The sequence below is a fragment of the Capricornis sumatraensis genome, chromosome 8 (assembly GCF_032405125.1).
Source record: "Capricornis sumatraensis isolate serow.1 chromosome 8, serow.2, whole genome shotgun sequence".
In the NCBI taxonomy this organism is placed as follows: Eukaryota; Metazoa; Chordata; class Mammalia; order Artiodactyla; family Bovidae; genus Capricornis; species Capricornis sumatraensis.
The window spans coordinates 54,137,273-54,281,451 of record NC_091076.1 but is presented as its reverse complement, the minus strand read 5'-3'; the positions used below and the strand labels follow the sequence as shown (position 1 = coordinate 54,281,451).

The 144,179-nt window shown below is 37.6% G+C and overlaps 1 protein-coding gene across 1 annotated transcript; it reads right to left on the bottom strand.

Annotated features, from left to right (window-relative positions):
* Positions 1-128,048: 128,048 nt before the first annotated feature.
* Positions 128,049-130,097, bottom strand: KIF2B (kinesin family member 2B). The gene has a single exon (XM_068978786.1). It carries the CDS (start codon positions 130,095-130,097, stop codon positions 128,049-128,051), a length of 2,049 nt encoding a protein of 682 aa, XP_068834887.1.
* Positions 130,098-144,179: the final 14,082 nt, after the last annotated feature.

The following is a 144,179-nucleotide window of genomic DNA, read 5'->3' as shown; positions in this document are numbered from 1 at the left end:
TATGAGAGACATACAATGAATCACTGAGACTATTCAAAATAGAAAATAAATCTTTCTTCCTTCCACCTAGAATAATGCCTCTGGATATATATTAATGCATCAGGTAGCCCAAACATGACAAAGTTATTATAATTATTTTCTTACTTATCTCTTGACTCTTCCTTTATGAATATATTACACTACTAAAATTCTATTTAATAGTAACCTAGCAACAACATGCCTGAAGGAGGTTGTTGTTTCACTGAAGATGGAAAGCTTTGCAACTGATAGACTGTGTAAGACTCACATTTTCCATGCACTGCTGCTGCTGCTGCTGCTAAGTCGCTTCAGTCCTTCCAGCTCTGTGCGACCCCAGAGATGGCAGCCCACCAGGTCCCCCGTCCCTGGGATTCTCCAGGCAAGAACACTGGAGTGGGTTGCCGTTTCCTTCTCCAATGCATGAAAGTGAAAAGTGAAAGTGAAGTTGCCAGTCATGTCCAACTCCTAGCAAACCCATGGACTGCAGCCTACCAGGCTCCTCTGTCCACGGGATTTGCCACACAAGAGTGCTGGAGTGGCTTGGCTTGCCATTTCTTTCTCCTAGTTCCATGCACTAGGTCTCATGAAGAAAATCTCATTATCCTCCTCTTCAGAAAGGAGGTAGGTTAACTGTGGGAAAGGGTTCAAGTTCCTCCCTTTTAGGTTTCTGTTAATAATTATGAAAAATATGTGATAAAATCTTTATTTTAAAAATTTAAGAAAATAGCAGTGAGCATCTCTTATAGATTTTATTTTTATTTGTGAAAAACCAGATACATATCTCAAGATGGAAAAGCCTAGTCTGTGGATTTTGGTTACTTTCTGGGGTCAGTCTCTCCCTAACTCAAGCTCTGATTGACACAACTCCTGAAGAGTACACAATTCTTGAGATTTTGACTTTCTATCATAAATAATTGAACTGCCTTGCAGGATAGGTGAAAATATAGTTAGTGTCTTCCATTCCTGAGATAATTTGTTAAGACAGGAAGTTGAATAATTCCTGCATTTATTATTAGTTGTAACATTTTATTGATCATTATGATGAAATATGCAATACAAATGCAAACTGTTATTAAAATAATACATCATTTTTTCTTTTGTGACTTTATTTTTGAGCTTGATACACCAGGGCTGCTTTATTTTCTCACATGACAAACATAACTTGATATCACCTTTAATATATTTTGCCCTGAGCAGAAAAAACATCTCCAGAGAAACTTTGTTATTAGCATACATATGGGGTATGCAAATACAAAAAACAATATTTAAACAGACTTTCTCTAAGGATTTAAAGATTCCTTACACTTATTTTCTGCTGATTCTTTAACACAGTCCTGAGATTTGGGGAGAGACTCAGTATTATTAAATGCTTTCTTTGTTCATTTGAAGCATCCTTTTTATTTCTGAGTATCAGTTGAGAGACCTATTAAACATTATTAACTGTTTCTAGGTTTTCAGAGGAGCTTATACAATTATCTACTTTGATGCACTACAAATATATATATATCATACATTTAATATGAATGCAAGTATATAACATATCATGTATATATAAATATGCATCACATGTACCCTAAATATATGTGTTCATATTTGTTGAAGAATTTTCTGTAGTTTACTTAGATATTATCGCAAATTGTCTTTAGACCATAAGATGGTTCAAATGAACTAAGCAATATTTAATAAAGAGCATTTGAAAAGACAAGATTTTTTTTATTTTAGTTTAGTTTTGGAAAGAGATTATACTCCTAAACCATAGGTTAAAATAAATATTGACCTCAGATTAGAAGGTTCAATTGTATACAGACAAGCTTGTCATCAAGATAAATGTGACTTGTTGGACTCAACTGACACTTTTGGGTTTTGGTCACTTGAGATGATTTTCCTTTCTTTCCCCAGAAAGTGCTAGAAAAATAGGGTTGGTTATCAAGGTGTTATCTGAAAGGGGCAGAAATTACCTCAGCTACAACAACCTAATTTGTAGATGAAGTTAAGGTCTTCTCATCTGGGAAAAAAGAAACAGCTACTCACTGACTTCTCTTACACAGCCCCCCCGTACATCAAAGTGACACACTCATCCAAAGTTTCCAAATGTTTTCCCCTCAAGGTTCAGAAGAAGGGAAGGCTATTCATGTTCACCACTGCTCTTCAACATAGTACTCTTGCTCTTAGCCAGTGCAATGAGGCAAAGAAAAGAAATAAGCAACATGCAGATTAGAAAGGAAGAAATAACATTATTCCTGCCTATAGTCACCATGAATACATATGTAGGAAATTTCAGGAAATATATTAAGAAAAAAAAAAAAAAAAAACAAGAAAACCTATAACTTAAAAGTGAAATTGCCAAGGTCATAGGATATAAAATGAAAACACAAAAATTAATTGTGTTTCTATACACTAATATACAACTAGAAACCAAAATTTAAAAGAGAAAATAAACCAGTTACAACAACTCTAAAAAATGAAATTGTATATATCTCACAAAACATATGCATAATTTCTATGCTGCAAACTTAAAAAAAAAAATAAATCCTGATGTAAGAAATCAAAGACCTAGAGACACACAAACATTCACAACTTTGAATATTTAGTATGCTAACTATGTCAATTCTCCTCAAGTTGATCCATGCATTGAACACAACACTTACCAGATTTTCAGGGAAAGATCTTATAGATATTCACCAGGTGACTGTAAAATTTATACGGAAAGGCAAAAGTACTGCAACAACTACAATAATTTAAGAAGAAAAGTAAGTGGGAAGAATCACACTATCAATTTTAAGATTTAATATAAAGGGCTACAATAGTCAAAATATTATGGTGTTACCAAGGGAATAAAGACATAGATTGATGGAAGAGAATAATCTAGAAGTAGATTCAAGCAAATATGAACAATTACTTTTTGACAAAGGTGCAAAGGCAAGAAAAGAAAAAAAATGGTTAGCTTTTATTCTTCAAATGATGTTGAGACAACTGAGCGCATATACGTAACAAAGCTCAAACTATCCTCATACTCACGCAAACTTAACTCAAAATGGATTATAAATATAAGACACAAGAATATAAAACACATAGAAGAAGATTGAGGAGAATAACTCTGTGACTTAGGCTGAGGAAAAAAGTTCTAGTAGTTGCTCAGCAGTTCAGTAGTCTCTCACTCGTTGCCATGCTTTGGACTTCAGCACACAGCCTTTCCCTGTCCTTCACCATCTCCTGGAGTTTGTTCAAACTCATGTCCATTGAAAAGGTGACGCCATCCAACCATCTTGTCCTCTGTCATCCCCTTCTCCTCCTTCCTTCAATCTTCCCCAGCATCAGGATCTTCTCTAATGAGTGGACTCTTTGCATCAGGTAGCCCAAGTAGTGGAGCTTCAACTTCAACATCAGTCCTTCCAGTGAATATCCAGACTTGATTTCCTTTAAGACTGACAATTCTGATCTCCTTGCAGTCCAAGGGAATCTCAAAAGTCATCTCCAGCACCAGAGTTGGAAAGCATCAGTTTTTCAACATTCAGCCTTCTTTATGGTCCAACTGTCACATCCATACATGACTGCTGGAAAAACCAGAGCTTTGACTATACAGACATTTCTGGCAACATGATGTCTCTACTTTTTAATACACTGTCTAGATTCGTCATGATTTTTTTTCCAAGGAGCAAGCATCCTTTAATTTCATGGCTGAAGTCACTGCAGTGACTTTGGAGCCCAAGAAAATAAAATCTGTCACTATTTCAATTATTTCCTTGTCAATTGGCCCTGAAGTGATTAGACCAGATACATGACCTTCATTTTTTGAAAAGTGAGTTTTAAGCCAGCGTTTTTACTCTCCTCTTTTACCCTCACCAAGAAGGGGCTCTTTAGTTCCTCTTCACTTTCTGCCATAAGGGTGGTGTCATCTGCATATATGAGATTATTGATATTTCTCCTGGCAATCTTGATTCCAGCTTGTGCTTCATCCAGCCCAGCATTTCTCATGATGTACTTTGCATAGAAGTTAAATAAGCAGGGTGACAATGTACAGCCTTGACATACTCCTTTTCCAACTTGGAAAGTTGTTTGTTCCAAGTCCATTGTTCCATGTCTGGTTCTAACTGTTGCTTCTTGACCTAAAAATAGGTTCCTCAAGATTTAGGTAAGATGATCTGGCATTCCCATCTCTTTATGAATTTCCACAGTTTGTGAGCCACACAGTCAAAGGCTTTAGGATAGTCAGTGAAGCAGAAGTAGATGTTTCTCTGGAATTTTTTGCTTTTTGTATGATCCAACAGATGTTGGCAATTTGACCTCTGGTTCTTTTGCCTTTTCTAAATCTGGCTTGAATATCTGGAAGTTCTCAGTTCACGTACTGTTGAAATCTGGCTTGCATAATTTTGAGTATTACGTTGCTAGCATGTGAAATGAGTGCAGTTATGTGGTAGCTTGAACATTCTTTGGCATTACCTTTCTTTGGGATTGGAATGAAAACTGACCTTTTCCAGTCCTGTGACCACTGCTGAGTTTTCCAAATTTGCTGGCATATTGAGTTCACCACTTTCATAGCATCATCTTTTAGGATTTGAAAAGCTCAGCTGGAATTCTATCACCTCCACTACCTTTGTTCATAGTGATGCTTCCTAAGGCCCGCTTGACTTCACGCTCTAGGATGTCTGGCTCTAAGTGAGTGATCACACCATCATGGTTAGCCAGGTCATTAAGATCTTTTTTGTATAATTCTTTTGTGTATTCTTTCCACCTCTTATTATTTTCTGCTTCAGTTAAGTCCATACCATTTCTGTCCTTTATTGTGCCCATCTTTGCATGAAATATTCCCTTGATACCTCTAATTTTCTTGAAGAGATCTCTAGCCTTTCCCATTCTATTGCTTTCCTCTATTCCTTTGCATTGATCACTGAGGAAGGCTTTCTTGTCTCTCCTTGTTATTCTTTGGAACTCTGCATTCAGATGCTTATATCTTTCCTTTCCTCCTTTGCCTTTTGCATCTCTTCTTTTCTCAGCTATTTGTATGGTCTCCTTAGACACCTATTTGGCTTTTTTGCATTTTTTTGTCTTGAGAATGATTTTGATCACTGCCTTCTGTTCTGTGAAGATACAGCAAACTAGCCAAGAACACGTGTTTAGGCTCTCTCGCCCCATGTTTTGTAAATAATGACTATGTTACAGCTGAGATCATTTATAGCTCTGCACATGTGCATCGTGAGATTTATGTAACTTTTGAGATCATTTATAGCACTATGCATGTGAATCACGAGGTAGTTACTTGGTCACAAGGTAATCACTTGGTCACGAGCTGCTTTGCGCAGTATGCCTGTATGAGTTCAGCATGAAAGCCCTGGCTGCTTTTGCATTGAGGCTACATTGGAGTGACACCATGGTTATGTTATATGAGGTTATGTTGTGACTGTGTTATTGCTACACTATGGCTATGCTATGCCTGCTGCTAAGGCTGCTGTGTCTGCCAGAAAAAAAGGCTGTGTTATGGCTGCCATGTTAGCCAGGAGAAACTAAGCGTGTCTGCAGTTCCTACATGTCCTCGCATCTTCTTCCAGCCTTTTAGCTTGAGCATTGCTGATCCTAGGTTCAGTGAAGAGTATGGACAGTGAAAACGGATAGACATTTGGCACTGTGAGAAGGATCAATGATACAGTTACAATGTTATGAACCTCCATCCACATTTCTTCAGACACTCTGTCAGATCTAATCCCTTGTGCCTATTTGTCACTTCCACTGTATAATCTTCCCTGGTGGCTCAGATGGTAAAGCGTCTGCCTACAATGTGGGAGACCTGGGTTCAATCCCTGGGTCGGGAAGGTCTCCTGGAGAAGGAAATGGTAACCCACTCCAGTATTCTTGCCTTGAAAATCCCATGGACCAAGAAGCCTGGTAGACTACAGGCCATGGGGTCCCAAAGAGTCAGACATGACTGAGCGACTTCACTTTCACCGTATAATCATAAGGGATTTGACTTCATCGTTCCTGAATGGCATAGTGATTTTCCCTACTGTCTTCAGTGTAAGTCTGAATTTGGAATAAAGAGCTAATGATCTGAGCCACAGTCAGCTCCCAGTCTTGTTTCTGCTGACTGTATAGAGCTTCTCCATCTTTGGTGCTGCAAAGAATGGCAAAGGTGGCTGCAAAGAATATAATCAATATGATTTCAGTATTGACCATCTGGTGATGTCCATGTGTAGAGTCATCTCTTGTGTTGTTGGAAGGGAGTGTCTGCTATGATCAGTGTGTTCTCTTGGCAAAACTATGTTAACATTTGCTCTGCTTTATTTTATACTCCAATTCCAAACTTTCCCTATTAATCCAGGTATCTCTTGACTTCCTACTTTTGCATTCCATTCCCATATGATGAAAAGAACAACATTTTTTGGTGTTAGTTCTAGAAGGTCTTGTAGGTCATCATAGAACTGTTCAACTTCAGCTTATTTGGTGTTAGTCATTGGGGCATAGACTTGGATTACTGTGATATTGAATGGTTTGCCTTGGAAATGAACAGAGATCTATCATTTTTGAGATGCACCTTCGGACTCTATTGTTATCTAAGAAGGTTATTCTATTTGTTCTAAAGGATTCTTGCCCACAGTGGTAGATATAATGGTCATGGGAATTAAATTCACCCATTCCTGTCCATTTTACTTCACTGATTCCTAAAATGTCAACGTTCACTCTTCCATCTCCTGTTTAACCATTTCCATTTTACCTTAATTTTGGACCTAACATTCCAGGTCCCTATGCAGTATTGTTCTTTAGAACATCAGACTTTACTTTCACCACCAGACACATCCACAACTGGCTGTTGTTTCTGCTTTGGTTCAGCCCTTTCATCCCTTCTGGAGCTATTTCTTTGCTTTTCTACAGTAGCATATTGGGCACCTACCAACCTGGGGAGCTTATATTTCAGTGTCATATATTTTTCCTCTTCATACTGTTCCATGGGGTTCTCAAAGCAAGAATGCTGAAGTGGCTTCCCATTCCCTTCTTGGACCACTTTTGTCAGAACACTCCACTATGACCCATCCATCTTGGCTGACCCTACACAGCATGGCTCATAGGCATGACTCATACGTTCATAGAGTTAAAGAAGGTAGTGATCCATGTGGTCAACTTGGTTAGCTTTCTGTGACTATGGTTCATTCTGTCTGCCCCCTGATGGTTGAGGGTAAAAGGCTTTTAGAAGCTTCCTGATGGAAGGGACTGGCTGTGGGGCAGATTGGGTCTTGCTTTGGTGGGCAATGCCATGCTCATTTTTTTTCTTTGAAGAAAACATGTTTAAAGCATGAAGACAAGTGGTCAAATTAGAGAAAAGATTTGTAAGTCACATATCCAGCAAAAGACTTGTATGATAAATATATAAACACAAAAATAGCCGAACAATAAGAAAATAACCCACTATATCGAAGACTAGTCAAAGGATTTGAGTGAAAAGTTTACCACAGAGAATATAAAAATAGCAAATACACACATGAAAAGATATCCAGCATTATTAATCTTTAGGAAAATATGAATTACAGCCAGTATGAGAAGCCATTGTGTTTCCTATTATAACATATACATATATTTGCTCAGTTGTGTCTGACTCTGTGGCCCCATGGACTATACAGTCCATGGAATTCTCCAGGCCAGAATACTGGAGTGGCTAGCCTTTCTATTATCCAGAGGATTTTCCCAACCCAGGAATCGAACGCATGTCTTCCCCATTGCATGCAGATTCTTTACCAGCTGAGCCACAAGGAAAGCCCAAGAATACTGGAGTGGATAGCCTATCCTGTTTACCAAATGAGCTGTCTGGGAAGCCTGTATTTTCTATTATAACAGCCAAAATTGAAAAAATACTGACAATAGTTTCCAGTGATATGTGGAATAATGATCTCTCAGACACTTCTACTGAGACAATTATATGGTTTCTTATAAGTTTAAACATACACCATTTATATAATCCAGAAATCCTACTTGTAGTCATTTACCTTAGAGAAATGAAAACTTACATTCACAATAAAAAAATCTACATATTAAAGTTTAGAGAAGCTCTTCTTATACTGTCAAAACTAGAAACAACTCAATGTCTTTCAGTGAGAGAATGAGTTAATATATTGTGATAAATCCATAAAAATGAAGTACTATTGAGCAATAAATCCAGTCCTTGGGATAGCAAAGAGTCAAACAGGACTGAGTGACTGAACTGATTGAGCAATAAAAATGAATGATTTTATCCATTGTTTTTCTTCTTTTGTTTATACATTTAAATTCCATTAGATTATAGTTGGTTTACAATGTGTTAGTGTTAGGACAAGTGATTCAGGTATACACATGTATATATTCAAGGAATAAACTATTGATACAGGCAAATTCGATGAAATTTACATGTATTAAGCTGAGTGAAAAAAGTCAGTCTCAAAAAGCTAAATGGAACGAGTCTCCATTTATATAACATTCTCAGAACTCTAGCAAGGGAAAGCATCATTGTTCTAGGGGTTGGGTTTTACAAAAGAGCATGATCATGAAGAGATAGCCCAAGAGAGTGCTTTTTTTTTTTTTTTTTTTTAGTGGTGGGGGTGTGGTGATAGAACCGCTTTTTTGTCTTACTATGGGTATAGCAACATGTATGTGTGCTGTGCTGTGTGTGCTGTGCTTAGTCACTCAGTCATGTCCAACTCTTTATGATCCCATGGACTCACCATGCAGCTCACCCAGCTGCTCTGTCCATGAGAATTCTTCAGACAAGAATACTGGAGGGGGGGTGGGGGTTGCCATGCCTTCCTCCAGAGGATCTTCTTAACTGAGGGATCAAACCCAGTTCTCTCAGGTGGATTCTTTATTGATTGAGCCACCAGAGAAGCCCAAGAATAATGGAGTAGGTAGCCTACTCCTTCTTTAGGGGTCTTCCCTACTCAGGAATTGAACTATATCTCCTGCATTGCAGGCAGATTGTTTATCAGCTAAATGTGTTAAAATTCATATAACTGTGAACAGTATGTGATATTTTAAAAATACCTAAAAGTATTAAAATCATCAAAATTCATACTAATATTTCTAAAATGTCTCTTTTCTGGTGTTTCACAAATATATGCAAACATCCTACCATATAAAAACAAACAAAAACATAAATTAGAACACACTAAGAATGAAAAGCAAAGGAGCAACAAAGCATTTATAAGTGAATAGCACTGAAAAAAACATATTGCTGGAATGCTGTAATTATGACACACAATATCAATCTTTATCAATATATTCTTCTTTTAGGTTTATTATTGACAAACGTGGCTCTGTGTAACCACTTGACCTTTACTTTAATGTTGATGTTTTTATTAATAGATTTTTATTCTAGGTAGATATTCACCAGTTACTTCTGAAACTTTTTTTTTTGAGTCTTATAGATGACCCATATGCACAGAAACAATTGAATTTTAATGCACTCTGTAAAAATTGTCCGAAAGCATTTAATGAATACTCTGGTTCATGTAATAAGATATTACTATTCACATCTAGGGATTCCAGAGTGAATACATATTGAATAGGAATGAATATTTATGGCTATTTCCATAATTATTCTCTCTATGAAGGCATTATTGACCTAATGAGATCCAGTTCTAAATGTATTTACTTCACAAATTTAAGAGTAATGACCTCATTTTACAAGGAAGGTAAATTTACAAACTCTTCACATACTTAATGCATCTAAGACTAAATGCTGTACTTAAAAACATTTAAATATTTAAAAACATGCATAGATTTTAGATTCAAGATTTTTCTCTTTTGCTTTTCTGGCTGAAAATTTTATTGGATTGTCCCTTGTTGAGGAGTTCACTTAAAAGAAACCTACCTGAGTCTTTCAGAGAAAGCTTGGCTGTTTTATATTTGAAAGCCAAAACCAGTACTTTTCCTGTAAGTACAGCTTTTGAAAAGCTGTGTTGCAAGATTTCTTCAAAAGTGGTTTGTTTCTCATTTCTTTTAACTGAACAAAGAAATATTGCACTAAATTATTCATGTACTTTATGAATATTTTTAAGCAAAAGCACCTATTATACACCAACTTCTGGAAAATGCACTGGTAATATATTGGTGTTATGAACGGCATTATATCCCTCCCCCAAAGAAGTCTTAATGTCAAGGACTGCAGAATGCAACTGCATTTTGGAGATAGGGTCTTTAAAGAGATAATTAAGTTAAAATGAAATTTATAGGATGGGTCCTATTCCAATATGGCTGATGACATAAAAAGAGAATGTTAGTAAATAAGCATTCACAAGGAGAAGACCTTGTTCTGATACAGGGAGAAGATAGCCATCTACTAGCCAAGTAGAGAGCTATTAGAAGAAATCAGTCCTGTGGGCAACTTGACCTGATTTTTAGCCTCTGCAACTGTGGGAAAATAAATTATTGTTTCAGCCACCCAATCTCTGGTACTTTGTTATGGCAGCCCTAGGAAACTAATACAAAATGGCAAAGAAAATAGATACAATATGTATTCTAGAAACAAATCAAGTAAGGGAGCAGAAATAAAGATACTACACAAGTAAAGATTAACGTAGATCCTAAGGAAATAATGAATGCTAGAGGGGCGGTGCTCTATTCTTCAGGAATGTGGAGGTGATCTTTAAAAGTGAGTTATTAATTTAAATAAAAGGAAAATTATTCGATGCAGCAAGTGAATAAGCAATGCCAGTGTAGTTGGAATTCTCTAAATGAGTAGGAGAGCAGTGGGTGGTGGACAGAGAGGCAGGAAGGGTTGGATCAAGCAGAATATTTTAAGATTCACTTCAGAATCTTCAGCTTTATTATTATTATTATTTAGTCTCATCTTTAGCCTTTGGCAACTTCTAGGAGAAAACTTCTGGTCTTTCTCCTATGGATTTACTTTTTAGAATTGCTGCTCAGTGGTGCCCTGTTTTTGTGTTTTAAACATTGTCTGAATCTATTAACACCTTTCACGAAGCCCTAGAAAAAGGCAAAAGCCAAGGTATTTTAAATCCCTTTGGATTTTTATCTGTGACTCTATGAATATTTTTGTCTATTAATTATTATATATTGCTTTGATATACAGATACAAACTCAGTAGCAAAATAGACTAAAAAATGTATTTTCTATAAAACTTAGGCCATGACTTTTTATAAAATAGTCTTTGAAGTGTGCTTTTATTAGTATAGATTGTATGTATGTATACTTTTATATCTGGTTGACTGCCTGCATCCATGAAATTAAAAGATGCTTTCTCTTTGAAAGAAAATCTGTGACAAACATAGGTTGTATATTAAAAAGAAGAGCCATTATTTGTTGACAAAGATCTGTCTAGTCAAAGTTGTGGCTTTTCCAGTAGTCATGTATAGATGTGAGAGTTGGACCTTAAAGAAGGCTGAGTGCCAAATATTGGATGCTTTCAAATTTTGTTGCTGGGGAAGACTCTTGAGATTCCCTTGGATAGTAAGGAGATCAAAAGAGTCAATTCTAAAGGAAATCAACACTGAGTACTCATTGGAAGGACTGATGCTGAAGCTGAAGCTCCAGTACTTTCACCACCTAATGTGAACAGTCAACCAATTGGAAAAGACCCTGATGCTGAGAAAGATTGAAGGCAGGAGGAGAAGGGGATGACAGAGGATGAGATGGTTGGATGGCATCACTAATTCAATGGACATGAATTTGAGCAAACTCCTAGAGACAGTGAAGGACAGGGAAGCCTTGTGTGCTGCAGTCTATGGGATCATAAAGAGTCAGACACAGCTAAGTGACTGAACAACAGGAGCAGCAAAATATCTGGTTTTTCACTTACTATATAATTATTGACTATGCATTGTTTGATTACTTTCTACTAGATGTTAAGTGTTAAGTTAATACTAGCCCTCTTTGTTCTTAGCATCCAGAAAACACAAGAGATGACTCTACACATTAACATCACCAGATGGTCAATACTGAAATCACATTGATTATATTCTTTGTAGTTGAGGATGGAGAAGCACTATACAGTCAGCAAAGCAAGTTGGGGAGGTGACTGTGACTCAGATCATAAACTACTTATTGCAAAATTCAGGCTTAAATTGAAGAAAATAGGGGAAACCACTAGACAATTCAGGTATGACCTAAAACAAATCCCTTACAATTATACAATGGAAGTGACAAATAGATTCAAGGGTTTAGTTCTAATAGACAGAGTGGCTGAAGAACTATAGCCAGAGGTTCATGACATTGTACAGTACACAGTGATCAAAACCATCCCCAAGAAAAATAAATGCAAAGAGGCAAAACTATTGTCTGAGAAAGGAAGAGAAGCAAAAAGCAAAGGACAGAAGGAAATATATACCCATCTGAATGCAGAGATCCAAAGAATAGCAAGGGAAAATAAGAAAGCCTTCCTCAGTGAACATTGCAAAGAAAGAGGAAAACAATGGAATGGAAAAGACTAGAGATCTTTTCAAGAAAACTAGAGATATCAAGGGAACTTTTCATGCAAAGATGGGCACAATAAAGGACAGAACTGATATGGACCTAACAGAAGCAGAAGATAAGAAGAAGTAGCAAGAATACACAAAAGAACTATACAAAAAAAGATTTTAATGATTCAGATAACCATGATGGTGTGATCACTCACCTAGAGCAATGTATCCTGGAGTGAAAAATCAAGTGGGCTTTAAGAAGCATCACTAAAATCAAAGCTAGTGGAAGTGATGGAATTCCAATTGAGCTATTTGAAATCCTAAAAGATGATGCTGTAAAAGGGCTGCACAAATTTAGAAAACTCAGCAGTGGCCACAGGTCTGGAAAAAGTCAGTTTTCATTTTAATTCCATAGAAGGGCAATGCCAACGGATGTCCAAGGTACCACACAATTCCATTCATTTCACATGCTGGAAAGGTAATGCTCAAAATCCTCCAAGATAGACTTCAACAGTAGGTGACCTGAGAACTTGCAGATGTTCAAGCTGGATTTAAAAAAGGCAGGGGAACCAGAGATCAAATTGTCAACATCTGTAGGATCACAGAAAAAGCAAGGGAATTGCAGAAAAAAAATCTACTTCTGCTTCATTGACTACACTAAAGCCTTTGTGGATCACAACAAACTGTAGAAATTTCTTAACAGATGGGAATATCAGATGATCTTACCTACCTCCTGAGAAATCTGTATGCAGGTCAAGAACAACAGTTAGAACTCAATGTGGAACAACAGACTGGTTCCTAAGTGGGAAAGGAGTATTTCAAGGCTGTATATTGTCATCTTGCTTATTTAACTTATATGCAGATACATCATGAGAAACGTTGGGCTGGATGAAGCACAAGCTGGAATCAAGATTGCCAGAAGAAATATCAATAACCTCAAATGTGCAGATCACAACACTTTTATGACAGAAATCAAAGAGGAACTACAGATACTCTTGATGAAAGTGAAAGAGGAGAGTGAAAAAGCTGGCTTCAAAGTCAACTTTCAGAAACTGAAGGTCATGCATCTGGTCTAATCACTTCATGGCCAGTAGATGGGGAAACAATGGAAACAGTGACAGACACTATTTTCTTGGGCTCCAAAGTCACTGCAAATGGTGACGGCAGCCATGAAATTAAATGACACTTTCTTGCTCCTTGGAAGAGAATCTATGACAATCTAGATAGTGTATTAAAAAGGAGAGACATTACATTGCCAAAAAAACCTCCATAGAGTCAAAGTTATGGTTTTTCTAGTAGTCATGTATGGATGTGAGGGTTGAACCATAAAGAAGGCTGAAAGCCTAAGAATTGGTGCTTTTGAACTGTGGTGTTGAAGAAGACTTGAGATTCCCTTGGACTCCAGGGAGATCAAATCGGTCCATCCTAAAGGAATTCAATCCTGAATATACATTACAAGGACTGATGCTGAGGCTGAAGCTCCAATACCTGGGCCAATTGATGGAAAGATCTGACTCATTAGAGAAGACCCTGATGCTGGGAAAGATTTAAGGCAGAATGAGAAGGGGAAGACAGAGGATGAGATGGTTGTATGGCATCACTGACTCAATAGACATGAGTTTGAGCAAGCTCCAGGAGATGGTCAAGGACAGGGAAGCCTGGCGTGCTGCAGTCCACGGGGTCACAAAAAGTCGGACATGACTGATTGACTGAACAGCAGCATCCAGAGAGAGAGACTGCTGTTAAGATGCCCAATAAATAAATAAATATGTAATATACAAATTGTGATAGATGCTTAGAAAGAAAAAGACTGGATCATAAATTAAAATGCAATTAAGGAAAGAAAAATCTATTAAAGTGGAACTTTTTCATCTTTGAAAGATGGGAAGAAATCAGCTATATTAAATGGATACAAAAACATTCCAGGAATAGGTAATTATAAATTCAGAGACACTGAATTGGGACTGATCTATTTTCTAGAAACTAGACAGCAGTCAGAATGGTGGAAATATAGTTTCACACCAGATGAAGTTAGAAAGGTAAATATGAAACCAATCATGGCTTTATAGTATATGGCCAGGAGTTTGGTTTTATTTAAAGTAGAATGGAAAGCCAATGAATGCTAGCAGGGTGGTTAGTGAGTTAAATCAGAAGTTATAGCAGAAAATTTATAAAAGTATTCAGTGGTCTAGAGCTCAGATATTTTTATCCCTTTATCTTCTGATTCTGTCCAGGCTGAATTTTATTTGAGCTACTATATTTGTTTCATTCAGTTTAATTTAAGGGATTTTAGAGCAATATTGTATGTTATATGGGAGAACAGAAAGTATTTCCCTTCATAGAAATGACTTCAGTAAAAAAAAAAAAAAAAAGAAAAAGTAAAAACTGGTGGAATGAATGCCTTTACTCATTATTATCTTACATATATATAGTGACTGATCTTCATCATACCAAATCTGATTTAAAATGCTTGAATTAAAACTTTTTTAAGACAAGTTTGAATAAAACTCAACTCTATTTTGGTTTCTGTATCTGCAAGTAAAGAAAAATTCTTTTAATAAGTAGAATAAAACCAAATAAGAATAAATTCATGGTGCCACAGATTTATTTTGAAGTTTCAACAGTGATACAATTAAAGTAGAATTTCTGTAGGCAGAATGCAGGAGAAAGAGGAGCAAATCAGCTGATATGAGAGGGAGTACCATAAAGAACTTGCAAAAAAATGTTACTATTAAAATTATTTAAGCATCACAAGTCTTTCCTGCCTATAGAGACCTTTATTTCTTTGAACTCTTTCAAAAGCCAGGGGAAGACATTAATAAAAGAAAAAAAAATGTAGGATGAATAATAGGAAGCATTTCTTGATAGTACAATGTAAACAAAGTAAAACAAATAAGAGAAACATTTGAAGTTAAAACAATAAAAGTGCTTCTCATTTGAGATATTAAAAATAGATTGGAAAAGAACCACATGATGTAAGGTGTTCTATAGTTTGAAAACCATCCTTTCCTCCAATGAAATCACAGTTATATAAACATTTTTCCATAATAAATTGAGCTATTAAAGAATATTCTATGCTTTCCACCTTCTTTAGTACTTTTTACTCTTTTTCTCTTGTTTTTAAAGAGCTATTTATATATGAAGTATATTAACTATATTCCTGTGGAAATGCTTTTTAAATATTTTTGTTCATTAACTTTTAACTTGCTTTCAGTGTTTTATTACATGGAAAAGTGTTCAGTGTTTACATACTGAGATTTTTTCAATATTTTTCTTTTATGATTTCTTCTTTTTTTATTTTTTTAACTCCTGTTTGGACAACTTACTAGAATCTAAAATCTATTAAATATTCATGAATTGATCTAGATTTCCTCACAGTTTTGATTTTTTTGATAGTTGATACTTTTTATTTATGAATGTATTTGTTAAATGAGTACACTCTCATTGAAAACAGTTCAATAAATATATAAATCTTGAGAAAATATAAGAATTTAACTTTGCTTCCTTCCTGTTTCTTCTTCCAACCAAAGTCATAAAGTTAACATGTGGTATATATCATAAATATTTTTTCTAAGTAATTGTAAATATACATGCCTATACTTTCCTGGTAGCTCAGTCACTAAATAATCCACCAGCAATGCAAGAGACTGCCTGCAATGCAAGAGACCTGGGTTTCAATCCTTGGGTCAGGAAAATCCCTTGAGCAAGGAAATGTCAAGCCAATCCAGTATTCTTACCTGGGAAATCCCATGGACAGAGGAGTCTGGCAGGCTACAGCCCATGGGGTCACAAGGGTTGGACATGATTTACTAACATATATACACATGACTTACCATACATATTTGTGTAAATTGTATTTTGTTATACAGTCTCTTTCATGCCTTTTTTAAAATTTAATAGCAGTCTCAGATATATTTCTTAACAAGAAATAATTTCCATTATTTTTGACAACTGTAGAGCATTCTATAATGTGGATGCACTATAAACTATTTAACTCATCCCACAATGAAGATTATTTGCATTATTTGCATTTAGTTTTGTTAAAATTGTTTTGTAATGAACATTGTTTTGTAAACATCTTTGTAAATTCATGTATAAAACATCTGCAAGTCTTTAATTCAAACTACTTGGACTGGAAAAAACACAAGCTGGAATCAAGATTGCCAGGAGAAATATCAATAACCTCAGATATGCAGATGACACCACCCTTATGGCAGAAAGTGAAGAGGAACTAAAAAGCCTCTTGATGAAAGTGAAAGAGGAGAGTGAAAAAGTTGGCCTAAAGCTCAACATTCAGAAAACAAAGATCATGGCATCCGGTCCCATCACTTCATGGGAAATAGATGGGGAAACAGTGGAAACAGTGTCAGACTTTATTTTGGGGGGCTCCAAAATCACTGCAGATGGTGATTGCAGCCATGAAATTAAAAGACGCTTACTCCTTGGAAGAAAAGTTATGACCAACCTAGATAGTATATTCAAAAGCAGAGACATTACTTTGCCGACTAAAGTCCCTCTAGTCAAGGCTATGGTTTTTCCAGTGGTCATGTATGGATGTGAGAATTGGACTGTGAAGAAGGCTGAGTGCCGAAGAATTGATGCTTTTGAACTGTGGTGTTGGAGAAGACTCTTGAGAGTCCCTTGGACTGCAAGGAGATCCAACTAGTCCACTCGGAAGATCAGCCCTGGGATTTCCTTGGAAGGAATGATGCTAAAGCTGAAACTCCAGTACTTTGGTCACCTCATGCAAAGAGTTGCCTCATTGGGAAAAACTCTGATGCTGGGAGGGATTGGGGGCAGGAGGGGAAGGGGACGACAGAGGATGAGATGGCTGGATGGCATAACTGACTCAATGGATGTGAGTCTGGGTGAACTCTGGGAGTTGGCGATGGACAGGGAGGCCTGGTGTGCTGCGATTCATAGGGTCGCAAAGAGTCGGACATGACTGAGTGACTGAACTGAACTGAACTGAGACAATTGAAATTTCTGTGTCAAATGGTTATCCTTTAAATTTTGATGTATACTACAGGTATCCCTCAGAAAGAGTATAACACATCTCAGTTCCACTGTTATAGTCACCACTCCTGGATACTTTGTATGTTGTCAAACAAAATAATTTTCACCTTGATGAGTGAGAAACGATATCTCCTTGTTGACAATTTGAATTGTTCTGATAGATAAAGAATTTTAAAAGATTTAGCATTATTTGTATTGATTATTTGTTAATAATTTTATTAATTATTTGCCCTTTTATGTAATCATTTGCACATATGTATCAATTATCTACTGTAATAACTGTGCTGTGTAAAGACCAACCACAAAACCCAGTGGTTTAAAAAGAATAACTGTTCATTTAAGCTGTGAGTAATTACTGTGAACAGTCAGTCCACAGTTTTAGATTGGCCTGGGATCTCTAGTCTAGGTTTACTCATGCATTTACAGTCAGTTATATTTCTGAGGAGGCATGGCTGATTTTGCCTGGGCTGTCTCACAAGCTGGAGGATGGGTTGAGCTTAACTATTCAGATGCCATTGGCTGTGGTAACAAGGTTAACTCAGTTCTGCTCCTTATGCTTCATCCTCCAGAAGGCTTCTCTAGGCATTTTTTTCTTTCCCACGGAGTAAGTAGGAAAAAAAAAAAAAACAAGAGCGAGAATAGAAGCTTATGAGCATTTTCCAAGCCTCTAATTATATTATGTTTATTAACATACTATTCACCAAAGCAAATTACATGGTTAGACCCAGAAACAAAAGCAGGAGGTAAGAACTGTGGGTACAGAGACTCTGCCTAGAATGGAAGAACAGTGCAATATTACATAACACAGAACATGTATGCTGTATACCATAGAAAAAGGAAAATTGGGGCCATTTTTGGAACCCATATACCATACCATATTCCTCATTGTATGTCTGATCTTTCCTTGTTGATTTTAAAAATTTCTCTCTGTTTTAGCATTCAGAATACAGCAATCTTTGCAAGTCAATAAGAAAAAGACAAGCTCCTTTCCTCCAGCTAAAAAAAAAAGAAAAGAAAATGGCTTAAAATCTTAAACAGATTTTAATAAGATTTCCAAATGGTTAATAAGTACATGGAAAAGTGCTCAGTGTTACCATATATTTGGGACATGCAAATAAAAGTCAAATGTGATATTATTATGAAGCCCCCAAAGTGTGGTCCAGAATGTGAAGCAGAGGATTTTCATGTGCTAATGCTATAATATGGTAAACCACTTTGGAAAATGGTTTAGTACTTTCTCACACAGTTAAATGAATACCACTCCTGTTATCCCAAAATTCCACCTTTAGGCATAACTCCAAGTAGTGAGTTACATCCATCAATATCTATCATTGTTTCTGTTGTTGTTCAGTTGCTCAGTTGTGTCTGACTCTTTGTGACCCCATGGACTGCAGCACACCAGGCTTCTGTGTCCTTCACTATCTCCTGGAACTTGCTCAAACTCATGTCCATTGAGTTGATGATCCTATTCAACTATCTCATCCTCTGTCACCTCCTTCTTCTGCCCTCAACCTTTCCCAGCATCAGGGTCTCTTACAATGAGTCAGCTCTTCACATCAGGTTGCCATATTTATGATAATAGTAATTAAAGTTGAGATTTAAAATATATTTAATTAATTAAAAATAATGATAAAACATTGCATGTTAACACAAAGAACACCATTTTAATTAAAATTCTTTGGTTGGACAAAATGTTCTTTTTTTTTTTTTTTTTTTCTGTAAGATAGCTCTAAGTGCTTCATTGTTTTTAACTTAGTGTGAAACAATTTTGTTATAGTGTATCATGACAGCTGTCATATCAGCATGCATTAAAAACAACTTATCAAAATTGGTAAATTTTTGTGTAGCCATTTTAATATTGAAGATGGAAGAAAAAGCAACATTTTCAACATATTATGCTTTATTATTTCAATAAAGGTAAAAACACAACTGAAATGCAATAAAAACAAAAACAAAAAAAAAATGATATGTACTATGTAGGAAGAATGCTATGACGGATCCAACATGTCAAAGTGGTTTGTGAAATTTGTGCTGGAGTCTGTGGTGTCACAAAGAGTTGAATACAACTTAATGACTGAATGACAACAATAGCAAAACGATATTTTCAAACGATGCTCCAAGGTCAGGTAGAACAATTGAAGTTAATAGCAGTCAAACGGAGACATTAATTAGGACAACCAATGTTGTACTATGAGGGTGAAATATTCAAATTAAGTGTGGATGATCATTTGTACCAACTTGGTTATGTTAATCACTTTGATGTTTGGGTTCCACATAAATTAAGAGAAAAAAAAAAAACTTATTGGCCATATTTCCACATGCAATTCTCTACTGAAACATAAGAAAATGTTTTTAAAACAAATTTTGACAGGTGATAAAAAGTGGATACTGTACAATAATGTGGAATGGAAGAAGTCATGGGGTAATCAAAGTAAACCACCAACAACCACACCAAAATTTGGTCCTAATCCAAATGTATAATTGTGTGTATGATGGGATTAGAAAGGAGCCTTTGCTATGAGCTCCTTTGGGAAAACCAAGCAATGAATTCCAGCAAGTATTGCTCCCAGTGAGACCAAATGAAACCAGTATTTGATGAAAAGCATACTAAATTACTTAACAGAAAGCACATAATCTTCCCTCAGGATATTGCAAGAACACATGTTTCTTTGATGAAGAGGCAAGTGTCTGGGAAGTTCTGATTCATCTGTCATATTCACCAGACATTGCATCTTTGGCTGTCTATGTTAATCCTTATAAAATTCTCTTAATGGGAAAATTTTACATTCCTTGGAAAACTGTAAAAGGCACATGGAATAGTTTTTTTTTTTTTTTAATCTTTTTGAAAAGATAAAACATTTTGCTGTTGCTGTTCAGTCACTAAGTTGTAGTCCAGCTCTTTGTGACCCCACATACTTCAGCATGCCAGACTCATCTGTCCTTTATTATCTTTTAGAGTTTGCTCAAATTCACATCCATTGAGTTGGTGATGCTATCTAACCATATCATCCACTGTTGCCCCCTTCTCCTCTTGCCCTCAATCTTTCCTAGCATGAGGGTCTTTTCCAATGAGTCAGCTTTTTGCATCAGCTGGCCAAAGTATTGAAGCTTCAGCTTCAGCAACAGTCTTCCAATGAATATTCAGCGTTGATTTCCTTTAGGACTGACTGTGTTAATGATCTCGTAATCCAAGAGTCTTCTCCAGTCTGAAAGCATCAATTCGTTGGTACTCAACCTTCTTTATTTTTCAACTCTCACATCTATACATGACTACTGGGAAATCTTTGACTATATGGACCTTTGTTGGCAAAGTGATGTTTCTGCTTTTTACTATGCTGCCTAGGTTTGTTTTATCTTTCTTTCTCGGGAGTAATGGTTGTTTAATGTCATGGTTACAGTTGTTGTTTGCATTGATTTTGGAGCCCAAGAAAAGAAAGATCTATCACTGCTTCCACTTTTCCCTTTTCTATTTGCCGTGAAATGATGGGAGAGGATGCCATGATCTTAGTTTTTTAAATGCTGAATTTCATGCCAGTTTTTCACACTCCTCTTTCAACCTCATAAAGAGTCACCTTAGTTCCTCTTCACTTTCTGTCATTAGAGTGATATCATTTGTATATCTGTTTATCTTCATATTTCTCCTGGAAATCTTGATTCATCCAGCCCAGCATTTTGCATGATGTACTTTGCATACAAGTTAAATAAGCAGGGTGACAATATATAGCCTTGATGTACTCCTTTCCCAATTTTGAACCAGTCTATTGTTCCTTGTTCTTGTTCTAATTGTTTCTTCCTACAAAAATTTTGGGAAGATGGAATTATGAAGTTGCCTAAAAATGGCACATATTAGTGGAACAAAATGGTGAATATGCTGTTCAATAAAGTTCTTGGTGAAAATGAAAATGGAAAATTGTGTCTTTTATTTTTACTTTGAAAAGCCTAAGGAAAATTTTGACCAACCCAATAGCTATATTTTCAAAATGAAAAACATTCTTAATAGAAAAATTGATTTTGCTTTCCTTTTTCCACATTAAAATATTGAATATTGTCTTAAGCTAGATATGTTTCCTTGGTTATTGAAATATCTTTGTTTTCCTTATTATAAGAGTTATAATAAAAAGTGATTATAGGCTTCTCATGGAGAAGGCAATGGCAACCCACTCCGGTACTCTTGCCTGGAAAATTCCATGGATGGAAGAGCTTGGTAGGCTGCATTCTGTGGGGTCGCGAAGAGTCCAACACGACTGAGAGACTTCACTTTCACTTTTCACTTTCATGCATCAGAGAAGGAAATGGCAACCCACTCCAGTGTTCTTGCCTGGAGAATCCCAGGGACCGGGGAGCCTGGTGGGCTGCCGTCTCTGGGGTCGCACAGAGTCGGACACGACTGAAGCGACTTAGCAGCAGCAGCATAGGCTTCTCAGGTGGCATTGGTGGTAAAGAAACCACAGGAAATGAAAGAGACAAGGGTTTGATCCTTGGGTTGGGAAGATCTCCTGGAGGAGGGCATGGCAACCCACCCCAGTATTCATGCCTGAAGCATCCCATGACAGTGGAGCCCATAGGGCTGCAGAGTTGGATGTGACTGAAGCACGCAGCAAGCATACAGTGATATTAGCTTTACACTAGCTCCTACAGACTTTGCAAGATAAATTTTGCCATCTAGATACTGATATAAGGTAATATTTTCAAATTTTAAACTACATTTGCGTTCTTGGAATTTACTCAGGCATTACTGTTTTATTTTATTTCAGTATCTATTTTGCTTGAGTTTGAGTTTTTGAAATTTGGATGCAAACATTTTTGCATCTATATTTGTAAAATATATGCTTGTATAAATGCTTTATTTTGTACTGTCATTGTAATTTTATTGTTAATTTTCAAGCTATATAATCTCAATAAAGTGAATTAGAAAATTTTTAAAAGATTCTGGAACAGTTTAAGTAGGATGAAAACTTTCTATCCCTTAAAAACTTGAAACAAAGTAGGTATATTTACTTATCATTTGTTCTCAAGATAGAATTGAATCTCTTCTAATTTCCAATACATTTTTTTTCTAAAAATATCATCACATTTTTATTTAATAGATTTTTACTGTACACATCTTTTACTCTTCTCTTTCCATTTTTTAAAAAGCATATATCTTTGCTTTAGTTACCAAGATCAATCTTCCATTACATTTGTGTTTTCCTTATTAAGAATAACTTATAAAACTCAAATAACACTACAGCAGTATAATATTTGAAGTATTTTCCATATTAAAATTGCTTTGAAGATTGTGCTTTATGTAGTCTTAATATTAGGAATCTTATTATTTTTCATTTATTATTTAAGTAGACACACAAAGTATAAGATATTGAATGAGGCAGATTTCTAACTGAATTACCCTTCAGGGTGTAGTTAGTTGGAGACCCTGTTTTCAATGACTCAGTCCACCACCAATAAAGCAATATAATTATACACCAATGAAATGACAGGATAATAGAAGGAAAATCTATTATGAGAGCATCAGAGACCAGACTACTAGTGCCAGTGGGGTGGTGCTGCCAATCCTGTAGTCTAATCAATACTGAGGAAAATAGAATTTCAGTTTTGTCTCAGGCAGAGTGCTAGGGTTAAGATAGGTAGGATACTAACATTCAAAAGTAGACAAAAATCAAAACATAATCCAGTAACTTAACAGGAACTGAAGCTTTGCTGGTGCTATTACTGAAATAGCTCTGAATATGAAGTTCTGTCCAAACCATAAGAAAGCAAGAATAGGCAGTATTGCTAACAAAGTATAGCAGAGATGGACAGCCCTGCTATAGACAGCTCAGACAGAGCTGGAGGGCCATCTAAACCCCATCCTTTGTGAGATGGGTGGCTCTGAGCATTCAGCTCAGTTCAGTTCAGTTGCTCAGTTGTGTCTGACTCTGTGATCCCATGGACTGCAGGGAAGCATGCCAGGCTTCCCTGTCCATCACCAACTCCCGGAGCTTACTCAAACTCATGTTCATCAAGTTGGTGATACCATCCAAACATCTCATTCTCTGTCGTCCCCTTCCCTTCCTGCCTTCAATCTTTCCCAGCATTAGGGTCTTTTCCAATGAGTCAGCTCTTCACATCAGGTGGCCAAAGTATTGGAGCTTCAGCTTCAACATCAGTTCTTCCAATGAATATTCAGTATTGATTTCCCTTAATTCAATGCTCTGAGCATTACCAAATCATTTATAGTAGGAAGTTGAGTTGTATATGACTTTTTGAGACCCCATGAACTATACAGTCCATGGAATTCTCCAGGCCAGAATACTGGAGTGGCTAGCCTTTCCCTTTCACATTGCAGTCAGATTCTTTACAAGTTGAGCCACAAGGAAAGCCCAAGAACTGGAGGGGGTAGCCTATCCCTTCTCCAGAGGATCTTCCCAACCCAGCAATCAAACTGGGGTCTCTTGCATTGCAGGCAGATTCTTCATCAACTGAGCTATCAGGGAAGAATTTTACCCACCAAATTTCCTTTAAAAAGCATCATATAGCCCTTGTTGCTGTTGTTGTTCAGTCGCTAAGTCCTGTCATCTCTTTGTGACTTCATGGACTGAAGCACACCAAGCTTCTTGGGCCTTCACTCTCCTAGACTTTGCTCAAATTCATGTCCATTGAGTTGGTGATGCCATTCAGTCATCTCATTCTCTGTCACCCCCTTCTCCTTTTGCCCTTTTGAGCATCAGCGTCTTTTCCAATGAGTCAGTTGTTCATATTAGGTGGCCAGAGTACTGGAGTTTCAAATTCAGCATCAGTCTTTCCAGTGAATATTCAGTGTTGATTCCTTTTAGAATTGACTAGTTTGATCTTTGTACTGTCCAAAGGACTCTGAAGAGTCTTCTCAAGCACCAAAATTTGAAAGTATCAATTCTTTGGTGCTCAGCCTCCATTATGCTCCAACTTTCACATCTTTACATGACTACTAGAAAAAACATAACTTTGACTATAGGGGCTTTTGTTGGCAAAGTGATGTCTTTACTTTTTAATATGCTGTCTAGGTTCGCATAGCTTTTCTCCGAAGGAATAAGTATCTTTTAATTTCTTGGCTGCAGTCAACATCCACAGTGATTTTAGTTTGATGTATAAAATGGTTCTTATGGAAATTTTCAAGATTTGATGTACAGCATTAAAAATATTCTTATAAGCAAGATTTCATTAGTTCAGTTACTCAGTCTTGCCTGATTTTTTGCAACCCCATGGACTGCAGCACACCAGCCTTCTCTGTCCATCACCAACTCCTGGAGCTTCCTCAAACTCATGTCCATTGAGACCATGATGCCATCCAACCATCTCATCCTCTGTCGTCCCTTTCTCCTCTTGCCAAGATTAGTTTAACATTTTTCTTAAAACTGGAATGATTTTATTGTTTGGCATAATGAAATTTTAGTGACTGTTTAAAATATATTTTATTAATCTGATGACTGTGATTTTCACCACAAATGAGAAAATTCCATCAGAGTTAATTCAAGAGAGAATTTTACTGATGAAGCTAAATCTATTATTAAGAAGATTCTATATTCTCACTGTGTTGATACAATGTTTAGGCAATAAATATTCCTCCCCATATAAAAAACATTAAATTTACTATTATGCTATTGGAATAGGAAACATTGAATTGGTTCACATTTGTTTGAATGAACAGAAAAAGAAATGACTTGTTATGTGAGGTGTATGGTTTCTGTGGCCTGAAAAAGCTGTGAGAGCTGAGATGGGGCTGACTCTGATTTGAATAACTCTTCATTCCTTGTATTTCAAAGAGAAGCCAAACCCCAGATGACCTGATGCCACTGAGTTTAGGGACTGTTCAAAGACAGATAGATGTTTTTCAGTTTTGTCTGTAGATGTCTTTTCTGGCAGATTTACCCTTGGCATAATGTGTGAGCTTCCGTGAAACAAATTTTGAAACTACCTAGAGTTCTCACAGCAATAAAAAACCTTTGCAAAAACCCTTCAGCTTTCAGAATTTGGTAATGGAAATGTGAAAATCCCCTTCTCTGGGCCTGTGCCTTCTTACAAGCCTACCATCCTATTTGGCATGTAAACATTTTCCCATACCCTAGAGACTCCTATCGACAAATTTATTAAACTTGTCTTATCCAGAATGTTAATGTTTCTGTAAATCTTCACCATCTGTTGTGCCGTCTAATTGCAAATGTGGAGCAAACATAATTCATGAGTTTATCATAATAAATTTAGGTAAGTGATTTAAATGCACTTGAATATTCTGTATTCAAAACAACATGGAATTTTCAGCCTTTCCTTCCCTCCTAGGAGCTGTTGTGAAGCTGTCCGTTCCCATATTTTGTATTGCAAAGGAGTTTTCTTGAAAAAGACACTCTCTTCTCTAGACCTGCTAGACTACCTGGTCCAAGTGTAACAGACAGTAATTGAGATGCCATTAGGTTAAACTGAGCTGCCTCCTAAGAAACATGAATAATTGAAATCCTTTACATACATATTTATTTCTTCCTATCTGATTGTCAATCACTCATCAGGGGACACTACTGCAAACATATCTACTTAAGACTCAAGTGTGTTATTTGACTTCCACCTTGTCACTTTTATTTCAATTATAAGAGGATTTTACACTACCTATTTTAAAAAAAAAATACATACAATTCCTTATTATCAGTATAAGAAAATCATCTTTGAGTTGTGAAAATATTTACACAATGCTATTATGAAATCACAAGCTTATATTTTCCACAGTTCTGAGGTTGACTCTGTACTTGATTTGATATGTGTGTCATTTAATAGGTAGAGTATAATTAAAATACAAAATAAAATAATTGTTTATACAAAGGGAAATGTTCACTGAGAAATAAGTGGACAGATGGTCTAAACCTTCAAATGAAAATCTATCCATAGCAACGTTGAGCTGCTAAGCCCTTTTGGAATCCAACATCAAATTCCTGAGCCAGATTCTGCCATTCTCTTAGGCCTTAAGCAGTCTGCTTAAGTGGACTGCAAATTAGGTCATCTGATGTCATGGGCTGTTTCATTGGGAAATTACAGTCATCAGGCTTCTAGCTCTCTGGGTTCTACTCAAAACATTTTATGCCAACATTGCAGAAGTTATAGCACTTTATCAGATTAGTATTCTGTTTATTCACTAGAAGAGGGACAATGAGAAGTGGGATTTTGCCTCTTCTTTCCTGAATTTTCATGGGCTAGCATAGAAAAAACATGAAGGAAGGTGAACAGCAAATGCTTATTTAATTAATGAATTATCAGTAGATTAGTAAACCACAATAAATGTATATTGAATAAATGAGTGAATAGAAAATGTCTCTGATGAGAAAACAAAAGCTAACTTTTCCAAGTAACCTATTCCCTTTTAGATTGGTAGAAACTAAGAGTACACCAGCTCATCTTGTCAGATTGTAGAAAAACTTACCTGTTGAAAAAGATTGCTGAATAAATGGTAGAAAGCGAACACCTTAAAGGGCTGGTGGGTTTCTTGTGAATATCTTCACTTAGGAGGATGTCATATCTGTGGATATGAAGTCCTACTCTTAACAGTAAAGACTGTGGGGAGGTGCTTGTGATTCTGTGAAATATCACTTGGACCTTTGGATCCCCAGTGAATGAAGAAACCAGATTTGGCTGGAATTGTTTTCAACTTTGAAAACATTCCACTTGAAAACACTACAGATCAGTTAATTCATCTAAATATTTTTAGGTAAATACATATGTAGAACTTGTGGTATCTTTCAATGTGTCAGATTTTTAAAAAATACTTTAGTAAAGACAGAAGATGAGTAAAAAAAATCTTTAAACAAATAGCTCAGCATTGGAATGCTAGTGCATCTTATTACAGCATTAATGTATGAGTACAGAATGTAGTAATACCTAGAAAATTATCTTTTAATTTCTTCTACTAAGTTATTTTGTTTAAGAGAACTATGAATGCTAATGATGCTACCGTGGATTTTTAATGGTTTTGTGATAAATTCAGGCAAGAAGCTGCAGACAATTGTCTTGCTCACTCTCCGGAGTGGATTTCAAAAAATCAGCACCCACATCTAGTCTAATCTTGAGCCTTTGACTCTGGATTCCTCAACCATGCACCAAATGACCAGTTGTGTCTGACTCTTTGTGACCCCATGGATTATAAAGCCTGCCAAGCCCCTCTGTCCACGGAATTCTCCAGGCAAGAATACTCAAGTGGGTAGTCATTCCCTTCTCCAGGGAACCCTCCTAATCCTGGGATCAATACCAGGTCTCCTGCATTGCAGGTGATTTCCTACATTGCAGGGGGGTCTCCTGGATTGCAGGCAGATTCTTTACCATCTGAGGCCACCAGGGAAGCCCACCAAATGCCCAGTTCTCAATGAAACTGAGTGCTCCTTGACCAGCACTATTCATAGCTGAACACTTAGTCCTTCTTTATATATTCATACATTATTCTGCATTGCATCCCATTATCCCACATTTCCTCTGCTTTGGAAGCTATTCAATAAAGAGCTAAAAGTTGATGGAGGTTGTTTCTCCTTTTGTTTTTGACCTTGGATATGATGACTGCCGTCACAGTAATATTTTTAAAATGTAATTCTACTAATGTCATTCATGTGTTATTCCAATGGCCAGTTAAAAAGTTCTATTCAAAAACTTTTGAATTTTCTATTCAAAAATCTGAGTGTCCTCTCAGAACTCCTATAGGTTGCTAGGGAATTAAGTTCTGGTTTTAGGATTTGACTATTCCCTTATCTTCAAACTATGTGAGCTATGTGAGTTTACTTTTCTGCTAATGTGTCATAGGCAAAACACTAAGTCTTAAAACAAGACATCTTATTCATCTAAGTAAAAATGTATTTGTTGCAGTAATACAAAATGATGCATAGATTCAGTCACAGCTAGTTAGTTCCCCAACATTACTCTTCCCAAACAGGAAATCCCCTTTAGTTCTTGCTACACATTTGTAATAGATAGGATCCATTATTTTCTGATAATAGATAAAATCATAAGCCAGAAACAGTACTTTTGTGCTTGAGGAAGAAGAACAGCAGGGGTAAAGAAGTGTAAAAAAGTCAGGAGTAAGCTTATTGTCTGAATTTATCACAAAAGCCATTAAAAATCCAAGATAATTTAAATTTCAGCAAAAGTTTCAATTATTATTTAGACAGAACCACAGTAATCCCATGAAAACAAAAATCTCAGTGCATCATCTCAACTGATACCATCTTCAGATATCCATAAAGATGGGCTTAAAATAAATAATACAGAATGAAGAGTAGATAAGGATTAGTATTGACTGAGAATCTTCTATGTGGAACTAAACTCTTTGATCATAACAGACTAAGGGTTTTTTGTTTGTTTGTTTGTTTGTTTGTTTTGTTTTGCTTTTAATCAATTTTATCACTACGTAAGAATTCAAAGGATATCTTACTTAACACTTAATAGGTAGCTCCATACATTTATATGAATATCAATTTTGGCTAAGCTGTACTTTATTTTTATCTTATATGTGAGTTCTTCCACTCTTATCTACCTTTTTCATTGTCTTCATTGTTTTGAATTTAAAACAAACAAAAATATATATTTTTTTAATGGCCATCTAAATTGTATATGCTTAGAAGACTCTTGAGAGTCCCTTGGACTGCAAGGAGATCCAACCAGTCCATTCTGAAGGAGATCAACCCTGGGATTTCTTTGAAAGGAATAATGCTAAAGCTGAAACTCCAGTAGTTTGGCCACCTCATGGGAAGAGTTGACTCACTGGAAAAGATTTTGATGCTGGGAGAGATTGGGGGCAAGAGGAGAAGGGGATGACAGAGGATGAGATGGCTGGATGGCATCACTGACTCAATGGACGTGAATCTGAGTGAACTCCTGGAGTTGATGATGGACAGGGAGGCCTGGCATGCTGCGATTCATGGGGTCACAAAGAGTCGGACATGACTGAGCGACTGAACTAAACTGAACTGATTTACTAGTATGGGGGCTTCCATAGTGGCTCAACAGTAAAGAATCTGCTTGCCAATGCAGGAGATGTGAGTTCCATCCCTGGGTCGGGAAGACCCCCTGGAAAAGGAAATGGCAACCCACTTCAGTATTTTTACTTGGGAAATCCCAATGACAGGGGAGCCTGGTGGTCTACAGCCCATGGGGGTCTCAAAAGAGTCAGACACAACTTAGGAACTGAACAAACAAATCTTACTAGTATTGTTAAAATTTTAGAAATAAGTGTAGGGAAATCCAATAAGTAAATACTATGTGGCAAACATGTATATATATAATATTAATATTGATTAATTTATACAAATACATACATACAGTAAAGTTATATGTGAATTTTGACTGCACTGAGGGTTGGTGCCCTAACTCCCAACACTGTTCAGGGGTCAACAATATATATAGATATATCATTTACCTTAATATGATAGGTTTATACTTATGTCAACAAACAAGTGTTTTGAAAACTATAGTCTGTAGTCTGGTCATGACTTTAATGAGATAGGATCAATACTTTTATTATTATTATTAAAAACTGCATAAATAGAAATGTAAGTGTGGTGACTCAAGGTCAAATGAGCAGATGAAACCAAGGAGGGTCTTGGAATGTAGGAATGGAAACCCAGACCCTCATCACCCTTCCCTCCCATCCCCAATGTTAGAACTATTAATGAGTTTCAGGTCCTCCTGACCAGTATAACCTGTCCCCCCTCTCCTACCCCACACAGGGAGAACACATTTCCCTTACTCTTCCCCCACCCAGTATACATGCATCATCCAATTAGCAAATGACCCATAAGGCTCCTATCCCACTCCTTGTACCCTGGCTATAAAAGTGGACTAAGGACCCCTCTTCAACATTGGTTCTCCCTTGTGCTGGCCTGCTGTCCTAACAGTGTCTCCCACTCTAATAAACTTTATTTCCCTCTCATTCTGTCTCATGCCTGGAAATTTTTGTCCAACCCACGAAGAGACCATGATAGTAAGTGTTGCTTCTTCAAGCTTTTGTTTCAAGTAGAACTGTTTCATTTTTTTGCTGAAAGTTTTCACTTTTGTCTCAGTTCAAAGGATTTGTTAACAAAATAAGCTGCTCACTGTATACAAATAAATAATACCAATATTTATTAGAGAACTATCTAGTTTATTTTCAATATAGTAACACTAAAAGAAAAGAGAAATAGAAACATCAGTAAAGAGGATACATCACCAAATTGGGTTTTGACCAACATCCAGACTTAAACAGCTCTAGGAAGTCACGTGACACAGCACATCTGGAGTCCCAGTTGGGAAAGCGTCCCAGGCAGAGTGTCCACTGCTTCTGAGAGACTTCAAAAATTATAGTTTAGGGTTCCCACTTATAATCCCAGGACTCGAACTGATATCATTATTGCAGCTCTAGTTTCATGTCAATGGTGTTTTTGTTTTGTTTTGTTTTGTTTTTTAATAAAACTTGAAATATTCTTAAGCTTGGGACTTGGTTAGCCAGACCCCCTCCAGAGGCTCAACAGTTTCACTGTTCCTCCCCTGTCTTATCTATGGGGCTGAAGTCTGGCACTCATATCAGTCAAGGTACTCACCATCAGGGCAGTGTCCAGGAAGGTTAGAAGTGAGGTCAGAGGCCTTTCCTGCTTTGTCCCTGAAGTCTAAACAAGACTATTTATTTAATTTCCCTTATATCCATGTGGTGAAGTACAGACACATGTGCATAAACACATGTAGATGTGTATATGAACACAATTAAAATATATTTCTTATTATAAGAAGCAGTTACAAATTTTGGGAAAACAGGGCTATATAAGGATGCATAAAATGGTTAAAGATTAAAAAAATCTCTTCCACTAAAATAATATGAAGAAAATTAAAGATATTATGAGGGACACAGAATTTTTCTCTGAGATAAAGATTTAAACCAGTTTACTGAAGATTCTTTCCCTTTTATTAATTTGTAGCGAATATATCTATAATCATAATGGGTATTAATTAAAAACCAAATTCAGAATTTGGTAATAAAGGTTTACTTCCCTACTGAAGTGCAGCACTGATTATGTGAAACTAATATCTTGACCCAACATATTGTTGTTGTTGTTTTTGTTGTTTAGTGATTCATGTCTGACTCTTTGTGATCCCATGGAATGCAGTGCCAGGTTCCCTTTCATTCACCATCTCCCAGAGTTTGCTCAAACTCATGTCCATTGAGTCCATGATGCCATCCAGCCAGCTCATCCTCTGTTGTCCCCTTCTTCTCCTGTCTTCAATCTTTCCCAGCATCAGGGTCTTTTCCAGTGAGTCAGTTATTTGCATCAGGTGGCCAAAGAATTGCAGCTTCAGCTTTAGCATCAGTTCTTCCAAAGAGTATTCAGGACTGATTTTCTTTAGGATGGACTGGTTGGATCCCCTTGCAGTCCAAGTGACTCTCAACAGTCTTTTCCCACACCACAGTTTGAAAAGGCAAAATGGTTGTCTGAGGAGGCTTTACAAATAGCTGAGAAAAGAGGAGAAGAGAAAGAAAGGCAAAGGAGAAAAGGAAAGATATACCTACCTGCATGCAGAGTTCCAAAGAAAAGAAAGAAGAGATAAGAAAGCCTTCCTAACCAAACAACACAAAGAAATAAAGGAAAACAACAGAATGGGGAAGACTAGAGATCTGTTTAAGAAAATTAAAGATACTAGGAGACTATTTCATGCAAAGTTGGGCTCAATAAAGGACAGAAACATGGATGAGTTCATTTGTTTCTGTCCACCAACAATTGTTGAGATCTTGAGGCCACAGATGGTCTCAAGAAACCATCTCTTAAACCATTTTCATAGAGAAGATTCAGATGATAGTCTTAAGACAATCAGAATATTTCTATCTAGAGATAGATACAGATACTAAAGGGCTTCCATGATGGCTCAGCAGGAAAGAATCTGCCTGCAGTTCAGGAGCCAGAGGAGGCACGAGTTTTGATCCCCAGGTCAAGAAGATCCACCTGAGGATGGCAGGGCAATACACTCCAGTACTGTAGCCTGGTGAATCCCCTGGACAGAGGAGCCCCATATAGTACATGGGGTCACAAAGAGTCAGACCTGACTGAAGGGACTCAGAACTCAGGCAAGCCCATATAAACACTAAGGAAAAGGCAGCCAGTGAGAAAAGCTCAGGGAGACACGAAAGAAAGAAGATCATGTGAAGATAAAAATGAAGAGCTAGAGCAAAACCTTTCTCTAGTGGTTGAAATCATCCCCATACCTTCCAAGTCACGGGAGCAGCGTAAGACCCTAAAGATGAATGCAGGAAAAACGTGAAAAGTTAGGATTAAAAAAAAAAAAAAAAATCAACGCTACACTTTCAATTTCAGAGTTGGATTTGCTCCGAAGAGGGAGGCTATCTTCAGAATCCTCCTAATTTTGGCCTCGCTGAAGAAAAAATATCTTGAGGACAGGGCGTTTCCAGAGGAACCTAGGCATTACACATCTGTCCCCACATAATCACAATCCTAACCACAATCACAATGGCCACAAAATATCTTTGTCTTACGACCTTGTGCTAATTTGCATAATTTACAGAAATGGACTGAAGAAGAATCAGCCTTATTTTCCCTGTCTTTTTGGGTTTTTTTTGACCATTATGCACATTCACACTTAAAAATTTAGTTAAGAGAAGCACCACCTATGATCTTACCCTAATTTAGAAGTATTCCTGTGCCATAATATTTTTGTTGTTCATGTTTTGTGAATTGATTACTTCCCTGTGGTTAGTTTACTTTCTCTGAGCTTTTTATAGGTTTTTGCTGCTTTTCAGCTGAATAATTTCAAAGAGCAATTATCCTTCATGTACAGGAAGCTAAATACTTGTATGATTTTGGAACTCTAAAATATTTACTGAATAACTAACTTCCCAGTACTTGCAGAGAAAAATTCTTTTTTCTTAAGTCTTTTTTTCTGTTCTACTTCTTACAGATACTTTTCTGGCATGTAAGTGTCAGCTGTTATTATCAGGGGCTGTTCTGAAGTACCTTGAAAATCACTAGGAAACAAAGATACGCTTGGAAACTAAGGGGGAAAACAATCACAAAGAGTTTTAGCTGTCTTTCTTTTGAAATGAAAATAAAAATATATTTCAAACATTAAGAAAAATATAAAAAGTAAAATAATAGACAACTATGGACTGCCAAGAAATAAAACAGATTATTATATTTTACCATATTAACTTCATATCTCTCAACCACTTTATTTCTTATTTTTAATTATATATATATAATTTACATATTTATAAATTTATATATTATATATTTATATATATAAATTTATATATTATATATTTATATAATTATATATATATATTTCCTCCCATTATTATCCATTCTTACCTCCCTTCTTCCCCTCTGTAAAGTTGATCGCTTCCTTCCAGGATTCTTTCTCTTTTATTAAATAGTTACAAAATTAACTTAGTCTCAGTGTCCTTCTCTATAAAAATAAATATAATGATATATCTACCTTATGGGACTATTCTGAGGATTAAACAAGTTAGTACATGTAAAATTATTATAATAATGTTTAACACATTTTATGGTCAAGAAATGTATTTAGTAAGTTGTTAACTATCTGCCAACAACAATATCCACAAAAAACATATATTGTTCTTTAAATCATTTCAAATTAAATTAGGTTTAACCCCATGAAATCAATGATGTGCATGCTGTATGCTTAGTCATTCAATCATGTCCAACTCTTTGCAACCCATTGGACTATAGCCCACCAGGCTCCTCTGTCCATTAATTTCCCAAGCAAGAGTACTACCATGGGTTGCCATTTCTTTCTCCAGGGGATCTTCTTGATCCACGTCATCTAGATTCTTTACCTGTTGAATCATTGGGGAAGCCTTAAACTGATGATAGCTGATCTTATCTAATGTATAAAAAGTAATTTTATTTAATTAAATCTGCTATTAATACACGGAGAAGGCAAGTGCAAGCCACTCCAGTGTTCTTGCCTGGAAAATCCCATGGATGGAGGAGCCTGGTAGGCTGTATGCAGTCCATGAGGTCGCTAGGAGTCGGACATGACTGCGCGACTTCACTTTCACTTTTCACTTTCTCGCATTGGAAAAGGAAATGGCAACCCACTCCAGTGTTCTTGCCTGGAGAATCCCAGGGATGGCGGAGCCTGGTGGGCTGCCGTCTATGGGGTCACACAGAGTCGGACACGACTGAAGCAACTTAGCAGCAGCAGCAGTTATTAATATATAATGATTTTACTTATATATATATATGTTGCATTGCATGGAACTTTCAAATCCAAAATTATTTTAAGATTATTTTCAGATCTGCATTGTTAATATTTACTGCCTTACAGAATTCTATTTTGCCAGTATATAGCGATTTATTTAGGCTTTATCTACTGAAGTTCACTTCAGTTCATCTGGTGAACTTCACCAGAGCTTCCTTTGTGGCTCAGATGGTAAAGAATCTGCCTGCAATGCAGGAAACTTGGGTTCGATCCCTGCGTAGGGAAGATCCCCTGGAGAAGGAAACGGCAACCCACCCCAGTATTCTTGCCTGAAGAACTGCATGGACAGAGAACCTGGTGAGCTACAGTCCATGGGGTCACAAAGAGTCATAGACAGTTTAGCGACTAACACACACACTGATGTTCACTATGTTACTTCCACACTTTCACCATTAAAAACAGAATAGCAATGAACTTAATTGCATATACTTCCTTGAGCATGCATTAGTTCACATAAATTAAAACCTAAAAGTAAAATTCTTAAGTTGAATGATATTCACTTCAGTAGGAACGGCCAAATTATATACCAAAGTGGTTGAAACAATATATTCTTATTAGCAATTTATTCATAGCTTCACATCCTCAAATACAAGGAAGCTCATTTATTTTGCAAACCAAAAGGGTCTGAATTAGATCTCTTTTGTATTAATTTATATTTTTCCCAGTTAACTAATAAAGCAAATAAAATAAAAATATAAATTTATGTTTTTATAAATTTATTTTCCATTTGGGATTTAACAATTCTTTTCTCTCTTGGTTGTATGTGTGTTGTTTTTTCTTGATTTTGTTGAAAATCAGTCATATTTTGTAGGAGAGTAGAGACTGAGGTAAATGCTTCATCTATCCCTGAAAATAGGTACATCTTTCTCTGTGCTAGTCCTTTGTGTGCAATTTAGTTTATCTAATAAGGAGTTGAGTTGGGTTTTAATTGTTTCTATAGTTACTTTCAATTTACCACAAGCTACAAATGCTTTTGGGGGACTATGTGTTTAGGATAGGGGCTGATTTGCTAAGGGTTTTTTTTCAGTGACTGCTCCATCCTCAGATTTAGGTCTCCCCTTTAATGTACACTCATAGAGGGTATATTTTCTGTAGTTAACTTGTTGCTTGTTAGTCTTGGGTTGGGAATATGAGAGGGTTTTTTTGTATTTTATTAAGCTTTAGTCTTACAGAGTTTTCCTATCCTAAGTTTCAGGGGTGTGGCATTCTCAGTACTCCCGCCCCTTTTGGGGTATATCTCTGACTCTTAGTACATATTCCTGTGCCTCTGCAAGGTTAGGGAACACTTTATCCCCCTTGTTCTCTTCTGGCTGCAACAGGTCTTCACCAGTACCCTAATTAGCACCATGTTTGTTGCATTTCCTCTTCCTTCACAAATTAATGCTTTTGCAAGAGATTTAGAGAAGAATGATCCCAGTAGAAGAATTTCATGCCTTCCTGCAGTGGCTACTTCTTTTCCCCTCCTCAATGTATGTAACATTAAAAAGACGTGGGGCATTTCTAATCATTTTAATGAGTTGGATTCATGGAGAAAAGCCTGCAAGACTGTGTGGACTCCTCTCATGTTTGCCATTTCTAGATGCATCACGCTTCCTTGCTATTGTACAGTCAAACTCTAATGCTATACCAATCTCCCTTACTAAGCTATTCTCATAATTGTTTCTGCATCCATTCAATTAAGCCAGAATTTATGAATCTTCTCTTTCAGGTGCTTGTCTCATCTTCAATTTTAGTCCAGTTCATTGCCCTACTACCTCAATTTCTGGTGAGTTTAAAAAAGCATGACAATTTTTTTTCCAGGTTTTTGTTGTTTTTATATCTTTAGGAACAACATTCTTTCCAGGTTCTTAGATTCCTGATTGAGAACTATATTGTCAATTTTAGATCACAAACTCTGTGCTTTCAGAACATATGATTATGTTCCCAAAGAAGAAGTTTCATTCTTGAATACCTGCTTAAACCATAATGAGATGTATTGATTTCAGAAAAAAAATTGGAAACTCATGAGACCAAGGAATTATTTTAATTTTCCCTTGGTATCTGGTTTCTGAAAGTTTTACATGACTATTAAACTGTCAAGGGTAAGTAAATTGACTCCTGTTCATGTTTAGTTAATGCATATTTATTGGTTAAATTGCAATTTATTTTAGAAAATATTTATATCCTTTTGGATATATTTCTAAAATAGTGCATAAACAAAAGAAATTGTCTCTAAGTTAAAGTAATCTTTACAATATGGCCAAAGGTGATATATATGATGAATAACAATAGAATCAGAAAGATACGTAAGGTTGTAAAGTCCCTGCTAAAGAACTTGTGAAAAATAAGAAGGTGTGTTTTTAAATCCTGAAGCATAAGTGCCCAGGTATATTTTTGACCTTGCAAGGAGAAGGCTTAGAGGAACGGATTATCTTGATACAAAAGAACAATAAAGAAAGCAGACCGATGATTTGACTATAAAAGGCCGCCTGTGACACCAATTATAAAACTGTCTTTGTTTTGCTATAACAGGGAAGTTGGGAGTAACTATTTTATTGATGACCTTATGATCATGAAACTACTCTGTATCCTTGCCTGTAGAGTTTCTTGACTGGGAGGATAAAAATATTATGGTAACTGACACAGGGATAATGTATTATTTCTTTTTTAGGTTTTTATCTATTGATTTAGTCTTCTTTTTTGAGTTCTGGTTTTAGAGACTATTTGAAACTTTTTGATAGAAGTTTGAATGAGTCTGTCTGAACCTTCATGGATCCAGCTCTAATAATTATGCTAATATCAGTGGATATTTTGATCCACAGCATTCAGTTCTTTTGGAATATCTTCAATTTGAGTTGGATTCAGACTCAAGTTAGTCAATGCGCAAATCATTGATGACCCTCTTATGAGTAAGAAAGTCCTGAAGAATTTCAAGTAAGGAGCTATCAGAACATTGAACCTGGAAATTTGAAGAGTGCACCCCTCTCTATGAATTTATCAGTTGTGCTGTCACAAATAAGGAAACAGTATCAGTTAAACATAAGAGAGTGTGTATCTGAGGATTGAGACACTTTATCCCTGAACAGCTTATTAACTTTAAAGCAGAGGTTGTATAACAGTGCAAAACTTTATGCTTAGCAATTTTACTATATATGTCAATCAAAAATTTACAAGGCTGCCCTCAAATATTTAGATAAATTTCTTCTTGTAACTTTAAAAATTAAACAAAAAAAATGAACATTTGACTCCTTATTTCACATAAAGAAGGCACAGCACCAAAAAAATTGACATTTTTGAACTGAGGTGCTAGAGAAGACTTTTGAGAGTCCCTTGGACAGCAAGAAGATAAAAACAATCAATCTTAAAGGAAATCAATCCTTAATATTCACTGGAAGGACTGGTGCTGAAGCTGAAGCTTCAATACTTTGGCCACCTGTTGTGAGCAGCCAACTTATTGGAAAAGACAATGAGGGAAAGTTTTCTCAACTGATATTGGGGAAGATTAAAAGAGTAGGAGGAAAGGGTGGCAGAGGATGAAATGGTGGGATGGCATTACTGATACAATGAATATAAACTTGAGCAAACTCTGGGAGATGGTGAGAGACAGGGAAGCCTGGTGTGGTACAGTCCATAGGGTCACAAAAAGTTGAACATGAGTTGATGACACAGCAACATATCACTTTTATTGACTGTCTACTTTAGTTTGTTTTCTTTTACTTTCTTAGTTAACATTGGACAATTGTATTTTTTTCCCAAATGTCATTGTTGTTTATGCTATATGCACTGGTGTCCTAAGAAGGCATTTCATCTTATGAGCCTTAAAATCACTGAAATTGGAACATTTAGTTGTTTTATTTGTAAGACATTGGTTTATTTTAGGTATTAGTCTATTTTTGCTTTCATAAAAATATTCAATGAGCAGAAGATTTGAGAAAGGGATTATTTTTCATTTGAGTTTTTTTGCATACTAAATCTTCTACTTCTGGTTAAATCTTTTTACCAAAAAAATAAAAATAAAAAGAAGAAGAAGAGAATGCTATGTTCACATTTACTTCAGGATATACTCCTGAGTATTATCTGAAGTTGTTAAAGAGCTTATCCTTTATTTCTCCAGTGGATTTATCCTTTCCTTTCTCATAGGATTTGATTAGAGTCTATCTATTTTCATCAGAAGGATTTCAGAGATAATCATCAAAATTTTTTTTCAACATCTAAAGCTTTCTAACCCCCTCTAGTTTTCTGTGCAATTTGGGCACCCTTCACTATCTTTCAGGGTTTTTCTAACTCTGCCTTTTCAATCCCAATTTATATATATATGAGTTTCTTTCCATTATGAAACTAATTGCTAGAGCTCTGGGAACCCTGTCATAAATAAATAAGTGGAAAGTGTTTATCTTAATCTCTATAGAAAAAATTTTAAAATACAAGTCACTTAATAGGAACTAGAAAGGAATAATAAGATAACCAAATATTGATAGAACTTATAGAAAACAAACCAAAAGACAGGAGACTTAAACACATCAATGCTTACAGTAAATGTAAATAAATTAAGCTCTAATTAAAAAGTAAGACACTGTATGTGGTTATGAGAAGTATGTACTTTGAATATAAAGATATAGAAATTTGAAAGTAAATAATTGGAAAACAAAATTCAGTACAAATATTGAGCATATATAAGCTGGCATACAAAGTAGATCTTACTAGAAGGTATATTGTAAGATATTTAATGAAAGATATATTTTTTCATTTTATAATGAAAAAAGAGTCAATTCATAAATAAGACAATTTCTAGAATTTGTATATGTTTTGTCCTTCACTTTGGTCTATTTTATTTCTATTCCCTTACTGTCTTTGTGTTTCTTTAATCAAAATATACACACTTAAGTACAGTAGTCTCTTTCAGAATTCTATTCTTCATGCATTTTGCATTATTTTTTCTACATTTCTATTTTATTACATTCTTACTTTCTAAATGCATGCTAATTTCTTAATTCTGATGGATACAACCTTTATTTCTCTGGGATATTTTTGTCATCCAGCCTTACTTAGACAGATTTATATTTGTACTGGCTCATTAGAACTCTTAACTCAGCCTCAGCATTTTACCTCTCAAGAATCCAAATAGTTATTTTCCTCTTTCCTATGACCACAGAAGGCAAAACCCATAGCTTACACAGTTTGATAGCAAGTTCCTCCTGGCTTCCTCTGTAGCCCCCCTCCCAGCAAGGTAACTTGAAATCTAGTTTATCTACAAAAAAGATAAACTAAGCAGAATATATCTATATATCTATATTTATATATAAGGTGACAGCATAAAAGAACTTCAGACTAAAACTTGCAGCATCCCAAATTTAAAGTGAGGAAAATGAGAATGAACAAAGGAAAGAAGAAAAAACTAGAGAAGTATCATCTTCTCCTAAGACTAATATTTTTGCTCTCCATCTCATGGTCTTTCTCATAGGTTCTCAGTCTCTCTTCCAGAAAGTCACAGTATTAGTGTTTGTTTCTTGTGTTGGCCATCTCTTCTTTTCTAATTTGGTGTTTTTCTTCAATATGTAAATAAACTTAAATCCCCCCTCCCCTGATATGTAGTTTACTCACCATTCACAGAAATAGAGAAGGAACAGTTGAAAATAGATTTGAAGACAAGATGGGGTGAACTGGAGGAAGGACAGAGGCAGCAGTTGGCATCCTCTTGGATGTTGTCTATAGGCCTTGCAGTGGAGGTGGCAGAGGGGGAGGAGTTGGGATATCACTCATTCTAAATAACTGAAAGCAGAGCAGCATGCATGGAATGGTGAGGTCAAGGGGACAGCTGCATCCTGTGAAACTGGAGAAATATACACAGGATGGATCACCAGGGCCTTGCTGGTCATACTACGGATGTTGCTGTTTATTTAAACAGCAAAAGAAAATTGAAGAAGCATTTTAAGGTGAGATCTTAATAGAATTTCAAAATCATGTTGGAAATGGGAGATTCCAAAGCAGATACCCTGATTATATAGTCTCCGCACAGGAATTTTAAAATCAGTGTCCTGTTTGCTGCTATTAGTATAACAGCTTTCCACATCTCTTTTTGCTTAAAGTAACATTTATTTAAGCCCAAAACAGGCTTTACTTTTTTGAACTCAAATATCAGCAAGGCTGCACAGTCTGTGAAAGCCCTTGGGAAGAATCTATTTCCTTGCCTTTTCCAATCTGTGCAGTTTTGCCTACATTTCTTAGCTCATGGCCTCTTCCTCTGTCTTCAAATCCACCAGCATAGCACCTTCAAATCTCTCTGATTCTCACCCTCTGCTTTCATTATTACATCTCCTTCTCTGTCTCTGACCCTCCTGACTGTTTCTTTTTAGGCCCTTTGTGATCACACCGGGATTGTATAGATAATGCTATACCATACTGTGATTCATCATCGTATCTGCAAAGTCATATAAGATAATGTGTTCATAGGATCTAGGTATCAGTATGTGAATATCTTTTGAGGGGAGAGGGCATTTTTCTGTCTACTACATCTTTCTTCATCCTGTTCATGGGGTTTTCAGGGCAAGAATACTGAAATGGTTTGCCATTCCCTCCTCCTGGGGGCGATGCTTGGTCAGAACTCTACACCATGACTGGTCCATCTTGGGTGACCCTCCAGAGCATGTCTCATAGTTTCATCAAGTTAGACAAGACAGCGAATCAAGTTCATACAAGTACATGGTTTAGATACTAGTGAGTTGCAACACAACATTATCAGTGTAAATTATGACGTATTTTTATTCAAAGCAGTTTTTCAGGTGATGTTTCCAAAGAAATAGTAACACACAACATCATACTAATCATGAGGTCCCTTCTTCTGGGTTTGATTAGTAAGAAGCACAGTCAGAAAAGAGCTATGCAGAGCTCACCTACAATTACATTATTACTGTGAACTCCTGAACCATGAGTGACAAAAAGCCAAATATCACTAAATATTATTCAAAAGACTATGGTGAGTGGTAATTATTGTTATTTGCCTCAGTTCAGTTCAGTTGCTCAGTCATGTCCGACTGTTTGTGACCCCACGAATTGCAGCATGCCAAGCCTCCCTGTCCATCACCAACCCCCGAAATTCACCCAAACTCATGTGCATTGAGTTGGTGATGCCATCCAGCCATCTCATCCTCTATCGTCCCCTTCTCCTCCTGCTCCCAATCCCTCCCAGCATCAGAATCTTTTCCAATGCATCAGCTCTTCGCATGAGGTGGCCAAAGTATTGGAGTTTCAGCTTTAGCATCAGTCCTTCCAAAGAACACCCAGGACTGATCTCCTTTAGAATAATTTGTCTAACTCTTATCAAAAAGTAATCCATAAAACACTCCAGGTTGGTAAGTGTCCAATATGCTACTGGAGAAGAGTGGAGAAATAACTCCGGAAAGAATGAAGAGACAGAACCAAACCAAAAATAACACCCAGTTGTGGATATGACAGCTGATGGAAGTAAAATCTGGTGCTGTAAAGAACAATATTGCATAGGAACCTAAAATGTTAGATCCATAAATCAAGGTAAATTAGAAGTGGTCAAACAGGAGATGGCAAGAGTAAAAATCAACATTTTAGGAATCAGTGAAAAAAAATGAAAGGGAATGGGTGAATTTAATTCAGATGATGAATATATCAACTATTGTGGGCAAGAATCCCTTAGAAGAAATGGAGTAGCCCTCATAGTCAACAAGAGTCAGAAATGCAGTACCTGGGTGCAATCTCAAAAATGACAGAATGATCTCTATTAATTTCCAAGGCAAACCATTCAATATCACAGCAATCCATGGGTATGCTACAACCACTAATGCCAAAGAAGCTGAAGTTGAGCAGTTCTACGATGACCTATAAGATCTTCTAGAAATAAGACTAAAAAAGATGTCGTTTTCATCATAGCGGATTAGAACGCAAAAGTAGGAAGTCAAGAGATACCTAGAATAACAGGAAAGTGTGGCCTTGGAGTACGAAATGAAACAGGGCAAAAGATAACAGAGCTTTGCCAAGAGAACACGCTGGTCATAGCAAACACCCTCTTCCAACAACACAACAGGCGACACTACACATGGACATCACAAGATGGTCAATATTGATATCAGATTGATTATATTTTTGCAGCCAAAGACAGAGAAGCTCTAGGCAATCAGTCAGCAAACACAAGACCAGGAGCTGACTATGGCTCAGATCATGAACTCATTATTGCCAAGTTCAGACTTAAATTGAAGAAAGTAGGGAAAACTACTAGACCATTCAGGTATGACCTAAATAAAATACCTTTCAATTATAGAGTGGAAATGACAAATAGATTCAAGGGATATGATTTGATAGACACAGTGCCTAAAGAATTGTGGATGGAGGTTCATGACATTGAACAAGAGGCAGTGATCAAGACCATCCCAAAGAAAAATAAAACCAAAAAGGCAAAATGGTTGTGTGAGGAGGCCTAACAAGTAGCTGAGGAAAGAAGAGAAGTGAAAGACAAAGGAGAAAACGAAAGATAAACCCATCTGAATGCAGAGTTCCAAAGAATAGCGAGGGGAGATAAGAAAGCTCTCCTCGGTGCCCAGAGGAAAGAAATAGAGGAAGACAACAGAGTGGGAAAGACTAGAGATTTCTTCAAGAAAATCAGAGATACTAAGGGAATATTTCATGCAAAGATAGGGAGAATAAAGGACAGAAAAACTCCAGAAAGAATGAAAGGATGGAGCAAAAGCAAAAAACAATACCCAGCTGTGGATGTGACTGGTGATAGAAGCAAGGCCCAATGCTGTAAAGAGCAATATTGCATAGGAACCTGGAATGTTAGGTCCATGAATCAAGGCAAATTGGAAATGGTCAAACAGGAGATGGCAAGAGTTGAATGTCAACATTCTAGGAATCAGCTAACTAAAATGGACTGGAATCGGTGAATTTAACTCAGATGACCATTATATCCACTACTGTGGGCAGGAATCCCTTAGAAGAAATGGAGTAGCCATCAAGGTCAACAAAAGAGACCAAAATCCAGTACTTGGATGCAATCTCAAAAATGACAGAACGATCTCTCTTCGTTTCCAAGACAAACCATTCAATATCACAGTAATCCAAGTCTATGCCCCAACCAGTAATGCTGAAGAAGCTGAAGGAGAATGGTTCTATGAAGATCTACAAGAACTTTTAGAACTAACACCCAAAAAAGATATCCTTTTCATTATAGAGGACTAGAATGCAAAAGTAGGAAGTCAAGAAACACCTGGAGTAACACGCAAATGTGGCCTTGGACTATGCAATGAAGCAGGGCAAAGACTAATAGAGTTTTGCCAAGAAAATGCACTGATCAAAGCAAACACCCTCTTCCGACAACACAAGAGAAGACTCTACACGTGGTCAACACCAAAATCAGATTGATTATATTCTTTGCAGCTAAAGATGGAGAAGCTCTATACAGTGAGCAAAAACAAGCCTGGGAGCTGACTGTGGCTCAGATCATGAACTCCTTATTTTCAAATTCAGACTTAAATTGAAGAAAGTAGGGAAAACCCTTAGACCATTCAGGTATGGCCTAAATCAAATCCCTTATGATTATAGAATGGAAGTGATAAATAAAGTTAAGGGACTAGATCTCATAGACAGAGTGTCTGATGAACTATGGACTGAGGTTCCTGACATTTTACAGAGACAGGGATCAAGACCATCCCCATGGAAAAGAAATGCAAAAAAAGCAAAATGGCTGTCTGGGGAGGCCTTACAAATAGCTGTGAAAGAAAAGAAAAGGAGAAAAGGAACAATATAAGCATATGAATGCAGAGCTCCAAAGAATAGCAAGGAGAGATAGGAAAGCCTTCCTCAGAGATCAATACAAAGAAATAGAGGAAAACAACAGAATGGGAAAGACTAGAGATATTTTCAAAAAAATTAGAGATACCAAGGGAACATTTCATGCAAAGATGGGCTTGATAAAGGATAGAAATGGTATGGACCTAACAGAAGTAGAATATATTAAAAAGAGGCGGCAAGAATACACAGAACTGTACAAAAAAGAGCTTCATGACCAAGATAATTACAATGGTGTGATCACTCACCTAGAGCCAGACATCTTAGAATGTGAAGTCAAGTGGGCCTTAAAAAGTATCACTATGAACAAAGCTAGTGGAGGTGATGGAATTCCAGTAGAGTTATTTCAAATCTAGAAAGATGATGCTGTGAAAGTGCTGCACTCAATATGCCAGCAGATTTTGAAAACTCAGCAGTAGTCACAGGACTGGAAAGGGTCAGTTTTCATTCCAATCACAAAGAAAGACAACGCCAAAGAATGCTCAAACTATCACACAATTTCATTCATCTCACATGTTAGCAAAGTGACACTCAACCTTCTCCAAGCCAGGCTTCATCAATACATGAACTGTGAACTTCCAGATGTTCAAGCTGATTTTAGAAAAGGCAGAGGAACCAGAGATCAAATTGCCAACATCTGCTGAATCATGGACAAAGGAAGAGAGTTACAGAAAAAAATCTATTTCTGCTTTATTAACTATGCCAAAGCTTTGACTGTGTGGATCACAATAAACTGTGGAAAATTCTGAAAGAGATGGGAATACCAGACCACCTGACATGCCTCTTGAGAAATCTGTATGCAGGTCAGGAAGCAACAGTTAGAACTGGACATGGAACAACAGACTGGTTCCAAATAGGAAAAGGAGTATGTCAGGGCTGTATATTGTCACCCTGCTTATTTAACTTCTATTCAGAGTACATCATGAGAAACGCTGGGCTAGAAGAAGCACAAGCTGGAATCAAGATTGCTGGGAGAAATATCAATAACCTAAGATATGCAGATGACACCACCCTTATGGCAGAAACTGAAGAGGAACTAAAAAGCCTCTTGATGAAAGCAAAGAGGAGAGTGAAAAAGTTAGCTTAAAGCTCAACATTCAGAAAACGAAGATCATGGCATCTGGTCCAATCCCTTCATAGCAGATAGATGGGGAAACAGTGGAAACAGTGTCAGACTTTATTTTTTTGGGCTCCAAAATCACTGCAGATAGTGACTACAACCATGAAATTAAAAGATACTTACTCTTTCAAAGGAAAGTTATGACCAACCTAGATGGCATATTAAAAAGCAGAGACATTACTTTGCCAACAAAGGTCCGTCTAGTCAAGGCTATGGTTTTTCCAGCGGTCATGTATGGATGTGAGAGTTGGACTGTGGAGAAAGCTGAGCACTGAAGAATTGATGCTTTTGAACTGTGGTGTTGGAGTAGACTCTTGAGAGTCCTTTGGACTGCAAGGAGATCCAATCAGTCCATCCTAAAGGAAATCAGTCCTGGGTGTTCTTTGGAAGTACTGATGCTAAAGCTGAAACTCCAATATTTTGGCCAACTCATGTGAATAGTTGACTCTTGGAAAAGACCCTGATGCTGGGAGGGATTGGAGTCAGGGAGAAGGGGATGACAGAGGTTGAGATGGCTGGATGGCATCACCAACTCTATGAGCATGAATCTGAGTGAATTCCAGGAGTTGGTGATGGATAGGTGTGCTGTGATTCATGGGGATGCAAAGAGCCAAACACAACTGAGTGACTGAACTGAACTGAAATGAACAGTAGGAGAAGATATTAAGAAGTGGTGGCAAGAATAAACAGAAGAACTATACAAAGAAGATATACATGACCCAGATAACCAGAGTGGTGTGATCACTCACCTGGATCCAGACATCATGGAGTCTGAAGCCAAGTTTGCACTACAAACAAGTCTAGTGAAGATGATGGAATTCCAGCCTAGCTAATTCAAATCCTAGTTGATGATGCTTTTAATGTTCTGAATTCAATATGGCAACAAATTTGGAAAACTCAGCCATGGCCAAAGGACTGGAAAGTGTCAGTTTTCATTCCAATCCCAAAGAAAGACAATGCCAAAGAATGTTCAAACTACCAAATAATTGCACTCATCTCACATGCTAGAAAAGTAATTCTCAGAATTCTGCAAGTGAGGTTTTAGCTGGGCGTGAACCAAGAACTTCCCAATGTTCAAATTACCATCATCCATTGGATCATAGAAAAAGCAAGAACGTTCCAGAAAAACATTTCAGTTCAGTTCAGTTCAGTTCAGTCGCTCATTCGTGTCTGACTCTTTGTGACCCCATGAATCACAGCACACTAGGCCTCCCTGTCCATCACCAACTCCTGGAGTTCGCTCAAACTCATGTCCATCGAGTCGGTGATGCCATCCAGCCATCTCATCCTCTGGCATCATCTTCTCCTCCTGCCCCCAATCCCTCCCAGCATCAGAGTCTTTTCCAATGAGTCAACTGTTTGCATGAGGTGACCAAAGTACTGAGTTTCAGCTTCAGCATCTTTCCCTCCAAAGAAATCCCAGGGCTGATCTCCTTCAGAATGGACTGGTTGGATCTCCTTGCAGTCCAAGGGACTCTCAAGAGTCTTCTCCAACACCACAGTTCAAAAGCATCAATTCTTCAGTGCTCAGCCTTCTTCCCAGTCCAACTCTCACATCCATACATGACCACTGGAAAAACAATAGCCTTGACTAGACGGACCTTTATTGGCAAAGTAATCTCTCTGCTTTTCAATATGCTATCTAAGTTGGTCATAACTTTTCTTCTTCTTTATTTATTACACCAAAACATTTGACTGCATGTATCACAACACACTGTGGAAAATTATCAAAGAGGTGGAACACTAGACCACCTTACCTGCCTCCTGTATGAATCGTATGCAGGTTAAGAAGCAAAAGTTAGAACCAGGCATGGGACAACAGACTGATTCCAAATTGGGAAAAGAGTGGGTCAAGGCAGTATTTTGTCACCCTGCTTATTTAACTTCTATGCAGACTATATCATGCATAATACTGGGCTGGATGAAACACAAGCTGGGATCAAGATTGCTCAGTTGGTATCCGACTCTTAGTGACCCCATGGACTGCAGCCTACCAGGCTCCTCTGTCCACGGGATTTTCCAGACAAGAGTACTGGAGTGGGTTGCCATTGCCTTCTCTGGAGGATATGGCAACCCACTAATCTTGCCTTGAGAATCCCATGGACAGAGGAGCCTGGCAGGCTATGTACAGTCTGTGGGATCTCAACAAGTTGGATGCAACTGAGTGACTGAGCATAACAAGGTAAAATTAGTTTATTCTGGGAATAGTGGATACTGTTATTCAAATATGGTAAGTCCCCTCATACAAATGAAATCCATTCTGAGAGCATGTTGGTAGGTCCAATTCGTACATAAGTCCTATAAAGTTAGCCTATGTACCCAGCTAATGCAATCTGTCATATAGTACTGTATGGCAATCGGTTTATACTATTTTAACACATAAATAATACATTAAAAAAAACAAAATAATAAAGAAACACTTTAAATCTTATAGTACAGTAAAGGACACAAAAGCACAACCACTTGTTGAGGATGAACACACATGTGAATGCACACCACACCTGTGAACTGTCTTAAGTACGCATGTGAACACAGATTCACATCTTGAAAGTTGGCAACCTGAAGGTTCATATTTAAGGGACTTACTGTATCTTTATACATACCTAGGGAGTGTTATTTATTCCCACAGGGACATTTGTAGTTGACCTTACTTATTTTAAGTAAGTGAACTGATGGTTCAGTTCAGTTCAGTTCAGTTCAGTCACTCAAGTCATGTCTGACTCTTTGTGACCCCATGCACTGCAGCATTCCAGGCTTCCCTGTCCCTCACCAACTCCTGGAACTTTCTCTAACTCAGGTCCATCAAGTGGATGATGCCATCCAACCATCTCATCCTATGTTTATCTACTGTCTAAATTCATCTGACTACATGTAACAGTACTCTGGCTCTATGCCATAAGAAATAGAGATAATTGCTTAATTTTAATTCATACACTATGCTGTACTATAAACTGGCATTGACTGAAACTGTTTTTCTGGCTCTGTAGCTAAACCAAGTGTCCCACAGTCTGTAAATTATATACTACAATTGTAGACCCTGCAGAAATTGCTAGCTTGCCAGTTTCTAACAAAAAGTGCATTTTTCTGATGCCAAAAACAGTATCTGAATCAGACTCACAACATTAAGTCTAACATTTGTTGATTTGGTTTAAAGCATCATGCCAAACTGAACATCTCTAGCATATTACCTGTATTTCCAACCTTTATAAAAGACTCTACTGTATACTGTATACTGTATACTTCATTACTCAAGTAAGAAATGTGAATCATTACTCTTTCCTTTTCTTCTCACCTCCATTCTGATTAATCACCCAGTTCTGTTAAACATCTTTCACACAATTTCATTCTCTATATCCCTCTGTTTGGTGTGTAATCTAATTCTCTCACAGAGTGTTACAATCTTCTATGAACTGTCTTTCTGAATCACTGAGATGCAACACTCTAAACTTTTCTTTACATAATGTGGCTTGAATTTTTTTCTTTTTATGAAAGTATCAATTTATTATTAAAAATAATAAATCTCCTTAAAATTCTAGCCCAGTTTTGGCTCCTCCTCTACAAGTTTTCCAAGGCTGACACTTTGCAAGCATGCTCCAGCAGTATTGGTCATGATTACCTTTCTGCCAACAGTGTATCTTATAACACAGATCACATTTTATTATATTTTTGTGTTGGCTTTCCTAATAGACTCTGGCACACTTGGCTATTAAAGCTACACATGTATGTTTTTGTGTCCCAGTATCTAGGCCGGTATTTTGCACACAGACAGTGCTTAGTAAAGATCTCATGAACAAATGATTTCTTACTTGGATCTACGCTGATTGCCATAATATTCTGAGGAATATCTTCAGTAGGCATTGAGGTATTATAAATCTAAGTGAGAAGCCCTGTGGAGGACCAGGATATTTCCTAATGGCTTTGAAAATCAATAATATATAGTAGTAGTTAGTTCATCCAATGCTCTTTATTTAGATAATAACATAAAGCATTTTAAAGGCTTGTATTTTGCATGTTGGGTAAGGTCAGCAGACAGCACTGCTTCTTTGAAATGGAGATATTTTTCTCACCAGTGGGAAGAAAGTTCTGATAAGTGGACTGCACCACAGATGTGTATGAAAAATATCTATTTCTCTAAAAGCAAAATGCTCTACATGTGGGTCTTTTATTTCAAGGCAGTGTGGATCCACTGTAGCTCCATGTTTAACTGTAAAGTGATCACTTGATGCTTATGAAAAACCCTCCTCATCAGGGTAGGGTGCATCTCCACTCTATTCCTCTTGTCAGCAAAGTCAAATAGCAAGGACATTTTAAATAATTGTAAACATTTTCTTGAATCCCTGATGATTCCAGTTCTGAGACACTCCATTGTTTGTGCACTGCTAAGAAAGAAAAATAAAAGTTCAATTAAACATTAACATAGTGCTTTTATTTATTCTTGCAATATAACAAATTCTCACAAACATAAGGTCTTAAAACAGCATGAAATTATTATCTCACAAGATCCATGAGTCAGGAGTCCAGACACAGGTTAGCAGAGTCATCCCTCAGGTCAGGATCTCGCCAGGCTGAAAGAAAGGAATCCACGTGCTGCCTCTGATACCTGCTCTCGACTCTTTCACAAAACCAGAGTTTTTCTGCTGTCGTTTCCTCTCACACTTCAGGGTCCCTTTTGCTCTCTGTGTCACTAGCCCCCTATTCAAGGTATAAACTATATGCATCTGACTGTTGACTCTAATTGGTATGTCTCTGCCTTTGCTGCAAAGGAGACTGGAAAAGCTAGCCTATGAACTGATCTCTTTCATTACACACCAGAGTCACTTCATCTTGTTTAAACAAAGAGGAATTAAGAAAAACATAAAGTTACTCTCAGAATTCTTAAGAGGATCAGAAGAACCAGGTGTGAGTGCTATGCACTATTTCCAGTGAGATATTTCTACGGGAACACACTGTTAAAGAATGCTATGTAGCGCTTCTGTCCATCAGTCCTAGCTAACAGATGCACTACCAAAGTCTACATGTGTCTGTCTGCCTCTGCCAGCAGGTTTATGAGAGTACATGATCACTATATACTTCCCCTTCATATGCATCCAAGTCTTCTGTGAGGCTGTAAGACTGGTAGTACCTAGTTATGCGCCTGCTCAGTAGTCACAAGAAAATATAGAGAAATGAGTTTTTTAGTTTCTTAGGTTCTAAAATAAAGGAGGACAATATATAAGGCCATCAAAATGGATGTGAAGTGAATGAACCTACTGTATCCACCCTAGATGTAGTTGGCATTTTCTGGTTGCAAATGAAGGTGGGATCTGTTCCCCATCAAGACATGTGAGATACATTTTCTGAACAGAAGAATAGAATTCAAACGCTGCACAGATTCAAAATGATTAGTGTTGACCAGGGCCAGGAGAGTGAACCACTCATCTTAGGTGCAATGAACAATAATATTTTAATGTTATATTTAAAGAAATGAATGCAAAAAAATCATAACGAACTAAAGGTCAAAATTTTAAATAAAAGAGCAATATCCACGCCTTATGAGCCCAACTGGAAGCTGAGAAAAAAGGAAAACCAGTAATATGGATCCTGGCTTAAATCATGTGCCTGAGGCAAGGTCCTGATGCCTTCGTTCACTGTATCTGTTTTTAAATGGCTGCCAGCAGCACTCTGCATACATATCTCCAATTTAGCCCCTCCAATGGAAAAGAGCTTCTCTTTTCTAGTGCATACCTTGAATTCTACAGAATATGCTGATTGAGTCTCTGCCTCTTTGTGAACCAAGCACACTGACTAGTGTGCAAATACTCTGAGAAAACACCTTTGGGCACCAAGACTAAGAATTTCCTCCAGGACATGCAAACTGAGGAAAGCAATTTGCCAAAGGAATTGGAAGAACAGAAATGCAAAATCATGGTGGGCAAACAGTAACAACTATTTAATGCATGCAGATTTCTATAAATTGGAGAAGGAAATGGCAACCCACTCCAGTACTCTTGCCGAGAAAATCCCATGGATGGAGGAGACAGGACTGAGCGACTTCACTTTCACTTTTACTTTCTGTAAAACCTGTGTCTTCTTTTCACTTCTATTCCTACTCTCTACTCACTATGTACCAGGTTGGCCATTAAATGCAAGCCTTTTCATATTTTTAAGCTGTAAACCCCTTGATAACTTCTCAGTGCCTTTACCATACACCAGATCTTTGCATGACTTACTAAACTCTGCATGACTTTGTTTCAGTCTTCTTCTGTTTTATTTCTTCCAACAATCTTCTTTACTTACAATGCTCCAACTCTAGCGCAATTACAATGGTCTAGTATACTGACTTCTTTCGCATTTCAAGGAGTTTACACTTGCTTCTTACCTGGGTACCTGCATATTCTTCACATCTAAGTTTAAATGCCACCTCCTGAGCTGTCATGCTGATTTAAAATTCTTCTATTTCTCTCTTGGGTTTTCCTGGTAGTGCAGTTGGTAAAGAATCCACTTGCAATGCAGGTAGACCCCAGTTTGATCCTTGGGTTGGGAAGATCCCCTGGAAAAGGACAAGGCTACCCTCTCCAATATTCTGGCTTGGAGAATTCCATGGACCGTATAGTCCATGGGGTCGCAGAGTCTGACACTATTGAGCGGCTTTCACTTTTTATTTTTCTTTCATCTCACCCTGCATATCACTTATCACATTTCATAATTATATAAGTGCTTTTGGGGAATATTTCATATACATTCCCTCTACTTCTGACCCATCTAGACTTTGAGAACAATAAAGGCAGACAACAAATTATTTTATTTATCTTTCCTCGGTTCCCAGCCTTCTACAGTGTATGATACATGGCAGGTGGTGAGTATACTTTTGGTGAATTATAAGAGAGGCCCTATTGAACATAAAACTGGCTTCATTACTACTTCCTTCTGAAGTTAATTTTCTATTTTTCTTTTATAGGCCACCAAGATTCTTCCAATAAATTGTCTTTTTAAGTTAATTAAACATGAGTTTTATTGTTTATAACCAAAGAAGCAACCTTAAATGTTACAATGCCTAGCAAGAAACAGATATTTAGGAGCAGATTGGAGGTGATAGGAAGTCATTTGTTGATCTCAATATTCTTCTTGGTCCCTCAGTCTCTGCTTGCATGTAATTCACCTATCCTTTTCTGGAGTATCTCCACCTGCTTTGTTGTTGTTGTTCAGTTTTCAAGTCGTGTCCAGCTCTTTGCAATCGCATAAACTGCAGCACACCAGTCTTCCCTGCCCCAAACCATTTCCCAGAATTAATGATGCTATCCAATCATTGCATCCTCTGTCACCACTTTCTCCTTCTGCCTTCAATCTTTCCCAGCATCAGGGTCTTTTCCAATGAGGCTGGCTGTTGGCATCAGGTGGCCAAAGTATTGGAGCTTCAGCTTCAGTATCAGTCCTTCCAATGAGTATTCAGGGTTGATTTCCTTTAAGACTGACTGGTTTGAACACCTTGCTAAAAGGGACTCTCAAGAGTCTTCAGCATCACAGTTCAACCCTCTGCCTTCTTTGTGGTCCAGCTCTTACATCCATACAGGGCTACTGAAAAGACCATAGCCTTGACTGTATAGACCTTTGTCAGCAAAGTGATGTCTTTGCTTTTAAACGCACTGTCTCAGTTTGTCATAGCTTTCCTGCTAAGAAGCAAACATCTTCAAATTTATGGGTGATTTCAGTGATTTCAGATCCCAAGAAGAGGAAATCTGTCACTGCTTCTACCTTTTCCCCTTCTATTTACCATGAAGTGATGGGATTGATCTTAGTTTTTAAAATGTTGAGTTTTAAGCCAATTTTTTCACTTTCCTCTTTCACCTGCATCAAGAGGCTCTTTAGTTCTTCTATGCTTTCTGTCTTTAAAGTGCTGTCGTTTGCCAATCTGAGGTTGTTGATATTTCTCCTGGCAATCTTGATGCCAGCTTGTAACTCATCCAGCTCAGCATTTCACATGATGTTCTCTGTTTATAAGTTAAATAGACATGGTGACAATAAACAGCCTCTTTCTACTCCTTTCTCAATCTTTAACCAATCAGGTTTTCCATACAAGGTTCTAACTTGCTTTTTGACCTGCATACAGGTTTCTCAGGAGACAGGTAAGATGATCTTGTATTCTCATCACTTTAAGGGTTTTCCAGTTTGTCATGATCCACACAGTCACAGGCTTTAGTGTAGTGAATGAAACAGAGGTAAATGTTTTTCTGGAATTCATAGAGAAATGACCCAGCAAATGTTAGCATTTTGATATCTGGTTCTTCTGTCTTTTCTAGACCCAGATTGAACATCTGGAAGTTCTTGATTCATGCAATGCTAAAGTCTAGCTTGAAGGATTTGAGCCTAACCGTACTAGCATAGATGAGTACAATTGTCTAGTAGTTTGAACATTCTTTATTATTTCCCTTCTTGGGAATTGAGATGAAGGTTTACCTTTTCTAGTTCTGTGGTACGGCTGGGTTTTCCAAATTTGCTAACATATTACATACAGTAGTGTCTTTTAGGATTTTAAAAGACTTTTAAAATATTTTAAAATAGGTGCTGAAATTCCATAACCTCTGCTAGCTTTATTGGCAGTAGTGCTTCCTAAGGACCACTTGACTACACACTCCAAAATGTCTTGCTCTGGGTGAGTGACCACACCATCATGGTTATCCATGTTATTAAGATCTTTTTGTACAGTTATTCTGTGTATTATTGCCATCTCTTCTTTATCTCTTCTGCTTCTACTAGGTCTTTACCATTTCTGTCCCTTATTGTGCCCAGCTTTTGATGAAATTTGCCTTTGATATTTCCAATTTTCTTGAAGATATCTCTAATCTTGCACCTTCTGTTGTTTTCCTCTATTTTTTTTGCATTGTTCATTGAAGAAGGCCTTCTTGTCTCTCCTTGCTATTCTCTGGAACTCTGCATTTAGTTAGGGGTACTTTTCCCTTTCTCCCTTGCTTTTCATTTCTCTTCTTTCCTCAGCTATTTTTAAAGCCTCCTCAGACAACCACTTTACCTTCTTGCATTTCTTCCTTTTTTGGGGGGATGGTTTTGTTTGCCTCCTCCTGTACAATATTATGAACATCTGTCCATAGTTCTTCAGGCACTCTGTTTACTAGATTTAATCCCTTGAATCTATTTGTCATCTCCACTGTATATTTAAAGGTGATTTGATTTAATTTGTACCTGACTGGCCTATTTGTCTTCTCTGCTTTCTTTTGTTTAAGCCTGGATTTTGCTATAAGGAGCTGATGGATCTGAGCCACAGTCAGCTCCAGATCTTGTTTTTGCTTACTGTATAGAGCTTCTCCATCTTTAACTACAAAGAATGTACTCAATTTGATTTTAATATTGACCATTTGGTGATGATCATGTGTAAAGTCATCTCTTGTGTTTTTGAAAAAGTGAGTTGCAATGACCAATGCATTCTCTTGGCAGAATTCTGGTAGCCTTTACCCTGCTTCATTTTGTACTCCAAAGCCAATCTTGCCTATTACTCCAGTTATCTCTTGACTTCCTACTTTTGCATTCCAATCCCCTGTGATCAGTAGGACATCTTTTTGGGTGTTAGTTCTAGGAGGTCTTGTAGGCCTTCATAGAACTGATCAACTTCAGCTTCTTTGACCTTGGTGATTGGGGCCTAGACTTGGATTACTGTGATGTTGAATGGTTTGCCTTGGAAACAAATCAAGTTCATTCTGCTGTTTTTGAGGTTACACCCAACTACTGTATTTTGGACTCTTTTGTTGATTATAAGGGCTACACCATTTCTTCTAAAGGATTCTTGCCCACAGTAGTAGATATAATGGTCATCTGAATTAAATTCACCCATTTCCATCCATTTTATTTTACTCATTCCTAAGATGTTGATGTTTACTCTTGCCATCTCCTACTTGACCAGATCCAATTTACCCTGATTTATGGACTTAAGGGAGTCATATGGTTCAGATGATAAAGTGTCTGACCACAATGTGGGAGACCTGGAATTGATCCCTGGGTCAGGAAGATCCCCTGGGGAAGGAAATGGCAACCCACTCCAGTACTCTTGTCTGTAAAATCCGATGGACAGAGGAGCCTGTTAGTTCATGGCTCGCAGAGTTGGACATGACTGAGTGACTTCACATGTACCTAACATTCCAGGTTCCTATGCAATACTGTCCTTTATAGTACTGGATTTTATTTTCATCAGTACACACATCCACAACTGATCATCATTTCCACTTTGGCCCAGCTGCTTCACTCTTTCTGGAGCTATTAGTAGTTGTACTCCACTCTTTCCCAGTAGCACACTGGACACTTTCCAACCTGGGATTGCCCATCTTTCAGTGTCATATTTTTTCTGCCATTTTATACAGTTCATGGGGTTCTCATGGCAAGTATACTTGAGTGGTTTGCCATTCCCTCTGGTGGATCACGTTTTGTCAGAACTCTCCACTATGACCTGTCTGTCTTTGGTGGCCTTGCATGGCATGGCTCATAGCTTCATTGAGTTACACAAAACCCTTTGCCACAACAAGGCAGTGAATCATGGAAGGACATCACCTGCTGCCTTACACAAAAGTCCAAGCTAATTCCTATGGAGACAGGAAGAGTTTTGCATCCCCAATCCTTCAATCTCCAACTCTCCAAACCAAATGCACTAAGTGCAACTTTTAAAATGTGCCATACATTCTCAGCTCTGCAAGCACCATGTTTTGCTCCTTCTGTTTTTAAAAACCTTCCAGTGCTATAGATCACACCCACTTCTCTCCTGCCATTGGCTCAATTTTCTGTTATCTCCTGTATCTGCATTAAAGATTGCTTTGTGTCCTTCTATGTGTTTCAATAGTCCCTTGTCCTTATCCCAACTATGATACTTCCAAACTGTGTAATTGCCATCTCTTCCTAGTGTCTTCTGTGGATACTACACAATACACATTATATTTCCTCATGGCCTAGTACAATATAAACATCCAATAAATATACATAGACTTCACAAAATAGAAAAAAAGCTTTCAAGTTTCTTCATTGCCTACAAACCTATTTGGACTCTCATTTTCCACAACACACACACACACAGACAAACAAACACTCATACACACACACATAAACACATGCTCTGCACAATTTAAACCTGTCAATATTGGCCTGGACTATAGTTTTCTTCTGCTTGCCCCTGATTCTCTGTGATCAGCTTCTAGTAGATAAATAATTTCTCACACACATTACTAACCAAATAGGTGAGTATTCTCAAAAATTCTTGCCTAATATACATGCCCTACCAGCTATAGTGAAAGTTGTTCAGTCTTGTCTGACTCTTTGCAATGCCATAGACTATACATGGAATTCCCCAGGCCAGAATACTGTAGTGGGTAGCCTTTCCCCTCTCCAGGGGATCTTCCCAACCCAGGGGTCAAACCCAGGTCTCCCACATTGCAGGTGGATTGCTTACCAGCTGAGCCACAAGGGAAGTCCAAAGTCACTCAGTCATGTCTGACTCTTTACAACTGCATGGGCTATACAGTTCATGGAATTCTCCAGGCCAGAATACTGGAGTAGGTAGACTTTCCTCTTTCCAGGAATCTTTCCAACTCAGGGGTCAAACGCAGGTCTCCCACATTGCAGGCTGACTCTTTACCAGCCGAGCCACAAGGGAAGCTACCTGCTATAGTGATGTAATAAAGACCTATATAACATGGTTGGGAGTGAGGATGGGGTGGAATGAACTTTAAAAAAGTTTAGAAGAGAAGATTTTGGTGACAGTTTCAGATGAATTGAAGCGGAAAATCATTTAATGTAAAAAAGTCCATGAAAGGAGGTGTTGCAGGGTACAATGTGTTATGTGTTATGTGTGTACCAATCTAATAAAAAAAGTAATACATGCACATATTTCAAACTTTTGGGCAGCATATTTTAATATTCTTGCAAGACTTTCATTAAAATATTTCTCTGTATTATGAAACTGCTTCCCAATGTGTCCACTTTAGTTCAAAATCTCTTTGAAAATAACTGAAGGTTTGTTAGGATGCCTTTTAGTAGCATGTCCCTTGCCCTGTTTTTCCTAGTCCTGAATTTGTAATAACTTTCTTGAAGAAAGGATTTGTCAAGCTTTAGTATTAATTCAGGATTGTTTCATGCATTTTTTATTAAAATGATGTAATCAAAGGACTTATTTGAAATGCCATTTGTATTAATGAAACTATTAAATATTAATTTTTGAAAAATGTCTTTGATGGTATATTGATAAAGTGAGTCCCACTCTAACTTATCTAATAGTTCAGAACCTCTGATTCTTTATTTTTTCAAGAAATGGAAAATAAGAATACTGAATGAAAAAAAAATCTGTTTCTGGCATCAAGATATGATAAAACATATATTTTAAAATAGGAGTCGTGAGAATTATTTTAAATCTGTTTTATTTGATTTGGGTCATTAAAATATTATTTTTTAATATTTCATTCCACTAGCTTGTTTATGTTAAATGAAAGGTGTTCTAAGTTAAAAAAAGAAAAGAAAAAAAGTTACTATGCAAGTCATGGTCTACATTTTAGTTAAAAAGAGCATTTGTTATTTTCTTATTGATCAAAAGAGTCTCTAGTGAAGTACTTTGAATCCCCCTCCCTTCTAAAACCTAGATTTTATCCTTGGGAGCAGCTATATATTTTACAGAGCTGAAATCTTTTTAAAATAGTAAAATGCATCAGATATGCACTAATGTTGTAGAGATACCTTAAAAGATATATATATTTTCAATAAAATACACAAAAGAATTTCCATATTTTAAAAGCCATTTCCATTCTACTTTATGCTGGTAAACAGAGTAAGGATATAAAATACCCTATCTTGTACCATTAATCTTACAGAGTCTATTGGATGCTATTAGTGCTATTTGCTGACAGATATCAGAGTTGGCCAGCTACTTAAATTGCTTCCAACTAGTTATCATTCTAGGGCATTTCTTTTTCTCTCCCCAAGCATTTCAGAATATATAGCTTTTGTACTAAAAGTATAATAACCAGTTAGAAACAATGAGAATGACTATATATTCCTTTCAAGTATTATGACTTCTAAAGAATTGATATAGTTTCCAGATTACTGCAATTATTTTTTCTTTCTTCTATTTTTTTGAGCAAGGAGAATTAACCTTAAATACAGGGATATCCAATATGTCAAAAAGCCTCATAATGCTTTCATTATTTTCTATGTCTATGGTCTAATTTTTAGCCCAGTGTTTTTCAACTTCAATTAATCAACCACTTTAAAGCAGCATCACATCTACAACCATCAATGAATTTGGGTTGCTGCTGCTGCTGCGGGTAATAATACACATGCTTCATAATGTTTCATCATGGTGAGTTCTATAAGATGCTATAAGAGATGTATTTATGATAAAATGACACTGGAGTCATTATAAGAGAAAGTTCTTTGAGGTATTGCCTGGAATAAATATAACATATCCAAATTTACCACAGCACAACTTTTTGCAGAATGATACTCCATGTGCTTGCTTTGGAAATTAGTGGAGCTATATTACCCACTGAATCATCTAGAACTTGGTAATTGTGAGTTTCTTTGTTTTTAATAAGAACCAACTTGGGTGTTTTATTTATTTTCATTTGTTAATTTTTTTATTTGTTAAATGTTTGTAAGTAAAATGATGAAAGACTTTGTGAAGAGATTAGTTGAGATAATTGTGTGTGTGTGTGTGTGTGTGTGTGTGTGTGTGTGTGTGAAAAGAGACTAAACTAAAATTTTTGGAGATATTTCTGAGACAATAGATATCATAATTAAATCATGAAAATATATGCTATCTCAGGCTCTATTCTAAGTGATTTACATGCATATGACTTCCTGGGAAAGACAACATAACTATACTTATTTATCAGGGGAAGAAATAAAGGAATTAAGGGACCAATCTCCAAGTCCAATGTCATCTGGTTAGTTATAAATTCCAGGGTGATTTGATAGTCTGATTTTAGTTCTGATGCTCTAAAGTTCTATACATTTTGTTGGGTTTTACAGTGGAAATACTGCAGACTAGAAATTCAGTTTAAACTATTAGAATATGGAAGCAACAGCAACAATCTTTTAAAAAGAGTCTCCAGATTAGTAATTACTATTGGGACAAAAGTAGTTTTTCATCCTGGTAATAATTGCCAATCTCTTTGCGTCGTTTGCTCATGATGTAGTGTCCTAGTTAAACAGCAGCACTTATCTAGTTTTGGATCAGATTCCTGCTTCTGATATGTGCTAGGCAGTGATAAGAAAGATCTCCCATTGTATTTGATAAGACAGTTTTTCAGAAACAAACCAAAGTATCATTAGGAAGGGGAAACAGACACCAGGTGGTTAAAAATCAACAGATATTCAGTTAGGCTGTTTATCTTTCTGCTGCCTGTAAGAACTGCATTAGCTATCCAAACGTCTAAAACTAACATAGTTCATAAACACCAACAGGTATTCAGTTAGGCTGTTCATCTCTCTGCTGCCTGTAAGAACTGCATCAGCTATCTAAACATCTAAAACTAACATAGTTCACCCTCTTAAATTAAAATAAAAGTTTATTATGCTTTTGAGCATTAGTTGACTAACCAAAATGTATTTCACTGAGTAATTAACATGCCATAAAGTCAACAGGCAAAGAAACAAGGGAATATAGTCTATATCATCAAGTGCTTGGTCTGAAAGGTGCCCACATTTCTCAAATCTGTGCCCAATGTCATGGAGTTTCTTGGTGAAACAATACCAAGAAAAAGATCAAATGAAATATTTGAAATACACAGTACACTACTGAAATAAAAAATTCTAAATCATTTAATTAATGGCATATGCAAAAATACCAATTCATGCACAATGCACATTCCACTTATATTTATAATCTGTCTTGGTAATTTGGCCACCTGATGCAAAGAGCTGATTCATTTGAAAAGACCCTGATTCTGGGGAAGATTGAAGGTGGGAGGAGAAGGGGATGACAGAGAATGGGATGGTTGGAGGGCATCACCGACTCAATGGACATGAGTCTGAGCAGACTCTGGGAGTTGGTTGATGAACAGGGAGGCCTGGCTTGCTGCAGTCCATGAGGTCCCAAAGAGTCGGACATGACTGAGCAACTGAACTGAACTGAAGTGAACTTGGTAATAAGTTATTATTAACTAATCATCTACACATTTGTTTTCAAGTACATCCACGCCTTTATGAATCTCTCTGAAATCTGTATAAATTACTGTCATTAGAAGTGTGCTGGAGAAGGCAATGGCACTCCACTTCAGTATTCTTGCCTGGAAAATCCCATGGATGGAGGAGCCTGGTGGGCTGCAGTCCATAGGTCACTGGGAGTCGGAGACGACCTAGCAACTTCACTTTCACTTTTCACTTTGATGCATTGGAGAAGGAAATGGCAACCCACTCCAGTGTTCTTGCCTGGAGAATCCCAGGGACTGGGGAGCCTAGTGGGCTGCCATCTATGGGGTCGCACAATGTTGGACACGACTGAAGCGACTTAGCAGCAGCAGCAGAAGTGTGCATTTTACTTCATTCTAACATACAATATCAAATGAAAAAGTCTGGGTATAAAGGAGGCAGTGATGATAAGGAGATGCAACTGGTGTTATTTCTAATGGCACCTCAAGTCTTTAAAAAGAGTGTGGCAAGCCTAAGTCCAGCTCAAATAATAGAAATGTAAGTAGAGAAATAAAGATATATGACGCTTTGAAAGCATAAAAAAACAGGTGAAAGATGGGTAGAAAAAAAGACATGAAGATGTAAATATGTACTTGGATATCTAGAACATTATAGATGAAGAGAAAATGAGTGCTTGACAAAATAAATTCAAACATTACAGCCTTATAAAAAGTAAGCCACAAAAACATGAACATCTATGATAGAGTTGCAAGGATAACACTGTATCCAGCAGCTCTGCTTGAATTCCCATTATATTATTTAAACACCTTGGGCCTGACAATTTCAGGCATCTTGCTTTTGGAATGATTCTTCTTTGAAAACTCCCTCTAAATGCATGAGAAAGAATGTACTCACTTTTCAGGTAATTGTATTGTTATCGGTTTTCTTTTGTGTGGTTTGCTTTCTATTTGAGAACTTCAATAGGAAGTGGAACACATTTATTGAATGAGAGTCATGCTTTTTTCTTCATGCACAAAAATTAAATAGTCTCTCTTTGTCAGCTGGTGTCTCATCAACTCAGGAGCAGAACAGGAATAGAGAGCCAAGTTTTAAGTCAAGTTTAAAGTTCGTAAAGTTTTTTTTTTTTTTTTTTTAATAGGAGGGAGGAGAGATAGGTTTATGAATAGTGACAAAAAAATTCAGGTTGTCAATATGAATTAAATAAAAAAACAATAATACAAGTTCAAGAAAGCAAATAGAATTAAAAAGTTCAGTTCAGTTCAGTTCAGTTACTCAGTTGTGTCTGACTCTGTGACCCCCATGAATTGCAGCACGCCAAGCCTCCCTGTCCATCATCAACTCCTGGAGTTCACTCAGACTCACGTCCATCGAGTCGGTGATGCCATCCAGCCATCTCATCCTCTGGCATCCCCTTCTCCTCCTGCCCCCAATCCCTCTCAGCATCAGAGTCTTTTCCAATGAGTCAACTCTTCGCATCAGATGGCCAAAGTACTGGAGTTTCAGCTTTAGCATCATTCCTTCCAAAGAAATCCCAGGGCTGATCTCCTTCAGAATGGACTATTTGGATCTCCTTGCAGTTCAAGGGACTCTCAAGGGATCTGATAGATCTGATAGCTCTGAAAAGATCTGATAGATTCCCTGATAGATAAAGTGCCTGATGAACTATGGACTGAGGTTCGTGACATTGTACAGGAGACAGGGATCAAGACCATCCCCATGGAAAAGAAACGCAAAAAAGCAAAATGGCTGTTTGGGGAGACCTTACAAATAGCTATGAAAAGAAGAGGTGAAAAACAAAGGAGAAAAGGAAAGATATAAGCATCTGAATGCAGAGTTCCAAAGAATAGTAAGAAGAGATAAGATAGCCTTCCTCAGCAATCAATTCAAAGAAATAGAGGAAAATAACAGAATGGGAAAGACTAGAGATCTCTTCAAGAAAATTAGAGATACCAAGGGAACATTTCATGCAAAGATGGGCTCAATAAAGGACAGATATGGTATGGACCTAACAGAAGCAGAAGATATGAAGAAGAGGTGGCAAGAATACACAGAAGAACTGTACAAAGATCTTCATGACCAAGATAATCACGATGGTGTGATCAATCACCTAGAGCCAGACATCCTGGCATGTGAAGTCAAGTGGGCCTTAGAAAGCATCACTACGAACAAAGCTAGTGGAGGTGATGGCATTCCAATTGAGCTATTTCAAATCCTGAAAGATGATGCTGTGAAAGTGCTGCACTCAGTATGCCAACAAATTTGCAAAACTCAGCAGTGGCCACAGGACTGGAAAAGGTCAGTTTTCATTCCAATCCCAAAGAAAGACAATGCCAAAGGATGCTCAGTTAAAAGGTTAGGATATCCAAAATGTTAGACATGAAAGTTGGTATTTTGCATGTAAATAAGTCAGTTCCACACCTCAAATATTTGTAAACCCAGCCCAGATCAGGTCTTTGTCCTCTGATCCAAGGGCAAAGGTTGTTCTCCTTTGGTTTCTCCACTTCTCCGTAGTGAAAAGATGGGAATGAGATGACAAATGAATATCTTCAGACAAGGATAGACAGAAAGGTCAATCACTACTAACAGACTTAGATTATGCAGCAAGCAACATCTAAATCAAGTGCATAAACAAAGGTTGCAAATGAAACAGTTGTAGAGTTCAAGTAGGTAACAAAGCATGAAGCCAGAAGGAACACATAAGCCCTTTCTTGGAGATACCTCTGAACAAGTTTCTGCTTATTACTGCTAAGGGAAAGTGGATCCAGTTTTTCAGACCCTTTGTTTCTTGAAGCAAATCAAAAATTCTGTGTTGCTATTATAAAATTATCCACATTTACATTAGGAAATGATTCAATTTGTCTATGATATAAGAAATGACCCCCACTCACTGAGCCAGACCTGCCTGTGAGAGTTTGAGGGTCTCCTGCAGAGGCATGGGTCAGCAGTGGCCTGCTGTGGGGACAGGGTAACTAGCAGCAGCAGTCCTGGGGGACACAGCATGTGGCATAAGCCACACTGGAGGAGGTTGCTTTTAGAGCCACTGGGTGGGCAATACACAAACTAGAGAGGAATTATACCAAATAAATTCTTGTACTATTATGAAGGCTATAGGCCTCTCAACAGACTTCCCCACCTGAGGATCTGGCAAAAGGAAAGGACCAGGAATCCCCAGGGAATCTGACTTTTAAGGTCAGCAGGATTTAATTGCAAAACTTCCACAGGACTGGGGAAACAGACTCTTGGAGGACACAAATAAAATCTTTTGAGCACCAGGACACAAGGAAAAGGAACAGTGACCCCACAAGAGACTGAGACAGACTTGCCTATGAGTGTTTTGGAGTCTCCAGCAGAGGTGAGGGTTGACAGTGGCCTACCTTGGGGTCAGGGGCACTGGCAGTAGCAGTCCTGGGAGGTGCAGCATGTTGGCATAATTCCTCTTGGAAGAAGTTTTCATTATCCCTGCCACAGAGCTTGTCGTCCAACCATAGAGACTGCAGGCTCTAGGACTGGGCCATCTCAGGCCAGACTACTGGGAGGGGGCACAGCCACACCCATCAGCAGACAATTAGGTTGAAGATTTACGGAGCATGGCCCTGCCCAGCAGAGCAAGACCCAGTTTTCCCCACAGGCAGTCCCTCACATCAAGAAGCTTCCACAAGTCTCTCATCCTCATCCATCAGAGGACAGACAGAATGAAAACCGCAATAACAGAAAATTAGCCAAAATTGATCACACGGATCACAGCCTTGTGTAATTCAGTGAAATTATGAACCATTTCATACAGGACCACACAAGATCATGACAGGTCATGGTGGAGAGTTCTGACAAAACGTGGTCCGCTGGAAAAGGCAATAGCAAACCATTTCAGCATTCTTTCCTCAAGAACCCCATGAACAATATGAAAAGGCAAAAGATATGACACTGAAAGATGAGCCCTTCAGGTTGGTAAGTGCCCAATACGCTACTGGGGGAACTTGGACAAATAGCTCTAAAAGAATGAAGAGGCTGAGCCAAAGCAGGAATAATGCCCAGTTGTGGATGTGTCTGGTGGTGAAAGTAAGTCCAATGCTATAAAAACACTGTTGCACAGAAACCCTGGAATGTTAGGTTCATGCTGCTGATGCTAAGTCACTTCAGTCATGTCTGACTCTGTGCAACCCCATAGATGGCAGCCCAACAGGTATTCCCATCCCTGGGATTCTCCAGGCAAGAATACTGGAGTAGGTTACCATTTCCTTCTCCAATGCATGCATGCATGCTAAGGCACTTCAGTCGTGTCTGACTCTGTGTGACCCTATGGGCACCAGCCCATCAGGCAGCTCTGTCCATGGAATTCTCCAGGCAAGAACACTGGAATGGGTTGCCATTTCCTTCTCCATGAATCGAGGTAAATTGGAAGTGGTCAAACAGGAGATGGCAAGAGTGAATATCAACATTTTAGAAATCAGTGAACTAAAATGAATGAGAATGGGTGAATTTAATTCAGATGATGAACATATTTACTACTGTGGGCAAGAATACCTTAGAAGAAATGGATTAGCCCACATGGTCAAAAAAAGAGTCTGAAATGCAGTACTTGGATGCAATCTCAAAAACTACAAGAATGATCTCAGTTCATTTCCAAGGCAAACCATTCAATATCACTGTAATCCAAGAAAAATGGAAAAGAATGTTCAAACTACTGCACAAGTTCATTCATTTCATGTGCTAGTATGATTATGCTCAAAATCCTTCAAGCTAGGCTTCAGCAGTATGTGAACTGATAACCTCCAAATGTATATGCTGGATTTACAAATGGCAGAGGAACCAGAAATCAAATTGCTGACATCTGTTGGATCATAGAAAAAGTTAGAGTTCCAGAAAAAAAAAAAAAATCTGCTTAATTGGCTACGCCGTTGACTCTGTGGCTCACAACAAACTGTGGAAATTTTTTCAAGAAATAAGAATACCAATCACCTTACCTGTCTCTTGAGAAATCTGTATGCAGGCCAAAAAGCAACAGTTAGAAACTTTATGGAAAAACTGACTGGTTCAAAACTGGAAAAAGAGTACATCAAGGCTGTATATTGTCATCTTGTTTATTTAACTTATATTCAGAATACACCATAAGAAATGTCAGGCTGGATGAATCACAAGCTGGAATCAAGATTGTCAGGAGAAATATCAATGACTTCAGATATACAGATGATGCTGACTCAATGAATATACATTTAAGCAATTTCTAGGAGTTAGTGAAGGAAGGGAAGCTTAGCATGCTTCAGTCCCTCGGTCAACATGACTTAGGAAATAAACAACAACAGCAACAATAACCACTCTAATGACATAAAGTGAAAAGGAACTAAAGATGAGGGTGAAAGAGGCAAGTGAGAAAGCTGGCTTAAAATTCAGCATTCAAAAAGCCAAGATTATGGCATTTGATCCCATCCCTTAATGATAAACAGATGGGGAAAAGTAGAAAGAGTGACAATTTTACTTTTCTGGGCTCCAAAATAATTTCAGATGGTGACTTCAGCCATGAAATTATAAAACACTTGCTCTTTGGAAGAAAAGCTATTACAAACCTTGACAGCATATTAAAAAGCAGAGATATTTTGCTAACAAAGGTCTGTATAGTCAATGCTATGGGTTTTAAAGTAGTCATGTACAAGTAAGTAGTCATGTACAGGGCCTTCCTGGTGGCTCAGTTGGTAGGGAATCCGCCTGCAATGTGGGAGACCTGGGTTTGATCCCTGAGTTGGGAAGATCCTCTGGAGAAGGGAACAACTACTTGTTCCAGTATTCTGGCCTGGAGACTTCCACGGACTGTGTAGTCCATGGGGTCGCAAAGGGTTAGGCATGACTGAGTGAATTTCATGTACAAATGTGAGATTTTGACCATAAAGAGGACTGACCACTGAAGAATTGGTCATTTTGAATTATGGTGCTGGAAAAGACTCTTGAGAGAGCCTTGAACAGCAAGGAAGTCACACCATTCGATCCTAAAGGAAATCAACATTGAATATTCATTGGAAGGACTAATGTTGAAGCAGAAACTCCAATACTTTGACCACCTGTTGCAAAGAGCTGCCTCACTGGAAAAGACCCTGATGCTGGGAAAGATTGAGGGCAGGAAGAGAAGGGGGTGCTAGAGGATGAGATGGTTGGATGGCATCTCTAACCCTATGGCCAAGAGTTTGAGCAAACCTCAGGAGATGGTAAAGAACATGGAAGCCTGACATGCTGCAGTCCGTGAGGTTGCAGAGTTGGACACAACCTAGTGACTGAACAACAACAATAGCCAATAACAAACAATGTTGTGATAGTTGCAGATTCACCTTGAAGGGACTCGGTCATACATATGCATATATTCATTCCCCTTCACAGTTCCCTCCCATCCAGGCTGCCACATAATGTTGAGCAGAGTTCTATATGCAATACAGTATGTCCTTGTTGGCAGGGGGAATATATTTTTTGGAATTAGTTTTTTTTTTTTTTTCTTTTTTTCTTCGGATAAATACCGAGAAGTAAAATTGCTAAATCTAATGGCAGTTCTTTTTTTTTTTTTTTTTTTTTTTTTAGGAACCTCCATACTGTTTTTCAAAGCAGCTGCATCAATTTGCAATCCCACCAACAATGAATGAGCATTCCCTTTCCTCTATATCTTCGCTAACACTTTTTATTTGTTGTCTTTTTGGTGATAAGGTGTGAGGTTCTATATCATTGTGGTTTTGATTTGTATTTCACTGATAATTAGTGATGTTGATGATCTTTTCATGTGTCTTTTGGCCATCTGTATATCTTCTTCAGAAAAATTTCTGCTCATGTTCTCTGCCCATTTGTTAATTGGATTGTTTGCTTTTTTGAATTTTAGTTGTATGTGTTCTTTGACTATTTTAGATATTAACCCCTCATCAGATACATCACTTGCAGATATCTTCTACCATTCTCTAGGCTGTCTTTTTGTTTAGTTGATAGTTTCCTCTGCTGTGTGAAAGGTTTTTAAATTTTTGTAGTATGTTTTGTATATTTTTGCATTTGTTGCTATGGCCCAAAGAGATAGATGCACAAAATTTCCTATAATTGAGGTTAAAATAGAAAATATTATGATTATATTTTCTTCCAAGATTTTTATGGCTTCAGGTCTTCCATTTATATCTTTTTAAAATTAATTAATTTTAAATGGAGGATAATTCATTTACAATTTTGTGATGGTTTTTGCCATACATCAAAATGAATTGGCCACAGATATACATGTGTCCCACTTATCCTGAATCCCCCTGCAACTTCCCTCTATACTTTGTCCTTCTAGGCTGTCCCAGAGCACCAGCTTTTGGTGCCCTGCTTCATGCACTGAATTTTCCATTTTGAGTTTATTTTTGTATATTTTGTGAGAGAGTAGCCTAGTTTTATTCTTTTCCATGTAGCTATATAATATTCCCAGCACAACTTATTGAAGAGGCTGGATTTTTGTTTGTTTGTTTTTCCACATTATATTCTTGCCTTCTTTGTCATAGTTTGACTGATCATGTAAATGTGGGCTTATTTCTGGACTCTTTGTTCAGTTCCATTGATCTGTGTGTCTATTTTTGTGTCAGTACCATAAATTTTGATGACTGTAGCTCTGCAGTTTACTTTGAAATGAGGAATACCTCTGACTGATTATCTCTGGTATTTCAGTGCTGCTGAATTGTTTTTACTTTTGCTTATCTCTAAAAGTCTTTATCTTTCTTTCAAATCTGAATAATAGCCTTGGCAGTTCGGGTATTCTTGAGTGTAGAATTTTCCCTATTATCACACTGACTACATCAGGCCATGCCACTCTGGCCTCCACTCAAAGTTTCTGCCAAAAAAATCAACTCTTTGTTTTGTGGCAGCTCCTTGCAGGTGACTAGTTGCTTTTCCCTTGGTGTTTTTAACATTCTTTCTTACTCTAATTTTTGTCATTTTAAATATAATGTCTTGCTGTGGTCTTCTTTGGGTTCTACTTGGTTGGGATTCTGTTTCCTGGATTTGGATGTCTGTTTCCTTCCCATGATTAGGAAAGTTTGCAGCTATTATTTTCTCAAATAAGTTATCTGCCCCTTTTTTTCTCTTTCTGCTCTGTGCATGTATTAGTTGCTCAGTTGTGTCCAACTCTTTATGACCCCATGGACTTTAGCCTGCCAAGCTCCTCCAGGCAAGAATACTGGAGTGGGTTGCCATTCCCTTCTGCAGGGGATCTTCTTAACCCAGGGATCAAACCCAGGTTTCCTGCATTGCAGGTGAACTCTTTACTATCTGAGCCACCAGGAAAGACATTTCTCTTTCTGGGATTCCTATAGTGCCAATGTTAGTACACTTTATATCATCTGAAGAGGACTCATGAACTATACTCTTTTTTTTTTTTTTTTTAAATTAAAAAAAAAAATGGTTCAGCTTGGGGGATATCCACTACTCTATCTTCCAATTCACTGATCATTTCTCTATATCTACTATTTTCTGTATCTACTATATTTAACCTGCTGTTGATTCTTTCTAGCATATTTTTTATTTCAGTTTTTGTATTCTTCAGGTATGTTTATTTCCTCTTTATATTTTATAACTCTGTTAAACTTCTCACTGTTTCCATCCATTCTATGTTAATCAGACATCTTTATGGTCATTACCTTAAACTGTGCATCAGGTAGATTTCTGATTGTATTTCTTTTAATTATTTTTTCTGAGGTTTTGTCTTGTTCTTTCATTTGGAAGACATTCCTCTGTTTCCTCATTTTGCCTAATTCTCTGTGTTTATTTCTATGATAGGTCATCTATGTTTCCTGGTCTTGAAGAAGTAGCATCATGTAGTAGACATCCTGTGGGGCCTGGCAGTGCATTCTCCTCTGGTCATACTTGTATGGTGCCAGTCTGTTGTTGGGTGGGGCCAGGTCCCACCATCACTGGCTGGATGGCTCTGGTTTTTCTGGAGCTTATGCCAGCCAGTGGTGGGTGAGGTCCTGGCACTAATTTGAGGGAGAGAGGACTCCAAAATGGTGTTTACTAGCACCAGTGTCCTTGTGGTAGGATTTGCTGTTGATATTGTTCAGCCACTAAGTTGTGTCCAACTCTGCCACTCCAAGGACTGCAGTACACCAGGACACCTTGTCCTTCACTATTTCCTGGAGGTTGTCCAAGTTCATGTCCATTGAACTGGTGATGCTATCAGACCATCTCATCCATTGCCACCTTCTTCTCATTTTACCTTCCATCTTTCCCAGCATCATGGTTTTCTCCAATGAGTCAGCTGTTTGCATCAGGTGGCCAAAGTATCAGTCCTTTCAATAAGTATACACAGCCTATTTCCTTTAGGATTCAATGGTTTGATCTCCTTGTTTTCCAAGGGACTCTCAAGAGTCTTCTCCATCATCACAGTTCGAAAGCATCAATTCTTCAGTGCGCAGCCTTCTTTATGGTCCAACTTTCACATGCATACATGACTGCTGGAAAGACCATAGCCTTGACTATACAGATTTTGTCAGCAAAGTGATGTCTTTGCTTTTAACACTCTGTCTAGGTTTGTCACAGCTTTAGTTCCAAGAAGTAACCACCCTCTAATTTCATGGCTGCAGTCACCATCCACAGTGATTTTGGAGCACAAGAAGAAAAATGAAGTAATGGGACTGGATGCCATGATCTTTAGTTTTAAGCCAGTTTTTTCACTTTCCTCTTTCACCTTCATCAAGAGAATTTTCAGTTTCTCTTCAATTTCTGCCATTAGAGGGGTATCATCTGCATATCTGAGGTTGTTGATATTTCTCCTAGCAATCTTGATTCCAGCTTGTAACTCATCCAGCCTAGCATTTTGCATAACGTAGTCTGCATATAAGTTAAACAAATGGGGTCACAATATACAGCCTTGTCCTACTCATTTCCAATTTGAATCAGTCAATTGTTTCATTAGTGAAATAGCTGGCTTAAAACTCAACATTCAGAAAACTAAGATCGTGGCATCCAGTCCCATCATTTTATGGAAAATAGATGGGAAACAATGGAAACAGTGACAAACTTTATTTTCTCAGGCTCCAAAATCACTGTGGATGGTGATTGCAGCCATGAAATTAAAAGATTCTTCCTCTTTGGAAGAAAACTATAACAAATCTATATAGTGCATTGAAAAGCAGATACATCACTTTGCTGATGAAGATCTGTGTAGTCAAAACTATGTTTTTTCCAGTAGTCATGTTCTGCTATGACAGTTGGACCATAAAGAATGCTGAGCATCAAAGAATTGATGCTTTCAAACTGGCATAGTAGAAGACTCTTGAGAGTTCCTTAGACTGCAAGCAGATCAAATCAGTCAACCCTAAAGGAAATTAGTCCCAAATATTCACTGGAAAAGACTGATGTGGAATCTGAAGCTCCTATACTTTGGCCACCTGTAAAATGTGAGATTTTACATATGGCCTTGATTTTCCATAGCACTCTAGTGCTCTCAATTTCAAACCCACATACTTTTAAACGCAGATATTCTGGGGTCTTGTCTTCCTCATGAAGAACTTCCAGGCTTGAACTCCTTGAATTGGAAAGAACCTCTGCAGTTGTGATTATCCTTCCTTTTGGGGACTTCCTATCTCACGTTGTAGATCTTTATACTTGTCTTCACCCTTCCTATCCATATTGTTACTCCTTTTTTTACATCTTCAGCTGTGAAAAATCTTTCTTGCTAGTCTTCATGTCATTCTCATATATAGTTGTTCTGTAAATAGTTGTACTTTTGGTGTTCTTATGGGAGTAGGTAGCTGAGGATTTTCCTACTCTGCTTCCATGGGCATACCTCCTATTACCTTTTATATGCTAACTATAAAATTCATTATATACTTTTCTAAAAAATAAAAGTGTGGTGCTGGAGAATGCTCTTGAGAGTTCCCTGGATTTCAAGGAGCTCAAATCTGTCAGTCCTAAGGAAAATCAACACTGAATATTCAGAGGAAGAACTGATGCTAAATCTGATGCTCCAATACTTTGGCCACCTGATTCAAAGAGCTGACTTATTGGAAAAGACTCTGATGCTGTGAAAGATTGAAGGCACGGGGAGAAGGGGGAGTCATAGGATGAGATGTCTGGATGGCATCAAGGAACATGAATTTGTGCAAACTCAGGGAGATAGCGAAGAACAAGGGAACCTGGCATGCTGCAATCCATGGAATCGCAGAGTTGGACATGACTTAGCAACTTAACAGTAACAACAACCACAACAAAAAGAATAAAGAAAATTTGGCTCTAGAAAAAGAAGACATCACCTGATTCATATTCTCCAATTAGAATACCATTTAAAAAAAGAGAAAGAAATTGAAAGCTTCTTGTTAAACAAATAGATTAAAACAGAATCATCAGTTGAAAGGAAAAACAAAACAAAACTCTCCCAGGTAACTATTAATCCCAAATTAAAGTACAACTTCAGTATATTTAGGAAGTATTAAATATAAAAATTTTGCTAGTCAAAGTATGGGTTCCTTAATTGTCTCCTCAGATGTAAAGCTATATTTTAAAATCTTTTTCATTATAACAAAAAAAAAATGAACATTCAATTCAGAATTTCAGGCACAAAATATTAACTCTAGTGTAACTAAGAGGAAAAAAATTAATTGAAGATATTATTCAATAAAATATATAAAATAAAATTTTTAAAAAGTAGAATAAAAAGTATGCTGAAAATAAAGTAAGACAATCTTAGCAATTCTAATTAAAATGTGGAAAGTGAAAATAAAAGAGACACAAGAAAACTATTGAAAATGTAAAAAGGGTAATTATAGATATATACATAAATATCCACACATCAAATATTCTATAATTAGCATAGGTTATTTGATTTTATGATTGAACATGTAAATAAATATTATTTTTGAAAATGAAAACATAGCCATTGAACTTTACAAATATGAAATTAAGAAGTCTTTGTGTTCTTAACACCTCAGTAAAGATTAGAAAACATGAGAAAATATGAAATCATTAAGGAGTTTCAGCATAACAGTTTTAGAGGCATGCGATGGGGGACTAAGGTTGGAAGCTATATCTTAGTTGAAATATGAGTGGGTGATGTGAAAATGAAGACAGTGCATACAGACTTAATACCTTGGCTGTAAAGTTCAATGTTTTACTAAAAATCACATATATGTATGGTGAGGAAAAATACATTGATTTAATATAAAAGAGGCCAACATTTTATTTGCTTAACATTTATAAATGGAGGGAAATGGTTGAAGTTAAAGAAATTGTGCAATTGGTAGAAAAGTTCTTGGAGGAGGCTGGATAAGATAATCGTCACAGTACAGATGAGAAATAATTTTAGGAAGATAGCTCATTGTTTTGTGGAGCTAGGAAGTTTTGACAAAAATAATCAATGAACAATTAATGATAAGATTTTATCTGAACCAAACTGAGGCCCATAGTATAAAAACTAGCTTCTGGAATTACTTTGAGAAACTGCTCTGGAGAAGTATGGTTTTCAGCACAGTTTTATATCTGTCAGAACAAAGAACATTAAACAGGGATACATTATTCCAGAGTTTCAAATAAAACAACAGTAAGTACACAGTGAATCACTATGGCCTTGGACCCGGGGAGCTAGTCTTATCAAAGAAGGACCAGGCTAGGTGTGGCATTTAATCTTCATTTTTAACATGAACATGCTTTAATTTTGGTCAGTGTGGCCTCCCTCTTTTAAATAATTCAAGCAAATGTGCAGAGTATGATAGGCCATAAGCAGTCTGTTTTAGTGAGCTTAAAATCCAGGTTAACTCATGTATGAACCAGAATGACTTCCCCAAACCTCAATATGGGATTTTTTACTTTTATCAGAAGGAAGGAGAGATGGAAATGCCACTGAATTTAAAGGAAGGTGGGTGGGATGAAGTAAAGTAAGTTGAGGAAGTATATCACTTTTCTTACTGATAGAAGTGGTAAGAGAGAGGACTGAACATGGTGTGATGGTGGGGATGGTGGGGATAACAGGGCAAGAAATTGAAATAGAGCTGTGACAATTTAAAATATTGAAGGGTGATGTATCCTGTGGTCTAGACTGGATTGGGAAATGGACTATGGAGTTGAGGGAGTTAAAAACAATAGGTTTATATTAAATATGAGAATTAAAACAAAAACACACAGAGAAAATAGAAAATAGTTTGTCCTATATAAGGCATCATAGCTCTGCAAAGATATTAAACCAGCACAGCTTTTAGCTTTGGCATGAATTAACTGCTAACTCTTTGGTGGTCTTTCAGAATGGCTCTCATGAAGCAGGATGCCAATAAGTAAAACATGCCTTTCAGTTTCACCCACTCATGTTCCAAAGTATCTCTTCTCAGCTTTTGGAAGAGTAAACATTCAGATTTCAAGAACTCTTGATATAATAAAATTTAAACTTATAATACATAATGAATCAGGAGACTGTTAACTATATCCATATCACACATACACACACACACACACAAATCCCAACAACAATAAAAATGCAATCACACAATATTTTCTTAGCAAGCTCAATATTCCTAATAGAATAACATACTAATCAGTACTTTTGAGGGCTTTTTGTTTGTCTGTTTTTGCAGAAACATTTCTGTGTTCTGTGATAGAACAGTATAAAAATATGGCAAAATCTGAATTTTTTAAAGTTCCAAAGCAGTTTAGAACTATAAGATTTGGTTAGTTATAAAAATGGTTTAGTGATTTTGTCTATTCACTTGTGTTTTCCTATTCCTCTCTAAGTGAATGAGAGTCTCAATTTCCAGCTATTGGAGAAAACTGTGATTTGTTGATTTTCAGTAATTAGAAGCTATAAAATGATCCGAACCACAGGAATCTACAAGTGGTAAACTATGTAGCAACATGCAGTTGTAAAATAACCTATAACCTAAAGAGCTGACAGGCTACAGTTTGCACACCAACTCCATCAATTACGTGATGGACAAGCCATTCAATTAAGTTAAATCTCAATTTCTTTATTTGTAAAATGAAGATGATAATATTTCTTACCTGAATTTTCATGTGAATTTTTATGAGAAACAAGATACATAAAACAACTTTTTAAAACTCTAAAGCCCTTGACAAATACAGTGTTTTTATATTCCATGCTGTATTTCATGGGCCGAGGTGGCCTGCAAAATCATAAATCAGCAATTATAAAATCAGGAAGGACTTGTTGGCAGGCAAGGTCATCTAATACATTCACATGAAAAAATAAAGGATTCTTTATTTTTCAGTTGTTCTGTTTTTGTTTTAGCTGTGACTCCCACTGGACAAGAAAGAGTCAACTTTATACTTAGTTAATTGAATAGTCTATTACAGGCTGGCACCCATGTCAGCTTCTTCCTATGGGGCCTAAAGTGACTGGAATTCTATCACAGACAGAGCTTAATAATAAATAACTGACTCATTTAGATTCTTATTTACATTAAACCTTCAGGCCAAGCTGAGATTCTCACTTCCTGTCAAAGTGTCAGTTATTTAGAGGAAAATATGCTAACTACAATTGCTATTGTTCAGACTATTTTGTTAAAGAGTCATTCTGTCAGGGATTCAGCTGAAAGATAGGAGAAGTGATGTCTTAAACAATAATCATAAATATATGAAATATACAAAATAGAATGTTTGATGCATATCTGATCTGAATACTGCATCAACCTTGAACAATACAGCTGGATTACAAAGCAAGCAAATGCTTAACAAAAGCCCTAGTTATCAGATGAAATAGAGAAAGGTAAATAGGGGACAGATTAATATAGTTTTCACTTGCAAGTTTTTCATTTATATAATTTCTACAATAAAAATTTCCAGAATCCAATTTTACATAATCCAACTATTTGAACTTAAAAATTATCTTCAAGAGTGCTGACAGCCTAAGGGCTGGTAGAGTTACATACTTAAAGTAGGTATTCCTATTTTTATTTAGTGCATTGTAGTTTAAGTATAGATGGGGAAACAGTGTCAGACTTTATTTTGGAGGGCTCCAAAATCACTGCAGATGGTGATTGCAACCATGACATTAAAAGATGCTTACTCCTTGGAAGGAAAGTTATGACCAACCTAGATAGCATATTGAAAAGCAGAGACATTACTTTGCCAACAAAGGTCCGTCAAAGGCTTTGGCATAGTCAATAAAGCAGAAATAGATATTTTTCTGGAACTCTCTTGCTTTTTCAATGATCCATTAGATGTTGGCATTTTGATCTCTGGTTCCTCTGCCTTTTCTAAAACTAGTTTTAACATCTGGAAGTTCATGGTTCATGTAACTGCTGAAGCCTGGCTGGAGAATTTTAAGCATTACTTTACTAACGTGTGAGATGAGTGCAATTGTGCAGTAGTTTGAGCATTCTTTGGCATTGCCTGTCTTTGAGATTGGAATGAAAACTGACCTTTTCCAGTCCTGTGGCCACTGCTGAGTTTTCCAAATTTGCTGGCCTATTGAGTGCAGCACTTTCACAGCATCATCTTTCAGGATTTGAAACAGCTCTACTGGAATTCCATCACCTCCACTAGCTTTGTTCGTAATGATGTTTCCTAAGGCCCACTTGACTTCACATTCCAGGATGTCTGGCTCTAAGAGAGTGATCACACCATTGTGATTATCTGGATTGTGAAGATCTTTTTATACAGTTCTTCTGTGTATTCTTGCCACCTCCTAATATCTTCTGTTTCTGTTAGGTCCCTACCATTTCTGTCCTTTATTGTGCCCATCTTTGCATGAAATGTTCCCTTGGTATCTCTAATTTTCTTAAAGAGATCTTTAATTGCCAACATTCATTGACTCATAGAAAAAGAAATGCAAAAAAGCAAAACGGCTGCCTGAAGAGGACTTACAAATAACTGTGAAAAGAAGGGAAGCAAAAAGCAAAGGACAAAAGGAAAGATATGCCCATTTGAATGCAGAGTTCCAAAGAACAGCAAGGAGAGATAAGAAAGCCTTCCTCAGTGATCAATGTTGGCAATTTGACCTCTAGTTCCTCTGTGGTGTATATTAGTCACTCAGTCATGTCCAACTCTTTGGGATCCCAAGTACTTTAGCCTGCTAGGCTCCTCTGTCCATGGATTTCACCAAGCAATAATACAACAGTGGGTTGCCATTCCCTTCTTGAGGTATCTTCCTGACCTAGGGATTGAACCAGGGTCTCCAGCATTGCACACAGATTCTTTACCATTATAGCCACCAGTGAAGCCCATATCAAAGCCAACATTCTTGGGAATTGCCTTTCTTTGGGACTGGAGTGAAAACTGACATTTTTCAGATCTGCAACTGCTGAGTTTTCCAAATTTGCTGGCATATTGAGTTCAGTTCTTTAACAGCATTATCTTTTAGGAGTTGAAGTAACTCAGTTGGAATTCCATCACCATCACTAGCTTTGTTCGTAGTGATGCTTCCTAAGGCCCACTTGACTTCACACTGCAGGATGTCTGGCTCTAGGTGAGTGATCACACCATCGTGGTTTTCTGGGTCATTAAAAGCTTTTCTGTACACTTCTGTGTATTCCTGCCACCTCTTCTTAGTCTCTTCTGCTTCTGTTAGGTTGATAATATTTCTGTCTTTAATTGTGCTCATCTTTGCATGAAATATTCCCTTGGTATGTCTGATTTTCTTGAGCTCTCCTGTCTTTCCCATTCTACCATTTTCCTCTATTTCTTTGCATTGTTTACTGAAGAATGCTTTCTTGACTCTCCTTGATATTCTTTGGAACTCTGCATTCAGATGAGTATATCTTTTCCTTTCTCCTTTGCCTTTCATGTCTCTTCTTTCCTCAGCTATTTGTAAGGCCTCCTCAGACAACCACTTACTTTGCCTTCTTGCATTTCTTTTTCTTGGGAATAGTTTTGCTCACCACCTCCTGTACAATGTTACAAGCTTCTGTCCATAGTTTTTCAGGCACTAAGTCTACCAGATCTAGTCCCTTGAATCTATTCATCACCTTCACTGTATAATCGTAAGAGATTTGATTTAGGTCATACTTGAATGGCCTAGTGGTTTTCCATACTTTCCTTAATAGGAGCCTGAATTCTGCAATATGGTACTGATGATTTGAATCACAGTCAGCTCCTGATCTTGTTTTTGCTAACTATATAGAGCTTCTCCATCTTTGGCCATGAAGAATACAATCAATCTGATTTCAATATTGACCATCTAGTGATGTCCACATGTAGAATTGTTTCTTGTGTTGTTGGAACAGGGTGTTTGCTATGACTAGTGTGTTCTGTTCACAAAACTGTGTTAACCTTTGCCCTGCTTCATTTGGTACTCCAAGACCAAACACACCTCCAGGTTACTCCAGGTATCTCTTGACTTCTTACTTTTGCATTCTAGTCACCTATGATGAAAAAGATATCTTTTTGGTGTTAGCACTAGGATGTCTTACAGGTCTTCATAGAATCATTCAGCTTCATCTTCTTAAGTATTCGTGGTTGGGGCATAGACTTAGATTATTGTGATATTGAATGGTTTGCCTTGGAAATGAACTTAAATCATTCTGTCATTTTTGACAATGTACTCAAATACTGCATTTTGGACTCTTTTCTTGACTATGAGGACTTCATGGTGAAATGTCTATCCACAAACAAGCACACCATTGGAAAGTTTATTTAATCATTCTCTGTCTCAGTTTCTTTATATATAAACTGGCAGTAATAATGTTAGCACAAACTTAATTTGCAATACCAGTCAGTTCAATCGCTCAGTCGTGTCTGACTCTTTGCAACCCCATGAACCGCAGCATGCCAGGCCTCCCTGTCCATCACTAACACCCAGAGTCCACCCAAACCCATGTCAATTGAGTCAGTGATGCCATCCAATATCATTGAGTGCAGAGTAGCTGAATGTGGATACTGAGTTAATCACTAATGGCCAGAGACTTAATCACATGTCTACATAATAAAACCTCCAAAAAAAAATTTTAAAGTTATGAAGTTTGGAAATCATGCTGGTTGCTAAACATTAGAGAAGCTGGGTGTGTGGCATGGCTAGAGAAGGCCCTGAAGCTGTGCACCTTTCCCCTCTTACCTTCCCTTGAGTATTCCTTCTGTGTGGTTGTTCCTGATACAATCAGTTCAGTTCAGTCGCTCAGTTGTGTCTCACTCTTTGTAACCCCATGGACTGCAGCACACCAGGCTTCCCTGTCCTTCACCAACTCCCGGAGCGTACTTAAACTCATGTCCATTGAGTCAGTAATGCCATCCAGCCATCTCATCCTCTGTTGTTCCCTTCTCCCCCTGCCTTCAATCCTTCCCAACATCAAGGTCTTTTCCAATGAGTCAGGTCTTCGCATCAGGTGGCCAAAGTATTGGAGCTTCAGCATCAGCCTTTCCAATGAATATTCAGGACTGATTCTCTTTAGGATGGACTGGTTGTATCTCCTTGAAGTTCAAGGGACTCTCAACAGTCTTCTCCAACACCACAGTTCAAAAGCATCAATTCTTTAGTGCTCAGCTTTCTTTATAGTCCAACTCTCACATCTGTACATGACTACTGGAACAATCATGGCTTTGACTAGGTGGATCTTTTTTGGCAAAGTAATGCCTCTGTTTTTTGTTTGTTTGTTTGTTTGTTTGTTTGTTTTTTTAACACACAGAGTGTTGGTCATAGCCTTTCTTCCAAAGAGCAAGTTTCTTTTAACTTTATGGCTGCAGTCACCACCTGCAGTGATTTTGGAGCCCCCCAAAATAAAGTCTTTCACTGTTTCCATTTCATCATCCTCCTGACTAAAGTGAAAGAGGAGAGTAAAAAGTTAGCTCAAAGTTCAACATTCAGAAAGCTAAGATCATGGCATCTGGTCCCATCACTTTATGGCAAATAGATGAGAAAACAATGAAAAGAGTTCCTAAATTGCATCCTTTGTAATAAACTGGTAATCTACTCAATGAACTCTTTTCCTGAGTTCTATTAGCCTTTCTAGCAAGTGATTTAACTCCAGGAGGGAGTCGTGGGAACCTCCCACTTTTAGATGGTCAGTCAGAAACACAGGTGACATTTTGGACTTGTGTTTGGTGTCTGAAGTGGGAAAAGTCTTATGGGGCTACATCTTAACCATGAGGTCTGACACTAACTCCAGGTATGTAGTTTAAGAATTGAATTAAATTGGAAGACACTCAACTAGTATCAGAGAATTGCTTAGTGTGGGAAAAAAAAAAAAAAAAAAAAAACATAGACATTTGGTGACCGGAATTGTGAATGTTGTGGAAAACAGAGGCATTTTCTCTTTACAGCTGTCATGAGACTACATAAAATCATGTATTTAAAGCATATTATAGTACTGAAAATAATGAAAGCAATAAATCTGCTAAATTCTATTTTTATTATCCTGCTTTTTTTATTGGATCCCTACATCTTAAGTGGAGGAGCCTATATAAATCCCCTGCTCTGGCTAAAAACAGTATTAAAATTTGACATTATTATCAGAACACGACAAATGGCACAACTCAAACTAAACGCTTACATTTACTGCCCACAGTCATCAGCTAAGTCAGAGCATAGTGGGAACAAGACCCCAAATCATGGTCATGCTGTCTGTTTTCTTATACAGTCTTGCTCTTTGTAAATAGTAGGGAAAAATCTTATTCCACTTAAAAATACTAGCCAATACCTCTTGGATATCCCCACCAGTTCCAGAGACCTGTCTCTGGACGCTCACTGATTCGCTGACTACTCAAGATTACAGAAGACACAGTTTTCTCACACTCTCTGCAAAGCCTTAGGCAGAGAAAACACTACTTCTGAGCTAAAGGACTCTCAAGTGTTAGGGGAAGAGACTGGCTCTCCTCTCCACTATTCTATAATATAGTACAAAGGGCATAGCACCTAGACCAATCAGCCGTGCTGTAAGACCTGAATCTCACTTTGCTTAATCATCAGGCAATAGTACTCAAAGGAGAACCAAAGAGGGCTTTGATACTTCACCATCTTGTCATCCAATGCCAGTTCAAGGTTAACAGGAAAATTTCTCACAGCTGTTCAGATTCCCAGCAGTGCTTGCCACCAGGTGAACAGCTGAGCTCCAGGGTATGTTGACAAAATGCTGTTTACAGAGCCTCAGTTAGAATGAGAGAAGAGTCCCAAACATTTCTTCCATTTGGCTGTCAGGTGCCTGTATAACTATCCTTCATCCAAGTCCCCTCACCCACCCCTACTGCCAAGTTTCTATGACTACCACTTTAAGTCTTTGCTCATCCTCATGGAGAGCTGTGTACTGATATTTCAGTTTATGATGTGAGATATGATACTTGTTAATTATGAGAAATGAACCTTTGCCTAGTAACCAGAGTGTCTGTCAGCTTCCCCAGAAAGAAAAAAACTGATTAATCAGGGCACCTGTTTTTTTTTTTTTTAAAGTATTACAAAGTGGCTACTTTTTTTCTTAAATGTTTCAAGTAGTGGAACTAGACTCCTTGGAACTAAACTCATATCTTCTGACAATACCAAAGCAATGAAATTGGAAACAAGAAATAATATAGTTAAGTTTCAAATAAAGATAGTTTTAGTTTATTAATGGTATGGTGCTGGGAAAGAGGAAAAGAAGACATCTCTGGTATTCAAAGGGTTTCCCTAGTGGCTTAGATGGTAAAGAACCTGCCTGCAATGAGGGAGATCTGGGTTCGACCCCTGGGTTGGGATAATCACATGGAGAAGGTCATGGAAACCCACTCCAGTGTTCTTGCCTGGAGAATCCCCATGGACAGAGGAGCTCAAAGGGCTACATATCATGGGGTTTCAAAGAGTCAGGCACCACTGAACGACTAAACCCACACATGTACTCAAGTCCCTACGTGTGAATTCATCTCTTAATTGACGCAGTCAGCGTTCTTTATGCAGTCTCACTTAGGAAATTTGTAAAGCTCTAATTCTGCCCAAGTTTATTCCTTAAGTGATTGCTGAGATCTGAAACAATTTCAATAACTGTTCCCTTTAACCAAGAACCTATTTAGCAAGATGCTCCAATGACAGCCTCGGATTTGCAGCTCCCACTTTGCATACTTTAATTTTTACTTTTTACATTAAGTAAATGCCAGATCCACTAGAGGTACTAAAAATAAAAGAAATAAGAAATTCACTGTTGATGTGTGTATGTGCATAGGGAGGTGCATAATTGTATACATATATTAATGCAATTTTGTAGCCCATACATGTATTCATTAGGTATTTTGACATACTTATTGACTGCATAAAATGTACAGTAAGTATAAAAAATGTGGGGATAAACAAGATAGAGGCCTTGCCCATTCAGAAGTTAAACATGTAGATAATGGCAGGTAAAGAGGCAATTATTATACAATATAATAAATACTGAAGTATAATGTCATACTATACAGTATAATAAATAGAGGCTTCTATGAAAACACATGGATCAGATTTCAGACTTGAGTGGTCAAGAAATCTTCTCAGATGAAAGCCTTTTGATTACCTTGCTGTTTAACTTAAGATCTAAAGATAAGGAGGGAAGTTCCTAGGGGTAGAGAGGAGTAATGGGTGAGATTTTTAGGGAGAGTGAAATAAATGTAAAATGTTCCCAGTCAGCACTGAGATACCTTTCCCAGTACTAGATTTACTGTGTAATTTTATTCTGAATATTTTATTGTCTGACAATATACAATGCTATATGCTTTGTTGAGATACTTTCCTGTATTCTCTGTCTGATCCTTTTATCAATATCCAGGTGTTCTGTGCTACAGGAATCTTTCTTTGGCCCTGATCCTTCACGGTGTGACAATGTAATCTGAGTTATACTATATCTATTTCCCTATGAATCTCTCAACCTTTGAGGGCAGGGATATATTAATATCAATACTAACTTTAGAACACAGTTCTTGAAAAACCAACATTGATCTGAATGGCAGCTTCTCAAATCCTAAAGCTGAATAATGCTTTCATCCAAGATTATTCCAGCTGTTATGAGCTGAAAAAAAAAAAAAAAAGAATAATAAAAGATGTCTTCTAGTCAGGAGGCATCTTCCAGAGGAACTTTGACCCCAGTTATAGTTCTTTCTGGGTCCAGGCCAATGGTTAGTCAATCTTTCAAACCAGACTTGCTTAGACTAATGCTTCTTTCCTGATGAATGACTTCACTAAACAGTTGTAAGGAAGGAGTTCATTTCTGGACTCAAGCAAACATTTTAACAATATCAACAAGAATGGAAAAGGAAAACTAAAAATTACTCTTAAAGAAACTTTGACTTAAGAAAACATTAAGTGACTTTAAACCTATATCTTGGAGAATGCAATGGCACCCCACTCCAGTATGCTTGCCTGGAAAATCCCATGAATGGAGGAGCCTGGTAGGCTGCAGTCCATGGGGTCGCTAGGAGTTGGACACGACTGAGCGACTTCCCTTTCACTTTTCTCTTTCATGCATTGGAGAAGGAAATGGCAATGCACTTCAGTGTTCTTGCCTGAAGAATCCCAGGGACAGGGGAGCCTGGTGGGCTGCCATCTCTGGGGTTGCACAGAGTTGGACATGACTGCAGTGACTTAGCAGCAAACCTGTATCTGAAGTTGATGAAACTGAAGTTCCAAGATGTAAAACAAGTTACAGCTAATTTTGCATTGAGGTTGGTCATAGATGAAGAGCTGTCTAACTCCAAAGCTTAGTCTTCTCTGACTAGACCGCACTGCCTCCCAAATCAATTAGCCTAGCCACCTGCTGGCTAATGAACAGCTTCATTATTACAGCCTGATGTGCTCAGCTTGAGTTCTTGGCAGGCAGCAGGACAGGGGGTCTCATGATTGTCGGGAATCTCCAGAAGTCCTAATCTGTGGAAATTGTGTGTGCACACAGGCATGTATGTGTATCAACCTGTGTATGAATTTAAGGGCTTCTGTGAGAGTTTTGGGGTATTTGATTCTTTTTGCTTCTTTTGCATATTTTATAGATAACTTAAAATAATAAGTAGTAATATCTTCTTTCTTTGTGTGGCTCTCGTGTGTATAAGGGTCACTGCCTGGTTGTTTAATCTGTATTTGCTGAATAATTAATAATCTTGTGCCTCCTTCTTACTCAATCTGCCTTTTAATCTCTTTAGGAAAATGGTACAGCTTTAGGAGGAGATAGTCTCTTCAAGATAACTGGGAAAAAATTCTAGGAATAAAATTTAGTAATTTGAGTAAAACTGGTATTGGCATTAATAAATTAATAAGTAAGTAAGACTGAGCTATAATATTTATCCAAAGATTAATTGGTATTATATAAACTCATGTGGAACATTTTTCTTTTACATGCTACTTAGAAGTTACCAGGGAAAAGCAAATGCCAATATATAAGGACTAAGGAGAAGAATTGTCATATGTTAGGGACCAATGATAGTTGTTGAGTAATTCAGTCCTAGACAACTCTTATATTTTTCTCATCATTATCCTCGGCTGTCAGAAGGCATTGCTTTGCTGTACTTAGTCACTCAGTCTGTCTGACTCTTTGCAACCCCATGGACTGTAACCTCTGTCCATGGGGATTGAATAGGCAAGAATACTGGAGTGGATTGCCATGCCCTCCTCCAGTCATAAGGCATTACAAGCCATTTATTAAATGTTAGTACATTCATGATAAATTAATAAATTGATTAAGTGGTTAAAATCATTAGTATGTGTTCTTATTGGTTAAAAACTTACTGTTTTAAGCCAATAAATCTACAGATCTGTACTGAGTTAGTATAAATATTAAAGAATAACCTCTTCGTATGTGTATGTGTCATTTGTATATATGTGTGTGTATAATTTTTGTATATAAGAATTAAGTAAAACTAGTTTCTCTAACTTCATTTAGGAAAACACAGTAAAGCTTAAAAATTTAGAAGATGGCTTCAAACAAAATGTTTACATTTTAAAATGGCACTCAAAGGAAGAGAAATCATGTAGTTTACACAATACCACTGTACTCTAACACAATATCTACAACATCATAATATCTACAATACCTATTGAATGATTAAGTATTATATTTGTCTTTTAACCAAGATACCCAAGGGTTTTATACTTCTATAGCATTTCCTCAATCTTCAGTTCCTTTGCAGCTGTCGGTCTCTCCAACTTCATCCATTCTGTTACTTAATTTTCTCATTTGCTTAAATGAAGAACTGAATGTGTTTCCATGGAAGTTCTGCAGGGCAGAATTCATGGACTTGATGACTTTGCTCCTCAGAAATCTTTCCTTCTTCTGAGTATAGCTGTGCTATTATAGGTTTGCATTAGTTAAGTCAGATGTATATGTAAACTGTCAATATGAATGTAAATGACATCTTTAATCCTTATCTTTAAATCCTCATAAGAAATCTGGATCATTTTTCACTGAAAATATTCCTCCGTGGTGAGGATCAGGCCAGTACAAAGCTTTCCAATCTTGGTGGTATTGACATTTTCCTTTGTTATATGGTGCTATCCTGAGCACTGTGGAATGTTTAACAGCATCCCTGGCTCCTGACTCACTAGGTTCCAATAGCAATCCCTACCCAGTTGTGGCAAATAAAAATGACTTTAAACATTGCTGAGTATACTTTGGCAGGGGGCAGCTAAATCACTCCCAACAGAGAACCACTGAAAATCCTAGAATAAAAAAAACATTATATGATCCTCGTACCTTTAAAAGTGAGTTATCTTCACTTTTACGAATAAAACATCAAGCACACAAATCAAATCATGGTTATGTAAACTGTTTTTAATTATCCAGGACTCTCTATGTTTAAACATGTCTTCCCAGGTGGTGCAGTGGTAAGGAATCTGCCTGCCAACACAGGAGACATAAGAGATGTGAGTTCAATATCTGGGTTGGAAAGATCCTCCAGAGGAGGAAATGGCAACCCACTCTAGTATTCTTGCCTGGAAAATTCTTTGGATAGAAGAACCTGGCAGGCTACATTCCATAGGGCCCCAAAGAGTTGAACATGACTGAGCACACACACACACAGTTTTCATTACATTTCTCTCCAGCTTTTGATATCTGGCTTTGATTTCTATTTTCAACCCTAAATGAATATTTTCAAGCCTAAATGAATATTTTCAAGCTTCTGCAACAGTATATATAGATTTATTGCACTGATAGCCTGAATTGGCCTCCTTGAATCTATATTCTTTACAATGCAAGTTCATAGCTTCTCCTCACAAAAAGTACAGTCTTTTGCTTTCCCTTGAATCTGGATTAGAGTTTGATTTGTTTGGCGTACAGAATGTGGCAGAACTGATGGGGTGTCAATTCTGAGTTTAAGCCTCAAGGTGCTTTGTGTTGCCTTCTCTCTGAGGGACAAGCCATCAAAGCAGAAGGTATCTGAGAACACACAGCCTTCAGCAGATTGTCTGCTGATCGCAAAATCATAAGACAGTTCTGAGATCATCCAAGTCCAGATCAGCAGAATCACCCAGTGAACTCTCAGACTCTGGAGCTAAATACATGCTGATCATTTTAAGCCACTAGATTTGGGTTTTGCGTGTTATGTAGAATTATTTAATCATCTGACTTATCTACTAAGTTGATCTTATTATTTCTAAAATTTTGGACCAGACTTATTCTTTTTGCTTTTTCTACACCAGTAATTCCAAACACAATTAATTACTTATTTTTTTCTTTTGTCCCTGAAACTCAAAATTAATCCAGTCTTATTCGGTGAGAACTTCCATACATTCTTTTCCAAACCCTGAAAGGCGAAGTATGGTTCAGTGATGGACTTTATTTTTCACATTCTTCAAAACTACCTATCTTTGTTTAGAATAATTATGGTTTGATTAATTTCATTATGTGAAAAAGACTTTAATCTAGCAATAATACTTATATAGAAATGTCAGATTTCAAAGAAGTAAATTGGACACCAGTTAAATCAATAATTGAGACTTGATCAGACATTTCATAAGGATGTAAACCTTGGAATCTTTTCATTATAATGCATAGAAATCAGCTGAGTGTTCATGTATCCCAATTCATTTGACTTTGTATACTATAAATTCAGTGTTTAAATTACTGATGTCTTCAAAATGTAACAAGTCTGATTAAATTTCCTAAGTACCTTAGCACTATTTTCTTCCTTAAAAGTGAGTTAGTTCATGTAATTTGGTGGATAAACAGCCCACAAAAGTATATGGTATAAGCAAGACTGTAACATAAGATTTGTATGGAGTACCCTATGGGACCAGATTCAGAAACTAATGGCAAATGGTCTCCTTTGTGATTTGAGTCTATTGAATGTCCATTTTATTTATTATTTATATCTATTCATGACATTTACATACTGTTTAATGTATTAATTGGAAGAAAGGTACTCACTTTTAAATTTGGGAACATTTACCTAATGAAAACCTTAATATATCAAAGAAAATGAGAAATGGGAAACACTTGTGATCTTATGATTGAGACATGTTCATGTCCAATTAAATAACTATTAGAAGTTATTATCATAGCACCACAAAGAAAATCTTATTTGGTAGAAAACACAAATAATAATAATTAGAAAAGTTGTTAATCATATAATTAAAAAATCAACAATTATTCAGATATAAATTTCAACCATGCATATAATGATACTTTTACTACATCATCATCTACTTGAAGACAGGGAATAGCTTTCTTAGCTTTCTTCTCTTCTGTTACCCATTGTGCAAACTAGAACAGCACACTTAATTCTTTGAGTTCCATGTACCCTCTGTGACTTTTCTAGATTCTTAAACATGACCATTTGTGCCTTCAGTAGTCTATACTGTATAGTGAATGGCAGAATTAATGTGGGCCTATAATGTGGTTCTAAGCATGTGACATTATATCTGATCTGAGTAATAATCACAAACTAGTAAACCATGGGTGACAGTCTGAACATTCTGCTATTGATAACAAACTGCCAGGTGACATGACATAATTATTTTATTTAGTGGGAATAGTTAGCCTATGTGAAAGTGAAAGTCACTCAGTCATGTATGACTCTTCACAACCGCATGGACTACACAGCCCATGGAATTCTCCAGGCCAGAATACTCCTGTAGGTAGCTTTTCTGTTATCCAGGAGATCTTCCCAACCCAGGGATCAAACCCAGGTCTCGCACATTACTGGCATATTGTTTACTAGCTGAGCCACAAGGGAAGCCCCGAAATACTGGAGTGGGTAGCTTATCCCTTCTCCAGCAGATCTTCCCAACCCAGAGATTGAACCCAGGTCTCCCACATTTCAGTCAGATTCTTTACCAGTTGTGCCAAAGGGAAGCCCAAGAGTACTGGAGGAGTTGGGGGGCACCTTTAACTGCAGTAAATGACAATATATATAGCATATTTTATTTCTAAGTAATGGTTTACTCACCCCACCCATAAGTTGGTGACTCAGAAATACATATCTCTGACCAAGTCTTATCTAAACTTCTATGCTTACTTACTTATTGATCATTCTACCTGAAAATCTGATGGACAGTTCAGATTCAACAGACTCACCTCTAAGTTTGCCCAGAGATCCCCTTCTCCATAATTTTTAATATACACGTAATATCTTACTAACAGACACTGAAGCAAACTTGAAAGTAATGGATGCATTATTCCCTCTCATTTTCCTTAGCTGGTTATTTCCCAAACTGTATTGATCTATTTTCATTAAAAAAAAAAAAAAGAAAGAAAGAAAGAAAAATCTAGCCCATTTATTTTTACCGCCAGTGCTATTGACTCCTTAAAGGCTTTAGGCATCATTGCTTTGATAGCATCACCATGCAACCTTCTGACTCTTTCTAGACCATCTACTATATTACCTCCAGTGACTTTCTTAAACTTTACATTTAATCACTGGATTTCCTTAATTAAATATTTCTCATTTAGTAAAGCAGGATGGCAATTGTCCACATAGGTAACCCAGGTAAATAATGAGAATGGCAGCAAGCAGATTTTGGCCACATGGAAAGCAGAATTCCACTTAAAGAAGGCAGCAATTATTCAGTTCCAATAATTGTCATAGTTCAGAAACATGGGGCCAATATAGATGAATGGTCAGATATTTCAAGAAAAATCAGAAATTTCTGTGAAGTCTCCCAGTTTTCAAATGATTGTAGTGATTTCATTTTAACATGCCTGGCCTAAAGAATGAAGCGAAAACTCTCCAGCATCTTAACAAAGACCTGTATGATTTCATAAAACTCTCTAAAGTTCCTTTTTAAGTGTTGTGCTCACAATTTTCTCTTCAGTTAAAGTAATACCACTTAATGTCACATGTGAAAGTGACTCAGTCGTGTCCACCTCTTTGCAACCCCATGGAATTCTCCAGGCCAGAATACTGGAGTGGGTAGCCTTTTCCTTCTCCAGGGGATCTTCCCAACCCAGGGATCGAAAACAGGTCTCCTGCATTGCAGGTGGATTCTTTACCAACTGAGCCACAAGGAAAGCCTTTGATGTCAGATAGTTACAGGCAATTTTGTGTTTCCTTGAGAATCCCCACTCTTTCCTGTTCTGCTAACTGTATGCATGTTCTTTATACTCTAATGGGACCACTTTTCTTTAGCCCCTTGAATACTTATCACTCCCTAAAGTGGGCTATCTCTGTATGTTTTATCATAACACTTGCAACCTTATAACTGCAGTTGCATGTTTATATTTCTTCCTCCCTATGGCACTGTGAACTCCTTGGAGAGAGAAACTGTGTCTTACTCTTCTATGTATCTCGAGTTTTAAGATAATTCCTGACACATTTTTGTTCCCAATAGATGTTGAATAAATGAACTGTCAAAATGAATAAGGTGAATATTTTCTAGGAAGTATTTAGAAAATATGTATTTTAGTGAAGAATCCAAAGAGAAAATTGGATCTCAAATGCTTTTGAACTAATCAGAATCCTGTTGGGATATAAAAGCTACACTGACTATTGTTTGGAAATAAAATTATTAATCAAGTATTGAAAAGGATAGAGAGAAAACTGTAAGGCATCACAGTGGCAGCATTCCCAGGAAGCAGCTACCACTCCTAAGGCTGCAGAAACAAATAAGAGAAGCTGAAAGTATTAAAACTGAGCAGCATGGAGGTGGAGGAGTCCTGTGAAGTCAGACTCAGAACTTTGAGGATATGGTTTGTTGGAGCTGTTTCTGGAGCCTCTGAGTTGGAGGAGGGTCCACTGGACTTGGGTCACAGACCTCTGAGGCAAAGGGTGCCAGGCTGGAGCTGGTGCATGTGAGTGGGACACAATTACAGCTGGTTCTGTGAGATTTGAAAATATTGAAACGGATTTGACCATTGCTTCTGCAAAGGACTGTTATTAAGGCGTAAAGAGAAGAGGTGGAGGGGGTAGAATTCCGGCCGAGCTATTTAAAATTCTAAAAGATGATGCTGTCAAAGTTCTGTAACTCAATATGCAGCAAATTTAGAAAACTCAGCAATAGCCACCAGAGACTGAAAAGGATCAGATTTCATTCTAATTCCAAAGAAGAGCAATGCCAAAAAGTGCTCAAACTAGTATACAATCACGCTCATTTCACGTGATAGGAAGAAAATGCTCAAAATCCGTCAAGCTAAGTTTCAGCACTACGTGAACCAAGAACTTCCAGATGTGCAAGATGGACTTAGAAAAGGCAGAGGAACCAGAGATCAAATTGCCAACTTTCATTGGATTGTAGAAAAAGCAAGAGAATTCCAGAAAAACATTTTACTTCTGCTTCATTGACTACACTAAAACCTTTAACTGTGTGGGTCACAGCAAACTGTGGAAAATTCTTAAAGAGATTGGAATACCAGACCACCTTACTTGCCTCTTGAGAAACCTGTATGCAAGTCAAGAAGCAACAGTTAGAACCGGACATGGAACAACAGACTATTTCCAAATTGGTAAAGGAGTATACCAAGGCTGTATATGCATATTGCACTCTGTTTAACTTTTATGTGGAGTACATCACGTGAAATGCCAGGCTGGAGGAACTGCAAGCTGGAATCAAGATTACTGGCAGAAATATCAATAACTTCTGATATGCAGACAGTACTACTCTAATGGCAGAAAGTGAAGAGGAAATAAAAGAGCCTCTGGATGAAGGTGAAAGAGGAGAGAGAAAACTGAGAGATGGTATGGGGAGGGAGGTGGGAGGAAGGTTCAGGATTGGGGACATGTGTACACCCATGGCAGATTCATGTTGATGTATGGCAAAATTAATACAGTATTGTAAAGTAAAATAAATTAAAAAAAAAAAAACCCTCAACATTCAAAAAATTAAGATCATGGCATCTGGTCCCATCACTTCATGGCAAAATAGATGGGGAAGAAATGGCAGATTTTATTTTCTTGGGCTCCAAAATCACTATGGATGGTGACTACAGCCATGAAATTAAGAGATACTTGCTCCTTGGAAGAAAAACTATGAAAAAACTAGAAAATATATTAAAAAGCAGAGACATCACTTTGCCAACAGAGGTCCATATGTGAAAACTATGGTTTTTACAGTAGCCATGTATGGCCATGAGAGTTGGACCATAAGGAAGACTGAGTGCTTTTGAAATGCAGTGCTGGAGAAGACTCTTGAGAGTCCCTTGGACTGCAAGGAGATCAAACCAGTCAATCCTAAAGGAAATCAACCCTGAACATTCATTGGAAGGACTGATGCTGAAGCTGAAGCTCCAATACTTTGGCCACCTGATGTGAAGAGTGGACTCATTGAAAAAGACCCTGATGCTGGGAAAGATTGAGGGCAGCAGGAGAACGGGGTGATGTAGGATGAAATAGCTAGATGGCATCATCAACTTAATGGACATGAATTTGAGCCAACTCCAAGATATAGTGAAGAACAGGGAAGCCTGGTGTGCTGCAGCCCATGGTGTTACTAAGAGTTGGAAACGACTTAGTAACTAAATAACAACAAAGAAGAGAAGATGAGGTAATGCTGCCATCAGGGGAGAAGGAAGGAGAGGCCTTCTTTGCTTGTTCCAGCTTCAGAGTCTCCCTCTAGAACCTCTTTTTGAAAGAACCAACCTTGGGATCAGTTGGCAAAGAAGAAATAAAACTTGCAGAGTCCCAATCCCAATATGAAAATCCTGAGTATGCAAATGAGTTTAAAGCTGAGAGAAGATATCTGGTATAAAATCTTGAAAAGATAGTGAGAAAAACTGAGATGAAGAAAGTAAGCAATTTACATGGAATAACAGACAAACAGACACAACTGAAGTAAAGACTGACTGAAGCTGCTTTAAACATTTTATTTCATTTAATTCTCACAAATTCTGCTATAATAAATATTATTAGGTGAAGAAACTGAGGATGAGAGATGCTTCCCCGGCATCATTATGTTAATAGATAATGGGAGTCTGAATTTGAGTTGAAGTCTCAATTTACACTCCTGAAGATAAATGTGTGTCTTTAGGAGCAAGATGTAGGCTTCTTGCTGAAGGATTAAACCTGTGTTTTATCCCACAGGACTTAGAGAAGTCACAGTGTAATAGGGGAGAACAAATCTGACTCTGTATTGGACATTTGTTTTATTTTAACCGTTGTGTTCGATTGCTTTTGCTACAGCAACAGACTGATTCCAAATAGGAAAAGGAGTATGTCAAGGCTGTATATTGTCACCCTGCTTATTTAACTTATATGCAGAGTACATCACGAGAAATGCTGGACTGGAAGAAACACAAGCTGGAATCAAGATTGCTGGGAGAAATATCAATAACCTCAGATATGCAGATGACACCACCCTTATGGCAGAAAGTGAGGAGGAGCTAAAAAGCCTCTTGATGAAAGTGAAAGAGGAGAGTGAAAAAGTTGGCTTAAAGCTCAACATTCAGAAAACGAAGATCATGGCATCTGGTCCCATCACTTCATGGCAAATAGATGGGGAAACAGTAGAAATACTGTCAGACTTTATTTTTTTGGGCTTCAAAATCACTGCAGATGGTGATTGCAGCCATGAAATTAAAAGACACTTACTCCTTGGAAGAAAAGTTATGACCAACCTAGATAGTATATTCAAAAGCAGAGACATTACTTTGCTGACTAAGGTCTGTCTAGTTAAGGCTATGGTTTTTCCTGTGGTCATGTATGGATGTGAGAGTTGGACTGTGAAGAAGGCTGAGCATCGAAGAATTGATGCCTTTGAACTGTGGTGTTGGAGAAGACTCTTGAGAGTCCTTTGGACTGCAAGGAGATCCAACCAGTCCATTCTGAAGGAGATCAACCCTGGGATTTCTTTGGAAGGAATGATGCTGAAGCTGAAACTCCAGTACTTTGGCCACCTCATGCGAAGAGTTGACTCATTGGAAAAGACTCTGGTGCTGGGAGGGATTGGGGGCAGGAGGAGAAGGGGACAACAGAGGATGAGATGGCTGGATGGCATCACAGACTCTATGGACGTGAGTCTGAGTGAACTCTGGGAGATGGTGATGGACAGGAAGGCCTGGCGTGCTGTGATTCATGGGGTCACAAAGAGTCGGACACGACTGAGCGACTGAACTGAACTGAACTGAGCTGAACAACTTAAGAAAGTTGCCTATAACCTGGAATATATAGGATAGCCCATTCTCAAGGGTCTCACCTTTAAGAGTACAACACTTTTCCATTTGTACAGAGATAAAAAGTTGCAGAACAGAGAATAACATTTGTCTTTTTGAATGTTTACAGGAACACCTTGACTCAAACACAAGACAGCATCAATAACAAAAGATTTCAATGATAACAAAAACAAGGACACTAAGGAGTTTGCAACAACAAACCACATCCACTCTCCTTTTAGTGTAAAAGAAGCCTGTATTCCAACTTGAGTTCTTTGGGATACCAGTCCACTGTTTCCCTGAATAAAATTGCTATTTCTTGCCACAACAACTCTCTCTTGATTCATTGGCCTGTCATGTGGCAAGCAGGAAGAGTTTGGACTCAATAACAAAGTGAATGAGTGCAGGCTTCTTCCACCAGCTACTAATATGAAAGAATTACACTAGCATCAAAATGTAATTGAGATTATACCTCAGCACCTTGCAAATTGAGAGAAGTGGAATTTGAAGTTTGATATATTTTCTCTGAACAGTTTTAAGAAGCTCTATGATCTGTTTATTTAATACCTAAGTGCTACTGACATGATCATTGGCACCTATTCTATTCTCTTAACATTCTATGTGTAATATTAATATAGCATTCATCTCAGTATAAGCTTTCTACCTATTACAGTCTTCTGTCTTTAGTATTGCCTGAGTTATTCTACTAGGACAGAAATTGTCATTCATACCCTCTTATTTTTAATACATTACTCAATTCCTTACACATAGGAAATCAATTACTGTTTGTTAAGTAAGTGCACAAAACCACTATAATGTCATCATACAGTGTACTAGAAAACATGTATGAAATGCTTTGTGAACATCAGATAGCTATTATAGCAGAGGTGAGCAAACTAAAATGTAACCAGATCTATTGCCTAATTTTGTAAATGGTTGCATTAGAACATAGGTTAACCTGCTCAGTCATTTACATACTGGTTATAGCTATTTTGCATTACAGTAGTAGAATTAAGAAGCAGCTAAAAAGTTAATGCCTAAGAAGGGTAGTACTAAAAAACGTGCTACCCATTGGACAACTGCACTCATCTCCCATGCTAGTAAGGACATGCTTAAAATCTTGCATGCTAGGCTTCAACATTATGTGAATGAAGAACTGCCAGATGCCCAAGTTGGATTTAGAAAGGGAAGAGGAACAAGAAATCAAATTGCCATCATCCACTGGATCATGGAGAAAGCTAGGGGATTAAAAAAAAAAAAAAAAGTACCTGTGTTTCACTATATCAAAGCCTTTGGCTGTGCGGATCATAATAAACGGTGGAAAGCTCTTAAAGAGATGGGAATGCCAGATCACCTTACCTACCTCCTGAGGAAACTGTATTCAGGTCAAGAAACAACAGTTAGAACCCTGTATGAAATAGCTGATTGCTTCACGATTGAGAAAGTTGTATAACAGAGCTGCCTGCTGTCATCCTGTTTGTTTAAACTATACCCTGAACACATCATGAGAAATACTGAGCTGGATGAGTTACAAATGAATCAAGATAGGTGGGAGAAACATCAACAACCTCAGAATTCAGATGATACCACTCTAATGGCAGAAAGCGAAGAGGAGCTAAAAAGCCTCTGGATGAAGGTAAAGGAGGAGAGTGAAAGAGCTGGCATAATAATAATAATAATAATAATAATAATAATAATAAGATCATGGCATCTAACCCTATTACTTCATGGCAAAAGAGAGTGAAAAGGTGGAAGTCATGACAGATTTCTTCTTCTTGGGCTTTAAAATCATTCCAGATGGTGACTGCAGCCATGAAATCAGACGACATTTGCTTCTTGGCAGGAGAGGTATGATAAGCCTAAAGAGTGTGCTGAAGAGCAGAGACATTACTCTGTTGACAAAGATTCATATAGTCAAAGCTATGCTCTTCCCAGTGGTCACATACGGTTGTGAGAGCTGGACCATAATGAAGGCACAGCTCCAAAGAATTGATGCCTTTGAACTATGGTGCTGGAGAAGACTCCTGAGGGTTCCTTGGACAGTCAATCTCAAGGGAAATCAACCCCGAACACTCATTGGAAGGACTGATGTTGAAGTTGAAACTCTAGTATTTTGGTCATCTGACACGAATAGCTGACTTATTGGAAAGATTGAAGGCAGAAAAAAAAGAGGTTGTCAGAGGATGAGATGGCTGGATGGCATCACTAATGTAATGGACATGAACTAGGGCAAACTTTGGGAGTTGGTGAAGGACAGGGAGGCCTGGTGTGTTGCAGTCCATGGGGTTACAAAGAGTCGGACATGACTGGGCGACTGAACAACAAAGAGACAATAAAGATCACAAAGCTGGATATGTTTACTTTGTGACTCTTCATAAAACAGTCTGTCCACACTTGTGGTGGTGGTGGTGGTTTAGTCATTAAGTCATGTCCGACTCTTACGACCCCATGGACTGTAGCCCACCAGGCTCATCTGTCCATGGAATTTCCCAGGCAAGAATACCGGAGTGGGTTGCCATTTCTACCTTTGTATTAGATGCTAATTGTTTACAATACATTTGGAGCAATACATTTGGTAGTTTTATTTTTGGATGCTAGCTAGTAAAGGGAAAAGCTGAGACTAAGGATATTCTGCAATAATCCAAGCAGAAAGTAATGATAACTTATATCCATTCTAGCTAAATAAAAGGAAATACACTTTTATTCAGTTGACAAATATTTATTCAGTATCTACAATGTTTTTTATTACTATTCCAGGCACTTAATAAGTTTATTCAGTAAATGTTTATTGATCTATTATGTTCAAACACCATTTCTGTTCTTTTAGAGCCTATGTTAAGTCCAGTGAAGGAAGACTAACACTTGAAGGGAGAATTACCAAAATTAGATGACAGATTGGATATAGTGGTTGCTAACCTTAAATTAAAAGTTATTTTACCAGCATAGGTGAGTTTATTTGGTAATGGTCAAGGATTGCAATTTGGAAAACGCAAACCAGGGAAAAACCATAGGCTAAGTCCAGCAAACAAAGGAAAAGAATGCTATTTTATAGAGAAAGGAGGAAGTTGGAAGGTGTGGTTTTGAATGAAAATCCAGTGGAGAAAAGTAATTCAGGGTAATCATAGTTTCTCAGTTGAGTTACTGGGGTACTCAACTTCTTGTAGGAGATATAATATGCATCTTTTCCAGTTGGCTCCTATGATTGATGATTCTTCTGTTGGAATTTGGAACTGAAAAATATATAGTTGACCTTCAGTGATAATGCCTGAGAGCTCCTATTTCTGGTCTCCTGACTCCACTTTAGTGAGGTTTCTCTTTATTAATTTTCACAGGATTTAAGGACCAAAGAGTTTTACATATTACTATCATAGCATGTAACATGTTAAACTCTGTATCACATGTATTTAACATGACTATCTCTTATTTGGTTATACTCTCCCTGAGGGCAATTCACTTGCAGATTTGTCTTTATAAATCCAAACTTGGGACTACACCTGACAAAAAATACTTACTGAGGTGAAGTAAATGGTTGGGACTTGAGCAAAAATTATTCAGCTTAGAAAGGAAGAATATGAGACTGGAAGATGTTGTTCGAGTCAGTACTGTAGTATCCAAGTCAAAATCCCCCCTCTGTCCATGTGGAGATAGAGAAGGGAAAGTAAGAACAAGTCTCAAGGGCACAGCTCTCATTTTCTGAGTCCCGGATCAGCACTCTGACTTTACCATGTATTAACTCAACAAACAGCAGTCAGCACAAGCTCTTACTTCTCGATGGATGAGAGGCTGATCTAAATTCTCATTAACATAAAAGGTATACTCTCTAAAGTGGCACTATTTAGAGAACATGGAATTATAAGGTACTGGCTACAACTTCCCTAATGTTGCCTCTGTCCTTACAACCCAGTCTGCTGGCCTTAGTAGTTTGCTGCCAAATCTTGAAAAGCTTTCCATTGCCTCTGAAAATGAAGAAAAGACACTGTCACTGAGAGTCACTTTTGAGAAATATTATTATTTACAGACTGTATGCACCTCCATCATGAAATCAACATTATTACAACACACAACTTGTTGAAACCAAGGCATTCTGTTTTCAGTCCAGTTGAGTTTTGCTGAATATCAATAAGGTAATGCCTATAGCAGTTTTTCTGCCAATTAGTATACATTTCTTCTGTTGGAATTCACACCACTTTTCTTAATTAATCCTGACCTTTCATCCTGCATTTTATAAACTTCTTAAGAAGTTAGAAATAAATAATTCAGTCCACATATTTTCTGAAAAGAGACAAGATGTTTTACTCCATCCTCAGAGAATAAATTAAATAACTATTCAGATTAAGCTCATGGAAAATTGGATAAACAAATGCAAAAATAATGTATCTTCTGCATGAAGCAGAGAGGTTGAGGCTTTCTGCTGCTGAAGGAAGCCACAGATTTCCAGAGATTTGGAGAAGGACAGTGTCATGGGGAGTATTTTCTTGTTTTTCACATTGAGAATGACATCTACATTTTAGGATTTTATACTTTAAAGTTCATAGTTGGTGTTTGAAGTTTAAATCGCATTCTTTCATATTTCCATGATGTTACCCTCCATATAGGGAATATAAAAGGCACATGTCACTAAATTCTTCAAAGATTTTCACTATATTAGAAAAATATGCATCTTCTGCATTGTGATTGGATGTTCTCTTAACAATATCCGTATTTTTGAGTAGTGTAGCAAACATAAAGACCTTTTCTTTTCTTTTTTTTTTATTTTATTTTTACTTTATTTTATTTTACAATACTGTATTGGTTTTGCCATACATTGACATGAATCCGCCACGGATGACTCTCATGCATTTAAGTATTCAGAGTTCACCTATTGCCACTGAATGATTTTATCATATCTTATCTTCTCAGTCTTATCCCATAATATCTCCCTCTATATTGTCTTCAGGGAAATATGTAAATTCTTGCTATTTACCAAGACACTACTTTTCCTAAAGCTAGTCCCTGTGACAGAAATTTCTTTTACTGTGTAATCATTTCTCTCCATCCCCTTCCCTCTACAAACCTCTCTGGTGAAAATGTATCCATTCTTTAGACCCCAGAAGGATCTAAATCTTCAAGAAAGCCTGATATAATTCCTTCAGCCAGGCATGTTTCCTTCTTCACCTGTAGGTAGATTTCTCATTAAATTTAACTTACAATTTGTGTTAGCTGCTCAGTCAAGTCTGATTCTTTGCAACTCCATGAACTCCTACCAGGCTCCTACCAGGCTCTTACCAGGCTCTTCTGTCCATGAAATCCTTCAGGCAAGAATAGTGGAGAGAGGAGCCATTTCCTTCCCCAGGGTATCTTCCTGAGCCAGGGATTGAACCTGGATCTCCTAACTTGCAGGTGGATTCTTTACCATCTGAACCACCAAGGAAGCCCAACTTACACAGTATAAATTCACACTGATTTATAAAAATTTCAGTTCAGTTATGTTCAGTCACAGAGTCATGTCCGACTCTTTGAGACCCCATGGACTACAGCACACCAGGCCTCCATGTCCCTCATCAACTCCCAGAGCTTACTCAACTCATGCCCTTCAAGTCAGTCATGCCATCCAACCCTCTCATCCTCTGTCATCCCCTTCTCCCACTGCCTTCAATCTTTCCCAGCAACAGGGTCTTTTCCAAAGGGTCGATTCTTCACATCAGGTGGCCAAAGTATAGGAGCTTCAGCTTCAGCATCGGTCCTTCCAATAACTGTTCAGGACTAATTTTCTTTAGGAAGGACTGGTTGGATCTCCAGGAAGTCCAAAGGATGCTCAAGAGTCTTCTCCAACACCACAGTTCAAAAGCATCAATTCTTTGGTGCTCAGCTTTCTTTATAGTCCAACTCTCACAGCCATACATGACTACTGGAAAAACCATAGCTTTGACTAGATGGACCTTTGTTGGCAAAGTAACGTCTCTGCTTTTTAAAATGCTGTCCACTTTGGTCATAGCTTTTCTTCCAAGGATCAGGTGTCTTTTAATTTCATGGCTGCTGCCACCATTTGCAGTAATTTTGGAGCCCAAGAAAATAGTCTGCCACTGTTTCACCATATATTTGCCATGAAGTGATGGGACCAAATGAAATGATCTTAGTTTTTTGAATGTTGAGTTTTAAGCCAGCTTTTTCACTCTCCTCTTTCACTTTCATCAAGAGGCTCTTTAGTTCATCTTTGCTTTCTGCCATAAGGGTAGTGTCATCTGCAGATCTGAGATTATTGAGATTTTCCCTGGCAATCTTGATTTCAGCTTATGCTTCATCCAGCCTGGCATTTCTGATGATGTACTCTGCAAATAAATTAAATACTCTGCATATAAGGTATAAAAATTTTTATGCACAGTCTATTTAATATTTACCTTATAAAGTATTTATTTAAAAGTGACTTCAAAAACTGCAGTATATTTCCACAGTTGTTAGAAAATTAATTGTCACATTAGATGAGTTTAGCAAAAGTTGTTTTCATAATAAATAAATCTCTCTCTCTGTTAGGCAAAAGCTTGCTAAAAATCAGTAAGAGTTTTTATTTATCTAATAATTTTTTCTTTAACATTTTAGATAAATCTTGGTCAAGAAACCCCATTAAATAATATTTTAAAATACATTAAGGTAATACATTTTTGATGAATTAAAAATAATAGGGTTTCTGATGTTTGCTTATATAATTTTGCTGAAATAATATAAAATGTTGTGAGCTCAAGATGGTTAAAAATTATCCAATCTATTTTGGTGATGAAAGTTATTAAATGGCTTGTCCAATATTGCTTGTGTCAGGAGTTGAGTAACAACTAGAATCTTGACCTTTTGGCTTCTCATTTAATTTTTAAGAACCATCAACCAACCATATTGTCAAAGAAATATATTTTGATTGCTAAATCTGAGGAGGAATGAGAAAAAAATGGAAAATATATATACTGACTATGTAGGAGAACATCTTCTCATGTGCTAAAATTTATATTCCCACATCAAACTTGTTACTCACTGTACTTTCTCTGTACACTTATAATATATGAAGATCCCAATCTCATTACAAATGGCTACAGTTTATTTAATAATTTTTTGATGTTCTATGACTACTGAGCTTTATTAGCTCATAAATTTGTTTAGAGTTTTCCCTCCAACTCTTACCTTTTAGTTCAGTTCAGTTCAGATGGTCAGTGGTGTCTGAACCTTTGTGACTCCATGGACTGCAGCATGCCAGACCTCCAAGTCCATCATCTCAACTCCCAGGATTTACTCAAATTCATGTCCATTGAGTAGCTGATGCCATGCAACTATCTCATCCTCTGTCGTCCCCTTCTCCTCCTGCCTTCCATCGTTCCCAGCATCAGTGTATTTTCTGAGTCAGTTCTTCACATCAGGTGGCCAAAATATTGGAGCTTCAGCTTCAGCATCAGTTCTTCCAATGAATATTCAGGACTGATTTCCTTTAGGATGGACTTGTTGGATCTCCTCGCAGTCCAAGGGACTCTCAGTGTCTTCTCCAACACCACAGTTGAAAAGCATAAATTCCTCAGTGCTCAGCTTTCTTTATAGTCCAACTCTCACATCCATATATAGCTACTGGAAAAACCATAGCTTTGACTACACAGACCTTTGTTGGTAAAGTAATGTCCCTGCTTTTTACTATGCTATCTAGGTTGGTCTTAACTTTTCTTCCAAGGAGTAATTGTCTATTAATTTCATGGCTGCAGTCACCATCTGCAGTGATTTTGGAGCCCCCCAAAATAGTCTCTCATGGTTTCCAGTGTTTTCCCATCTATTTTCCATGAAGTGATGGGACAAGATGCCATGATCTTAGTTTTCAAAATGTTGAGTTTTAAGCCAACTTTTTCACTCTCCTCTTTCACTTTCATCAAGAGGCTCTTTAGTTCTTCTTCACTTTCTTCCATAAGGGTGGTGTCATCTGCTTATCTGAGGTTATTGATATTTCTCCCTGCAATCTTGATTCCAGCGTGTGCTTCCTCCAGTCCAGAGTTTTTCTTGATGTACTCTGCATATAAGTTAAATAAGCAGGGTGACAATAAACAGCCTTAATGTACTCCTTTCCTGATTTGGAACCAGTCTGTCTTTCCAAGTCAGGTTCTAACTGTTGCTTTTTGACCTGCATACAGATTTCTCAGGAGGCAAGTCCGATGATCTGGTATTCCCATCTCTTTAAGAATTTTCCACAGTTTGTTGTGATCCACACAGTCAAAGGCTTTGGCTTAGTCAATAAAGCAGATATAGATGTTTTCCTGGAACTCTCTTGCTTTTCCAATGATCCAATGGAAGTTAGGTATTTGACCTCTGGTTCCTCTGCCTTGTCTAAATCCAGGTTGAACATCTGGAAGTTCAGGGTTCACATACTGTTGAAGCCTTGCTTGGAGAATTTTGAGCATCAGTTTGCTAGTGTATGCTACTACTACTAAGTCACTTCAGTCGTGCCCAACTCTGTGCAACCCCATAGACAGCAGCCCACCAGGCTCTGCTGTCCCTGGGATTCTCCAGGCAAGAACACTGGAGTGGGTTGCCATTTCCTTCTCCAATGCAGGAAAGTGAAAAGTGAAAATGAAGTCCCTCAGTTGTGTCCAACTCTTCAGGACCCCGTGAACTGCAGCCTACCAGTCTCCTCCATCCATGGGATTTTCCAAGCAAGAGTACTGGAGTGAGTTGCCATTGCCTTTCTCTGTGCTAGCCTATGAGATGAGTGCAATTGTGTAGTAGTTTGAACGTTCTTTGGCATTGCCTTTCTTTGGGATTGGAATGAAAACTGACCTTTTCCAGTCCTGTGGCCATTGCTGAGTTTTCCATATTTGTTGGCATATTGAGTGCAGCACTTTCACAGCATCATCTTTTAAGATACGAAATAGCTCAACTGAAATTCTATCCGCTCCACTAGCTTTGCTCATAGTGATGCTTTCTAAGGCCCACTTGACTTCATATTCCAGGAAGCCTGGCTCTAGGTGACTGATCAAACCATTGTGATTCTCTGGGAGATGAAGAACTTTTTTGTTTACTTCTTCTGTGTATTCTTGCCACCTCTTAATATCTTCTGATTCTGTTAACTCCATACCATTTCTTTCCTTTAGTGTGCCCATCTTTACAAAGAAGTTCCCTTGGTGTCTCTAATTTTCTTGTATAGACCTCTAGTCTTTTCCATTCTATTGTTTTCCTCTGTTTCTTTGGTATGATCACTGAGAAAGGCTTTCTTATCTCTCCTTGCTATTTTTTGGAACTTTGCATTCAAATGGGTATATCATTCCTTTTTTCCTTTGCCTTTTGCTTTTCTTCTTTTCACAGCTATTTGTAAGGCCTCTTCAGACAACCATTTTACCTTTTTGCATTTCTTTTTCTTGAGGATGGTCTTGATCATTGCCACCTGTACAATGTCACGAACCTCTGTCCATAGTTCTTCAGGTATTCTGTCTTTCAGATCTAATCCCTTGAATCTATTTTCACTTTCAACTTACAATCCTAAGGGATTTGATTTATGTCATACCTGAATGGTCTAGAGGTTTTCCCTAGTTTCTTCAATTTTAGTCTGAATTTGGCAATAAGGTGTTCATAATATAAGCCACTGTCATCTCCTGGTGTTGTTTTTCCTGACTGTACAGTGCTTATCCATCACCCAGAAAAGATGGCCTTTTCATTATAGGGGACTGGAGTGAAAAAGTAGGAACTCAAGAAATACCTGGAGTAACAGGCAAATTTGGCCTTGGAGTGCAGAATGAATCAGGCAAAAGGCTAATTGAGTTTTGCAAAGAGAATGCACTGGTCATAGCAAACACCCTCTTCCAACAACACAAGAGAAGACTCTGCACATGACATCACCAGATAGTGAATACTGAAATCAGTTGGGTTACCTATTAGTACTTTTTTTTGTAATTTTGTTTGATTCAGCAATATTTGTTCTTGTTAGCAAGATGATTTTATAATACATTTGTGTATTTTCTCTGTCATTTATTAAGGCTTAAGAAAATAATGATTTCCTTTACAGTATTTTCTTTAACTTTATTTGCTTTTAATGAAAATAGTCCTATTAATAATTTAAAAGAATATTCAAATTTTACAGACTACATCATGATGATACTATATTTTAGAAAGATATTGCTTGTTATTTTCTCAAAATCATTTCATAGAAAAATGACTTAAAATAGATATTACTTACCCTATGACTTACCTTAAAAAATGATGTATCTGAACCTGTGACCTGAAAATTGTTTGAAAAATCTGAGCTCTATTTTAATTTCTGTCAGGATGATGATGTGATTATCATTGATAATGTCATTATTGCCAGCTATTCTCATCAAAATTGTTAAAGCAAAGGCACTTGTTTCAAAGTCTACCTATATCATAAATCACTACAGTCTCAACTAAAGAGATTATATAGTGATCTCTAGATTGAAGAAAATTGGCACATGTCAGGGCTCTGAATGAAACTATTTGAATAAGAGAAAGACTTTGGCTTAATTCATGCGGACCTTCTATTACATCTAAGGTGTAAAGTCATGGTCGCAGAGTATTTAGTTTAATACTTCATCAGTCTGATGTGCTTGACAGAACACCTATGGATAATAAGTTACTTTGCCCTATGTTTAGGACTGATCAACTCTGACTGATATTGATTTCAAAATTGTACATTCTCTGTGGTACTGTGTTAGCTTTCATTTGGAAAAAAAAATGAAGTCTATATAACCTGCTTCATTCAACATTTTTTTGTTGGTTTAATCATCTGGCTTCTAGCTTCATAATAACTTTAGAATGTTGGCTCTCAAGAGGAAAGTTCCCCTTAGGAACAATTTGGACATCTCTAGAAGACTCTGTATTGTCACAATAATTGGAAAGCTTCACCAACACTTACTAGGGAGGGAACAGGGATGCAAGATCCCATTTAATGTAAGAGATAGTGAACACAATGAATGTTCTGTATAACTGTCAGATGTCCTAATGGTCATTCAGTTAGTTTAAAAACTGCTACAGCATTTGTCTGAGCCCAGAATCTACCTCGTTTTTACATATAAATCTAGATATGTTTGCTGATTGTTTTAAGGTACCTAGTGCACTTTTCAGATACTCAAGCAGTTTGAAAATCAAGGGAAGAGTATGTTTTATTTATATATTTGGAAATTGATGCCAATAATTATTTAATATTTTGGAAAATATTTCACCAGAAACAATGCACTGAAATTCAGACCGCTAGTGCCCATAACTTTATTTGTCTTTGGTTATAAGTGACATCTGAATGGCCAGTTTTTATATCTGATGAAGGCATCAACTACTTAATAAAATCTTCTAGTATAGTCATTTCCAAGTATTCAGACCTAAAAATATATCTTATTAGAATACATAAATAATATGGAAGATAAAATAAAGGAAATCACCAAAATGAAACATCAGACACAAAGACAAAAGAGATTTAAAAAAATTATTGCAACATATGATGTCTCTGCTGCTGCTGCTAAGTTGCTTCAGTAGTGCACAACTCTGTGCGACCGCATAGACGGCAGCCCACCAGGCTCTGCCATCTCAGGGATTCTCCAGGCAAGAACACTGGAGTGGGTTGCCATTTCCTTCTCCAATGCATGAAACTGAAAAGTGAAAGTGAATTCGCTCAGTCGTGTCCGACTCTTTGCAACCCCATGGACTGTAGCCTACCTGGCTCCTCCCTCCATGAGATTCTCCAGGCAAGAGTACTGGAGTGGGGTGTCATTTCCTTCTCAAGGGGATCTTCCCAACCCAGGGATCGAACCTGGGTCTCCCGCATTCCAGACAGACGCTTTAGCCTCTGAGCAACCAGGGAAGCAAAAGGCAAAGTATCTCTATGAAAAATCCCAATAGGAAAGGCAAATATATAGTAAGGACTGAAGATCATTTAAATAAACCAATGGCATAGACTAAAAGGCAAAGTTTTAAAACTGGGGACAAGGTTCTTCCTCAACAAACAAGAAAAATCTCAAACAACCTAAACTAACACCTAAAGGAATTATAAAAATAAAAATTTCTAGAAATTAATCCACTTCTTCTAGGTCAGAAAAAGGAAGGAAATAATAAATATCAGAGAATAAATAAATAAATATGAAAAGAAAAGCAATGGAAATGATCAATTCAATGAAACCAAGAGCTGTTTTTTTTTTTGAAATGATAAACAAAATTGATAAACTTTAGCCAGGTTCACTGAGAAGGGACCCAATAAGCAAAATAAGAAGTGAAAGAGGAGAAATATAAATTATACCATAGAGATACAAAAAAACCATAAGGGAATACTATGAACAGTTATATGATAACAAATTGGACAACTTAGAAGAAATGGATGAATTTCTAGAAACATAGTCTTCAAAGACTTAGTCAAGAAGGTACAGGCAATTTGAACAAATTGAGCACTAGAAATGAAATGAAATTTGTAATGCAAAACTCCTGGTGAACAAAAGTCCAGAACCAGATGGTTTCATGGTGTTTTATATTACCAAACATATAAAGAAGTAATACCTATCCTTCTCAGACTAATCCACAAAATTGAAGTGGAGAGAATACATTCAAATTTATTCTATAAGTCCACCATCATCCTGATATCAAAAGCATACAAGAACAATACAAAAATAAAATTACTGTCTAGTATCTCTGATAAATATCAATGCAGAAATCTTCAGTAAAATATTAGGAAATTGAATCTAATAATAAACAAAAAGAATCATGCACCATGATCAAGTTGGATTTATTTCAGGGTCACCAGGATGGCTTGACATTCACAAATCAATCAGCATTATATATCACATTAACAAAAGTAAATATGAAAACCATATGATTTTCTCAGTAGATGATTATGTGAAAAAAAGTGAAAAATTTAAAAATCCATTCATGATAAAATTATCACCAAAGTGGCTATAGAGGGAACATATCTCAGCAATATAAAGACCATACAGTAATAATAAAATATCAGAAGGAGAAAGTAAAAAATAATCCCATTTAAAATTGCATCAACAAATAAAATACCTAGGAATAAATTTAATCAATGAGGTGAAAGATCTATATATACTCTGAAAGCTAAAATATTGAAAAAGGAAATTAAAGATGATACAAAGAAATGGGAAAATTCCTTTTTTATTGAAAGAATTAATTCTGTTAAAATGGCCATATTACCTAAAGCTATCTACAGATTCAGTGCTATCTTTATAAAAATACCGCAACATCTTCCACAGAACTAGAAACAATAATTCTAAAATTCCTATGAAAACAAAAAACTTAATTTCCAAAAACATTTTGAGAAAAAAAAGAAAAAGTGAAAGTGTTAGTTGTTCAGTCCTGTCCGACTCTTTGAGACCCCCATGGACAGAGCCTGTCAGTCTCCTCCATCCCTGGAATGCTCCAGGCAAGAATACTGGAGTGAATTGACATTCCCTTCTTCAGGGAATCTTTCCGATTCAGAAAAAGAAAAAAGCTGGAAGTACAACCCTCCCAGACTTCAGACTAATATTACAAAGCCACAGTAATAAAAACAGCATGATATTGGTACAAAAACGGACAAATAGACCTGAGCAGAGAGCTCAGAAATAAGCACACATACTCATTGTCAATCACTAAGACAAAAAAGGTAAGGATATATGGTGGAGAAAAAAAGTCTCTTCAACAAGTGGTGCTGGGAAAATTGGACAACTACAGATAAAACAATGAGATTATAATATCCCCCCACATGTATACAAATAAACTTCAAATGGTTTAAAGAACTAAATGTAAGATCTAAAACCGAAAAACTCCTAGAAGAGAACATAGGTAGAACACTCCATTGCATAAATCCTACCAATATTTTCTTGACTCGATCTCCTAAGGCAAAACAAAGCAAAGCAAAGATAAACAACTGGGACCTAATTAAGCTTAAATGCTTTGGACAACAAAGGAAACCATATACAAAAGACAAAGATAACTTACAGGGTGGGAGAAAATAATTGGAAATGATGAGACTAACAATGGGTTAAAATACAAAATACACAAACAGCTCGAACAACTCAATATCACACACACACACACAAACACACACATTGCATACAAAAATGAGCAAAGACCTGAATAGATTTTCCTCCAAAGAAGACAAAATTTTTAACAGGCACATGAAAAGATGGTCAACATGGTTAATCATCAGAGAAATGCAAATCAAAACAGAAATATGAGCTGCCACCTGTCAGAATCAGTTCAGTTCATTTGCTCAACCATGTCTGACTCTTTGCAACCATGAACAGCTGCAGCCCAGGTTCCCTGTCCACCATCAATGCCTGGAGCTTACTCAAACTCATGTCCATTAAATCAGTGATGTCATCCAACCATCTCATCCTCTGTCATCCTCTTCTCCTCCCATCTTCAATTTTTCCCAGTAACAGGGTCTTTCCCAACGAGTCAGTTCTATGAATCAGGTGGCTGAAGTTTCAGCTTCAGTATCAGTCCTTCCAAGGATTTTCAGGACTGATTTCTTTTTGGATGGACTGGTTGGATCTCCTTGCAGTCCAAGGGCTTCTCAGAGCCTTCTCCAAAACCACAGTTCAAAGCATCAGTTCTTCAGTGCTCAGCTTTCTTTATACTCCAACTCTCATATCCATACATGACTACAGGAAAAACCATAGCTTTGACTAGATGGACATTTGTTGGCAGAGTAATGTCTCTACTTTAAAATAGGCTGTCTAAGTTGTTCATAACTTTTCTTTCAAGGAGCAAGCATCTTTTAATTTCATGGCTGCAGTCACCATCTGCAGTGATTTTGGAGCCCCCGCCCCCCCCCCCCCAAGTAGTCTGACGGTGTTTCCACTGCTTCCCCATCTATTTTACATGAAGTGATGGGAATGAATGTCATGATCTTAGTTTTCTGAATGTTGAAGTTTAAGCCAACTTTTTCACTCTCCTCTTTCACTTTCATCAAGAGGCTCTCTAGTTCTTCTTCACTTTCTGCCATAAGGATGGTGTCATCTGCAAATCTGAAGCTATTGATATTTCTCCCAGCAATCTTGATTCCAGCTTGTGTTTCTTTCAGTCCAGCATTTCTCATGATGTACTCTGCATAAAAGTTAAATAAGCAGGGTGACAATATACAGCTTTGACGTACACCTTTCCCGATTTGGAACCAGTTTGTTGTTCCATGCCAAGTTCTAACTGTTGCTTCCTGACCTGCATACAGATTTCTCAGGAGGCAGGTCAGGTGGTCTGGTATTCCCATCTCTTTAACAGTTTTCCACAGTTTGTTATGATCCCCACAGTCAAAGGCTTTGGCCTAGTCAATAAAGCAGAAGTAGATGCTTTTCAGGAACTTTCTTGCTTTTTCAATGATCCAGCGAATGTTGGCAATTTGATCTCTGAGTCCTCTGTCTTTTTTCAATCCAGTTTGAACTGGAAGTTCACAGTTCACATATTGTTGAACCCTGGCTTGGAGAATTTTGAGAATTAATTTACTAGTGTGTGACATGAGTGCTACTGTGTAGTAGTTTGTGCATTGTTTGACATTATTTTTCTTTGAGATTGGAATGAAAATTGACCTTTTCCAGTCTTATGGTCCCTGCTGATTTTCCAAATTTGCTTACATACTGAGTGTGCACTTTCACAGCATCATCCTTTAGGATTTGAAATAGCTCAAATGAAATTCCATCACCTCCACTAACTTTGTTTATTGTGATGCTTCGTAAGGCCCACTTGACTTCACATTGCAAGATGTCTGGCTCTGGGAGAGTGATCATATCATTGTGATATTGGAAGTGGTCAAGGAGGAGGTGGTAAGAGTGAATCTCAACATTAAAGACTCTTTGAACTAAAATAGACTGGAATGAGGAATTTCACTCATATGCCCCCCAATGTGCTAGCAAAGTAACACTCAAAATGCGCCAGGCCAGGCTTCAACAGTATGGGAACCATGAATTTTCAGATGTTCAAGCTGGATTTAGAAAAGGCAGAAGACTCAGAGATCAAATTGCCAACATCTGCAGAATCATTGAAAAAGCAAGAGAGTTCCAGAAACATATCTACTTTTGTGTTATTGACTATGCCTAAGTCTTTGACTGTGGGGAATCACAAAAAACTGTGGAAAATTCTTAAAGAGATGAGAATGCCAGACCACCTGACCTGCCTCTTGAGATATCTGTATGTAGGTTAAGAAGCAACAGTTAGAACTGAACTTGGAAAGACAGACTGGTTCCAAATCAGGAAAGGAGTACATCAAGGCTGTTTATTATCACCCTGCTTATTTAATTTATATGCAGAGTACATCATGAGAAAGTTTGGACTGGAGGAAGCACAAGCTGGAATCAAGATTGCTGGGAGAAATATCAATAACCTCAGATATGCAGATGACACCACCCTTATGGCAGAAAGTGAGGAGGAGCTAAAAAGCCTCTTGATGAAAGTGAAAGAGGAGAGTGAAAAAATTGGCTTAAAGCTCAGCATTCAGAAAACTAAGATCATGGCATCTGGTCCCATCACTTCATGGCAAATATATGGGGAAACAATGCAAATGGTGAGAGACTTAATTTTGGGGGGCTCCAAAATCACTGCAGATGGTGATTTCAGCCATAAAATTAAAAGATGCTTGCATATTAAAAAAGCAGAAACATTTCTTTACCAACAAAGATCCATCTAGTCAAAGCTGTGATTTTTCCAGTAGTCGTGTATGGATGTGTGATTTAAACTGTAATGAAAGCTGAGTGCGAAAAAATTGATGTTTTTGAACTGTGGTGTTGGTGAAGACTCTTGAGAGTCCCTTGGACACCAGGTAGATTCAACCAGTCCATTCTAAAGGAAATCAGTCCTGAATATCATTGGAAGGACTAATGCTGAAACTGAAACTCTAATACTTTGGCTACCTGATGAGAAGTACTGATTCATTAGATAGACCCTGATGCTGGGAAAAATTGAAGGTGGGAGAAGAAGGGGATGGCAGAGGATGAGTTGGTTGGATGGCATCACCGTCGCAATGGACACGACTTTGAGTTGTATCTGGGAGTTGGCAAAGGACAAGGAAGCCTGGTGTCCTGCAGTCCATGGAGTCTCAAAGAGTCAGACATGTCTCAGTGACTGAACTGAACTGAGCTGTTGCACTCCAATGTTCATAGCAGTCTGGGCTGAGACATATAAACAACCAAGATTGCCAATCAGAAGATACCTATCTTAAGATGTGGCATGTATATATATATATATATGTATATATATATATATATATATATATATATATATATATATATATATATATACACACACACACAATTAAATAGTACTCAGACAGAAAAATAATGAGATACTGCCTGTTGTAGCCATGTGAATGGACTTAGAATATTATATTTAGTGAAAAATCAGACAAAGAGCACTGTATGATATCACATATTTAAAATCTAAATTACAATACAAATGAATGTATATGCAAAACAGAAACAGAGCCACAGTTATAGAAAGCAAAACAGAAACAGAGCCACAGTTATAGAAAGCAAACTTGGGTTTACCAAATGGGAGAGTAATAAGGTGGAGGGTCATTTAGGTGTATGGGATTAAGAAATACAATCTGAAGTAAGTGAAGTGAAGTGAAGTCTCTCAGTCGTGTCCAACTCTTTGTGACCCAATGGAGCCTACCAGGCTCCTCCCTCCATGGGATTCTCCAGGCAAGAGTACTGGAGTGGGTTGCCATTTCCTTCTCCAGGGACTTCCCGACCCAGGGATCAAACCCGGGTCTCCCGCATTCCAGGCAGATGCTTTAACTTCTGAGCCACCAGGGAAGCCCCAAGAAATACACTCTACTGTACGTAAAATAGATCAGCAATAAGGATAACCTTACAGTACAGGGAATTAAATCCATTATCTTGAAATAACAAAATGGAGTGTAATCTGCAATAATATCGAGTCACTATGCTATATATCTGAAACTAATATTTAAATCAACTGTAATTCAATAAAAAAGAAATACATATTATTTAATTGTAAGTTGTTTTTCTCACTCCTCTATATTGGAGTTAAGGCTGTATACTGATTATATTAGAGCTTACATGTGTTGCTATGTGATGGTATCTTAAGAATTTTATTCCAAGATGGTAGAGGTAGTGTTAGAACTGTTATTAAAGGTAACGTTGGATGTTACTAAACTGTATGTCATTTCATTCATCACAGTGCAATGACTCTAATAGAGTGTGCTGCTGTTTACTTGCTGGGTCATGTCAGACTCTCTTCCTCTGTCCAGGGGATTCCCCCAAGCAAGAATACTGGAGTGTGTTGCCATTTCCTTCCCCAGGGGATCTTCCTCACCTGGTGATTGAAACTGCATTGACAGGCAGGTTCTTTACCACTGAGCCACCTATAACAGAATTTAGAACAGCATTAAAGGATCTTGAAATCTTTCACTCTCATTTGTAGTTTATGAAACATTCAAAAGCCAAAAACAAAAACAAAAACAAACAAACAAGGAAACACAAGAAAATCTTATTTGCTTGGAAAAGAAACTATTTCTTATGATTGAATTGAGTAACATTAGCAGTTCATGGAAGTATTAGCTTAATTTAAAGATCTTAAACTCAAGACCTACAAATTAACTCCTATTCTCTGTAAATTTTTATTTGGCCAACAATCATAGTTCAAAAATGTTGTAAATTGAATGACTAGTTGAATACATACTTTAAGATGTATCAACCCAGCTGGCATATACCAAAGGAGTAAAACAGCATGTCATCTGTTGTAACCTATAAAATATTGACTCCCACTGGTGGGGGGTGGGGGGGAGAAAGTAAGGGATGTCTGAAGGGGTGGTCAGTTGCCAGAATTTAGATATTAGGAGACTATAATGTGAAGCATCCTGATTTCAGGCAGAGCATGAAAAAAATGGAAAATCTAGCTACACTGGATCTGTATTCCCCTGTGGCAACAATAATCTGGGCCTGAGAAGAAGCTTCCTCTTATAGACAGGCAGCAACTCTTCAGGGTATCTCAGTTCTTTATTGGATTTCTCATTGGTTTTGATTCATTGATTTATATTATCCAACAAAACCTTATGTTTGTGACCTCTGGTTTAACTGGATATAAAACTACTCATATGAAGAAAAGTAAAATATCAAAGCAATCAGAAATGTATAGGGTGCTATAAAGTATCAGGTCATATTTTATTATAAGGTTATATGTTAATTATGAAAATAAATAACACATAATGAAAGGCATGGTAGGGTGGTGAACAAAAGAACAGAATTTACAGCCAGGGTCTTATAGTCTATTTTACACTTTTACTTGTGGATGTCTATATGTGAATCACATTTCCTTTTTGAACTTTCTTTTCTAGTCTTTGAGCATGACAGTAAAACCTGACATGTTTTTATAAGGTTTCTGTTTACATCTCTTTGCATCAATGTTTTTAATATTGTTTTGATGACCCCCTTCCCAGCACCACCCCACTCCAATATTCTTGCCAGGAGAATACCATGGAGAGGACAGAGGCGCCTGGTGGACTATAGTCCATGGGGTCGCAAAGGGTCAGACATGACTGAGCATCTGAGCATTCCCACTGTCTGCTTCTGTTGCAGAAAATTCAAGTAACCCTTGGACTACCAAAATCTATTTTGCCTACAAATAGTGAGGAGACAGTTATCCGGAAAATTATATTCCCCTTGAAGATGCCTAGTCATTGTCGGAGGCAGTAGACATAAGGAAGTTCAGATCCCTTACCTCATTCAGTAGAGTTCTGAAGCATAATTAATGCTCTGAAATGCCTGTGCAGATGAGATTAAGGCTACCTTTTGATCAGCTGCTTTCATTTCCTTGAGAAATTTTCCTTATTTTACCTTTTGTATACAAAATCTCATCTCAGGGTCTGATTCTGGGGAAGCCCAACTAAAACACCTACTAACCAACCTCATAGGACTAGTGTGAGATATAATGTGATGCATGAAATAGAACTTTAAAATAATATTATAGAATGCTTTTTTTCAAAATTGCTTTAAAAAAAATTCTGGTTGAGTTTTCAAAGCAAAATCACAATATTTCCCATGCCCAAAACTTAAAGAATTATTTACTAGGAAACATTATTAGAACAATCTATCCATATATTTTACATAACGAGAAAACCAGAAACCCAGTGGAATTCAAGAAGTGGCATTTTGATAACAGCTGCATTGCTTGAATAACCAGTTTGTTTGACCCTATGACACAACTGAGCAACTAAGCACACACACGCACAGCAATGATGAGAAATAATATAACACTATACTTTTCTTTTTGCTCTAATATTTAACTCAAATTTTGGATTCTTTTTTAGAGTAAAACAGGATCTTCATTCTTTGCAAAGTTATTTCTGAGCTACAAAAATTCTGTCAATGTTTTGCCCTGTATTACCGTGCTTTTCTCTGTATTCTCTCATTTAATCTTGGCTGCCATGATCACAGAAAATGCGAGGACATTTATTTTTTGCATCCGTAGTGGAAACTTTGGCAGCACACAGTAACATACATTCTGTTATTCTGATCATGTATTCTATATACCCAATATTATCTTCTTATGAAAATCTTGCTATTGCCCTATTGCAATCACTGTGTTTCATTACAATATTTAACTATCCTTAAAGTTAGAATCTACACTTTCATTAACAAAACCTGAGAACCAAATGTTCAGTTCTTCAGTAGGTGTGAATTTAAGCAGGCTGAAAAGAGACACATTACGTCTAAACTAAACATTTGCAATTGTTCTGTTAATTTGATTGTTATGATGGTCATTCAGCATGTATTTAATGATTCAGAAACAAACAAAATACAAGGCACATATTAAATGACTTTTAAAAAATCCATTATATTAGTTACTTTTTTTAGAAACAAAATTTCAACATAAAAGATCAATTTGGTAAGTTTCCCCATCCTTCATCTTATACAACAGGAAACAGTCTGGAAAGAAAAAAATATGGCCATCACATTTAATATTTTTTGCATTAGATCTATAAAGTGAGTGACAAATAAAAAATATTTATTTTTAATGACTGTAGTCTCAAATTTGTTGTACTTATGTATAAAGACACTCCCAATTAGCCATCATTTGGAATATAAACATATATATCATAACAATTATTTATAGGAAAGATAATGTATACAACAGTTCAGGAGTCATATAGTTGATGACATGGGCACTTAACAAAATTTGAAAATTTATGGCAGAAACTATAACATTTATGTTCAATTTAAAGTTTACCATAAACTGAAACATAATTTTATTATAAAAAAAGGAATTTTTGTTCTTGTCAGTAGCTATGGCAATTTTAAATAATAATTCTATCTTTTTAGCTTTAGGTTAGATATATGTAGAAATTTTAATTACATAAGATGCATATATGTATAAGTATTTATTCCCTCAGAAAAAACAAAATATACAATAAGTTGCGTATATTAAGAGATATGCCTCCTTCCCTCCGATGTAGGATGTAGTTCTGTGGCGAGGTACAATCTATAAGCAGAGAAGATAAATACAGTGCAATAAGTGTTTTGGTTTATATTATGCTGTAAGAACACATACAAGGGTAACTAATTCAGAGTAGAGAACTCAGAGAAGTCTTTTCAGAGCATGTGCAGAAGTCATCTACATGAAGATTTTATGTGAGAGGTTTTGAGGAAGCATGTGGGAAAGTCCACATTAGAAGAGGGGGTGGAGAGAAATGGAAGGAAAGAGAGGATGAAAGATAAAGTGAATATTGTAGAAATGGTAAGAAAACTCAATAGTACATGAGATTGTGTAAAGGAAGGAAGTAAATATGGGGTGGTTCTGAGAGAGAAATTACACTGGAAAGGAAAGCAGGAACCTAGGCAGATTTATCAGGTCAAGAGTTGTTCTTCATCTTAAATGAGGAAAATGAGCAGCCTTTCAAAGTCTTTCAGCAAGAGAGTTTAAGGCTATGCTACTCTTGAGAGTCCCTTGGACTGCAAGGAGATCCAACCAGCCCATTCTGAAGGAGATTAACCCTGGGATTTCTTTGGAAGGAATGATGCTAAAGCTGAAACTCCAGTACTTTGGCCACCTCATGTGAAGAGTTAACTCATTGGAAAAGACTTGATGCTGGGAGGGATTGGGGGCAGGAGGAGAAGGGGACGACAGAGGATGAGATGGCTGGATGGCATCACTAACTCAATGGACTTGAGTCTGAGTGAACTCCGGGAGTTGGTGATGGACAGGGAGGCCTGGCATGCTGCGATTCATGGGGTCGCAAACAGTCGGACACGACTGAGTGACTGAACTGAACTGATACATATTAAAGAGTTCACAAGCTCACTCTGTTTATAATGAGGGAGAATGGATGAGAATTGGGAGGCAGACAAGATGGGAAGTAAAAGAAACAGTTTGAAGGCTTTTGTCATCAACTATGAGAGTAATAATTTCATGTATACCAAAGGAATGGCAGTGTGAACAGATGAGTTTGAGATATAGGTAAGAGGAAGATCCAGTGATGTCCTGGCTATAAATGGTGATGGTGAGCAAAGGAGGGTACATCAAAAAGATAGCAAGGTTTCTGACTGGGCAATCAGAACACAGAGAGCATTTCTATTAGAAGCAGACATAAAGATGTCAGGTTTAGATTAAGGGTCAAACTTTTAATTATTTAATCAGAAAGGTTTTGATTTTTAGCTTTTTCATGTTAGCAATATATCTTCCTCTTAAGTATACTTAATTTCAGATTGGTCTATTGCCTTGATAGCAGAATGTAGTCTGTGTTCAAGTCTTGGAAAGAACTCTTGTAAACTACCTAACCTAGGGTAAATTACTAAACTCTGAGATAACATTTTAAAAAATCTGCTTGCTTTTAAGAATACTGTCAAACTTGCTGAGCTGTTTTGAAAAATCAGCAAGATAATATATTTAAAGTCCCAGACAAGTAAACAAGTAAGGGTTAGTTCTCAACTCTTAACCCTAATTTATGTTGATGTTCTTAATATTTCAAGTCTACCCAAAGATGTGGATGCCCTTCTTTTTTATATGATAAAAGGGACTTTGAAGATGTAATCAATGTTAAGGACTCAGAAGTGGAAATATTATCCTGGATTATTTAGGTGGATCCAATGTAATCACACAAATCTTTAAAAGCAAGGAACCTTTTCTTACTGCATTGAAAGAGAAAGGGGAGAGACAGATGTCATGATAAAGAAAAGTCAGAGAGTTGAGATACAACCTTGCTGGCTTTGGAAATGGAGGAAGGGGGTCACGAGCTAAGGAATGCAGATGAACTGTAGAAGCTGGAAAAGCCATAACATAGAGCCTTCAGAAAGAAACATAACACTGCTACTGCCAACACTGATTTTAGCCTCGTGATACTAAACTTTCAGCCTGTAGAATTGTGAGATAATAAATGTGTATTTTTAAAAAGACGCTAGGTTAATAGTAATTTTTTATACCAACAGTAGAAACTTTGTATATACTGTCTTTATTAATATTAGTATAATTAACAAAGTTTACATAAATACAAATGAATGGTAAATTTTTAAAACTGGGGACAAGGAGATATTTGGAAATAGCAGGATAAGAAGCCAGATATTCATATACCCTGTTTTTCAGATGGGTATGTGCTGCCCAACTTCTGACCTCAAATGCTCTTCACTCACTTGGGCATGTCAATGGGGACTTGCCCACTTGGCTGTTGAATCTCCTTCTCTTCTGTTTTACAGGTATGTCCCTGGCCAAATGACTCAGCAGAGGGTGAGGAGGTGTCATGAGGTTGTGAGATATTTCCTCTACGTGATCTTAGACCAGAAAATAGTAGCCTCAGCATATGTTTTCATATATGTATGCAAAAGAAACAACCCGCCTTTCTACTTGAGCACAGGGCTAGAGAGAAGTGAGTGGCAGTGAAATAGCTTGAAAGGAGGGGGAAGGTGAGCTGGGTGTAGAACTCTGACTATGTGCTTCTTGTCCTGTACTGTCAGGACCAACTTTACACTGCAAGTTCTCTCTTGACACTTTCCACCCCTTCCCACATAGATAAACCTCAAAGACCTTTATGATGCTTTTTTGAAGAAGGGTATGAAGGGCCAATGAACACTCAGTTGAGTGCTGTAATGTTATAGAAGCTCAAAAATAATCATAGAAAAAATAAACTTATAGATTACATATATTTTTATTTTAAAAAGAGAGCTTGTTTTAATGTTATTCTCTAGTATTACACTTTGTGAGTCTGACATTTTCAAAGGATAACTTTTCCCCAAGATTATTATCAGTTTGATCATTTTTATTATTTTAGAGCTTTAGTAAAAGTACAATATTTTGATGATAGGAGAAAATACTACTTTCTGGGGCCAGGACTCTAGGTAACAATTGGAAATATCCAATTTTCCCTTCTCCATCAGCAGTCCCTAGGGTTTCAGGTGAACAGAGCACCTCACAATATAGATTGATGCACTGCTTAGAAGCCCTTTGAAGTCACATTAGGATTCTGGTTTCTAGTGCCTTGGAACATTATCTATTATATCCTGGAAAATGCTCATAGTGTTATTTTCATGTTCCTTTAAAGAGTCCTATTTTGGGATTTTTCTTTTGTTGCAAGATGATGATAATTAAGCTTATTATTAATGTTGTACTCACACATGACCAGATGTGTACTCATATTCACTGAATTGGCCAATTATTTAAAAAAAATTTGTATCTAGTAAATGCTTCCTCACAAAATTAAACTCCTTCCCTAACTTATCTCAATTATTTGACTGTCATTAGAAAAATACTTGTTTAGATAGAGATTTACTTTTTAATTTTTTGTTTAATTGAATGATGGTGGATAACATCTTTAAGAAATGTAAGAGCTAGAAGGAAATAGATCACGTTCAAGTACAGCCTCATACTTTTATAGAAAATAGACTGTAGCTAAGATGCTACACAACTTTTCTAAATACATAGATTTAGTTGACAACAGACATAAGAAGAGAGCAGAACTTGCCTTAAATTCAGAATTCAGTTTGGGCTTTCACAGATTTCAGTAGTGGTGTGTTTGAGTGATTTGTGGGGAGAAAAACACATATATTGTACTATGTAATCAACTTTAAGAATTGCATTCCATATTTTTGTTGTCTTATTTCTCTCTCCCTGTTTTTAGCAACTAGACAGATCCTGGATGTTTTGAGTAGTGATTAAATGTTTGAACTCCTTAAAGAATCAGTTGGATTTGATTTTAAATTAAAAATAGGTTTCCAGATATCATCTTTCTAAGACAACAAATTTTAAAAAGTTATTATTTTATAATTAACCATATAAAAAAGATAACATTTCTTTTGTAAACTCCATTTTGTAAAACACTGAGCAATAGATGTCACTGTTTTGCCAGTAAAAAATAGCTACAGAATTATTCCATTTGATTATTTTTCTTCATAAACAATCCTTGTGCTGAATAGATAAGTTACAAGGTTTTGGTAGAAAAATCTCAAACAGTAGTGGCATCTTTTAAATATTAATGTCTGGTAGTGTTTTCTCTAAAAAAAAAAATACACATTGATATACTAATCCATTACTTTCTGAACCATTTTACATATAACTAATTTAAAGATTGTTATTTTATACCTTTATATTAATATTTTGACAGTTAGGTGTTATTACAGGAGAATTAGAATAAGTTTATTTGAGGAGTATGGGCTCAGGTCAGAGAAGGAAATCTCTCAGAGTACCACTAATTGTATTTTAAGGCCATGTAATGTCTAATAGCTACCTTGATTGACAGTGAATCTATAAAAAATGGAAATTAGGGATAGAGAAGCCAAGAAAGAAGAGGTATTGAAAGTAATGTAGTTGGATCCAGCTGTGAAGGATGGCAAAGTGATGGACTGTGTTACAAATTTTATGGATGGAGTCAAGGCCACATTCAAATTTATATTTATTTTGCCTAAATAAATCAGAAGTTTTCAAGAAACTAAGGTGAAGTTGCTAAGAAGATTGCAACAGGAAGATGACTTGGAAAAAAACAACAGGGAGTGTTCAGAAATTATTTAATGATAGTATATATTTTTTTCTTCTTATACTTGAGACATATTGTGGAAGAAAATTAGGTTAAGGCAAAGAAAACTGTTAAAATTTAACCTCTGTTTCCTTAAATTCTCCATTGATTATAACATATTCTGGCAAATCCTAGGAAGAGTGTGCCTGATGCAAAAAAAAAAAAAAAAAAAAAAAGGAAGAATTCAAAGTTTGGTGAATGAGCAACAGCCAGTCTCTGAATCTAACAAGATAATTGCATTTGTAAAGTGGTTTAGGATTTATGAAGCACTTTCACACTAATTTTCCAGGCTGTTCTGTGACTCAACCGATTACAAAATGGCTTCTCAACCAACTATTTCACTTAAGCTGATCTCTCAAATATTATTAATGACCCACAAATTGTCAAAAAACCACGGACCTGCTCTTAAGTCCTTATTCTACTCAACCACTGCTTTCTCCCCACCCCCCCAACCCCACCCCACATAGCAAAGTGCTCTCTCCCCTTTAATTTCTCTCTTCTACTTTTTTCTGTACCACTTTCCCCACCTCCCCGGTTTTCCTACTACTTTTTTTACCTCCTCTTATTTTCTTTCTCTGACAATTTTCCACTGTTCTGTTACTTAAATATTTATGTCCTCAGATTTCTGCCTCTGATCCTTGTCTCTCTGAATGATTTTCTGAATGGTTATTTTGGTGGGAAACATTAAAGCTACTTTCTGTATAATTCACTATTCAACAAATAATCATTTCCACTGTGTACTGGGTGCTGTTTCAAGTTATGGGCACACAGGAATCACTGGGAGTGTTATTGTCTCTTCCCCCAGGACTTTAGTCTTCTAGTTCATCAGTTAGGAAAAGGGCGTGTGTGGGAATATACTGAGTAATAGATGGGTGCATATATACCTTCTCCTTCAAGGCCCTTATGCTTCAAATACATTGTATTGTGCTCTTGGTCCCTACCCTAGCAGCTAGGAAATTATACAATCTCACCTTTGAGGTCATTAACACAAAAGTTGAGGGGAAAAGAAATGGGTCAAAATACTCATGCTGAGTATTAGTTATACCTTTGCAACTGACAATAAAGATTACAGTCTTGCAATAAAAGGATTTTAGAAGTGCAAGAGGATAAGTTTTAGTTTTTCTAAACAACCGATATATGGGATTCATGGCATAAAGTAAATTCTCTAACAACAGAGTTTTTTTCTGCCTGCCTACCCAAATAAAATCCCATCACATCCTATTGAATGTGAGGAAACTAGAGACAGCCAAGCATAATCTATGTTCTCTTCCCTTTAAGTCATTTCCTAAAGGGCAGTGGTCAAACTCTACAAGGATTTAAAGAGCCAAGGAGCAAAGTAGCCTATGTTCAGCTTGCTGGTTGGGTTCCTAGATTCTGACAACTCCTCAAGTATAGAAAAATATGCATGTGACCAAGTGATGGCTGAATGGAAACCTATGGAGCCTCAGGGCAGGTCTCTGGTAGGTGGCAGCTAAGACCCAAGCGTTTTCTTGTAGAGGCGACACTGGCAGAGAGGTGACAATGGATGCCAAAGGGCCTGGGGGAGCCCTGTGGCTAAGACGAATTGGTAACCTAGCAGGTGTGCCATGGAGTTTCTTGCTAGATGTCAGGGTGTCAGGTTGGATTCTCCTTCCTGGGCTCCTTCTGGGCTCAGAAATTCACATTTGGAGAGCTGGAATCACTGATGGCTATGTAGTCCTTGTTTATTGATGTGGCAGTAAATGCTCCATTTCTTACTCATTCAAAACTTTGGGATGGATCAATTTGTGAAGTGTTCCTCTACACTTTTGGCAAAATTAATCAACTTCTATATCCTCATAGCAATTTTTATATAGGACAGCACATTTTTAATATATATCTCTTAGTTGTGCAAGGCTTTGTCTCTCATTTAAATAAGTTCCTTAAAAGCAGGGATGCTTATATGCCCATTTTTCCATCTTTATCATCTAGTACATAGAAAATTACCAGTGAAATTTAATTTTATTGAAATTTTTTATGCTGATTCTCCAAAATCACTCTGTATGAATACTGTTGTTGTTGTTGTTGTTTGTTTGGTTGGTTTGGTTTGGCTTTTATAGCAGATTTGAAAGTAATGAAGAATGCAGTCTGTCAAATTACTTGTTTGAAGTCACATAGCTGCAAAGTGGCAAAGCTTTAAACAAAGACAAAATGTCTGACTCTAAATCTGCATTTTCACTCAGCTCATTCGGTTCCAACCTTGGCATTTAGAACTGTGGTCAGTAGTTGTATAAGATCCACAATTTAGTTTTGCTGACGTGGTCCAGACCAGCCTTCTCTTTCTTGTCCTCACAAACCTCATGCCAAACCTAAACCTCAGATGCTGTATTATATAACTGGTTCTGTGTTTTAATTTTTGTTTTAAAATTTATTATTTCAGGGTAAAACCCTCCGTAATTATTACTTTGATGACTTCTCCCATTTTCTCCTCCTGATTATCCCATTCATTTCCTCAGTTGCCCTTTGCAGCCCTGTATTCTAGCTCTTACATGTTCAGGATGACCTCAAATACACAGGTACAGAAGGCTGCCAGAGTCTATCCAATTTTATGTTCAATTATGAACTTGGTTCAATATCTTCTATAAGCCATTGTTTTTTATAATTTCTGAGATTACTTTTATTTAAGATTAGAAAGAAAGTGCCATAAATATAGAAAAAAATCACATTTTAGATAAAATACATGTTAAGATTTTCTATCAACAGTTTCTTTTCTGGAGAATAAAAAGAATTGCACAAAATATTCATAAATGACAGGTTTGCTTTGAGGATAATATTCAACACTTTGAATAGCAATTTTGACACTTATTTTAGTAAGCAACACATGCTTGAAACTATGTTTCTGTTATTAGAATGATATTTTAAATCAGTAATCAAATTGAAAAGGAAAAATAATTCTCATTTAACCAGCATGTAAATATTTATCCAGGACTATCATACTATTTCATTATGTAGATTGCTAAGAATAACCTTACTGAGACGACCAACAGAATAATAGTATAAAAAACTTCCTATCACATTAATGATGCAAATGAGAATTTGAAATTTTAAAGCCCTAAGTTCGGTATTTTAAAAGCAGTTTTATTAAATGTAAGTTCAGGCAGGAAGTCAAAATAAGTGTGTCCACTACAAGAATGAAGACAAGCTACTTTAACTAGTAGTAAAGCATAACTTGTAATTGGTATGTCAACTTTTTTGTGTGTAAGTTTCCAAAGAACTGAAAGTATTTACCATTCTTTCTTTAGAAGCTTTGACATTTTCTGAAAAATATTATTAAAGCATTAATTTACTTTGCAATCCTCTTTGTTAACTTCAAGTCATCTGTGTGAACTGTCAGCAACTCTCTTTTAGTAGACCCCAATTAACTTACTTTCTGAGTTTTTTCATTTATATAATATCTTATTTTCTAATATTCATATTAAATGTTATGCTTTGTGTTTGAGACCATTTCAAGTACCAGGTATTTTCTTAGGGAAAAAAAAAAAAAATTAACACTAGTGGAAATATAAATGTGTACTTGTTAAGGAAGAATGGCAACTCAACAGAAAAAATTATGCTAAGACTGGTTTGTTAGCAATTGCTTTTTTTACTAAAAGAGAAATTTTTAAGTTTTACTCTGCAGATGTAAGACTCCATGGGAAATATATATATAACCATACATGTAAAACTGTGTCTGTATATGTATGTGCATTCACATACACACACACAAAAATTTGTGTACACAGTCTTTCCAGCGGAGGAATTAAGTAAATCTATAGGTTTTGCTCTCAAAAACTTGGGCCACTTGTGCTCAACTCCCAAATCTGTAATAGATAAGCAAAAATAAGATATAAAGCTACTAGATGACTCAGTGGTAAAGCATCTGCCTGCCAATGCAGGAGGTGCAGGAGACACGGGTTCAATCTCGGGGTCCAGAAGATACCTTGGAGGAGGAAAAGGCAATCCCCTCCAGTACTCTTGTCTGGAGAATGCTATGGACAGAGATTGGCAGTCTACAGTTCATAGGGCCACAAAGAGTTGAACATGACTGATACTGAGCAAACATATATATATCCATGGCCACCTCATGTGAAGAGTTGACTCATTGGAAAAGACTCTGAAGCTGGGAGGGATTGGGGGCAGGAGGAGAAGGGGACGACAGAGGATGAGATGGCTTGATGGCATCACGGACTCGATGGACGTGAGTCTGAGTGAACTCCGGGAGATGGTGATGGACAGGGAGGCCTGGCATGCTGCGATTCATGGGGTTGCAAAGAGTCGGACACGACTGAGTGACTGAACTGAACTGAACTGATATATACATATGACAAATGATACGTTCAAAATTATCCTGTAGCCTTTGTAACCACTTCCCTACTTAGTTACTTATGTTGATATGCTGCTCTTCTTTACTTGCTAAACTTAACATAGAATAAAACTCTTTTTAGTTTGGTTGAGATTGATTAGAATTTATTGTAAGAAATGTTATTGAAATGTAGTTTTTTCTACAATATCATGTAAAAAATGCATAAATAATGTTACATATATATATATATATATATATAAACAAATTATCAAGCTACATTATTAAGGGCACAACAAAGTTAAAATTACCAAATACAACAGTTTAGGAAGGGGTAAAACAACAGAGGCATCATTTTGCTGACAAAGGTCCATATAGTAAAAGCTATGGTTTTTCCAATAGTTGTGTATGCATGTGAGAATTGGACCATAAAGAAGGTTGAGCATTGAAGAACTGATGCTTTCGAACAGTGTGGTGCTAGAGAAGACTCTTGAGAGTCCCTTGAATAGTAAGGAGATCAAACTAGTCAATCCTAAAGGAAATCCACCCTGATTATTCATTGGCAGTAGCCATTGGCAGCACTGATGATGAAACAGAAGCTCCAGAACTTTGGCCACCTGATGCTAAGAGCTGACTCACTGGAAAAGACCCTGATGCTGAGATTGAAGGCAGGAGGAGAAGAGGGTGACAGAAGATGAGAGAGTTGCATGGCATCATCAAGTCAATGGACATGAGTTTCAGCAAACTCTGGGAGATACTGAAGGATGCGGAAGCCTGGTGTGCTGCAGTCCATGGGGTCACAAAGAGTAGAGCATGACTGAGCTACTGAACAAAAACAACAACAAACCAAAGGAATTCAGGACATAAAGGATCAAAGATCTATAGAGATGGAATACAGATTAGCATTGTCTAGGGATAGGAAGTAGGAGGTAGCTCAGAGGTAAAAGAATTCACCTGACAATGCAGGAGATACTGGTGAGGTGGGTTCCTGGGTTGATCACTTGGTCAGGAAGATTCCCTGGATGTGGAAATGGCAACTCACTCCAGTAATCATGCCTGGAAAATCTCAGGGACAGAGGGGCCTGAAGGGTTACAGTCCATGGAATCTCAAAGAGTCAGACATGACTGAGCATGCACACATTCCACTGCACAAATAACCAGTGAGCATAGGTAAAGATGTTCAGCATTAGTCATTAGGAGAAAAAAAATTGAGATACTTTTGCACACACATCAGAAAGTGTAAAATTAGAGTTTTAAAGCTAATAATACTAAATGTAGGCAAACGCAAAATGCTGGTGGTTGTCTAAAATTAAAACAAGTCCTTTGGAAAACTCCTTGGCTGAACTGAACTGAACTACCTTATTATGTTGATTATACATATATTATGGATCCAAGAATTCCTTTCCTAGACCTCTTAACATACAAATGTGCACCAAAGGACACATATAATAATGCTCATACATCACTATTACTTGCTTAAAGCAGAATAACTTAAGTTTGCTCAAGAGTAAATTTTATAAAATATGAGCTATTTATGCAATGGAACACTATAGAACAATGTAAAAATGACAAGTCACAGATGATTTTGATTAAAAAATAAAATAAAACAGAGATGCAAGAGTACCTAGTATATGATCCTACCCATATTCAAAACGTACAGTTTTTCTCTAAAGAGGGAAACATCTATAATGATTTTGGTCAGAATACACCTTACCTTTGCTTAGAAAATGAGTGAAAAGATCCAGGAACAAGAGATCTGGAACACTGGTTATGTTCTCTATCTGGTTAAGTGTGGTGGTCATTTAGGAATATTCACTTTGTAAACATTTGTGGAATTGTATAGTTAAGATTTGTGCACTTCACTGTGTTATACTTCTTTAAAAATTAAATACACACAAAAATAATATAATTGGTATTAGAATGCTGAAACTCCTAGCAGACTATTAACTTTTATCTGTGGTAGAGAGCAAGGGGAGATGTGAGTGTCATAATAGAATAAAGACAGTAACAATAATAAGAAATGAGATTCTTTGGCATAAAAAAAATAGGAGAGCAGAAGGAAAATAATGTCACCCTCTAATCTTTTGAAATAGGTGAGATAATTACCCAGGTTCATATAGAAAGAACTAGCTCAATGTAGCTAAATTACTTGCCTAAAATCACAGATATCTGTATTATCGAACTGGGATTAGACTCTTAAAACCAGTTCTAGGCTCCTATTCTTAACTGGGATAAGATTCTTAACCCCCATCTTTTTCACTAACTACAAAAATACTGATTAAAAACATCTCATTTTGAAGGGAAGGCTAGCATTTGCTAAGGGATGATAGAGGTCCAAAGTTCTGTTTGGTTTAATGATAATAATATATGGCTTTACCTATGAAACCGTTCTCCTCAGAATGAGACTTTATCCCACATGGCCAGACTCAAACTCAGCCAAAACCCACAGTAATGAAAATCAGGTTCTTGATGTCTCATTGCAGAAGGAATTCAGTGAGAGACAAAGTGATAGATAAGAAGAGGATTTATTCAGAGAGACACACACTCCACAGATAGAGTGTGGGCCATCACAGAGGGCAAGTATGGTGGCCTTGAAATGTGGTGTGGTTAGTTTTAATGGGCTGGATAATTTCATAAGCTAATGAGTGGGAGGATTATTCCAACTATTTTGGGGCAGTGATGGAGATTTATAGGAACTGGGCCACCACCCACTTTTTGGTCTTTGGATGGTACCTTGGAAGTGTCACAGTATCTCTGGGTATGCCATTTATCTCATTGATTAAGGATCAAGGTCCAATGGAAGTTGACTTGTCTTCAGCCTGTTTGATTCTAATCTGTTTATATTGTGTTCTTGGAGTATATCATTCTTTCAAAAGTTGTGCCCTACCCCCTCCCCTCCTGTTTCAGCAGAGGGAAAAAAATATCTAATGGCCATATTGATTAACTACCGAGGACTATGTTTCCAATGATCCTGATGATACCAGGATGAAACCTGATGGCTTTTGCTAGGACATTACCATTCTACTAGTCTGTAACTGGGACTTTCCAGGAAAGAATACTGGAGTGGGTTGCTATTTCCTTCTCTGGGGTATCTTCCCCACCCAGGGATTGAACCCACATCTCTTGTCTCCTCCACTGCAGGTGGATTCCTCACCTGCTGAGCCATTTGGGAAGCCCACTCTCTGGCAGAAGTGTTGTTTCCTTTGTAACAGCAAGGCCTCTGCAATTAGGCACATCTGCCAAAGGTAGTAAAGGAATTTGGGCACTAATTTTTTCTGTCTCCAGTTTCCCTACTCCACCATTCAATTTCTTTGCAAATAATTCCACTTCCTTTTTCTTCAAAAAAGAGCTTGGAACTGCTGGACTTGGAGACAAAAGATCTTTATTATAGCATTCCATAAGTGTTTGCTGAAGGTAAGTGTGCATTAGATTATTTATTACATTTATATTTGCATATCAAATTAGCTGCTGCTTCTTTCTTTTTGCGAAAGAATGGACTCTGTGATCCTTGAATCAGGAAAATATTCTCCGTATACAATTAAACTAGGGCATTGATATTTACCACATTCTTACTACATTCCCTATGCAGTCTTAATGGGAAACGCCCCACTTCAGGGCAGAACTTTTCTATTTTTCTTATTCAATACCTTAACATCCTAACTTGATGGGACAAGCTTTTCATAGGAATCACGTAAGCACAAAATTTGGTAAGGAGAGTGAGAAGAAAAAAAAAAAAAAAAAAAAGAAAGAAAATAAAACATTAAGACACTATAGTTAGTAACGCAATGCTTTTGCAATACAACACTTCATTTTATCACTCTTAGGGAGCATTTTGTGATTTCACTCAAAGATTAAAAATAAAATCTTCTCAATTCTAGGCTCTCATACAAAGCCTCAAAGAAAATCTCTCCCTTCTCCACTCCCATCTCCCTAGTATATCTAGAGTTTAGAAACCATTTGAATCTACACACCAGTGTAGCAGAAAAAGACTCGTGCATATGCATTATTGCTGCTGTTGCTGCTGCTAAGTCGCTTCAGTCCTGTCCAACTCTGTGCGACCCCATAGATGGCAGCCCACCAGGCTCCCTCGTCCCTGAGATTCTCCAGGCAAGAACACTGGAGTGGGTTGCCATTTCCTTCTCCAATGCATGAAAGTGAAAAGTGAAAGTGAAGTTGCTCAGTTGTGTCTGACTCTAAGCGACCCCATGGACTGCAGTCCACCAGGCTCCTCCATCCATGGGATTTTCCAGGCAAGAGTACTGGAATGGGTTGCTATTGCCTTCTCCTTCTCAATCCCAGTACTACTGATATTTTCAATAGGATAATTGTTTGTTATATATTTGATTTGATATATATTTGATTTGTTATATATTTGATTTTACATATATTACTTGATAATAATTTCAACAGGATAATTATTTGAAGGCTATTCTGTATATTGTAGGATGTTTAACAGCACCTCTGGCATTCTACTAGTATCATTCTACATTCTAGTATTCTAGTGATATTATAGTACCACCACTCTTCTCATACCCAATTCTGACAAATAAAAATGCTTCCAGACATTGCCAGTTGTCTCTAGGGAGTAAAATGGTTCCAGGTCACAAATCACTGTCCTACAGAATAATAATAAATTACAGAAATACAGAAGAAAAAAAAAGAGGACATTTCTCACAGCCATATTTAAAGAGGTTTTAAACCTTCCAGGAGGATCTTTCTATCCAGATCATTTAGACAATTTTCCTTTATAAGAAACTTAGAAACTGCAGCACTGTATTCATCATTTCAGATCTGATCTCTCACCATTGACTTCACCATGCCTGCTCTCCTTTTGAAGGTCAGCTTGTAATAATTTCAGTTTCCTTTGAATCTCAGTCAGAATATCTATTTTCTTCTCCAAAATGGACAATAACTGGGCAATGCAAAAGTCAACATCACAGTTTACCCCATCAGATGTCTCCTGGATTTTATTATCTGGCAATTGGCTTGCTTCCTTCCAGGAAATTGTTGTATCCATTAATGGAGAGGATAGCGCTTTGATTTCTTCAGTCTCTTCCTCCTCCTCACTCTGTAGGCAAGGTATTCTAATAAATTCATCCCCCTGAAGGGACATTTCTGAATTTCTAATGTGATTTTCCAACACTCTTGGCATTTCACGTTCAGCAGGATAAAGACAACGATGGCGAGGCCTTAAATTTAGAGTTATTTCTTTTACTCTATTTGCATATCTTAAAGTGTTGAGGGTATTTTCACAAGAGGCCATCCCTGGAGAGATAGTAGCAATCATGCAAGTGGAGGAGTTTTGGCCTATAAAGGAGTCCCGGAGCACCTGTGTGAGCTTGCTGGCTCTGAATGGGGTATGAGACTTGTTCTGACCCAAAGCTCGGATGCATTCTTTGAGTGCCAGGAGACTCTTATTAATCTCTGCTCCTTCCAGCTGTCTTTTCCGGTTGGCCTTGGCAGTATCTGCTCCTCTCTCATTCCCAGCTAAGTCAACAAGGGAAAACTTGCCATGCAGTTTCCCTCGAGACTTTAAAATGATCTGGAACACTGCGTGGCTCCTGGAAGAGTGGGCATTGACTGATGTCTGTCCTGAAGTCCGACAACTGTTCCCTAGTTCCACGAGGTTCAGCATGTCCTCCACACAGCACACCTCCTGCTCCTGCAGCCCGACTACCTGGATCTGTTGATTGCCATCCTCAAGGACTTGCAGCTTCTTCTTCCAGTTCAACAAGTCATACACCTTTCCCCCATAAATCTCAAAAAACGTCCCATAGACTTTGAGGTCCAGCTTTTCGTAAGTGGAAGTTTTCAGTAAGAGGAAAACATCCTGCACCACCATGGCATAAATGCCTTTAGAACAATCTTGGTTCCTTCCCGAAAAGCCTCCTCCCATAGTGTGCGTTTTCCCGCTGCCTGTCTGTCCATAGGCAAAGCACGTGGCCATGCCATGGCGGAAGATGGACTCAACCAACGGCTGGGCAGTAAATTGATACACCAACTCGTTGGAGGCGGTGTCGTCGAAGGCGTGGTCGAAGCAAAAGGTCTGGTTCTCTAGGTAGCGAGTGAGGTCCACCTTCTGCCTGGACTCGTGCACCATGACCACGTTGTCCGAGGGGATGGTGACAATATCTAGGTCCTCCCGCGTGGCCTCCTGCCGGTTAAGAGGCCGCTTCCTCACACAGACGCAGATGCGGCGGCCGTCCCGCGGCTCGGGGCCGAAAATCCGGCCCCCGCGCAGGCGCCGGCGGCACTCCTCGATCAGGCGCCGGATCTCGTAGTGGGCGTTTCCGGTGTCGGCGTCCCGAGCGCGCTGGGCGCGAATCTCGCGCTGCAGCCGTCGGCGCCTCTCGCGCTGCTTCTGCAGTTTTTCAATTTCTCGTAGGCAGGCAGATTTCCGCTGCGTCATCAGGCAAGGGCTGCTGGGAACTCTCACGGCCAGGCTGTCCCCCGAGGGCGTTTCGTTTCTCTGGGGGATCTTCCCAGCCCACCGCGCGGCTGTGCGCTGGTCCCCGATAAAAGAAGAGGGCGACAGAGACACAGAGCGCGAAACCCTGCCCTGCGCGGGCCCAGCCAAGGCCAGAGCTGGATTCAACAGGAATATGGTCTCTAGAGCAACTTTTTTGCCTTTTTTGACTCCTTTTTCGGCCCACTCTACCGTTACCCAAGCGTTGTCCCGTTTGACCTCTGTGACCACTGCGAGATGGATTCTCCCATCGGTGCGCTGGATCGCCACGCTGATGCCCGCTTGGAGGTGTCCGAAGTGCGGCTTCACAGGAGTCAAGGACGAGAGGCGCGGGGTGACAGGGAGGAATAACTGGTTGGCCATAGCGCGTGATGGCGGTGTCAGGGCTCGCCCCCGGCCTTGGGGTTGGAGCAGCAGGACCGGAGCCCAGATCTGTCTGAAGCTCGCAGAGTACTGAGTGCGCGCCTGCTTTGCACCTGCCTTTGTGAGCACTAGGCCTTGTCCTGGAGCCATTTGCGTCACAAAGGGATGTGGAGAAAAGGCAGCCGAGCCAGGGGCATCTAGTGGAGAGTGCCGGGGCCGGGGTGGGGGGTGGGGTGGGGTGGGGGCGGGGGATCACGTCTTTCCTGATGCTAAGTGCTAGGTGCAGAAGCAGCTGGAATAGAGAAATTGCCCTCTGTCACTGAAACAAAGTGAAGTCGCCCAGTCGTGTCCCACTCTTTGCGACCCCATGGACTGTAGCCTACCAGGCTCCTCCCTCCATGGGATTCTCCAGGCAAGAGTACTGGAGTGGGTTGCCATTTCTTTCTCCAGGGGATCTTCCCGACCCAGGGATAGAACCCGGGTCTCCCGCATTCCAGGCAGACGCTTTAACCTCTGAGCCACCAGGGAAGCCCTCTGTCTCTGAGACTATAGCAATAAGAATTGGGAGTGGGGTGTGTATTCCATGGATATTTGTGCCTAAGGTTCAAAAATATCCATTGTCTCCTGCAGTCGACCTGCAATCTCAAAGCTAACTGCTTTGAGTTTGAGATCCAGTGAATGTAACCTTAAACTTCACAACCTTCCAGTGAACAGTTGGAACAAGGAAGGTAGAGCTGCTTGTAAACAGGAAGGTAGGCTTCAAGGAGAGGATCCCAGACAGATTTCCTCAGACTTGGCATCTTTCTGCTGTCCCTCCCCTGCTTCACAACTTAACAATCACAACTTAAAGTTCCTTTTTAATGAGATTTCTCATTACAAAACCAAAATGAGTTGACTGGAATGGGTTCTTGTGGTAATTTGCTAATATGAAACTTCCTTTGGTGCAGCATCTGGGTTTACAAATGTAAGATGTTTATCACATTCTAAGTGATTCTGACAGCTATAAAGTGAGTTGTACTCATTACAGTCACCACTATTTTTTAGATTATTTCAGTGATTAACTTTCCAAACTCCTTCAGTAATTACACTTCTGGCCTCATTATCCATAATTTGGAAAGGAGTGGTGTTTGATGTTGAGAGATAATTCATCTTATACCCGCTCCTTACCCTACAGAGTATGCATTTCCTTCAGGAGTTGTGGGTGGGCCGAGGGGGGCTTGTGGAATGGGAAATGGGAAGGCAGCTAAAATGCTCAGAAGCAGTATATTCTGGCAAGGTTCCAATTTTTTTCCACAAAAAAACCAACAAAAATTTACATCAACTGCCAGAAAGGCCAAGAGGATTAAGGTGACACTTTGTGTTGAACTTTCTTTTCCCCCAAGTGCCACATTGCCTTTGGGGCCCTGCTTCAGGGGGTAATTGCATGGAAAGTTTCATAGTAGCATGAAGTGTCCTTACAGCTCTCCCTGGGACCTAGTAACATATGGAAATAAGTTATTATAAACTGATTTTTTTTTTTTTAAGTGGAAATGTTTTGCAAAGAAGTTGCAGGGCAGTGGTATTGGATAAGTTGGGTAATTATCTCCCTTCAGGGAGATAGTGAATGTCAATGAAAGGATGGGAGAGAGGGCTTTACCTGGTCATGATTTTATGATTATTAGTTTTATTTGCCAAATTATCAATATATAAAGTTATGTTTAAATTTTTTTTTTTTTTTTTAGTGTAAAGGGCTTTAGTGAAATGTTTTAATCTCTTTTTAGTATTATTATTTTTGGAAATATTACTGCTTTAGAGTGCTTAATAGTTTTGTTTTTTTTTTTTTTAATCTTTACGTTTGAAAAAGCTAGGCCTCTCTCAAAATTAGGAAATCTAGAGCTTCTATCAGTTAGCTCTATTTTTACAACTAAACCAATAGCTTTGCAGATGGCTAGGTATGTGGGGAGGTGCACAAATCAGAGACTAAAGTTTATTTTGCTGTCAAGCATACCCATAAAGTTCTTTTTAGCTATTTCAGGGCTTTTCCCCCTCAGTTCTCTTCTCTCTTAAATAGTTTCCTTAGGTATCTCATTTGTTACCACATTAAAAAATTTTTTTTTAAGTTGGAGATTCATATATATATATATATATATATATATATATATATATATATAGAGAGAGAGAGAGAGAGAGAGAGAGAGAGTAGAATGGAGAGACACACACCTTTTAGGTGTTTTTAATTGCCCTTTGTCACTTTAGCATCTAACCACTAACAGAAGTGTGAAATAGACCTTTGACTTCCTCCTCTTCAGCCCATCCTGATTTGAAGTTGGATAGTCCTTGCCCAGTCTCTAGAAGTCTTCTGTAACTGTTGCATCTTTTAGTTTCCCAGCCAATTATTGTATCTTCTTACTTCCGTGGGCAATTTCATCCAGTGAGGAACTCAGCCTATTTCTCACATTGCCCCTAGAGTTAATTTAATTACTTGCTTACAGATGTTTTAGTAGCTCTCTATCGTCTTAATCAATACAATACACATTCCAGAAGAGGCAACATCATGCACTATGCCATCTTGTATTACTTTTTCATCTTCAAACTTTCCCACTGTCTACAGGTTGTGTAAAGTTGAGCAATACTGAAGTTCTTGTTCTTCAAGCATGACATTTTCTTTCAAATTACTGATGTCTGGTCCAATGATTCTCAGTATTATAGTACATGAAACTCACCTACAGAGCTTGTTAGAACACAGATTGTTGGGCCCCACCCTAGAGGTTCTGATTCAGTGAGTCTGAAGTATGAAACTGAGAATTTGAATATCTGACAAGTTCCCAGGTGAAGCTGATGCTACCCAGGCCTGGGACACACACTTTGAGAAGTACTTTTTCTGTCCTCTGACTAAAATAGCCTCTCTATACCTCCTTGTCTCTTTGAAATCTCCAGTCAAACACACACACACACACACACACACACACGAAATGCTTACCATATTCTATTTCCTATGTCAAAGGAACCTTATTCTCAAGGAACTTATTGTTCTATGTAGTAGCTAAGAAGCCCATGCCTTAACAAACAACTGATATAACAATAACTTCATCTGGAATCCCCTTTATTCAAAAGCCATAAGTACAGAGGTATAGGGAGAAGGCATTGGCAACCCACTCTAGTACTCTTGCCTGGGAAATCCCATGGACAGAGGATCCTGGTAGGTTGCAGTCCATGGGGTCATGAAGTGTCGGACATGACTGAGTGACTTCACTTTCACTTTTCACTTTCATGCATTGGAGAAGGAGATGGCAACCCACTCCAGTGTTCTTGCCTGGGGAATCCCAGGGATGGGAGCCTGATGGGCTGCCGTCTATGGGGTCACACAGAGTCGTGCACGACTGACGTCACTCAGCAGCAGCAGCATAGAGGTATAGGGTAGTATGGGAGGAAGTAAGCACAGGAAATGAGTTTAGTATTTTCATTATTAATTGCAAGTATATTCCCCAGCTGGGATCTGCCAGAGTTACTTTATAGGAGGCAATGTTATTTCTAGTTTCATTTTAGATACAAACCTCCCAGGAGAAATGCATCAAATAAGTGCCTTTCTTGCATGGTTTTAATGGACATCTAGCAGCTGTTCTGAGTGTTTGATCACCTTGGTGGTCTGTACTTTTCCAGTAGATGGATGCAATCTGAGTTTAATTTAGTTCTTCAGAGGGGCACAGTAGAATCTCTCAAATCGTTTTTTTAAATGGGATTCATCATTTCCAATTTAAAAGTTCTTATTTTTCTCTTTGAAGAGTGGCTAGATACCTTACTAAGTGTATGCCTTTAGAAAAAGGGGGGGGGGGTTAACTTAAAATGGGAATAGTATTTTACCATTGCAGCTGTCATCTCTGCCTTATGACATTTCAACATCTTTTGCATGCACTACACTTAACCAGAACAGATAAGTCCACATTTTTTCTTACCCTTTCACTGATTTAATAGGCAAGAATTGTTTCTATGACAACATCAACTCTGAGCTATCTTTTCCTAGCTTATTAAATAGCACTGCTTACCTGGAAATGTTTACATGATTCCTCTATTTGTTAATTGTGGAAGTTAGTCTATGATGTTAACCAAGATGGTAAGACTAACAATTATCATTGTCTCATTTTAAATCCATTTGTGTTGACCATCTTGCAGCTTTCAATTTGATTTAGGATGCTGAGGGAGGAAGCTTGGGTTTTGTTGATGGTCTGTATATCAGTGCTGCTGCTTTGTAACTCACACTGTAACTACAGAAATCATGCTATTCATGAGTATAGTAGATGCCTTTGGAGTTCAGCTGCACCTCTTTAACTTGAATGTCATGTGCTACATTTCTTGTCATCAGAGTCTTCTTTAGATTATTTACTCTGCTACGGAACAAAAATAAGCAAACAAAAAAATAGTTTTGTGAGAAATAATTATAGGAAATTAGATATTTGTCCTAGAAAAAGTTTGGGAGACAGAGTTATCTATGTTTAAAAGGCTACCCTATAGAAGAGGAATATAATTTGTTCTACTTGATTTAATGCATGTGAATGTTCAATAATTCAAGTGCTAAACCATCAAGACTCAACTTAGCATCACTTATGAAACCATGTACAAGCTCCTCTGTTCTTATATTTTGAAGTAAAATGCAGACTCAAGAGTATGGGGAGGGAGGTGGGAAGGGGGTTCAGGATTGGGGACACGTGTACACCCATGGTGGATTCATGTTGATGTATGGCAAAACCAATACAATATTGTAAAGTTAAAAAAAAAAAAAAAAAGTTAATGATTGGGAAAGGTGAAGATGTAGAAACAAAGTATAGCTTTTGGGCTGGGGAGCTGGTAACAAGTTAGACTATAATTCTGCTACATAACAGAATCATCTAACTCACAGTTCCCTGAAAGATACAGATAGATTCCTGACACACATTTGTAAACTGTTTTTACAGGAAGCAGACCCCTTCCAGAGGAAAACTGCTGACTGCAAGAACATAAACCCTAGACTAGTTGAAGCTAGAAGGTTGATAGTTGCCGGAAGCCAGTGTGAGGAATCCCGCCCGTGACAAGGTCATGAGGAAGGAAGCTGACATACGCAAGGCGTGCTCAGACTTCAGGGACCCCTCTGGAAATTCCTAAGCATGTACCCCAACAAAAATCTGCTGGCTTTTGTGCTCTGCTTTTCCACTCTTCTGACATTTTCTGGAAAAAGTCAATTCAGGGCTTTAGTCTTCTGCATTTGAAAGAGTGTTTCAATCCAAATACCCCTCTGATGGCTTTCTAACCTGCCTGCGGGACTCATACAGCTGCGTATGTGATTGTTTGAGGCCTCCTGACCACAGGAGGCACAGGAAGCTTAAAACATCCTAGGAATGTAGGGGCTTCCGAAGAGTCAAAATCTTTAGAATAGGACTGATTAAAAGTTTCATTTGTTGAGTCAATGCTTGCTGCCAAATTTTCATATCCTTTGCTTTTAGATATAGTTGGTATATAAAAAAAACAAGTAGTAGACCTGGTATTAGCAACATTAGATCTTTGAGTTAAGTACCTTCTTTGTTATAACCCACTGTGCCTTTGCTCTATAGAGATGTAACTTTAGCACTTTTAAGGAGATGCAGATTAAAGAAAAACACTTCAGGGGAAACAAAATTAACATTCATTAAGGAAGAGAGCCAAAAAGTGTTAACAAGCCTCTTGGCCAGAAGATAATGTAAATCACCTGAGACCTTTTGTATACAAAATGATGTATAGAAAGAGTCTGGGCTGTGAACGCTACATAATTTTGTGTTGCCCATTGATCTCCATGTTTTATCAAAAGTATAAAAGGCCTTCTGAACAATAAAGGACCAGACCAGCTTCTCGGACCAGTTTCTCGAACTAGTCTCTCAGCCTGGTTTCTGGGGAATCTGGCTCCCCCCGTGTCTCTCTCTCTCTCTCATTTTCTCTCCCTTTCCCTCTCTCTGCTCTTTACTTTAATTTCAGGCTGAATTTCCATCTGGGGCGCGGAGGCTCGCCAGGTCTACTTACTTGCCGTGGTTGTTAAGACCCGCGCGAAAGGGAGCTTAAGGCGAGGCACCCTTAGATATCCAAGCGGGCGCCGGTGGCCCAACGTAGATGGTGCAAATTCCTTGTCTGGAATTTTATTGGTCTTCCGCATAAACCAAGCTATTCAGCCCTCTTTCTCCACTTAATCTTCCTACTGCACTATAGTTTCTTAATCTAATCTTATATTAATAAATAAACAAGTCTTTCCACGCCAATGCCGTCCACCCTTCGAATTCCCTGGATCCACCGGGGCTGGACCCCGGCAGATAGTGCTTGAAACTTCACCTTGATGCCAACCAATCCCTGAATTGTCCCTGAGCTGATCACACCCTGCTCCTTGAACACTGTCAAACTCCTCACTAGCATCTCCAGGGTGGGTCACATTAGCCCACTATGGCCCCCTTTGCCTGCAAAGCAATTTAAAGCTAGTTTTTTTTCACTTTACCCCAAACTCTGCCTCCTCCTTTATACTTGGCACTGGTGAACAGAGGCCAAGTTTCAGCAACACTTGCTTTGGTTTTTGTTTTATATATATATATACACACACACACACACACACATTTATCAAATATATATATACTTATCAGATCTGTTACAATATTGCTTCTGTTTATGTTTCTTTTTTTTTTTTTTTTGGTCCCAGGGGCATGTGGGGGGTTAGGTCCCTGACCAGGGATCAAACCTGGCAACTCTGAATTGGAAGGTGAAGTCTTAACCACTGGACCACCAGGGAAGTCCCAGAAACACTTATCTTGAAAAACATATCTTGGCATCTATTTCTCTCCTTCCTCTACATTAATTGCAGCAAGGTGAGTTACCTTCCTCTCAGTTCCCACCTTTATTTCATACTTATTTTGACATTACATAACCATTTTTGATTAAAAGTATCTGTCTCAGCCCTTCTAGGTAAATAATTAAGAGCCTTGAGAGAAGAGAAGAATGCAGTTTATTTGTGTTTTTATGCCTAGTATTTAAAGTATGGACTTAACCAGTTTCCTGGAATTATAAAAACTAGCACAGTAGATGGATATTTCAGAGAGGCATCAAGTCAAATAAAGGAAGGACCTCATTCAATCATTGGAGAAGGTAATGGCACCCCACTCCAGTACTCTTGCCTGGAACATCCCATGGACAGAGGAGTTTGGTAGGCTACAGTCCATGAAGTCGCTAGGAGTCAGACACCATTGAGCGACTTCACTTTCACTTTTCACTTTCATGCATTGGAGAAGGAAATGGCAACCCACTCCAGTGTTCTTGCCTGGAGAATCCCAGGGACAGAGGAGCCCGGTAGAAGGCCGTCTATGTGGTCGCACAGAGTCGGACAGGACTGAAGCGACTTAGCAGCAGCAGTGGCAGCATTCAATCAGATAAATATTCAACAAAAGTTAATGACTGCCTCCTAAATGTCAAGGTCTGAACTAAGTGCTGGATGTGAAACAGTAATGAAAGTAGCCCTGGAATCTGCCCTCATGCAGCTTACAGCCTTGTTTTTAGAAGCATATATTTACAAATGGGGCTTTCTAGGTGGCACAGCATTAAAGAATCCACCAGCAAATGAAGGAGGCACATGAGACGCAGGTTCAATCCCTGGGTCAGGTAGAGCCGCTGGAGTAGGATATGGTAACCACTCTAGTATTCTTGCATGGAAAATTACATGGACAAAGGAGTCTGGTGGGCTATCACAAGGTCACAAAGAATCGGACATGACTGAGCACACATACCTAACTCGTATGTGCATGTTAAGTCGCTTCAGTCATGTCAAACTCTTTGAAACCCTATGGGCCATAGCTCCTCGGGCTCCTCTGTCCATGGGACTCTCCAGGAAAGAACACATGGAGTGGGTTGCCTTGCCTTCCTCCAAGGGATCTTGCTGACACAGGGATCGAACCCATTTCTCTTAAGTCTCCTGCATTGGGAGGTGGGTTCTTTACTACTAGTGCTACCTAGCAAGCCCTCGCCACCCCCCCCACCCCACCCCCCACACACATATCAACAGGCAACTACACATAAGTGTCTATAATACATGTATATATAATATTAATGACATTCTAATAACTACAGCAATTACAGCTGCCTTAGAGTCAAGGTCCTATTCTATTCTAAGGTATATTAAAGCAGAGATTAATCATAAATGACAACTTGTTAGGAAAGATAGCACAGACTATGTTTAAATAACAGATCCAGGTGTTGGACTAAATTTGTGTTTTCAAACCTGGCTATATATCAGAATTATCTGGTAATCTTGTACAAAGTACAGGTTTCCTGGCTCCATCCTGACCTGCTGAATCAATCTCTAGTGGCCAGAGCCTGGGAATCTATATTGCTTAAAAGCACCCCAGGTAATTCTTCTGTTACCGTGCATCCAGGAGCATTGGACTGAATGCCCTGTAGGTCTCTTTCTATTCAGAGATTTTATGAACCTGTGGTTCTGTGAATAAAAAGATGAATGATCCTTTAATACATCTGTGGCCATTGGAATGTCATTTTTAGTCTTTTGAACATTTGAAGATACTTCTGCTTCAGTAAATATGACACAATGCAGTTTTACAGGGAAAGCTACTTTTAGGTTTCTGCAAAAGGTTTACTGCAAAATCTGATCTTTGGTATTATTGTCTAACAACATGAGGTAATATTGCATGATATCAAAGCCTCATATCATTAAGGGAAAATTACATGCATATAATTTATCCCTTCCATAGTGCTTTAGAATAACACCTTGTACATAGTAGATACTTAATAAATCAAACTATTGGATACATGAGGGAAATATATATGTTTCAGGGTACTCATGATTTTTTATTTCTTTTGTCTATTTGCTAAATATATAAGGTGAATGATCTACCAAGACTGAAAACCCTTAGGTTTGTGCCATGTCTCAGTATAATCTCTGTAGCTGAGAGTATAAGTACTACTTAACATTGTTGGAGCCTAGTATCCACCTCTCAGAGTAATGTATATTTACTATTTTGCAACAATTTTTATATTCTTATCTGGAAATACAAAGCAAGAACACTAAAATTCTAAGGAATAGTACATGATGTCAAAATAAACAGTTGTTTCCAGAAAAAGAGTATTTTCTTTAAACAGTTGGTTGACTTAATAGAGATAACCAGTTGATTAATTTATATTTCAAGGACATGTTGTTGTTGATCAGTTGCTCAGTTGTGGCCAACTGTTTGTGACCCCATGGACTCCAGCATGCCAGGCCTCCCAGTCCATCACCATCTCCCAGAGCTTACTCAAATTCAAGTTCATTGAATTGCTGATGCCATTCGACTATCTCGACCTCTGTCATCTCCTTCTCCTGCCTTCAATCTTTCCCAGCATCACAGTCTTTTCTAACGAGTCAGTTCTTTGCATCAAGTGGCCAAAGTATTAGAGCTTCACCTTCAGCATCAGTCCTTCCAATGAACACTCAGGACTGATTTCCTTTATGATGGACTGGTTGGATCTCCTTGCAGTTCAAGGGACTCTCAAAAGTCTTCTCCAACACTACACTTCAAAAGCATCAATTCTTTTTTTTTTTTTTTTTTTTTTATATATATATATCCAATCTTTTTTTTTTTTTTTTTTAAGGTCAATTTTATTTTATTTTTTTTATTTTTTTTTAATTTTAAAATCTTTAATTCTTACATGTGTTCCCAAACATGAACCCCCCTCCCACCTCCCTCCCCATAACATCTCTGTGGGTCATCCCCATGCACCAGCCCCAAGCATGCTGTATCCTGCGTCAGACATAGACTGGCGATTAAATTCTTACATGATAGTATACATGATAGAATGCCATTCTCCAAAATCATCCCACCCTCTCCCGCTCCCTCGGAGTCCAAAAGTCCGTTATACACAGCTGTGTCTTTTTTCCTGTCTTGCATACAGGGTCGTCATTGCCATCTTTCTAAATTCCATATATATATGTGTTAGTATACTGTATTGGTGTTTTTCTTTCTGGCTTACTTCACTCTGTATAATCGGCTCCAGTTTCATCCATCTCATCAGAACTGATTCAAATGCATTCTTTTTAATGGCTGAGTAATACTCCATTGTGTATATGTACCACTGCTTTCTTATCCATTCATCTGCTGATGGACATCTAGGTTGTTTCCATGTCCTGGCTATTATAAACAGTGCTGCGATGAACATTGGGGTACATGTTTCTCTTTCAATTCTGGTTTCCTCAGCGTGTATGCCCAGCAGTGGGATTGCTGGGTCATAAGGTAGTTCTATTTGCAATTTTTTAAGGAATCTCCACACTGTTCTCCATAGTGGCTGTACTAGTTTGCATTCCCACCAACAGTGTAGGAGGGTTCCCTTTTCTCCACACCCTCTCCAGCATTTATTGCTTGCAGATGTTTGGATCGCAGCCATTCTGACTGGTGTGAAGTGGTACCTCATTGTGGTTTTGATTTGCATTTCTTTAATAATGAGTGATGTTGAGCATCTTTTCACGTGTTTGTTAGCCATCCGTATGTCTTCTTTGGAGAAATGTCTATTTAGTTCTTTGGCCCATTTTTGGATTGGGTTGTTTATTTTTCTGGAATTGAGCTGCATAAGTTGCTTATATATTTTTGAGATTAGTTGTTTGTCAGTTGCTTCATTTGCTATTATTTTCTCCCATTCAGAAGGCTGTCTTTTCACCTTGCTTATAGTTTCCTTTGTTGTGCAGAAGCTTTTAATTTTAATTAGATCCCATTTGTTTATTTTTGCTTTTATTTCCAGAATTCTGGGAGGTGGATCATAGAGGATCCTGCTGTGATTTATGGCGGAGAGTGTTTTGCCTATGTTCTCCTCTAGGAATTTTATAGTTTCTGGTCTTACATTTAGATCTTTAATCCATTTTGAGTTTATTTTTGTGTGCGGTGTTAGAAAGTGATCTAGTTTCATTCTTTTACAAGTGGTTGACCAGTTTTCCCAGCACCACTTGTTAAAGAGATTGTCTTTACTCCATTGTATATTCTTGCCTCCTTTGTCAAAGATAAGGTGTCCATATGTGTGTGGATTTATCTCTGGGCTTTCTATTTTGTTCCATTGATCTATATGTCTGTCTTTGTGCCAGTACCATACTGTTTTGATGACTGTGGCTTTGTAGTAGAGCCTGAAGTCAGGCAAGTTGATTCCTCCAGTTCCATTCTTCTTTCTCAAGATTGCTTTGGCAATTCGAGGTTTTTTGTATTTCCATACAAATCTTGAAATTATTTGTTCTAGTTCTGTGAAAAATATGGCTGGTAGCTTGATAGGGATTGCATTGAATTTGTAAATTGCTTTGGGTAGTATACTCATTTTCACTATATTGATTCTTCCAATCCATGAACATGGTATATTTCTCCATCTATTAGTGTCCTCTTTGATTTCTTTCATCAGTGTTTTATAGTTTTCTATATATAGGTCTTTAGTTTCTTTGGGTAGATATATTCCTAAGTATTTTATTCTTTTCATTGCAATGGTGAATGGAATTGTTTCCTTAATTTCTTTTTCTACTTTCTCATTATTAGTGTATAGGAATGCAAGGGATTTCTGTGTGTTGATTTTATATACTGCAACTTTACTATATTCATTGATTAGCTCTAGTAATTTTCTGGTGGAGTCTTTAGGGTTTTCCATGTAGAGGATCATGTCATCTGCAAACAGTGAGAGTTTTACTTCTTCTTTTCCAATTTGGATTCCTTTTATTTCTTTTTCTGCTCTGATTGCTGTGGCCAAAACTTCCAGAACTATGTTGAATAGTAATGGTGAAAGTGGACACCCTTGTCTTGTTCCTGACTTTAGGGGAAATGCTTTCAATTTTTCACCATTGAGGATAATGTTTGCTGTGGGTTTTATCATATATAGCTTTTATTATGTTGAGGTATGTTCCTTCTATTCCTGCTTTCTGGAGAGTTTTTATCATAAATGGATGTTGAATTTTGTCAAAGGCCTTCTCTGCATCTATTGAGATAATCATATGGTTTTTATTTTTCAATTTGTTAATGTGGTGAATTACATTGATTGATTTGCAGATATTGAAGAATCCTTGCATCCCTGGGATAAAGCCCACTTGGTCATGGTGTATGATCTTTTTAATGTGTTGTTGGATTCTGATTGCTAGAATTTTGTTGAGGATTTTTGCATCTATGTTCATCAGTGATATTGGCCTGTAGTTTTCTTTTTTGTGACATCTTTGTCAGGTTTTGGTATTAGGGTGATGGTGGCCTCATAGAATGAGTTTGGAAGTTTACCTTCCTCTGCAATTTTCTGGAAGAGTTTGAGTAGGATAGGTGTTAGCTCTTCTCTAAATTTTTGGTAGAATTCAGCTGTGAAGCAGTCTGGACCTGGGCTTTTGTTTGCTGGAAGATTTCTGATTACAGTTTCAATTTCCGTGCTTGTGATGGGTCTGTTAAGATTTTCTATTTCTTCCTGGTTCAGTTTTGGAAAATTGTACTTTTCTAAGAATTTGTCCATTTCTTCCACGTTGTCCATTTTATTGGCATACAACTGCTGATAGTAGTCTCTTATGATCCTTTGGATCTCTGTGTTGTCTGTTGTGATCTCTCCATTTTCATTTCTAATTTTATTGATTTGATTTTTCTCTCTTTGCTTCTTGATGAGTCTGGCTAGTGGTATGTCGATTTTATTTATCCTTTCAAAGAACCAGCTTTTGGCTTTGTTGATTTTTGCTATGGTCTCTTTTGTTTCTTTTGCATTTATTTCTGCCCTAATTTTTAAGATTTCTTTCCTTCTACTAACTCTGGGGTTCTCCAATTCTTCCTTTTCTAGTTGCTTTAGTTGTAGAGTTAGGTTATTTATTTGACTTTTTTCTTGTTTCTTGAGGTATGCCTGTATTGCTATGAACTTTCCTCTTAGCACTGCTTTTATAGTGTCCCACAGGTTTTGGGTTTTTGTGTTTTCATTTTCATTAGTTTCTATGCATATTTTGATTTCTTTTTTGATTTCTTCTGTGATTTGTTGGTTATTCAGAAGTGTGTTGTTCAACCTCCATATGTTGGAATTTTTAGTAGTTTTTCTCCTGTGATTGAGATCTAATCTTAATGCATTATGGTCAGAAAAGACAAAAGCATCAATTCTTCAATGCCCAGTTTTCTTTATAGTCCAACTCACATCCATACATGACTACTGGAAAGACACTACATGTGTTAGTGTTGTATAAGCTGTTAATTTTCAGAAATTATTGGGAAACCTCTGGTTATAACTATTTGCTGTTAGTGAATATATGGTTTGTTAAATAAGAGATATTTCTTATTATAGGAAATTATAAGGAAATATGGGGTGAAATTAGGTGCTAAAATCAGCACTTTGCAAATTCTTGTTAAATAAATGAATTATTGAATAAAGGAAGAAAGAAATGATTGTCAAATTATTTCCCAAATCTCAATAAGGATTCTCTGGCCAGAGTGAACTTAAATCTAATTCATATCATCTTAGGATAAATTTAAAAAGTATTCAGTGCTTTCCATTTTGCTGCTTAAAAACTCACCTTTTATTCAAGCATTCAACACCCTGTGTAATTTGTCCTTTGCCATTTTTCCCCTTGTTATCTTATGTCATTCTTCCTCCATTAGTGTTTTGACACATCCGACTTTTTCCTAATTCAAGAACTTTTCATACCTCGCTCTACTGGGGACTGGCTTCTTTCTAATCTGGTCCTTACACTTAATGGCTCTGTGACTCTGTCTCTTTTGGGCTTGAATTCTGCTCCACTGCTTCCTAGTTCTGTGACCATGAACAAATCATTCAATCTCTCTATGCCTCAGGTTTATCCATCTATAAAAGTTAGCAGTAGTATCCACCTCAAAGGAATGTATAAGGAATGAATACAAATTAATGAAAAACGTGCTTAGAATGGTCCCTGCCACACACTAAAAACTTGGTAAATGTTGCTTTTTATTACCATATTTTGTAATTACTATATTTATTTGCTTATTTATTGCTTATTTTTCTTTTTATGCTACTAGACTGTCACTGTGTAAAGAAGAGGACCAAGAAGCTGTAGCTTTAGTATGAAGAGCCTTAGACCCAGAGTAAAAGACCTAGGTTGTCAGCTTAGGCATTGAAACTTGTTTGATCTTG

Bases quoted from the DNA above. Each gene is read 5' to 3' on its own strand.
- KIF2B (XM_068978786.1), bottom strand. From the start codon at position 130,097: ATGGCCAACCAGTTATTCCTCCCTGTCACCCCGCGCCTCTCGTCCTTG.